At 53.8% G+C, this 141,820-nt stretch overlaps 1 protein-coding gene across 2 annotated transcripts; it reads left to right on the forward strand.

Moving 5' to 3' along the window:
• Positions 1-25,337: 25,337 nt before the first annotated feature.
• LMX1B (LIM homeobox transcription factor 1 beta) lies at positions 25,338-102,710 on the forward strand (the record flags this gene model as incomplete). Of its 2 annotated transcripts, none has more annotated exons than XM_080820030.1 (8): positions 25,338-25,476; positions 26,314-26,500; positions 96,963-97,195; positions 99,045-99,226; positions 99,440-99,517; positions 99,653-99,719; positions 101,799-101,942; positions 102,246-102,710. In XM_080820030.1, 8 exons carry the CDS (start codon positions 25,338-25,340, stop codon positions 102,401-102,403), a joined length of 1,188 nt encoding a protein of 395 aa, XP_080676156.1. The 2 variants fall into 2 exon arrangements, with proteins under 2 accessions (XP_080676156.1, XP_080676157.1); XM_080820031.1 differs by having other exon boundaries at positions 99,653-99,761; positions 102,246-102,403.
• Between the last annotated feature and the right edge of the window lie 39,110 nt (positions 102,711-141,820).

Raw genomic sequence — 141,820 nt, forward strand, 5'->3', positions numbered from 1 at the left:
AGAGATAGAAGATGGTAGCTAGCAGGAGGCTCAAGGTCAAGGAGGGTTTTTATTTCAAAATGGGCCACTTCCAGAACTGCTCTGAACTCAGAAGTTCACGTCATAGGAGCAGGTCCCTGGAGGCAAGGAGGTCCCGCAGAGTGGCGCCAGGTGGAGGGCTGGGCCCATGGAGGTGGTGGGGCTTCTGCACTGAGACAGGGACAGAAGTGATGAGTGGGGAGGGTCAAGCCAGCGAGAGCAGAGGGAGAAGCAGCACAGGCGCACGCAGAGATGGGGGGATGTCAGCGCCAGGGCAGGCTGAGGAATCCCACGGTGTGGCACAGAGGTGGGGAGGCCCGGGCGCTGGATTCCGACTGACCTGGGTTTGCATCCTGGCCCCACGACTCACCAGCTGTGTGACCCTGCCATCCCCCCACGTGGCTGTTCCCTCATCCCTGAGACCAGGAGAGCAGCAGTCCCTGCCCCTCGGGAACAAATGCACGAAAGGCATTCAGCACGGGACCCCGAGCAGAGGACTGCGATAAATGTTAGCGCATAAGAATAATAAATAATGAGGAGCTATCGAAGGGTTTTGAAGCCGGGAAGTGACAAGGTCAAATCTGTATTTTAGAAAGACCCCGCTGGAGGAGGAGGTAGCCTTGGGGAAAAACTGAAAGGTCGTGCACTTCTGGAGGTATTTCTCTGAAGTCTGTGGGAAGTTTGTAGTGTCAGGTTAAAGATTTTATTGGTTCCATGTTTGGTTTTTGATTCGGCTGTTTCCTCGGGTCCTCACGCGTCAGATGCTGGTCTTACTGGTGTGTTTGTAACTGGCCTGGTGAATTGGGTCTATTTGTGGCTTCAAGATGTATTTCAGAAAAGAAATAAACTAAGAGGGAAAGTAAATACAGAAAAATAAATAAATAACGTGGAGGGAGGAATTGGGGGAACGCTTGGGCCGGGGCTGGTGGGGGGACGGCTGGCCTGCTGTCGGCCCTGCGGCCCCACGAGGAAAATGCAGCGTGGTGAGGGGTGGTGCCCAGCCAGGGAGGGGGTAGGGGTGAGTCCCTGTGAAATCCAGGCTGTTCCTCAGGGAAGACCAGCAGCAGGATTTCAGACATGGCTCAGCCCTCCTCTCACATCCCCTGCAGCAGGGGCAGAAAAAGCTTCCATCCGGGAACAGCACTGGCAGGTCTTTGAGGGGACTCCTGGAGCCCACGGCAAGCCCAAGGCTTTAGGACTGGAGGGACAGAAGGGTAGCAGTAATCCTAATATTAACAATGCTTACGAGTGGGTTCTTACTCCTAATCGATATGCACAGCCCTCTGATGAGACACACACTGTTCTCAACCCCACTACACAGAGGAGAAGACTGAGGCTCAGAGCACCCCTCGAAAAGACACCCCACTCTTCTCCTCCCTGTCTCCCAGACCCTGGCATGTGTGGAGCGTCAGGCAGTACTTCCTCCAGGAAGCCCCCAGGGAAACTGAGCTCTCCACCTGTAACTCAGGCATAAGGTAGAAAGAGCCCAGGGGAGCAGTGGCCTCCCCTTCCAGGTCTCTGTCGACCTGCTGTGTGACCTTAGCCCAAATGGCTTCCCTCTCTGCACTGTGGCCGCCCCCTCCTCTGTCAAGTGTGATTCACTTGACTGGGGCGGCTTTGTGCATTTCACTGGCCCCTGCCTACTAGCCCCAGCACATAGTAGGCACTCCACAGAGGCCGGAGCCCTCTACCAGGGCTTCCCTGTCAGGCCTGATTATCTCCATGGAATCCACGCTGTGAAAATAAACATGAACTCAAGTGGCCCCAGTCTCCGTGGCAGCCAAGGGGAAGCTAGGTCCCCAGCCTGTGTCTGTTCTGGGCAAGAACAAAAGTTTCCCTGTGAAGTTGCCCCCACCCCCGCCTCCCTTCTGGAGCCAGCTGGGATTGGAGGGGGGGTGGGCGGGGAGGGGGCAAGGCCTGCAGCCCGGTGAGCCCAGCTGCCTATCAAAAGCCAGCTTCCCTCCCACCCAAGCCCATCCCAACACCACCCAGGGCAGAGGCAGGTGAAGGGCGTCCAAACTCAGGAGCCCCAGGGTAGAAATCTGGGTCTGATAGTAGGCTTTAAGGGAGAGATGCTTCCCCTGGATGGCCCTGGGGACAGAGTGTGCAGGGACTGGAGCCCCGGCATGTGGATGGGGGAAGCTTCTGTCTTTCTTACACGGTGCCTTGCCACTGACCCACGAAACACCCCTTCACCGCCCACCCCCCACCAGCCTCCCGGTTCAGAGCCTCTTAGACCCTGGGTTTCAGAAACTGGCAGGAAATGGTTGGTTCTGGAAGACACAGCAGAACCAGCACAGAATTCAGTGTCAGAGGGAAATGGCACCAGGTCTGGCTCCATCATAAATTGCCATGAGACCCTGGACAGGTTAAGTCCTCTCTGAACCTCCAGCTTTGCCTTCGTGTCACGGAGTGGACCACCTCGCTGTGGCTGAGAGGGAGCCACAGACAATTTCAGCAACACACCTCAGTTCCATGGTTCCTTGTGCCTACTGAGGACCAGGCAGCGTCCTGGGGTGGATGCGAGGGGCACCCACGGCAGGTTCAAACCTGTGACAACCTGAGGGAACAAGGGAGCTGGGCAATGGAAGCACGGGGTCAGCACTGAGAAGCAATGACACATGAAGGTGACACCTGAGTGACACCTGAGAAAGAAAGAGCCAGACTCAGGCCAGGGCTCGAGGAGCAGAGGTGAGCCTGGTCAGGATGTGGCTGGCTCCGGAGGGCAGTGTGGCAGTCCGCGGGTGTGGACACAGCTCTCCTGCCAATGTGCAATGTGACTGCTCCCTAAGGGGGACTGTGGAAGAAAGCCCCTCTTTACTAAACTCTAACCTTTCATGTGCCCAAGCAGCCCTGCAGTGGAGCCCCTAACCCAGCAAAAGCCAGAGGGTGAACTCTTTCCCCTCCAGGGTCATCAGAGCACAGGAAGGCCACAAGGAGAGTGGACAGCAGGTGCCAGTGGAGTCCTGACATGACCAGGGCCCATGGTAGTGAATTTTGTTCAACAGGACAGTGGCACAGGTGAGGGAGGACAGAGGCATTGTCAAATGATGACCAGGACTTATGTGAATTAAACCCCAATAACTGTTTCAAAAACTTAACTTGTGACTATTCATTGCTAGTTTGTAGAAATACAATTGATTTCTGTCCTTTGACCTTGTATTTTGAATCTTACCAAACTCACTTACTAGTTTTAGCAGCTTTTTTGTAGATTACATTGGATTTTCTGCATGGATGATTATGTGATCTGCAATTCTAGTTTTCCCTTTTGAAATAAAATGACAACCAGGACTTACCTGTGGGTGCACGTTACACACCCCTTGGGTCTCCCTGAAATACCTGTAAAAACGGGGTTTTGCAAGGTGCTTGGTTTCCTGAATGAAGAGGCTGGTCCTCAGAGCTAGCAAGATCCAGCTTACTGTCATGGAAGGCTGATGAAGTCAGCCGTGGAGTCCCTCCCCTACAGTCCCTCCCCTACAGGAGGATCATAATTGATGACATCAGAACTGTACACCATCTGATGCAGAACAGGATTTGGAGCCCACAGAACTGTGCTCCCTGTTGTCTTGAGTGGGTATTGAAATGTTTGATGATGTACTACTGTTGGCCAAATATGCACCCCCCCCCCGCAATATTCATATGTTGAAGGCTGATCCCCAGTGTGATGGTGTTTGAAGGTGGGGCTTATGGGAGGCGATCAGGCCATGAGGCAGAGCCCTCATGTATGGATTAGTGTCCTTATAAAAGAAACCCTGGAGAGCCTCCTACCCCTCCCACCTTTCGAGGACACAGGTGTTGATGAACCAGGAAGCATGTCCTCACCAGACACCAAACCTGCTGGTGCCTTGATCTTGGACTTTTCAGCCTCCAGAACTGTGGGAAATAAATTTCTATCGTTTATAAGCCACTCGGTCTCTGGTATGCCGTTTAGTAAGAAGACTAAGCGAGACATCTATTTTATTCAAAACAAGCATTTCAATAAAACTTACAAATGTACGTTTTTTCAACCCGACTCTCGATCCTAGTCTTTGAAACCGATCATTAGAAAAGTATGACATGCACAAAGATACAGATCAATTGATGGACAGATAATGGAGAATGCCTCCGCAACACCGTTTATGCAGAAATAACTCAGGGATCATCTGAGTACTCAGCAAAACCATAAAACGCTATGCAGCCACCACGAATGACAGCCCTGTGCAGAGACGTCTTTATGATGCGTTTGATTTGTATCTGAGTGAAATAAAGTACAATACAGTACTAGAGGAGAATCTCGTTGTGGATTTTACACATACATACACATAGGAAAATGTCTGGAGAAAAATGATTTCAAAATATTTACCTGATTATCCCTAAGGGGTGGAATAAACACTAATGTGCACGTTTCCCCTTGATTTTCCTTTCGGCTCCATCTGCCTTTTCTTGCAACAATACAAACAACTACCATTTATTAAGCAGGGCCTTCCCGCCAAGCACCGTATCGAGGTCTTTCTATACGTTCCCTCATCTCATCTTCAAAGCGGCTCCGGGACACAGACCCTGTAGCTTTGTGAGCAGAATTCTGTCCGTGGAAAGGGGCAGAATACCCCACTCAAGCCGGTTTAAGCAAAGAAAGAGGATGAATTACCTTGTGTCGGTGGAAAATCATGACTGGCATCAGGAAGGGCTCAAAAGTGGTCCACCACAACTGGTTTCCCTTGGCTCTACTCCTCTGGAGCAGGCGAGCAGAAAAGGCCTCGCGCAGGGACGGACCCATCCTCACAGCCGCAAGGCTGTGGGGAAACAGGAGGTTCGCACAAGCCCTAAGGGCACGCCATTGGACTGGCTCGGGTCACGTGACCATCCGCCAACCAATCGCTGGTCAGGTGAAGGAGGCACCGATCGATTGGCTTAAGCCCAGGTCACGAGCCCCGACGCACGCAGCCCGGGAGTGACGTCGTGGTCCAGAGTGGGCGGGAATCGGTTCCTCTAAAGCAAAATCAAAAGCAGAGTAATGGGTGCCGGCTGGGGATCAAGAAACAAACAAAACAACCGTCCACTGCAATTACCATCTCCAACTTGCTGATGAAGAAGCTGGAGTTCAGAGACGGGAAATAGACTGTTAGGAGTCATAGAGATCGTAAGGGCGGAGGGGGGATTTGCACCCTCATTGTCTAACTTGAAAGACCAGGAACTTAATTCACTGCGTGTTTTTGCTTTCTTGATTGCTTGTACGTTATTTCGATTAATTCGGAAACAAAATAAAATCATAAGCCCCTGTCCGTGGTTTTAGGGTACGTGGCTGCGTAAGGTGCAGATAGGGTCAGAACGTGCCTGAAACGCTGGGGCCGATGCGTCCTTCCGAGATGGTGACCATCCAGCTTTGCATCTTTTCATCGCAAGTGGCCAAGAGCAGCCCTGACACCAGCAAATGGCAAGTGCAATTCAGAAAAAAAGAGAAGATGCTCTGAACACGAGTTATGATAACAATATCTGATATTTATTGGTGGCTTATCATGCGACAGGCGTTGTACTCTTGAGTCCTCATAACAATCTGTAGAGGTGGAAACAGTGGCTATCTTGTGTTAAAAATGAGGGAACTGAGGGGTGCCTGGGTGGCACAGTCGTTAAGCAACCCGCTCTTGGTTTTGGCTCAGGTGGTGATCTCCCCTTGTAAACTCAAGCCCAGCTTTGGGCTCCACGTTCAGTCCAAGTCTGCTTGAGATTCTCTCTCTCTCTCTCCCTCTGCCCCTCCCACTTGCGTGCTCTCTAAATAATACATAAACAAATAGATATATAAATAAGCTTTTTTTAAAACTGAGGGAACTGAAGCACAGAGAAGGAAAGTTCCTTGCTAAGGTCACACAGCCCTCTCAGGTGGAGCCAGGCTGACTCCAGAGCCAGCACTTAATCACATGTTCTGATGCCTGTCATAGTTCCTCTGTGGCCAAGAGGGAATTAGAGTGGTACCTGCAGAGATCAGAACTGTAAAAGGCAAATGATCATTTAATCCCAAGTACTGAAGGAGCCAGGTAAGGTGGATGCTTGTGGTTAACAACCTCAGGGTATTTCCCAGGGCATTTGCCAGGGAAAGACTGTGTAGTCAGGGCTGAGGCACAGTAAGTGCACAACCAAAAACCTGCTAAATATTCTTGTTGTTGTGACTTCAGCCTTAATCTTGAGTTCAGAATTACTGTATATGGTAAAGAAAGTCATCACCAGTAAAAATAAATCCAACCTCTAAGTAGACACTTAGGTTTAAAAGGATGTTCAAGGAGTACCTGGGTGGCTCAGTGGGCTAAGCCCCTACGTCTGGCTCAGGTCATGATCTTGGGGTCCTGGGATCAAGCCCCACATCGGGATCCCTGCTTGGCCAGGAAGCCTGCTTCTCCCTCTCTCTCTCCCCCTGCTTGTGTTCCCTCTCTTGCTGTCTCTTTCTGTCAAATAAATAAATTTTTTAAAAAGATGTTTAATTAGAAAGTTCATGATACATTGTTAGTGATTTTTTAAAGCAAACTACAGTTTTATATATAAATATATATGCATATATATTCACAACACATATATATGTATAGCATGATCCAAATGTTGTTTCTTAAAAAAAGATATCCAACATTCTTAAAAAGACCAAAGGAATAAACAAAAAGGTTAACTCTGGGTGCTAGTCCTAAGGATTATTTTTATTTTCTCATTTGTGCTTTTCTATATGTTCCAATTTTTCTATAATGAAGTAGATTGTATCCATAATTTAGAAATTATTGAATTTTTTTACAAAGGTTTCCAAGTGTAAGAGGCATTAGACTGCCATAACAACCTCAAGCTTTGCTTTTCTTTTAACTTTATTTCTTCATTTATTTGTTCATTCAACAAATACCCACTGGTTCTGCTGTATGGGCTCATGCTCAGAGTTGATCAGACAGATTCCCTTGAAGAGCTCCCAGTGCAGCAGGTGGACCTACAGATGGACAGACAGACAGTCTTGTGCCATAATTATGGTTTATCTCTGTATCCCAGTCTCAAGGTGGGGTCCAAAATAGAGTTAGGTGTTCCAGAAGTACTTGTTAATGAATGGGTGGAATCTGGAAGACATGAGTTCAAATCCTAGCTCACTTGAGTTCCTGTTTCTGCTTCTACAAAATGGGAGGATAATACGTACCTCATAGGGTTGTCTGAAGGCTCAGTTAGCATGTGAAGAGTCTTCCACACAATGCCAAGAAGTAGTACCAGGCCCTCAACAAAGAAAAGAAATAATTTATTTCAGATTGGGTAGATTATGGTGGTGTACCAAGTCTGGAGTCAGGCAATCCTCTACAACTATTTGGAGCTTGCCTAGAAAGAATTTTGGTTTAAAATTTGGAGAAGAGGGGTGCCTGGGTGGCTCAGTGGGTTAAAGCCTCTGCTTTTAGCTCAGGTCATGATCCCAGGGTCCTGGGATCGAGCCCCACATCAGGCTCTCTGCTCAGTAGGGAGCCTGCTTCCTCCACTCTCTCTGCCTGCCTCTCTGCCTGCTCGTGATCGCTGTCTGCCAAAGAAATAAGTAAAATCTTTAAAAAATTTTTAAAATAAAAATTTTTAAAAATTTAAAAAATAAAAAAAAATTGAAGAAGAGTGAGGAGACTAGACTTCCACTTATCTAAGAAAAGAAGAGGTATTAAATTTTAAAATGAAAGGAAAAACCAAAAAGTTGAAGAAGCAAAAGTTCTGGAAAGGCAGAGGAAGGAAACAGGATAGAAAGGGAGAGATAGAAGCTAGGCTGCTCATAATAGTCCATGTTTTGTAGACCTGACTTGGAAACCAGGTGAATATTTCACAGGATCATAAAACAATGCCAACTGTTTCAAAAAGAATTACAAATATCAAAAGCAAAGCAAACAAACAAAAAGCTAACTTATAGTAAGTTGTGATAGGCACATGCAGAATTACTACATGACTAAAGCCCAGTAATTTTGACTGTCCATCCCTAATAAGATAGTCCCTAAGGGCAAAGCAAAAATAAATAAACAAACTGCAAAAGAAAAAAAGATCAGTAATTATATTGGTGGTGGTATTGGTGTTCTTATCTGAGAATCTTAAGAGGAAGCGGGACTCAGCAAGCAAGTATATCTTTCATTGGGAACTGGAGAAAAGGACACCCAACATGGAAGAAAGGATATACAGATGTAAAATGGATGCGGTTAAGTAGAAACATTGTAGTCTTGAATTTGAATTAGAAGTATCAATATGAGGGGCTCCTGGGTGGCTCAGCTGGTTAAGCGTCTGCTTTCTGCTCAGGACATGATCCCTGGGTCCTGTGATCCCTGGGTCCTGGGATTGAGCCCCACATCAGATTCCCTGCTCAGCGGGGAGCCTGCTTCTCCCTTTCCCCTTGCCCCCCCCCATACGCTCACTCTCTTGCCAATAAATAAAATCTTTTTTAAAAAAGTATCAATATGGGGCACCTGGGTGGCTCAGTGGGCTAAAGCCTCTGCCTTCGGCTCAGGTCATGATCCCAGGGTCCTGGGATCGAGCCCCGCATCGGGCTCTCTGCTCAGCGGGGAGCCTGCTTCCCTCTCTCTCTCTGCCTGCCTCTCCGCCTACTTGTGATCTCTGTCTGTCAAGTGAATAAATAAAATCTTTTTTAAAAAAAGTATCAATATGACCACATGACATATTTTTAATTAAGAAATATTCTTTATTTTTTGAGCAGTTTAGGTTTACAGGAAGTACAGAGTTCCCATATCCCCCTTCATCTCCCCTCTCTCCCCCAGTTTCCCCTTATATTAACATCTTACATTAGTGAGGCACACTTGTTACAATTGATGTGTCAGTACTGACACACAATTATTAACTAAAGTCCATAGTTTACATAAGGCTTCACTCTTTGCGTTGTACCTCCTTGGGTTTGCACAAATGCATCAATGATATGTATCTGCCGCTGTAGCATGGTACAAAATCCTTTCAATGCCCTAAAAATCCTCTGTACTCTGCCTCTTCATCTCTTCCCTTTTCCACTCCCTGCCAACCACTGATCTTTTTACTGTCTTCACAGTTTTGCCTTTTCCAGAATGTCATATAGCTAGAATCATTCAGCATTTGGCCTTTTCAGATTGGCTTCTTTGACCTAGCAATATGAATTTAAGTCTTCCCTATGTCTTCTCATGGCTTGATAGTCCATTTCTTTTTAGCGCCAAATACCATTCCACTGTATGGTTGCATCACAGTTTGTCTATTCATCTACTGAAGGGCATCTTGGTTGCTTTCATATTTTGACAATCATGACTCACAAAACATTCTATCTTTTTAAAAAATAATGTATTTCCTAGCTCTATCCCCTAACAATGCCCAGAAACAGTGACCACCCCAATAGCAATGAGCAATGAGCATCACTTAAACCTCAACTGTGGTCTCTAAATACCACCCCCCACTCAAAGAAACCAGGGTCTCTTGGAGAAATAGCTGATTCCAGGCAGAAAATATACAAGGTGAGTCCGGGGCATCTCGCTATTCCAAAAAGCAAAGAAGTTATCAAAGTCTTCTGGGGTCCGAAGGCCTCAGGAGCCAACTAAGAGGCTCTCTCTGGCCACAGGAGCTGATGTGAACATTAACAAGAATAACTGCAGAGGATTAAAAAAACAGCAAATAACATTAAATCCGTATGTTCATCATGATACCTTCAAAACTCAGTAACTCCAAGGACGGAGTACAGAGTGATGTTCAGGGTACCGTGTATCTCAAGTTAAAGATTGGTGAGAAGAAGTTCCTTTTTATAAGCGTTCCAGCTAAAAAAGGAAGAAGGAAGATAGAATTAGAAGGTCATCATTTTGCCATCCCTAATGAAATAGTGAATCTAGGCAAAGACTATCAACACCTGTGACATCATAAAGAGAGAAATCGCAGTCATTTATGGACTTCCTGACAGAAGGACACACCACCCCCCATAAAGGATGATGGTCAAAATTTGAACCTGAATCTGATCAAGCCCTTGGATCTAATTACAGGAAACACAGAGGACAGAGGAACACATTGAAGGACCCCACAGGGATACAAGCAGCACAGCCCACCCTGGGGGGATATTCCACAGGGCAAACAACCAGGTCCCTTCAACAAATAGATGGCAAGGGGGGGGGGGAGACAGAAGGAGAGAGAGGGAAGGAGGGAGGGAGGCTACAGATTGAAGAGACTTAAGAGACACCTATGGTCTTTTTTATAAGGGGTAAAAACATTTATGAGACAATTAGGGAAATGTAAATATTGACTAGGAATGTGAGCTGATAATTTCTCTGGGTGTGATAATGGCATTATGGCTATAATCTTTTTTTTTTTAAAGATATTCTTATCATTTGGAAAGATATAGCAAAATAGTTACGATTGAAATACTATAGGGGCTCCTGGGTGGCTCAGTGGGTTAAAGCCTCTGCCTTCTGCTCAGGTCATGATCCCAGGGTCCTGGGATCAAGTCCCGCATCGGGCTCTCTGCTCAGTGGGGAGTCGGCTTCCCTGCTCTCTGCCTGCCTCTCTGTCTACTTGTGATCTCTGTCAAATAAATAAATAAAATCTTTTTTTTTAAAGGGGGGGAATATTATAAAGTCTGAAATTTGCCAAGCAATCCGTTGGCACATTATACTCTTTACTTTTATATATGTTTGAAATTTTCCAGAAAAAAAAAAAAACTTTACCAAAAATACAAAATAAAAGCACCTCTTAACAGAGGCAGAGGCAGGATCTGTGTCGCTGATATTTTTGCGTGGTCACCTCTGTGAAAATGGGGACTGAGGGGCTACTTTCTTTGCAACACTCCTGCTTCCTTCTAAGTGCCTGTTGGTGAGTTGGTTCTAACCTGCCTACACAGAGGTGAGGAGGGGCCGTGGGCAATGCCTCCTCCCCACATCAGCGTGCACCCTGGGAATAAGGACCAGTCACAAGGAAGAGGGAACCAAGCGGGGTTTGGGCTCCAGCACTGCAGCCAACTTTGCATGAGCGAGGTAGGAACATTAGAAACCCAACTTTTCAGGGTGGGCTCCTCTCTGAGTCATGTGTTCACAGCCAGGTATGAACCAGGTCAGGGGGATACAAGCAGGGTCACGTAATGATTAAGATTCTGGGCTCTGAAATACACAGGTTCAAATCCCAGCTCCCCCAGCATGGGCCTTTACCTGGCTGTGTGTCCGTTTCCCCACCTGTAGATTGAGAACAGTATGAGCACCTGCCTCATAACACTATCGTGGGGGTTCAGCATGAGAATGTATCTGAGGCACTGAGCTCGGTGCCAAGCTGGCGTGGTACTCAGCGCACAGTGGTAATTGCTGCCACTCTTCCTGTTGTTATTTTATATTAATTATTAGATAGCCAGAACATAAAGTAGGACCTTTCCCCACAAATTGTTCCTTATATTCACTTCCTTACAGAGTATGTTGTATGATGGGGCACTTTCTCAATTATTTCATTTTGACCAATGCAATGCTGTTTGGGAAAGAAGCATTATCCTGAAATGACCTCGATTCATGCTCATTTTGGATGTTAATCACAGTAACCTGACAAATGGGCTAAAGGAAATGAAGTAATTTTACATAGCTTTACAATTTCTCCCGGGAGTGTGGCCTTGGACACACAGGGCTGGATGTCGTTACAAACAAGCCTTTTACAGTCCACTTTATAATGCGTTACGGAAGCTGTATAGATTACGAATCTCTGCCGACAAAATGAGTAAGCATATAACTGAGTAGCATAACATTTGGCAAATAGGTATTTGTGGTGTGGGACAATTACAACATCATACATGAACTTGTATGTCAAGCAACTTAGAAGTGGAGACAAGCGCTCTGGGACATGGTGCTGGGCATCTTGAAAAGGGGGTTAGTCAAGACAAAGGACACAGATTCAAAACTGCAGGTGAAGCACAGGCAAAAATAGAATAAAATAAAAGCACAAGCAAAAATAGACAAATTGGATTTGAAGATTAAAAACTTCTGTTCATCTGGGGTGCCTGGGTGGCTCAGTTATTGGGTGTCTGTCTGCCTTTGGCTCAGGTCATGATCTCAGAATCCTGCGATCATCGAGCCCCACATCAGGGAGCCTGCTTCTCCCTTTTCAGCTCCCCCCTGCTCATGTTCACTCTCTCACTGTCTCTCTCTGTCAAATAAATAAAATCTTAAAAAAACACAACTTCTGTTCATCAAAGGGCACAATCAACAGAGTGAAAAGACAACCAAACTGCTTGGGAGAAAACATTTGCCAATCATATACCTGATAAGAGGTTAATATCCAGAATATAAAAAGAATTCCTACAACTCAACAACACAAAGAACGAAGCATGGGCAAAAGACTTGACTAGACATTTCTTCAAAGAAGATACACAAATGGCCAGTGAGCACGTGAAAAGATGCACAGCATCACCGTTCATTAGGGAAATGTAAATCAAAACTGCAAAGCTGGGACGCCTGGGTGGCTTGGTTGGTTGGGCGGCTGCCTTCGGCTCGGGTCATGATCCCGGGGTCCTGGGGTCGAGTCCCACATCGGGCTCCTTACTCGGCGGGGAGCCTGCTTCTCCCTCTGCCTCTGCCTGCCTCTCTGTCTGCCTGTGCTCACTCTCTCTGACAAATAAATAAAAAAAAAAAAAAAAAAAAAAAAAAAAAACTGCAAAGCTTTATCTCCTCCTACTCATTAGGACTCTACTGGCAAAAAAATAAGAGAACACAGAGAAATCGGAACTCCTGTGCCCTGCCAATGGGAAGGTAAAATGGTGCAGCCACTATGAAACACACCAGGGTGGGTCCTTGAAGAATTGAGCTAGGACTGCCATACGATCCAGTGATCCCACTTCTGGGTATATATTCAAAAGAATGGAAAGCAGGGATTTGAAGAAATGTTTGTATGCTCGTGCCCATGGTAGCCTTCTTCACCACAGCCAAGGGATGCAAGCAACTCAAGTGTCCACCCACAGCTGAATGGAAAAACAGAACGCGGTACAGATGTACAACGGGATACGACTCAGTCTTTATAAAAATACAGAATTTCCAAAACATGTTGTGACACAGATGAAACTTAAGGACATTATGTTGGGTGAAATAAGCCAGCCACCAGTGAATACATATGTACAATTCCACCTATATGAGATACCAATAGAGACAGAAGTAGGATGGTGGTTGCCAGGGGCTGGGAGGAGGAGAGGATGTGGAGTGAGTGTTTAATGGGAACAGAGTCTCAGCTTTGCAAGATGCAAAGAGCTCTCAAGATGGGTGGTGGTGATGGCTGCTCAAAAAATATGACTCTACTTGATGCCACTGAACTGTACGCTTTGGTTAAGGGTTGGGGGAGCGCCTGGTGGCTCAGCCGGTTGAGTGCTGGACTCTTAATCTCAGCTCAGGTCTTGATCTCAGGGTCCTGAGTTCAAGCCCCACTTGGGCTCTGCGCTGCATGTGGAGCCTTAAAAAGAAAGGTTAATATTAGGCAGCCATCAAAAAAAAATAAAAGAGAGAGAGAGAGAGAAAGAAATCTTGCCATTTACAATGACATGGATGGAACTAGCGGGTATTATGCTAAGTGAAATAAGTCAATCAGAGAAAGACAATTAACATATGATCTCACTGATACAAGGAATTTGAGAAAAAAGACACAAGATCATAGGGGAAGGGAGGGAAAAATGAAACAAGATGAAACCAGAGAGGGAGACAAACCATGAGAGACTCTTAATCTCAGGAAACAAACTGAGAGTTGCTGGAGGGGAGGAGGGTGGGAGGGATGGGATGGTAGGGTGATGGACATTGGAGAGGGTACATGCTATGGTGAGTGCTGTGAATTGTGTAAGACTGATGAATCACAGCCCTGCACCCCTGAAACAAATAATACATTATATATTAACTTTTTTTAAAGGTTAAGATAGTAAATATTATGTCATGTGTATCTTATCACAATTAAAAATAATAAAAAGGAAGAAATACAAATAAAGACCTTGAAATTAAACTGTCTCAGAAATTGCAAGAAAGATCATTTATTTATATTTATTATCTCTCTCTCTCTCTCTTTTTTTAAGGGGGGCAGGCAGAGGGAGAGAGAGAGAGAGAGAGAGAGAGAGAATCTTAAGCAAGCTTCATGCCCAGTATGGAGCTGTCTCATGACCCTGAGATCATGACCTGAGCTGAAATCCAGAGTCAGATGCTTAAATGGCCACCCAGGTGCCCCCTGTTTTTTACTTCTTTTTAACCCATCTGAGGGGTTACTGTTCTAAACATCCAAAATTAAAATAAAAATTGGGATTATAATTTTGCAGGTAATACCCAACTCATAAATGTAATATTTTAAGTAGGCATGTGACAGTTTCAGCATCTTGAGTTTATGTACTCAAATTGACCAAAAACATTTGGAGGACATCTTTTCACTAGAGAAGTACAAGGGTGCTTCCCATCCCTTCTCGCGTGTTCAGGGAACATATGGAATCATCTGGCAACAGCACTGTTTCTCCCAGTCAGGCTCTCTTTGGACAGCCCCAGCCCTCTCCAGCCCCGGGACTGTTCCAGGCTCCCCCACAGCCTGGAACCCAGCACTCTGGGCCTCACAACTCCCACAAAGAAGCCTGCCCTACTCCCCCGTGGGATGCTTCCAAATCAGACAGCATTTAGTGTCTAAAAAGCTGGTGTCTGTGTGCGCCTTTCAGTGTTCTTTTATTAGAAGGAAGGAGCTACTCAAAAAAATGGCTGGAAACAGATTTTTAATTTTTTTAAGTTTATTTATTTTTAATAATCTCTACACCCAACATGGGGCTCAAATTCATGACCTTGAGGTCAAGAGTCACATGCTCTCCCAACTGAGGCAGCCGGGTACCCCAGGAAACAGATTTTTTAAATTGTTCCTGTACCCCAATACCCTGAAAACAGTATTCCTTTCACAGGGTCCCCTTGGGGCTGTCACCTTCCACTTGGCCCCATAATAAGCTTCCACCATGGGAAGCTGGCCCGAAGGGCCAGTGGCAGACGAGGGGGCCTTGAGGGAGGAATTCTGACCGCTGCCAGCAGGCCCCGGGAGCTTATGAACAGGACCAGGCCCCTGGCCACATCCACTTGTCTTCCCTTGCACCGTGAGACCATCACAAAGGCCCTAGGAACTGCTGTTACGGTTGCCATCAAGAATCCCCAGAGACCGGCCTCTCCTTTCCTCACCCTCTCTCATCCCCACCTCCAGGCTTCTTTGCTCCTCCCAAGCTCCAAATCCTGGCTGCCTCAGTTTCTCCAGACTGTTCCGTCCTCCTCTAGAACCTAGCAGGCCCAAATCTTCCTTTGCATCTTCTCTAGCATGGGCTGTGAATCCAAGCATCTTCAACCCTGTCCTTAGTGCTCCTGGGTAGAAGGGACGGCAGTGAGGGGAACAAAGGTAATGAGGTGATCATTTAGGACAAATAATCAGACTCATCTTCTGCCATGAGAATCTGTTTCGTGCCTCGAGTCTTCAGCGGTACCCGGGAGAGGCAGATCCCCAACCACCAAGGGAGCACAATATGGACCATGTTATATTTCAAGGGCACTTGTCCTCTGCGTCCGGTAGAACCCCTTCCCTTCCATTGCTTTGCCACTGAGTGGTGCCCTCCCCACCCCTCCTTCCTGATCCCTCCTGGGTTTCTCCCTGAGGCTGCAGGGTGGGTAGGGGTGGGGGACAGATTATTCCATCTCACTGTGAAGGAGAAACACGTGTTGCTGAAAATGTTAAGGGAAACCTAAGCTGGTCCAGGCGGTGAAAGAGGGCTTCTGGGAGGTGGTGATGTTTACACCCAGGCAGGAAGGATGAACAGGAGGAAGCTAGGAAAAGGCAGCAGAGAGAACCTTCCAGGCAAAGGGAACAGCCCGTTCAGACCCTGCAGGCAGGAGAGAGTGTGCACTGCTTGAGAAGCTAAAATAAGCACAGTGCGGTTGGTGAGTGACACGGAGAGGAAGGGGGAAGGAGGTGGACACGGGCCAGGAGGCCTTAGGGGCCACCGGGAGGATTCTAGACTTGGAAGCTTTTCCTGGGTTTGAAAAAGCTCTTCCAGGGAGAATAACTCTGCCAGGCAGATTGCATACGCCGAAGGGTAGGTGGAAGCCAGGACTGGGGGATGGAATTTTCTGGCTTCTCTGTGCACTGGGAAGAGTTGCAGGGCTGTCCAGATCCCACAGAGCTCAACAGCAGGCCCAGCTCACCACCCTTCAGAGGCTGCCCAGCACCCGCAGGTGGGAGCGTAAGGGCAGTAGCTACTGGCCCAGTTCTGCCACTCCATGACCTTGAGCAAGGCATTTCCCCCACTCTGAGCCACGCCTTCCCCATCTGCTTAATGGGCATCAATGCCAGCTACCTCACGAGCCTGTTTTAGGATTTCATGAGATCACAGATGTTGCAGGCTTCACAAAGGGCCTGGTATAGTGAGTCACCGATAAAGGTGAATTATTATCATCACTGATAATAGTGTCGTTACTGATGCTCACAGCCTGTCCCAATTCCTGAGCGCTGTTCTGTCTGTTGCTTTCTGGACTGTATCGGTATCAGCCCTGGGACTGCACGCGATGCTCTGCTTCTTTGCACAAATGTGCGTGTTGCACCGAGGAGAGCCCCTCCTTCCGCAGAGGGTCCAGCGGGGTTGCTCGGGGGACACATTCCAGAAAGAATAACTGTGTAACATGAAACCCTGAATCTGGAAACACAACCTCTATGGGAAATTAGAGGATAAGGTCTGCTCTGCGGACCGCCCAACCTCATTCCATACAAAAGGGATATTGAGACCCAAGGGCCTGGTCACTCAGCCTCCTGCCTATGGTCTCACCCCTCACCACAGCCAGAGAGATCTTCCTAAAAGAAATTAAACTTGGCCATGGCATCGTGCTGTTTGAACCCTCCCATGGCTCCCCAGGGCCCTCAGGTTCAAGTTTACACTCCTCATCATGACCAGCAATGCCATGTGGTCAGGCTCCTGCCCATGCCTGCAGCCACATCCTTGTTCCGACCCAGCCATACATGCTTCCAATGGATCGAGTTCTTTCCTGCCTCAGGATCTTTGCACACCAAAGACCCTCTTGCCCTCTCTAACAGCCTACTACCAATCCTTCCAGATTCAAAAGCCCACGGACCTTGTTGAACCTCCAGATAGTAATGCGAAGTAGTAATATCATCCCCACTTTCCAGCTGAAGAAACTGAGGCTATGGGAACCACCAGGCAGCTCCTGAAACTAAGCCCCAAACCATGCCATCCAGACTCCAGAATCTTTGCTCACCTAAGAGGAAGCACCTGGTTACCCCTCCATCCTAACAGGGGAGTGAAGGTGGTTCAGATCAGAAGCCCGAGCCAAGGAGCAGAATGGGACCAATGCGGCACAGAGCAAAGACACTGAAGTCACAATGCATTCAAAACCCCACATGGCCCCTCATACTCCTGTGGTTTAAGGAGAGACATCTGACCTCTCCGAAGCTCAGTATTCTCATCTGTAAAGTGGGGCACACTGGGAGTGTTCAGGAGCCACACATGGGAAGTGCCCGGCATGGGGTAGATTCCCAACAGAGGGCATGACGCCTCCCTCCCTGGATGCATCTGGGGAGGCCGGACCAGTCCAGACCAGCCCATCCCAGACGAGACTTGCATCACCCGAGGTTAGGCTGCCGGGGCCTGGGAACCATCCCTGCCCTGTTTTCTGTTTTGGGTTTTGTGTTTCCCAGCGTTTCCTTTGGAAACAGTCCAGCTTCCTCCCTGCTGGAAGGAGGCAGGAGGGGATTGTTCACGCCTGGGCCTGGATGCCCAGGGGAGCTGTGTGGGGAGGTGACAAGAGCCTGGGGTTTGGAGTCCAGCCAGTTCAGGTTTGAATCCAGAATCTGACACTTAAATGCTGTGTGACCCCGGACAAGTGACTTCACCTCTCTGTAGTGCTGATTTTCTCACCTGTTAATAGGTCTCAGGATTTCCACCTCAGCGAGGATTGGATGCGGATGGAGGGACTCAGATGAGAGAAGATTCTGGAGGTATTTGCTCAGTGTATGTACAATGATTCCTTTTGAGGAGGTGTTGAAGGTGGGGAAGGAACTACAGGCTTACATGGGGAGTTACCAACAGAAACGCCCCATGGCAAACAGAAGAGGGTGGGTGTCCTGTGGCAGGAAGGAGGATATACTGCGGGGAGAGGGAAAGACACAATTCAGCTCTAGATTATCATCGCCCTACTGGAATGAGGGTCCGAGGTGATCACGCCTCTGGTTTTTCAGGAGAAAAATCTGTATTTTCATCCAAAATCTCACGATCAAGACAGGGTAAGGAACGTATACTATATGATTCCACTTACATGCATTTCAAAAATAAGGCAAAACTCATGTACAGTGATGGAAACCAGGATGGTGGTGGCTTCCTTGGATGAGAGCTGGGCAGTGCCCCGGGAGGGAGCATAAGGAAAGATTCCGGAGAGCTGGAAATATTCTCTTGATCTGGGTGTTGGGGACATGCGTGTGCCCCCTTTGTAACTGCATGATTTGTGCGCTTCTCTAGGTGGATGTTATACTTCAGTAAAAATGCTAAAATAATTTTAGAACAAATCTATCAAGGCTGCAGGTCTGGGAGGAGAGACAGTCAGGGTGGCCAAACCGAGTGCACCTGCAGGCGGCATCCTGCACCCCAGCTGAGACACGGGTACAGATGCTCTTGGCCCCTGACACCCCGAACTGGCTCCTCACCCTTCTGGAGCACCCCTGCTTTCCTAGCCAGCCAGGAGGAAGGCCCATCCTGCCCCACCCCAGCTGCCTCATCTGGAGAGAGAGCGGGAAGCCCCATGTCCTTTCAACCTGCCTGTTTGGCCACATTCTGCTGAGCTCCACGTTTAGAGAAAACAGCATCATCTGCCACTTCAATGATAAGGCAACACCCCCCAAAACACCTTTATTTTTTGTCCATCTTACTTTAGGCAGAGTTCTATTTCCAAAAAAGCCTTTCTAGAATCTGGATGTCACAAAGCCTGCCCCCAACCCCGAGCAGCTCCCCACTGAGTGGCAGCAAACTCTTCTAGCACCGTCCCTGGAGCCCAGGAGCCCCGACGGGAGAGGGCTGGTGGTTGGCAGTGGGACTGCCCCCGCTTCGTCCCTCTGCCTAGTCCGGATATCTTAGTTTTATTTTTATTTTCACTCTTGTTCTTTTCTTTTCTGAGGGCCAACAGAAGACACACACGCCTCCTATATAAAGCGGCACTCGCCAAAACCAATGCACATCAAATGCATTTGTTTGCACAGACACTCATAAAAACTTTACTAGACACCAAATAATTACAGGAAGGGGCAAACCTCCAACTCCACCGATCCCCAGCGTTTTGAAGTGGATTGAAGATAAAGATCAAGTAGGATGGGCGCTGGCCTCAGCATCACATCCAGCCCCCTTCCCCAGCCACGCACCCTCAGGGTGGAGACGCATGAACTTTCTTGCTTTTGCGAATTTGTGTCCAATTCATATAAAATGTTTTCCTGCAAGTTATTCTTAGTGTCCTAATGGGGCTTTTATGGCTCCAAATACAGTCCCTGGCTTTTTCTTTGTTCTGGCTCAGGTCCTTGGTAGGGGAAGCCCCTGGTTCTAGATGGGTTGCTGAAACAACCCAGCCCATCCATTTGGCAAGAAATGCAAAGATTCTTGAAGAAAGTGCCTTTTAAAAAATAAATATAAATGGCACCTCGAGAGTCCCACACGGTCAGTTTTGATGCACTAGGCTGAGGCCCCTAATTCTGTTGTCTTCCAAAGCTACTTCCAGACCCAGGCTGCACAGCCAGGGCAAGAAGAGAAGGCTGAAGCTCTCTGGGCAGGGCATCTGGGCACTGTCCGGGAACTCTCCTGCACCCAGCCCACAGCTGCCTGGATCTGAGTTTTGCTTGCCCTAAAGGAAGATAAATGCCCGAGCTCAGCATGTCTCTGTTTCTCCGGTCAAGTCCTGGTTGGGAGGGGAGGAGGCAGCTATGATCTCCCCAAGTCCCAGGGATGGCTTGTATCTAATTATCCACTGAGTGTTTACAGAGGCCTACTCTGCGCCAGACACGGTGGTAGGCACTTACATTTCATTCTCTCAGCCATCCTGTGGAATATATGTTATTACTATACCCCCCTTCTAGATGAGGGAGCTGAGGTGCAGAGGACAGCACTTTCCGGAGTCCCACAGCCACATCCTGAACCAGACCTGGCCAGGGCCCTGTCCCTCCCCTGTCTTGAGGACTGACAGAAGGCTTTAAATCTGAGCCTGAGTTCCTAACCCACCAGGGAGGAATTCCATGACTCATGAGCCAAACTTTGCACCAAAAAGCCATGGGCCTGTGGCCAGAGCTCCCCCACCCCCACCCCCAGCTAGGCGAGGTAGGGCTGGGCTGCAGAAGGACAGAAGGACCTCGCTGGGACCACCCTCCACATCGCAGACAAACATGCACCAGCACACTGCCTCACTGTCTCACCAACAAACTCTGCCGAGAACCCTGTCCTCTGCCACCTCCCTCCCACTAGCCTAGAAAACCCCAGAGGGGAAAGGAAGTAAGAACCTACTCTCAGCCCGGAGTCTGAGGCACCCCAGCTTGGGCCTTTCTCCAGTCATTCCACTTTTTGGACCTCCACCTGGCTCTGGGGCTCTGCGAACTCTCCACCAGCACAGGAAGACCACAGAAACTTTTCTCTGGGCTGTGGGACGGACGGTGACTGGGTTACTTATCACATGCATTCTTCTCCCTGCCAGCTGAGAAGGGGCCCAAACCTTTGCCCCACGTGTCCTGGGGTCAAGCACGCTGGGGTTCTCAGAAGACAGCATGGTCACCAGTGCCTCGGAAAGCCGGGACACTCCACCTCTGGTGTTGCTGTTCTACCCCAGCTCCGGAGCTCCTAGATTTCTGGATCCCAGCTGCCACCAGGGAATGGTGGCCCCCAATCCAGGCCTGGTCTTGGGGTGGCTCTGGTCCAGTCTGCTTCCCGCAGATCTGAGCATTATGAGGGCCAATGGCGCCGGGGCAGCGTGGGACAGATCTGAGCACTCCGACAGACAGCGGGGTCTCTCCGGGCAGGGCGGAATCAGGCATCCACGCAGCCCCTCCTCCGCGCCTTCATGCTCCGCGGCACTCTGCTGCGCATTGCCCAGAACTCCACCCCTGCCCGGGATCCTTGCTTCTAGCTGGGGTTGTAAACTAAGAGGGGACCTGGGTTCGGCTCCGCTCAGAAGCGCAGCCCAGGGAAGGATGGACAGGACTCCACTGTGGGGAGGAGTGGTCCCAGGGCTACGTTTGGGAAGAACAGTAGCACAGGCAGGCACAGGGAGTGCAGGGTCCCTCAAGAGTGGAGCAAGGGGGTTACAGGGAAGGGCTCCTCGGAGATGAGGCATCCGCAGGATTGGGAGAGCCGGGACTCCCGCTGAGCTTCCGTCTCAGTTCTTGCTTCCTTCCAAGCGATTCCAAACAGCCGGCTGGGTCTTTCCTTAGGTGGAGAAAATCTGAAGCTGTTTCTGTGGCTGAAATCCAAGCCACAGAGAATCCCAGATAGGCGGGAGCGCCCGGGTGCGAGCCGCTGGGGGCGTCGTGGGTCCAGGACCACGGAGGGCCGAGGGCCGCTGGGGGTGCCGGCGGGTGCCAGATCAGGCGGGCTCCATTGCGCACAGCAAATTGCCGCTAGGCGCCTACGGACGGTACCTGACTCGGGGGGCCTAGGCCCCCCACATTCTACTGTCCAGCTGGCCACTTCTTCAGCAGGGGAAGTGGTGGGGAGGGCTGGAGCCACGATTGTGCTAGAGACCTGGGTGTTCTGTGCGTCTGTGTGCGAAGGACCCGGGACCGCGGACTCAGCCGCTGAAAGAAGGCCCGGGAGCCGGGACAAAGGGCGAGGAAGAGGACTTACATGGTGATCCGAAGTGTGGGGGTGTGGCGAGGGGGACGAACAGACATGGAGCGGGGAAGATGTGGAGGGCGACCGCGGGTTTGTGGACTGAGCTGCCCGGCTCCCAGACCAGAAAGAGCAGCCGGTGCCTGGGTCGGGCATGTACCCCGCAGCCTCCGGTGACTCTGAGCACCATCCGTGGCCCTCCGAATATCGGCCCTGGTGGTGCGGACTGTGACTTAGGGGTGGGGGGTGAGGGACCAAGATTCTGCGTGCCCCAGCACAGACCAAACCGGAACACCAGAGCCGGGCTGCTGGCACATCCTCTTGCGCTGAGACCTTGATTTTGGGTGGCCCCGGCAACACGACCCTGGGCAGTCTGCGGCCCGGACTCAGCTCTTAGACGCCAGCCTGAGGGTCACAGAAGTCCCAGAGGCCAGGCCACCGGGGCTCCCATTTTGGTTGAAGGGGAGAAATGCCGAGAGGAAGAAGCCGGTCACAGGGAAGGTGGGGAGACAGGAGGAGGAGGCTGGAACGCTGCACCCGGAGTGTGGGGTCTGAGGTGAGTGTGCGGGGCCTGAGACGGGAGAGGATTCCCAAGTGCGCTCTGAAGAAGGCGAGGGTCTGGGCCTGGAATCAGGACCCTCTCGCCCACAGGCAACGTGCAGGGACGCAACGCTGCCAGCAGAGGGCAGAATGCGCCCGGTCGGTTTGCCCGTACGGTGCCGGGCTGTGCGCGCCCGAATTTTGCCTGCCAGGCTTCTCCCGCAGCTGCGGCGCCCCCGCCCCAGATGCGGGGGGATGGCGGCCCAGGCCCAGGAGCAGCCTTAGAAGCTCAAGGCCTTCCAGGCTGTGCAAGGACGAGCGACCAAGGGCGTATGAGAGAAGCTACATATCCTCTCATCCACCGACCTGGATACAGACACACAAAGACGTGGAGAAATACACGGAGTCACAAAACCACGCGCGGGCACTCGCGCACACACACAGAACCTCAAAAAACTCTGAGAGACAAGCAAGCGCACAGAATCATTCAGAAACTCGAAGATACACTCAGACACAAAGATGACACGAAGACACATAAACAGAAAAGTATCCCAAACACAATAAAGACGTTGAGAGACACACAAAGACGTTGGCACCCACATACAACGACAGGGACACAGGGACACACACAAAGACCTACAAACACACAGAAGATACAGAGGCATGTTAAGACCTGCAGATGCACACGCACATGGGCACGGGAAACACCCAGGTACACAGATTCACACACTCCGAGCCCAGAAAGTCTCAGGCACACAGAAATGCTGTATGTGCACAGACACGGGTGCACAGGCATGCAACAGACCCCGAAGCGGGAGCATCGACGCGCACACGCACACACAGATACCCACCGACACACAAGCAGGTACTGACTGGGATGGGGCGGGAGCCTTCTAATCCTCCACAAAGCCAGGCCCCTCCGCGGGGCCCCGCGGCACAGGGGGCCACTTCTGACCAAGCCTCCGGCAGGCTCCAAATCCGATCCGCCCTCTCGCCTCCAGCGGGGTCAGGGGACCCGCCTCCCATGCCCTCCGCCCCCGCCCCGCTCCGCGCCGCTGCTCGGGTCCGGGAGGGGCCGGGCCGCCCCGCAGCGGCTCGAGGGGTCAGCCAGCTCCTGCCCCGGGCCCGCACCACTACCACCACCCCCCACCCCCCACCCACCCCTGCTCCTGGGCGAGCCGCGCCTCTGTGGAGACCCGGGACCCGAAGACACAGCCGGCCTAGCCGCGGTGTACCGCAGCCAGACACAGCGGCCTGCTCACCGAGCACGGGTGCGGGTGCCAGGGCGGGTGGGTGCCAGGCCCAGTGGGCGCGAGAGTCTGGGACTCTGTCTTGCCGACCTTTCACTCCCCAGCGTCAAAGCCCACCTTGCCCAGTCTGACCAGGGCGCTGTCCCTGCCAGGTGCGGCCTACAGACCCCCAGCCGGGCCCCTCCGCCACCAAAAGGAGCCTATCTTAGCCACCAATCCCGCTTCCATCGAGCAACCGAACACACATCGTCCTGGGCCTTCAGTTACCGACCCCAGAGCCACCACCCCCTTCCCGTGCATTTACAAATCCTGCGAGGCCAAGTTCTCATCCATTGCCCCCACCTCTGGCTGGGGCCCCGTTCTCAGACTGAATCGCCCTCTAAACTCTCGGTGCCTATGCTGGGCCTGACCCTCCTCCTCGGCCCAATGTCCCCCATCCTTGATCCCAGGGACCTTCCAGGATCTTCGCTCACCCCTCGACCCAATCTCTGCCACGTCTGCTTTTCCGGACCCCTCACCCCAAATCCGGAGCCCAACCCCCTCTCCCAGGTCCAGGACCCCATTTGGCCAGTCCTGGGCCGACAGCCCTTCCCGCCTGATGGGCCCCGTCCCTCAATCCAGCAGCCAGCCTCTCCGCGGACCAAAAGGGCCCCGGGAAGGCGCTGCCGCCCAAGGAACGTCAACTCAGCCCGGAGCGACCTACCTTGGCCAACAGATGGGGTCCCCGGGCGGCCACTCTCGGCCGGCGCCTTCCCCTGGTGGATCCGCTGCGCTCCCCGCCATCCGCTCAGTCTGGCCTCGCATGGGGCCACTCCTCCTACCGCCGAAGCTTTACAAAATATTAATAATAAAGAAAGCAAGCAAGAAAAAAGAAAGCCTTCAATCCCCAACTCCCAAATCAATTTTTCAAAGGGGTGGGGCAGAAGGATTTGTTTCGAAGGTGACCCAAACTTCTGCAAGGGGCCAGCCAGCGCTCTGTCTGGCCGGGGCGCCGGGGCCTGAACTCCGGGCCAGGCGCGGAGCGGGGCGCAAGCCGGGGGCGCGGGGAACCCTCCCGCGGGGGGTGGGGGGGAGGCGACGGCACTATTTGACGTGGAGCCGCCGGCTCATCCCGGCGCACGGATACGAGGCGCACCAATGAGTTCAAATGTCAGGAAGTTTGAGGAGGGGTGAGGCGGCTCCCGGCCGGAGTATCCCTCCGCCGCCAGCCCCAGCTCTAAACCCAGCGGCTCCTCGGGCGCACCATGGCACTGGAGTAGTGCGGGGAGCGCGCCTGGAGCCCTGCGGCCCGCTGCGCCCCGCCCGGGACCCCGCTGCGCCGCCCGCGCCCCCCCAGCCCGCGGGGCCGCCCCTGCACCCCCGCCCCCTCCCCCGCCCGCCGCCGCCTCCGCCGCCGCTGCCGCCGCCGCCTCCTCCCCGCGGCTCCGTCTGCCGCCGCCGCCGCAGCCCGGCTCCGGGGCTGACAAGCAGGTGACAGAGGAGCCGGCGCGCGTGGCTGCGAGTGCCCGGGAGAACGCGGCGCGGACTGCAGCGCCCCGGCCCGCCCGCCCGCACGACGCCGGGGCCCGGGGCCAGCGCGTCGGCGCTCCACGCTCGCCGGGGGCGACCCGCGGCCCCTGCCGCAGCCCCAACCCCGCGGGGGCCGCGCCTCCCCGGCTCCGGGGCCGCGGCGGCGGCGAGCGGGCAGGCGGGCAGGCGGGCGGGCGGGCGAGCACCCTGGCCGGCGGGGCCCAAGGCGCGCCCCGCGTCCCATGGATATAGCAACAGGTCCCGAGTCGCTGGAGAGGTGCTTCCCCCGCGGGCAGACGGACTGCGCCAAGATGCTGGACGGCATCAAGATGGAGGAGCACGCCCTGCGCCCCGGGCCCGCCACTCTGGGGGTGCTGCTGGGTGAGTGCGGCGTCAGACGCCCAAGCGGTCATGGGCAGGGGACAGGGGCATCCTTCCGAGATGGACTCAGGCGACCAGACCAACGGAATAAGGAAATGGTTTGCAGGACGTAAGGGTGCGGGAGGACCCAGACTAGTCTCTTGCAGTGATCACTGGAGGGTCAACAGGCACCCCTAAACAGGCATCGTGAGGAGACAGAGCTTTGCAGGGACACCCTCTAGGAGGAGGGAGGCCAGGACCGCTCCCGCTGCCACCCACCATCCTCACTGGGCCTTGGTGCTAGAGCTGCCACTCCCCAGGGGATAGGAGGTGGGAGGCCAGAGTGATGGAGACCCAAGTAGTCACCTTAGCAAGCTTGAGAGCAGTGCCAGGTCACTTGGTGGGGGGAGCTTTTAAGAGAAAAATGTCCCCTGGGCCACCCAAACTACAGGTTTTGGGGAGACTGGGGACAGAAGACCACGAACGCCGCCGCGGGGCGTGTCAGCCAGCGAGCGCCCCAGCCTCACCTCGCCCGTCTTGGTTCCAGCCGGCTACCCCGCGCAGTGCCGGTTCTCATACGTAGTAACACCAAGCGCCGGATCTCCGGAGAAGGGGAGAGTGCTGCGCCGAGCCAGGGCTCTCGAGACCCGCGGCCTCTCCGCGCGGGAGTCCATGGACTGGGACAAACCAGCTGAGGCTGCCCGGGCCCTGGTGCGGCGGCCAGGGGAGCGCAGGCGGCGGGCGGCGCTCCCGGCTTGCCCTCGCTCTTGGGGCCCGGGCTGCGGGCAGCGCGCGGCCGGGACGCTGGGGCCAAGCTGGTCGGGGCTGACCGCCGGGCTCTCGCCCTGTGCGCTGCAGGCTCCGACTGCCCGCATCCCGCCGTCTGCGAGGGCTGCCAGCGGCCCATCTCCGACCGCTTCCTGATGCGAGTCAATGAGTCGTCCTGGCACGAGGAGTGTTTGCAGTGCGCGGCGTGTCAGCAAGCCCTCACCACCAGCTGCTACTTCCGGGATCGGAAACTGTACTGCAAACAAGACTACCAACAGTAAGCTCCTCTCTCGTTCTCCTCCTTCCCTGCCGCCGCCCCGGCACTCGAGCCCGGCCACCCCCCACTGCCAGGCCCGCGTCTGCCCAACTGCCGGCTCCGCGCACCGCTGGGCCCATCAGTTCTGAGGGCTATGTGGGCTGTGTGACTCCTGGCAGAGACTAACCATCCCAGCCAGGCTGCCACTGGTAGGGTGGCCGCGAGCCTCTGGAGGTCCCTAGTTGCCATCTTTTGTCTGGAAACCTGCACTGGTTGGGGTACAGGACAAGGCCCTTGGCCAGTTAGGAGATACCACCCCTCTGTCCAGGGACAGGGCCTGACCTCACTGAGGCCTAAATTGGGGACCAGTGATTGATTTCCAAATGAAAACAGTGCTTTAGGGAGCCAGGCCCTGGTGGTGTGCTTCCCAAAAGTAGGGTTTTATGGAGGTCTGGGATTCCTGGATCAAGGAAGTGGAGTTTGGGGGGCTGCTGAGTTGCCCGAGCAGCTCAGGATGCCTCCTTCCTGCCATGCTCTCTGTTGTCCTATCAGTCCCTGATAGAAGAGTGTCCATTCTCTCCAAACCGTTCCATGCGGGAATTTTGCACTTAACAATTTTTGCTGGCTGGAGGAACTGTCTAGGAAGAGGACCTCAAGAGGTGGCAAACCACAATCTGGGGCTCCTGGGGGTGGGGATGAAGAGCTGCCCAAGTCAGCCTTCCCCAGCAGGCCCTCTTTCTTGCACAGTGTTTGTGTTGGAGAGGGGGTGGCTTGCTTTGCCCTGGTGTAGCCTAAGCCTCAAGGTTGAGTCTGGAGACTATGGGTTGAGCCCTACCTGCTAACTTTTGTTTTTAGCTGAGACTATGGATTTGTCTGGCAAGGTTCTGGGACAGTTAAGAGCAGATTCGGGCTTTTTCTTTTCACCCTCTGCGTTTTGTGCCTGACAGTGTGATTGGGAGGGAGGCAGAGAGAAGCAATAGCCAAAAGAAAGGTGTCGGCACCCCCAGGGAGGACAGAACTTTCTAGTGAGGTCCAAAAGACCCTTTTAGATGGGGCTGCAGGATGAGGAGGCTCTCAGGTGTTTGGGGGCTCAGGGGGAGCTGTGTGTGCCCAAGCCTCCAGGAAAAGTGTGGGCTGCCAATGCCTGGTGATGACTGCAGCATACCTGTCTGCCCAGGGACTGTTCCTAAATCCAGGCCCTGATGGGAAGTGGAGCATCTGGGGTGCCCCATCTCCGTCTCTCTAGCTGCTTGGCTGAGGCCTGGAAATAGTGGGACTGTAGGCTAAAGCCCTGGAGAGGGTATTAGGTTCTGCTCTGAAAGGTTCTGGCTGAGCCCCACAACAGCCCCTTATCTGACTGTGCTCTCCTGGTCTGGAAGGTCCGACAGGACCTGCTCTTTGCACCTTGCTCTTCCTGCCCACTGGGGGCTCTGCGGGCAGGAATTGGGGTACATTTCAGAGAGTTAGCTCTTTTGCGATCCCAGAGTCTTGCTGAGACCTCTCCCTCTGTCTGGAGCACCCCAAATTAGGCACCTTGCCATTGGTAGCATTTGTGCTGTGCCCTGGACTGACAGGATTCTAGTTCCAGGAGAAAGTGTGGCCGCCAGTCAGTTTGGCCACAAGCAGGCATAGAGCAGGACAAATAAAATGGGGAAAGCAGTTGGGGTAGATGTGGTTGGGGGCTTTGGTCTGGCCAAAGGGCATGGCTCACCAACTTCCAGCCCACCCATGTCCTGCTGGCCTGCACCTCTGCCTGCCTGACCCTTAGCTCAGCTCTGGCACTGCCACTTCCAACTTAGCTCAGCCACCAGCCTGGGTGACTCAACATGTGGGGGCGGGAGGCCCAGGAAACTGGAAATGGGCCTCCAAGTCATTGGTGCAGACTTTGGGGGAAAATTTTTTTTTACAAGTTGGAAGGACCCTTTGCAACCTCTTGCATGCATCTGCCAGGTCTCTCCCCCTACCCTTCAGTCCTCTATGGAGCTTCTGTTTAAAACAAGGAGAGGATGCTCCCTGGCTCTTCGGAGCACGGAACTGTAAAGTCACAAAATTTGAGCAGATGTTACCAGGGCAGAGCGGCTAGCTCCCTAATTTTACAAAACAATTAAACATTAAATGTTTGTGTTGCCTTTGTTGAAAGCCTATTTGTTTTTTAAAAAGAGAGAGAAAAGGCGCCTCTCCGAGAGCTTGATGCTTCAGTGTAGTTGGGATGTGTCTGCGGGTGAATTCGGGCTCCGGGAGAATCTCGGGTCCCTAGTTCCGAGTCTGGGTCCCGCAAGGCGGCAGGCTTCAGGCGGGCATTATTCACGCCCCTCACGGTGCCCTCCTCCTCCCTCACCCCCTCTTTCTCCCAATAAGGCCAATTAGGTATCTGCACTAGGCCGGCCGGTTGGGGGCTGAGAAGAGGTTGTTATCAAGACAATCCTATGGACAAATACCCGGGCGGGTCTCGCCTCAGCGTTTCCCAGGGAGAGCAGGCGCAGCGAGGCAGGCAGGGGCTCACGGGAGAAGCGATGTTCTTTTTCACAATAAAAGTTTATTTCACGATTTATTTTTTTTCTTTGAGGATCGCAGATGCATATTTATTGCGTCTGTGCGTAAATGCTTTTCAGACGAGAATCCAGGCTAGTGGGCGCAGAGACGTGCCTTCTCGATTTGGTCGAACCTTTGTGTCCGCGGTACAGGGAAATTAACAACCTCCCCCCAATAACTTGTGAAAAATGAGTCCTCACCCCACCGAGGAGCTTGCGGGGCTTGGTCCTCAGAAAGAGGTTGCTATTTTTATTAAGCGTCTCTTCTTCCTTTCGATTTGTTTTAAAGATCTGGGACACCCAGAAGCGCAGCGTTATTTTACGCACCATGGGGGATATTAATTGACGATCGGGCACATTTAATAGCATTTGATAAAATCCACCCGCACGTCCTGGACGGACGAAGCGGAGCGCGGGGCCACGGCATTTGGGTATTTTCACGCACAACTCGAGAAGTTTACTTTTTCTCGGTACATGTTTTTGGGGGCTTCTTCAAAAAAAAAAAGCGTCGGATTGTTCTGAGCCCGAGGCTCTGGCCCCTCGGCCGCCTGAGCTCCTTCTCGGACTCACAACCTGGTTAGAAACCGGGAGGAAACGGGGTTTCCTCCAAACGCAAAGTCACGAACATCTCTCTCTCCTTCCTCCACCGGAGAACACATGAAAAAGAAAATGACAACATAATTCCCCCCACCGCCCCGTTTTTTTTTTTTTTTCTTGGTGGCTTGGCCAAATAGAATTATGTAAGTCTTTTTTCTTGCCGTCTGTCGCTCGTCTGGAAAGCGTTTCTATCCTGAGGAGGTGGCGAATTCCTGGAGGAGGCTCCGGAAGGGGGGAGGGTCGGTGGGAGAGTCCAAAAATCTGTCACAAAATGGAGTCTAATCGCTTGTAAGACAGCTCCCAGGCCTGGCGACCCGAGATCCGTTGGTGCACGAGCGGGAACCTGCGTGCGCTGAAGGACCCGGCGCTCCTGCTCGGGCCGGGCTCCCACCTCGGCGTCCCGGGCCGGCGGCTCCCTTCCGTTCGCAGGGCCTGCCCGGCGGCCTCGCCCCTCCGCGAGCAGAGTTACAGGGCTCCGCTGAGCCTTCGAGGGTCCCCTTGGGCTCGCCTGCCCAGGTAGGATGCGCCCACCCGCAGAAGGGGGGGAGCAGGGAGACTTTGATTGAGTTTCAGGAAAAAACACTGTCTGAGTCCTGGGGTGATTTTTCTTTTCTTTTCTTTCCTTTCTTTCTTTTTTTTTTTCCTTTTTTCTTTTCTTTTCTTTTTCTTTCTTTTTCTTTTTTTTGGGGAGGGGTAAATCTACCCCAGCTGGCTCCAGCTCCAGTGGCCCAACCTGGCTCTTCCCAGCACATTCCTTTCCTTCTTTCCTTGGAAGTGTTTACATCGGAAAAGGCCTACCAAGGAGGCTCACCTCTCCTCGGAGCACCAGCTCTGGCAGAGTAGGGGTGTGGCACTCAGAGAGCAAAGCCCAGCTCCAGCCTCTTCTGCCTGCCGATTCTCCCAGCTTGGAAGGCCTCCTCCCATAAGGCCTTCCTGTGGGGTGCCAGTTACCAGCAGCGCCTCCTCTACCAGTAGGGTATCCCAGCTGGCACGGCCCCCATCTGTCTCATTCAGAACTGCAGACATCTCTGCCCACAGCCTGAGGTAGAGGGTCTGTCCTGGAACTGGATCCGCTTGGAAGAAAAAGCCCGAGCTTGGCCTTGTAGAAAGGCCTCGGTAGTGCTCTCCCTGGGGGTTTGAGGGCTGAAGGGCTCTCACTTTGCCAGCCCAAGTCTGGGGACCCTCTGGTTCTTGGACAGCACCCTCCTTTTAACCCCAGCACCTTGACTGCAGGTAGAAGGGTAAGCAAAGGCCTTCCTAAAGCAGCAGTCATCAGCTGCTGAACGGAGGCATTATTCACAGCTGACTCCTGGCTCACCCTGTATTCCCCAGGCTCTGGGCTAGTGCAGCCTAATTTGTTTGCCGGATTTTTCTCGAGTCGGGGAAGAAGGCTGTGAGGATTTCCTCTGGAGTAGGTGATTGTCCACCCTCAGCAACCTCCTACCCTGCGCACTGGAACCAGGCTTAGGACCACACAGTCCTGGCATCTACCTGAGCCTCTTCTGTAAAATGGGGACATAGCCCCCCCCCCCGGGGAAAAGGATTCTAATAAGGATTCGAGATAACATGCCCCCAAGGACCTGGCATCTCACCTGGCATGTTGTTAATACTTTGGAAATTATTGTTGTTACCATTATCACCAGCAGTGTGGCAAGGAATGTCCTGTCCCCAAGGAGACACCAAACTGCCCATGGGTTCCATGCCAGAGAAGGGTTCAGCTGGAATGGTAGGCTTGCCATGAGCCTCTCTGTGCAGGGAAAATGAGGGGCACCCCTGGGAAAATCACTTCCTTTGCCTGAATGGGGCACTCCTGAATGGGGCATTCTTCCTTCAGTGAGGAGAAGAGCTGTGGACTCTGAGAGCTGGGTTCACCTCCCAGCCCCATTCAGCAGCCATCAGATCTTAGCCAATTGACGACCTGTTTCAGAGCCCCCGGTTCTCTAGCAGCAAATTAGGGGTGATGATGCAATTTCCCAGGGTGGTTGTAAGGATGACACAAGGTACCTGATGGGGTTTCAGTCCCTGTTCCGTACTCCGTGGGATCCAGTGTCCTCTTCACTACCTTCAGAGAAGCAGAAAAACTTCTGATTATATAGATAAGAACAATTGCCAACTGTGCATTACCAGGAAGGGCAGGTAGCAGGATGGGCCTGGTGTTCTGGCCCCTTTCTCCTTGGGGGCCGTGAGAGGGAGTGGAATGGGTCCAGAGCAAAGATCTTAACACTGGGGAGCAATTAGACTCTTCAGGGTCTGAGAATAGCTTGGAAAAGCATACTCAATAATATAATTTCATATTTGGAAAACACTTGGTGCTTGCTGTTTTTGTGATTCAAATGACAAGGGGGAAAAAATCTCAACCCAGCATCTCCAAGGTTCAAGGATGAGGGAGAGATTGCGGGGGGCGGGGGGGGGTGATAAGGTCGAGAGATGCAGGGATCTCTGTGTTTCTCCGAAAGATGGGGTTTAAAAGGTGGAGAAACACAGGCTCAGGTGGTCAGATGGAAGCCCACAAAGGTTTGTTCTGTCCAGGATGGGCTGGCTGCGTGCCCCCCAGGGAATTTCCCCTGTCCTGTGGGTATGAGGTTTTTAAAACAGAAAAAGAAAAAAAAATTCCCAGCCCTACTTTGGCATTAGTTAGCTGAGGAATGGAGGATACGTTCAACGACATGAGTTATAACTTCCAATTTGTTGGACACCACCATCAGGCCTCAGCTTCAAGGGAGGGAGGAAGAAAGGGACGGTCCACTCATCCCAGGAGCCCGTATGAGCTGTCAGTCAACACTGGGGTGCAGGAGGACCCAAAGCCCTTGGCTTTCTGGCTGACCCAGCCCTCTCCAACTCTCAGAGTCTGTGCTGATGGCAGCAGAGAGCAAAACCAAAATTATATATATTTATTGCTACTGCAGCCAGAAGTGGGGAGGCAGTGGTAGTGAAGGGAGGGTAAGGCTGAAAACCATATTTGAAAAAGTTGATTCACGAAAGCAGAGGAAGCAAAGTGGCAGACGTTTGCCATTTCATCGACCGGCTGGTGTTCTCCATTCATGTCATAAATGTCTCCTGTCATTTGAAGCCAAAAGCAACATGATTTGGTTCCCCGGTGGCCTATAGGGTTTTTCTCTTTTTTTTGCAGTAAATGTTTATTTGTTAATAATATACTTTAAACAGCCTAGCTTTGACCTCAAGTCTCCCGAAGCATCCATCTTCTCTCAGAAAAATCTTTCAAAGTTTGTGTAATTTTGGGGGGAAGGTGTAACTGACGGGGCAGTGAAGGGTCTGTGTTTGCTTTAACTACCGCTGTGTTGTGGAGTGGTGGGGTATAAGGGGCCACTGTGCTCAGAATGGCAACTTTCTTGGGTTTCAGGCCTGGCTGACAGCACTTCCTCGCTGCCCTTTACCTTTGCTTCGCCTGATCAGAACAAATAAATTTCTGCGTGGGCCCTTCCTTTGTTATTCCCGGGGCAATATTGTATCCATTTCTGTTCAGCTTCTTGACTGACGGCCCCTGGACCTGCCCTGTCGACCCTGGGGCCCCCGAAGGGGGGTTGGGGAGTGTAGGGGTCCCAGGGATATGTGAGTATGTAGCGGGGGGTGCTTTGTCTCCGTCGGGAGCCTGGCTCAGACTGGCCCAGGGTCCGAGTGTGCTGGCTGATGGCAGAGCACCGGGCTTGCCCCGGCACTTGGGGAACTGGGGGAAGTATTGCTGAAGGAAAAACCTAGTTCCTGGAGTTTGGTTCCAGAAGAAACAAAGATGTTTGCTTCTGGCAGGCCCCTGCTTAAGAGGTTTCCCTGGGAACTGGGAGGTGGTTGCCAGCCGGGGAGGCTTCTGAGGGCTGCCCGGAGCAACAGAGGTACCCACCGGGGCTGGCAGGAGAGAGGAACCCACCGAGCTGCTGGCTGGGTGCAGAAAGCTAAGTGAACGTGCTGGAAACAGGACAGCCAGGGGCTCCCCCAACTCCCAGGCGGCTCTGTTGGGTGCTGCAGCAGCAGTGACAGGAGAGGAGGAGGATCGCAGCCCTGGGTCCGGATGAGCTGGGTGTGACTGCTGTCCCCCCTTCTCCCACCTCCTGCTTTCCTCCGGGACTCAGTGTCTGTTGTCATGTGATTCCTGAATTGCCATAGTTACAGGGCTGTCAGGATATGGGCGCCCGCCCAGGCCTGGAGCTGCCCGGAGCCTGTGGAGATAGAGAGGACCAAGGTGCTCTGGAAACCACCTCCTGCAGACGGATGGCCTCCTGGGCGGGGCACATCTCTCAAAGGACAAAGAACAAAACTCCAAGTACAGCTCAGGGATCAAGAATGTCTCTGGCTCTTGTGGCACAAGCCACAGGCCTTTAGGGAAGGGCTCGTTGCTCTTCTTGGGCCTCGGTTTCCTCCTCTGTGAAACAGGGGTGCTGGTTACAATCTCACAGGATAAAGTGACTCGATCTCTGAGGATAAAGTGAAACAAACCCAAAGGTGCCAGCCTGCACTGGGCATTTCGTCAATGGATGTTTCCTTCCCGCCTGCCTGCCTGGGAAGTGAGCTGGAGACACGCCGCCTGGCAGGAATGCATTGTCGGCCTTTCGCACAGGCCCGGAACCGGCAGCCTCCCAAACGGGCCTCCTGGAGTGGCCTAGCCCACCCCGCTGCTCTGTGCCCTGGTCTGGGGCCTGTGTTCTGAATTTTCCCCTTGGAAGGGGAATGGGGCAGGTCTGGCTGTCAGAAACTGGTCCTCGGAGGCAGGCAGGCAGCCTGTGGATGCCCCCCCCCCCGTGACTACGGAGGGACATAGGTCCTGCTTTTATCCAACCTACTCTTGAGCATGGCCGGTGCAGACAGGAACTCACAGGAACAGAGTCTCACTGACCCAGAGGGGTGGCGCAGTAGTAGTCCGTCTAGAAAGCAAAGGAATTGACATTTCTGGAGTGCTGCCCTGTGTATTGGCCTTTATTGCTTTAGGTCCCTGTATATAGGTGAGAAAACGGAGGTGGAGGGACTTAAATCACTCCTCTCAGGCCCAGAATGACTCCCGCAGATTTTTCCGTAGGTGGGTCTAACTCCCAAAGCAGATGGGATCCCTCAGTCCTTGGATGGGATCCCTCAGTCCTCCATTCCTGCTCTTCCCAAAGCCCCAGAGTCTGCTCCGGGGCAGCTGTGATTCACCTGAGTGCCCAGCCTGAAAGGGGTGTGTGTGGTGGGGGTTACTGCCCAGGGTTGGAAGGGGTGGGGGTGGGGGTCACTGCCCTCTTCGCACCAGAATGTCCGTGTAGGGCCAGCCCTTGCCAGAGAAGGAAAAAAAAAAAAAAAAAGGTTAGAATAACTGCCTTTCCCCCCCGGCGGTGAGCTTCCTTCGGGGCTGGAGGCGCGCGGGCGGGGCGGCTCTCAGAGGTCTCCACCCGTGCCCTCCTCCAGGCCCACCTCTCCCATGGTTCCTGCTCCTCATTCCTCTTACCCCCTCAGTGGGGCAGCGTGGTGCACAGGCTCCTCGGCTCTAGGGCTCCTCGGCCGCGCCACGGGCGCCGGCAGCGGTTGATGAATTTCGGTGTCACCAGGGGTTTAGCCCGGATTTGGGAACCGCGCGCTCTAATACGCACACACGGCCCTGCCCCTTCTAAAGCGCAGCCCTTTCACCCAGCCGCTGATTTATGAAGGAATCCGATCCCGGGACGGGCTGGGCTGGAGCCGGGAACCGGGGCCCCGCCGCAACCTTCGGACTCCTCTGCGTTTCGGGGGCCCTTGGCGGCTCCCGGCGCAATCCTGGGCCGGACTGGGGGCGCCCTGCTGGGTCGCATCTCCCGCGACCCAGGAGGAGCGAGTCCTTTCGGAGCCACTTAAACCTGCTGGAAAGGGAGCGAAGCGGAGGGAGGGAATTTTCTTTTGGAATTGAGCAAAGCCTTTGCCCCTCCCCAAGCCCTCCCGCCGACCCCCTCGGGCAGGCCCAAAAGCGGCGCGTTCGGGAGATTTGTTTATCGAGAGCACAGAAAATTGAAAAAAGAGTCTAAGACCTTTCTCCCGCCTGAGAAATGTGCACAGTCCCTCGACTCCTGGAGGCGAAGAGGCGACCCCAATGCAGGGTCCGCGGTGCAGACGCTTGGGCCGACCCCAGCCCCCTCCCTCCTGCGCGGGGCCGGAGCGCGGCGGGAGGGCAGATTTTTTTTCAGATTTGGTTTGTAGGGGGGAAATGTGGTTGTATCAATCCACAAATATTTACTCTTAACAGACTTGTATCTGTGGAGATTTCGAACAAAGACAGTTTAGGGGGATTACAAAAACCCTAAACCCCGTTTTTCTCTCGGACTTGGTGCTTTAAATGCCAATTACAGGCGAGCCATATCCAACAGCAACGCGAGGAGGCGGGCAGGGTCGGGAGGGGCTGGGGGGCGAGTCCAGCCATTAAATGTAACTTTTCATTATGGAAAGGATTTCGCTGGTTTTATCTTCTAATAAGATTATGTCACGAACACAAGTACCTAGGACGGTGCTGAGTGACAGGGCTCTGTCGTTTAATCAGAGACTGTGCCGCTCTGACCGCAGGGCCCTTTGTCCGTCCGAGTGAACGACGGAAACTTGCCGTCCTAATCCCCTTATTCATGTCAAGCAGAGAAAAGAAGCCAAGCACCTTACAACCGTGTCCCCTCCACCCCTTCCGAGCGCGGCGGGAGGAGGGGAGCTCCGGCCCTGTCGCCCCCGGGGCGACTTTCGTTTCCGAGGGCGCTTGGGTCTCCCGAGCCTGCCATGCGTTGCAGCAGGGGTGGGGGAAGGGGTTGCTTTTGGGGAGCCTCAATTGTCAGCTTCTGGAAAATGGGGGCAACGGCCCCACGACCAGAGGATGCCGATTGGGAGGGGTGGGGGAATTTTCGCCTCCACTGACGGAAAGCACGGGCCGCTCTGTCCCCTCTTCCCAGGAAAGGTGGCGCTGGGGGGTGCACACCCACCATCCCCATGAAAGCGGGATTGACAAGAAGGGAGAGGCCGAACGGAGATGCCAGGCTGGGGTCCTGCGCGGGGCGGATTTCGTTGGATCCCTGGGACTGATGTCGCGACGCTCCTACTCCTGCGAGTCTCCGGGGTTGACCATTCCCGGCTGCTTGCTCGGCCCCTTTCTTCTGAGGGCGAATTCCTTTGTTCGACCCCCGCGGAAACCCGCTTCTCCGCCGGGCCCGTGGCGCCTTTATTCTCGCCACTGCTGCTGCCGCCACCCCTGTCCCACAGTGTGCAGATCTGTCGTGCGGCCGGCCCCCGCCCCCCTTCCCCCGCCCCGGCCACGCAGACCCAGTTGGGTCTGCCGACCGGCCCCTCGACGACGCCGCCTTGCCCCGGCCCCGGCCGCCGGCTCCGACCACTAGAACTCCAGCCCGCACAGCGGGCGCCGCGGACGCGGACTTTAGCCGCCGGCGTTCACCTCCGGGCACAGTCGGAAGCCGCGGGCGTCGGAGAAACGGCCGGGCGCGGTTCCGGGTCGCTGCACCGGCTGAAAAAACCAAAAGCAAAACCAACACCTAGCAAATGAAACCTGCGTGCCCCCAGGGCTCCACTCTGCACCGCTGCAGAGGACCAGGCCAGCTACCTCTCGGCCAGTTTCTAGGATCTCAGGCCCGAGGCCCAGAGTCAGTGGAGCAGGAGAGGAAACTTTGGAGGAATTTGTCTCTAATGTACCTGGCTCCTTAGCCTCCTTTTAAAGCTCTTAGTCTGTGCTCTAGGGCAGTCTCCCAGGCACCCCAGTGCGTCCTGGGAACTCTCTGGAGACGCCTGACTGCTCAGTCTCTTCCCTCCAGAGTCCAGGCTCCGGTGCAGGGAGGATCGGCCGAGAGCAGGGTGTCACCTCGTAAAAGCGACAGGCAGAGGCTGTTTTATGGGGAGGGAGAAGGAGCAGGAAGTGATGCTTCCATCTCTGGCCCCACAGGGATGGAGAGCCACGATGGAAAGAGCACTATCTGGACAGGGGACCAGGGACAGGGGGACAGGGCTGGGTCAGAGACAGATGGGTCTGCGACATTAACCATGGGACGCGGGTCTACCGAGCTGGGAGCCGGGAGCTCACCTCCCGCGGATTCCCTCCCAGAGCCCCCTCTGCAGTCCTGGCTCAGCCAACAGCTCTGGCCCTTCCTCCCAAGTTGGGGCGGGGGAGAGACTTTCTCCCTCGAAACACTTGATACCAACTTCGGTTTTTTGGCAAGAAAAATAAGCCTTGTTTGGAAAGGGGGGGGTGGTCGAGTGAGCAAGGGAAGGAGTGAGCTGGCGGCAGAGCAAACTTTGCGGATTAGGTTTCAGCGCCTCCGCCCCACCCCCAGCCCCGCGGCGGTGATTTGTGTGCGGGGGTCTGTGACCCTACGAGGCATCAAACGGCCCGCGGGAACCGGCCGAGTTCAGAGGGACAGTGGGCAGAGGGGCGGCCTAAGACAACGCAGATGGTTCATATCAGCCCGGCCGGGCCAAGCCCTAGGCCTGCTGGCCTGGGCTGCTCAGCAGGGAAGAGGTCTGGGGGTATTCCGGGGAGACGGGGGCCTGAGCACTAAGAGGAGCCGAGAAATGCGGCAGTCGATGCCCAGTGGGTCCCAGGTGAAAGGGGGCGAGGGGGTCTGTGACAGAGTTCCTCCTCCAGGTGGTCCTGACCCCATCCAGCTTAGGGGGAACATGACCCTCCTCGTCTCCCCAGAGTAGCCTCTGGTCCAGAAGGCAGACCCTCCAGCCTCTACCAAGTGGCCAGAGCTTACCCTACCCCTGCCCTGCAGGCAGCTGGGGCTCATCCAGGTCCTAGTACCCCTCCCCCAGGGACCCCTAGTGGCCTTTTTCTTCTGGGGAGGTGCCCTGCCCTCAGCTTGCCCGCTGCAGTGGGTTTGGGAGGCCCTCACCTCCCTCTGACATACATTCATGCTTTCATTCGTTCGTTGTTCGAGCATTCCTTCCTTCCTTCCTTCTACCGCTGTGGTAGAATACCCTTCCCCTCTCTGCCGGCTTCAGCCCTTCTGCCTGGCTTCAGCTAACTCTGAGGGACTCCTCCTTTCTCCCTCCTAATCCCAGGGGAAAGCCGAGAGGTAGGCTCATTCATACCTTAACCCAGAGCTTTGCTTTTGTGGGCTGGGGGTAGGTGGGGAGGGTCCTGCTTGGTCAGGCTGGGAGGGGCTCTTGTCTCCCAGACTGCTGCCCCCTCTCCCTAGAGCTGGAGCTTGGCTGGTTGTCAACACCAACAGGCCCAGGCTTCCCTGCCCTATTTCCAGGGCCTGCTTTTCCCTGCGGCCTTCAAGAACCCTCTTCAGTGATCACAGAGAGAGTGCACTGGGATGACACCCACCACCCAGACCTTGGGCTGCTTTAGCGGGGTCTCAGCTGAAGAGATCTTCGAGATCCTTGTAGAACCAGGAAAACCGAGGCTCAGGTGTGGCTAGTATTTGCCCTAAAGCTCACTCAGTTGTGGCAGAACGGAGACAGAACCCCCAGTTTACCCCTGGCCAAGTTAGGGGCCTATGTGGCAACTCCACAATTCTTTCTAAAACCTGCTCCCAGACTGTGGCTTTAGCACTAGCTTACTCTTTTCTCCTGAGACTGAGGTCACTGGAGGGGAAGGCCCTTCAGTCCTGGTTCCTGAGGGGTGTAACAGGCATGTCTCCATGATGGAATGAGTTTGAGAACTTTCTGGATAGCATGGAGCCATGTGCATTTGGCAATTTTATCTTCTAAACTGGGACATTGAAAGACAAGAGCCAGGTGACCACATCCCTCTGTCCTTCTTGTGTCTGACTCCCAAACACCCTGGGCTTGGCCCTTCTTCTCTACAGTGGGTCACGGGGAGGCCAGTGGCCTGGCCAGGGCCACAGAGGGCCAGGGGACTGCCAGGACGTCTCGGGGTTTCGTCTCCCAGGATCCCTGCCTCAGGGGAGCAGCCGGCTGGGTCATCTGTACACGGAAGACACATCTGTACTCCACATGTTAGAGGCTGAGCAGAGGACATGTGGTTTGGGATGTGTTATCTTAATCATATTTATTAGTCAATCCTAAAATTTAAAAAAAAAAAAGTTTGATATTGTTAGCATTGGGAAAAGATCCCCAAATCTACACGGTGACAGACCAGCGGAGGCCGGCAGCAGCCAGCTTTCTTTCAGCTGGGATCAGGATGCAACTTTGGAAGTTCTTCGGGTTGTTCTAGTGTGATGGAGTCTCTATGCCGTGAAACAACACTGACTGCTTTCATTTTCCCAAGCAGAGATCTGAAGCAAAATTAATTACCCCGCCTTGACTGATAGTTGTTCTGTTGGAGTATGGTTCTAATCCTTATTAACATTCTCTAAAGTCAGGCATGAAATATGACTTTTACACCACACTCTTTGGCATATGTTTTTCTTTTCCAGGATATTTTTCAGACTATCTCCAAGCCTCACTGCTGTTCATTATTTTTGCCTTAGGTCTAAAGTTGCCAGCCCCAAAACCAGCCCCGCGCAGAGCACAGCCAAGGGGGTGGGGAATGGGAGCGACATCCCCGCTCACGATGCAAATTGCTTCTGATTATTGAGCTTTGAATGTTTTCCTCCATCATGTTTTTATTAAAAACTCCAGCATATTTACGCTTGATGGTGTCTTCAATTAAGTTAAAAAAAAAAAAAGCAAGGGGTTCCCCTTTCCATAGCAGTATGTAAAGAAAATAGTTGTTACAACCGCAGAATTATCGTCCAAAGCTGGTTCTAGTAAAGCTAGCCGGGCTTTGACAAGCCCAGCAGGCTGGGAGCTTTTTTCTAAGTGTTCCAGCTGCTGGGGAAACAGACCAGAGAGGAAGCCTACAGAAGCCTTGGTTCTGCAGGGTACTCGGGCTGCCTCGCAGGAGCTAACACATCCCCGAGTTTCTGAGCTGCAGAAGGGAGCCAGCCTGGCTGCAGGGGGCTTGCTGATGGGCAGGTCTGGCCCCCTGAGAGAGCCTCACCAAGAATCACAAAGCTGATGCTTGCTGAGTGCACATGGTTTGTGAAGCACTTCACAGTTTTTGAAGGTACTGTGGCTATGATGTGGGTGTTGTGATCATTTACAGAGCAGACGACTGGGGCACAGAGAGGTTGAGTAATTTGCCCAAGGTCACACAGCTAGTTAAGTGGAACTAGGTTTGGACCGCAAGCGTTTGGTCAGGAGAAAACTTCCAGCGATCCTTTGGGAAGGCAGAATCTGGCCCCCTGCTGGGTTCAGTGTCCCGAGGTAGCCAGGCACCAGAGCGCAATGTTACTTGTTGAATGAATGCCTCATAATTAATGACCAGTGTTTATTGCACACTGCCTGTGGGTTTGATGGGAATTGGCTCATTGAATCTTCTCACTGCCTGGGGGCAGGCATTCTTATTATTGTTTCCCATTCTGCAACATTGAAGCTTGACCTGAGAGGTGCCGTGATTTCCCCAAGGTCACACAGCATAAGGTAGCAATGATAAGCTACCATGTACTGGGCACACGTTATGTCTAAGGTCAGGGCTAAGCCCTTGGCACCCCAGACCTCGGTGAAAGTTCCTAAAAGGACCATTGTTTGTTTACCGAGGCTTCCAGGTGACAGAACTGGGGCTCAGAGAGGTAAAGCCACACACCCAGGATCACACAGCCCGTGGGGAGCTACACCAGAATGCTTCCTTGCTCTGCAGGTGTGAAGACTTGTCCTCTTGACCACTTCTCAGCCTGGCTGTGTTGGGGGTTGGGGGAAGCCCCTGAACGGCACCTTCTCAGTGGGTCTCACTTGGCCTGAAGGATGATCCTGGCAGTAGGTGGACATAGTCTGACATAGAGGAGATGGGTGTGTCTGTGGCTATGTGGCATGAGGCCTCATCCCCTCCCAGCCCTGTATTACGGATGGGGAAACTAAAGCACAGAGAACTTAAGTGACTTGCCCGGGGTCACACAACTAGCAAACAGCTGATGGGACTCACGCTCAGGTGTTCTGGCTTTGGGGCATTGTTTCTCTGAGAGACTGAGTCATCATCTGTATTGTCAGCATCATGTATGACCTTGCCTGAGTGCCTTCTGAGTGCTCTGCAAATACACAGTGACGGCAGGGATGTTCAGAGAGGGAAGGCAGTTTTCCCAGGATCGCATTGCAACTTCTAGCCGCTGGTGTGGGGCCTGCTCAGGACAGGGCACTGGGAAGGAGGCCCAGCCCACGGCTGGGAGTTGACCGGCCCTGAGAGGGCCACCTTTACCCCTGCCCTGCGGGTACAGCAGCTCAGGGCAGGCGCTGTCCGCCCTTTGAAGGGGACAGCGCCTGAGTGTGTCACTTTGAACTGCAAAGGGGCCTGTGGCGAGGGCTTGGCCCCCTCCCACAGGCCCCCGCCTGCCCACCCCTCCAGGTCTGGTTCCAGTCGGCAGGCCTGGAGCCGGAGGGGCGGGCAGGGCGGCGGCCCCCCTGCGGGATGTCAGCCTGATAAGTGAGCAGCCGCGGAGCCCTGAAGGAGGACGGAGCTGGCCGCCCACTGGTCCGGCCATCCCACATGGCAAGAGTTCAGGCCAGTCACCAAAGTGCCAGCCTCCCACAGACATGCCCTTGTGGCTGCAGAGAAACATCTCCCTGACTGTCAGAGGTTTAAATTAAAATAGCAGTAATGATCGTAATAACAAGAACTTGTAAAAGGAACTATCTCGCCCTGGGGCACAGGGAGTATCATGGCACCAAGCATGTGCTCTACTTGGTGCGTGCTCCTGGCACGAGGTCACAGGGGGGGTTAGGTAAGAGATGGGGGCGTCTGTGCAGCTAATTACCAGGAACCCAGCTGGGGGACTTTCAGTTGTTCAGCCAAGTCCTGGCTAAGCCGGCCATAGGACCGGTAGCCCCTGGGCAAAGTGAGTGGGGTGACGTGGCAGAGTTAAGCAGAAATCATGTCAGCTCTGTCCCCATACCTGGGCATGTTGACCTCTGCCCTGATTTTGTGACCCCAGAACTGATTCCTTGGGAGGCCAAGAACTTAACCATTAGGTTCTTTGCCAGGTGGGCAAAGAAAAGACGCCAGTGCTTTGGAACCTGGGGTTCAGAGTATGATCTAGCTCTGTCACTTCCTGGCTGTGTGACCTTGGGTTTGATGCTTTACCTCTCTGTGGCACAGCTCTCTTACAGTCTGTTAAGGACCAGCAACTGCCTGAGAGCAGTGATGAGACTGGAAAGAGAAAGCAGATGCAACGTCTTCTGATGAGGTATGTGGTTCTTGCCGATACTGCTGCCGGTGCCCCCACGGTCCTTTGTGTTGGGCCTGAGCAGGTGTCTGGCTTTGGTTACATGTGTCAGGCAGTATTTTCGTTGTGGTTCCCTGTGTGCGCCATGCCTTGATGAGTAGGGCATGGTACGTAGTAGTTGCTCAGTTAGTATTGAAAAGAAAAGTATAGAGAAGTAGCTCAGGAGCTTGACTGGCTGGGCTGGACACCAGGCTCAGCCTCTTTCTAGCTGGGCAACCCTTGGAAAGTTCCTTAACCTCTCTGAGCCTCTGTTCCCTCATTGGTAAAATGGAGGTACTCGAAACACCTGGCTTCTAGGGTTGTCCTGAGGACTAAATGAAATAGCGCACGCCAGGAGCTGTACCAGTGTGTGGGAGCTTTTTTTGTTTGTGGGAAGGGCAGTGGGCAGGGGTCTGGTTAATAACATGACAGCAGGAGTCTGTGCTGGGTTCCCCGGGCAGGTACCTGGGAGATGGGAGGTGGGAGCTAAGAGGATCTGGGGAGGGCATTCCAGGTAGGGGCACAGGAAGCAGGGATATTAGGGGTTAAATTGGTGGGCTGAGAAAGTGGGCTGGGACAGTGAGTCTGGCTGGAGAGGCTGCCTAGGGGCTGCTGGGATGCAGGGCTGCAGAGGGGGGCGGGGGCTGGTAGCTATGCAACGGGGTTTGGCTTTTATTCTGTGGGCAGAAGGGAGCTATCGAAGATTATTGTACAGGTGGGTGACAGGACAGGAGAGGCACTTTATGGAGCTGACACTGGCAGCCAATGCGTGGAATTGGGGACTAGAGACTGGCAGGAGGGGGCAGCTGCCTCCTCGGAGGTGGGGACAGTGGAGGGGCTAGGGAAGGCATAGGGTCAAGGCAAAGTTAGGAGGCAGTTCTGAGGGTTGGGGGGAGGGGATGGGACAGATGGGGAGTCTGAGAGACCTGGGGCTTGGAGCTGGGGTGACTGGAAGCCCCAGTTCTGGGTTGCCTGGCTAAAGCCTTGGAGTCCTGAGCTCTCTGGGCTGGTCCCAGCAAGAGTGACCCACTTGTCTGTGTCATTCACAGGCCTGGTTTCGTGGGCGTGTGACCTGTGCAGTCCCACAGGATCTCACACTCAGAAGGGCCCTGTGCTCGGTTTTATGCTCAGCTCTCGCCCTCTTGAAATCCCTAAGATGGTCTGAACAAGTACCCTGCATTTTCATTTTGTCCTGGGCCCTTCAAACCATGTAACCAGCCCCAGTCCCTGAGTCTCTTGACTGGGGGCCTGGGCTTGGAATGGAGTCCAGGGCGGCTCGAGCTAGAACCAGGTCTGCTGGGATTAAGGAGATCTCCCTGCTCTACCGTTGACCTGAGGCTTATCCTCAGAAGCTTCTTGCTCCTGGCTCCCAGATTCCTTGGTCAGGCCTTGCCCCTCCTCCTGTGTGCTCAGCCACCAGCTCACCTGCTGTTCCCCCCACACTCAGTCGTTTGTCCATGTCTGGCTCAGGCTGTGACAGTCATGCAGGACATACTCGCTGGCCTCCAGCATCCCTCCTTCGTGTAAAGTCGTCTTCCTTTGAAGTTTGGCATAAAAATCATCAGCTTCATCAAATCTCTCTGGCTCTGTATTCACTCCTGCCTGCCCCCTGAGCTTGGGTCTGTCTCACAGTGCTTATCAAACATGCAGATTCCTAGCTTTGCAGAAGGTGTGAATCCTGATTCCTAGCTGCCCCACTCCTGGGAGAGCTACATACCCTGAGGTCTGAGAATTTCTGCCCGCGGTACACCCTGGACTGGCACAGGGCCTTGTACTGGGTCGGTGCTTGGCTGGCTTGTACTGAATGAAAGAGTGAACTGTGGTTGTCTGTCTGTCTGGGTGCATGCAGCCTCCCTACAGGGGGCACAGAGCCCGGCATGGCATGGCATCGTTGGGTGGGTGACCCGATGGATGGCGGGATCTCTGCACGTGAGAACTTTGGCGGGGTCAGCGTTCTTCTGTCCCTGAAACCCCAGGGTGTAAGGGTCAGGCTGCCTACAGTGGGGACCAGAATGGGGGATGGGGGCAAAATTAGTACCCTCTAGGAGGCAGGAAGTGGCCAAAGTCATGGGGGTCCACCAGCGCACCCTCTCTCCAGCTTTCTCTCCCTCTCTGCTCCTGAGGGGCTGCCTGCTCCGAATGGGGTTTTCCCTGAACACAGTTGTAACAGCACAGTGGAAGCAAAGGGTTTTATGTTTTAATTCTTAGACTGTGTAGGCACTGAGTTAAGGAGTTATCTCATTAAGCTCATAGAAGTCTGCGAGGCAGGGTCTGTTATTATCCCCATTTCAGAGATGTGGAAACCGAGGCACAGGAAGGGGAAGTCAGCTGTCCAAGGTCACATAGCTTAGCTCAATCACTCCACCAGGTGGCCCCTGAGATGCTCACCCTCCCATGGCCCCTGCTCGTAAGGCCCCAGGTGAGTGTTCAATGTGCCCTGAAGGCAGGGAGGGAGGGAGTGAGGAAGCCCAGCCCAGCCCTGCAACCAGAAGGACCCCTGCTTCAGGCAGTGCCGGCCTGACACCGACAGGCCAAGATGAGCAGGATTGTCCCAGCCCTGTATGGATGGGGAGAAGAGCAGGCCGGGGACCTCAGAGGAGAAGCTGCTGACCTTTGCAGAATAGGCTGGGAGGGGCGTCTGGAAAGCTCCATGGTGGAGACCAGGAGCAGTGATGGAGCTGTCTGAGAATCCTAGAGGGGCCAATCTCCAAAGGTGACAGTCCAGAGTTACGTGGGGAGCGCCCTCTGTCAGGCCCTGAGTGGGCAGTAGGGAGGCCTGGGGAACAAGACGGATGCAGGCCTTGCCCTTGGGGAGCTCACGATAATGGCAGCCTGGAGGAGACCCAGCCAGGTGGACCCTGGGGCACTGAACCGAGCAGTGTCTAGTCATGGGAAGACAGATGCCAGGAGCAGGCCTGGCACATAGTAGGGGCTTAGGGACTGTCCTCATCATGGGCTCTAGTTGCCCACCCACTGTAGCAGCCCGCCCCTGTTAGCACCCCAGAGTGCCAGGCTCTGAGCACAGCCTAATGTTGTCTGTGAGCTGCTGTCTTAGAATAAGAGTCCCTTGACCTCTCTGATTCTCAGTTTCCTCATGTGTAAAATGGGTACAACTATTCCTTCTCTCCCGGTCATTGGAAGGGTTAACAGTAGAAGGACGTGAAGAATTTAGCACAAAGCTCATTACTCGAAAAACAACAGAAAGAAATGTGTCTTATACACCTATCGTTGCTATTACGTGGTCATTGGTATTTTTGTTATTAAAAAGAATTCTGACAGAATAAACCCTAGGAAGTCCCGTTGACCACCCCCTGCCCAGGCCTCCAGAGCCCAACTTGCCCCCTTTTTTTTTTCCCTCTCACCCACCTCCTTGGGGCTGGCCCCTACCTCCAACCTCCTCCACCCACTCCACAGGGAGCCAGGAGCAGAGGTGACTCGGCTGGTCCGATCTTGCTGGAGCTTCATCTTCAGAGGACAGAAGCAGAGAAAGGCCAGGGTGGTGAGGGTAATCCTGGGGGGTAAAGGGTTGTGATGGAGGAAAGGGTGCTTAGGGAGGGGATGCCTAGAGAAAGGGGTAATAAAGGCTACCCGGGAAGGTTGAAAGGCTTGTACCAGGCAGGGCTTGTTTAGACAGAGTCAGAGAAGGGAGGAGAAGGGTGGGGCAAGCCGGAAGCCATGGAAGACAGTGGCCTGCACGGAGAAACAGCGTTCCCTCCGTCCCCTTCCCTCCCGGCTCCGTCCCTAACCATGCTCTCCTCAGGTCACCGCAGCTCAGCAGATTTGCTCAAAGTCCAAGTACCTGCTATGAGCCAAGCCCTGGAATCTTGTCACAGGCACTGCACCCTGTGAAGCCCCCTGCTAGGCCTGAGATGTAGAAGTGATCATCATTCCCATTTTACAGATTAGGAGACTGGGGCTCAGAATTGGGAGGCAAGCTGCCCAAGGCCACGCAGCCACCTCGCACAGCCAGGTCTGACTCGAGCCCGTGTCCCCCTGCCCCCCTGCCCCGACTCCTCTTCCAGGCACTCGCTTGTCATCTTCTCGCTGGTTCCTCCCATGGGGAGCAGGCAGAGCATCCTAGGGCTCACACAAAAGGCAAGGCGGGCGGTGGATCGCTGAGTCCTGGGGAGACTGGGCACAGGTACAAGGAGGAGGTGGGCATGAGAAGATCTTGGAAACCCTGGATAATGGGAGGAGATGCCATGGCCGGCACTCCAGGCTTAGAGGCAGACTCGCCCAGAGGGTCCCAGACATTCTCTACACGTGACTTGTGACTCTGAACACAACACAGTCACACCCAGGACCTTGGAGGCTCAGAGGAATAAGTGTGTGCTTCAGAGACTGGCGGTGCCAGTCTTGTTTCTATCACTTTCTACCACTTAACCTCAATTTCTTCCCCTATAAATTGGGCTGTCGAGAAACCCCAACCAAGATCCCTGGCAAGTGAGGAGATGGAAGTTGGCGTGTGTCCTGATGCTCTCGCTGGCGTTAAGGCCTCCTGAGACCGCATCTGAGGAAACCAGAGCCCAGAGAGACTTCGGGGAGGTCACTCAGCTGGGGAGTGGGTGGGTTAGACTCAGGCCTGCCTGCTGGAAGGTCGTAGTGCTGCACCGCTTGGTGCTGTGGGCTGCTGCTCCTGGGGGAAAGGAGGGGAGAGGCTGAGCCTGCCCTGTGGACTGCCAGCCCTTCAGTGCTGGGTAGTGGGGAGACATCCCACTCCACGGCCCGGGGACGGATCCTGGGGGTGGTGAGTGATGGAGTGACAGCCACTGCCTGCAGAAGGGCAGCCTCATGATGGCCCGAGGGTTCTCTGGGTGTCCTTGATGCCAGCACCTTTCAGTTCCAGCCCTTCTCAGGCCTCAGTCACACAGAGGACTTAGGACCACCCTCGGGGCTTCCTCCCTCCTTTCTGGTGTTTAGTGCAAGGGTACTGAGGTACTGAGGACACAAGTCAGACACAGCCCTGTCCCCAAAGAGCTCACTGTCCAGTGGGAGACAGGCATGTCCCTGGCGGTACTGATGGAGAAAACCTGGAGGATTGTAGATCACAGGAACGGGGCTCCTCTCCCAGACTGAAGGGTGTGGAGGAGGGCTTTCTGGAGGAAGAGCTATCCACGCTGAGGGCAGGGGCATTTTCCTGGTAAAGAGGGCAGTGGAGCAGCTTTCGGGGCACACGGACCAGCATGTGCAAGGCCTGGAAGTGGGCCATAGTGGGTGTGCAGAGAGAGGTCAGATCACGCAAGGTCTTGAACACTGCGCTGGGGAGTCTGGCCTTTACTCCAGGGGGCCACTGGAAGCCAAGGAAGAATTCTAAGCAGGAGAGTGTCAAGATAAGATTTGAGCCTGAAATTCACTCTGCTGTGTGGATTACAAGAGGAGCAGGGCAGGACCAGAGGGGAAGGGGCCCTGCAAGACTGGGTTGAGGTGTGTGTACCCGAGTGCAGATGGCTCTTAGCACAGGTGTGTGTGGGTGTGTGTGTGGGTGGCTCACGGTGGAGACTCGGTGAGTATGTATGGGACTTAGGTCAGTGCGCACTAGGCGTCTGTGTCTGTGTCTCTGTTGGGCGCACATGGGCACGCATCTGCATGGGTCCATCAGTGATGGTGCTGTGTTTGCCTGTGTGTCTCTCTGTTTTCAAGGGTGTGTGTGTATGTGCACACGCCCATGGCAAGTTGTGAGGCAGCCCCTCTCTGTCCAGCCGTGCTGCCCAGGAGAAGCCCAGAGAGCCCTGGGCCAGAGTGCAGGGGAGCTGCTGGCCTCAGTGGGACCAGCCCAATCAGGCCTAGTTACCGCCTGGTCTTGCCACCCCGTCTGCCTAGTCCCCACCTCTGCCTAGCATGGGCCGCGCTGGCAGGGGCCAGGGGAGGGGGTTGTCCCTGCTGTAAATCGTCCCCAATAGTTCAATTGCTGTGGTACCTGCCCTGCTCACTGCGTTGGAGCTGATGGCGGCTGGGAGGTGGTCGCTGCACTGGGAACAGGAGGCATCTGGAGAGGCAGGTTCTGCACCTCCTGTGGGACTGTGGCTTCTCCTGCGGCATCTGAACGGCATCTGAACGGCATCTGAATGCTGGTGCAGCCGCTGGAGGGCTGCTGGTGGGAGGGAAGCCGGTGCTGGCCAGTGTGTGTGTCCCCGCGGACGTCACCATGTGCGTGCTACACTGTGGGTGTGTCCGTGTGTCCGCCTGTCACCCTCTGCCTAAGACAGGGCGCCTGTCTGTCCCAGAGGTCACATCTTGGTGCACACGCATGTTTGTACCATCTGCCTGTATTTGTGTTGGTGGGGGGAGTGCTGTGTGTGGGGGGGGGGACATGGGTAATTCTGTGGTATGTGGGGTGTGCTTGTGTCCATGGTAGGGTCACCATGTGTGCTCGTGTCAGCCATTGTGCGCTGATATGGCTGGGTGGGGAGGGTGCACACGTGTGTGTGCGTGTATGCAGGCAGGGACCCAGGGGTTGGGTGTGAGGAGCGGAGCCTCAGATGGCTCCTCCTGGACTGTGACGTGTGTGGCCACAGCTCCAAGAGCCCAGCCTAGGTTCCAGCAGGAGTTGCCTCTCACCTTTACTGGAGAATGGTGGGTGGAGGGCAGGCTGGGATGGTGGAAGACTGCTCTGGGACTGGTATGGCAGCACAGGCCAGCCCCCTCCCCACTCCCTGTCAGAGGTAGGAGTAGGTGACAGGCCCTCCCCCATCCCTCTGTCCCCCTTCCCCTCCTCTACCACCTCCTCTTCCGCCTCTGTCTTTTCAGGTGCTGGGCCCAGGTTTAGCTTTATGGTCAAAGGTGTGGACACTTGGGCACTTAGGACGCCTCCCCCTCCCAGAACCCAGACGCTGAGAGGAGACAGACACTCCCCTCTCATCTTCTGTGGCCCCTACTGGGGGTCTACTTTGGGCCTGCAGTCAAGGAGCCTCAGCAGTGTGCCCGAGCTGGGGTCTCAGGGGTCTCAGGGCCTGGAAGCTCATGGAGAGGGGCCAAGCTGGCTCAGTGCTGGGTCAGGGGGCAGGTTCCCGAAAGCCCGAGGAGCCCGCAGCCCAGGTGAACCCCGGCTGGTATCCCTGGCAGGTGGGTCAGGACAGGTGCGTTCCAGTGGGTGTGCCCTGCCTGGGGTGTCCTCACAGGTGCGCCCCAACCCACAGCCCCCAACAGGTGTGCCAGTTTTCCTGGCAGGAGTGAGCGGAACTGGCTCACTGGGCCCAACAGGGGGCGAGTGCCGGGACTCCAGGGTCCCCGAGGGCTCCCTGCCGGCTGCACGCACCCCTGACCCCCTGGAGGCCAGCCCCCAGTCGCCACCACCCCTGCCCTGCCCGGGGCCCTGCCACCCGAGGGAGCTGACCCTGACCCCACCCGGCCCCCCACATCCCCGCTTGGGGGCTCACAAAGGGAGAGGAGGGAAGAGAAAAATCGCAGAGATTTGTCTTGTCTCGGGCTGACAGCGGAGCGAGTGATTGCCAGGCCCGCTTGGCAGTTTTTAATCATTTTATCTCTGTTCTCGGCTCTCCGGGGAGACAGCCAGTGCTTAGCAGTCTGCTCAGAAAGACCTCGGGGCGCGTGGCGCAGCGGCGGCTCCGAGCTCCCATTATTAGCTGTGCTCTTCGGAGCGCGCTCCGATCTCTCCCGGGGGAGCCGGTGAAAAATTAACACGGGCCGGCGGCGCGGGCGCCCGATGTAACTGTAATTACTCCATTGATATTCCTCACACAATAGCGCTGTCATCAGTCATTTACATAAACTTTCTCTTGCGAAGACGGGTGGAGGTGCCTAATCCTATTGGGTGCTTCCACGGCATGCATTATACATGGCGCGGGGCTCCTAGGTGAGGAGGGAGGGGAGGGAGGAGAGGGAGGGGAGGGAGGGAGGGAAGGGAGGGGAGGAGGCAGGAGGGAGGGGAGGGGAAGAGGTGGGAAGGGGAATCGGAGAGGGAAGGAATGAGGGGGAAAGGAGAGGAGCTAAGGGGCAAGCACGGGACCAGCTGGCTGGGGCAGGGGGCCAGAGCCTGCAGCCATCCTGCAGAGAGAGGGTGGGCTACCCCTGGGCTGGGGTCCCACAGAATTGGGGCCAGCTTGCCCCTCCATCCTTGTCTGTCGTCCTGGGGCAGGTGAGCCTGATGCTTGATCCTTGGGGTGGGGGTGGGGGTTCCAACAAAGCCTTGCCCCGCCCCGCCCCCCCCCGCCCCTATACCCACGGTGGGCAGGGGGAGGGGGGTGGGTGCCAGTCCCTAGCCCCACAGGGCATCTGGGCTCTGGCTTGAGGCTCTTCAGCTGCTAAGGAGTTAAAACCTCTCTGGAAATTACCCCCGTAATGACCTAATTAAAGACTTCAGGGCCACCTACTCCAGGGTGAATGCTAATAACAGCCGCCCAACAATAATAACCCGCTGGAACCCCCCTGTTATTATAGCAGCCCCCCCCTTCCCACCACCCTCCCCTGACCCCCTCCGCTGGTCCTGCCTGCACAAGCTGCTGGGGGCTGGGGCGGGCCAGGGTCTGAGCCCCCAGCTGGGCCAGAAGGGCTCAGGATGGGAGCAAGGGGAGAGGCCTGGGATAGTCAAATTTCCGTTGCTGAATATTTAATGAAGCCTGCTCGGTTTATTTGGTTGGCCTGTCGATTTTTATTCCTCTGTCAATAGCTTCTCATATGTGGGGCTGTGATGATCTTTAGCAGGGCCTCTCCAGGGACGGCTGCCACTAAATGCAATTATGGATTTTATACCTCAATGTGTTTGATATTTCCACTGATCTAATTTGCAGCCTGGTAGTTTATTGTTTGGCATTTTAATGGCGTTCAAATGCTATGGGAAATTTGATTTCTTTTTATAATTCCTCCTTAACGCAGTTAATGTGGGTGGTGGGATGGCCCAGATTTCAGAGCCCAATGTATAGAAAGAAGGGGGGGTGGAGAGAATGCACCCTTGTATATATTTAAGGATGTGTCCATTGAAGGATGTGTCCATTGAAGCTCTCCCTCTGTGCCGTGGGGCCCAGGTGCCTATCTGCCTGCCTCCGGGTCAGGGATCTCGGAAGGCTGGTGTTGGAGCTGTTGCCGAGGTGTGGGGAAGCTGACTGCGGCACCCAGGGCAAGGCAGCCGGGCCAGCAGACGGTCCGGTCTGTTGCTCCCACCGTCTTGAGCTCTGTGGCCTGTAGTCCGAGTCACAGGACCTCTCCAAGTGGCATTTAGGTTACTGCCATGTCCTGTTTGAGCAGCTGCAGAATCGGGGGGGCCAGCCCTCCCACCACCCCCTCGTTTTTGTGGCCTGCAGCTGAGGGCAGGGGCAACATCAGACGTGGGCCTTTGAGACTAGGGGTGACTCTGACATGTCTGTCATCGGAGTGACAAGTCTTTGAAGGGCCCTCGGCCACATTCACCAACTGTATCCACTTCCAAGTTCCAGGTCAGGGATGTTCCCACCACTCCCCTGCCTGTACCTCTCCTTCCCCTTCAGTCCTACTTGGAAAGGCTGAGCTTGGGGACATGGCCAGGGCAGGCCTTGGCAGTTCCATATCCCAGACCTGGGTTCCTGGAGGCTGTGCTGGTGCTTTTCGAGGCCTGACTCGAGAACGCAGAGTAAGCCGAAGCCCACAGGGTCCCCCACCTGCTTGGGGCAGCTGCCCTGAGCTGAGCCACCTTCTTCTCTGACAGCAAGCGCACAGGCCAGGCAGCCAGCCAGGAGTGGCCTCTGCCCTTGGTTAGCAGGGTGGGGCCACAGAGGACACTGGGAGAGCCTGTTCCCGGGACCTCCCTGCCGGTGGCAAGACAACCTGGGCCTGACCAGCAGTTGTTCTGGATTTTCTAAAACATCTTCTGGGGGAAAGGGGTCCAGAAAAGCTCAGGAAACTCTTCCAAGTGGCCTTCCTGGAAGCAAGTAGGGGAAATGGCCCTAGGTCCCAGGGCTCCAACTGGGCAGGCAGCCTGGCATGAGGCACAAAAGGGAGGTCATCCTCAGGCCTTCCAGGGAGGGTCTATCCAGGCTCCCCATGGCCTGCAGAGCCCGGGTTCTGGTTTGCAAGTTCACCTCTCCGGAACACGAGGGAGCCTGGAGTCCAGGACTCTGGGGATGCAGAAATAATTCTGACGGCTCTTTCCTGGACCTTCACTATGTGCTCAGCGACATGCCAAATGCTTTGAACACACTATCTTGTATTCTCAGGAAGCACAGGTGCATTATTGTTCCCACTGCACAGGCTGAGGCTCTGAGAGATTGACAGCACTTGCCTTGGGTCATACCTAATGGCAGGGCCAAGACATGAACCCAAGCGTGTGTCGTTTCCGAAGGCCCTGCTCTTAACCTTGGTGCCTGATAGCATGGTCTTCCTGGAGCCGGGCTGGGTGTGCCTGCTCAAGGAGAGATGGTCACCCCTTAGCTGGGACACCCCCTCCTCTCCCTCCCCTCCCCCTCCTCAGATCCCTGGCCCTAGTTTCTGTCCCTGGGCCAGTCCACTGCGTAATCCCCAGGCTGCCGGCTTAGCCGCAGTGGGTGGCTTCTGTTTTGGAGGGAATTTTGCATCTCTTGGGAAGGAATGGCTGTCCTTTCCATCTCCTGGGGGATTCTCACCCCGCTGTGTTTCCCAGTGGGTCCAGTCCATTTTCCACCTGGCTGCTGTTTTCAGTACAAGTCCCACCAGCTCCTTGCGCCCTGAAATGTAAGCGGTTGTGGTGGCCACTCACACTCCCAGGCCAGGCCCTGGGCGAGCACTTCACATGCTCTCACCACTCTACGAGGTAGGGCGCACGGCCTCGGCCATTTTACAGATGAGGAGGCTGAGGCTCAGAGAGCGCACATTCCTGCTAGGCTCATAGTGCTCTAGAGCTTCCCCTTGACATCCCCCCCTCGCCCTCGAACTAGAACAGTTCTTGTATCCCTCATGTCACCTATCTCCATGGCAGTGTACGTTCATATGTGTGTCCCCGGCCAGCACAGGGGGCCCAGCAGGGCAGGGGCTAGGACTGTCCTGCTATAGCCCAGCTCCTGCTGCAATAGGGCCTGGCACAGCCCGGATCCCAGAAAAACCATTGAACAAATGACGGAGTGAATAAGTGAAGCCCCAAAGACCATGCTTGGACCGCTCCTTACCGCCATTCTGAGATCTTCTGGCCCCTTCAGGAGAGATCCCGGGCTGGATGCCAGGTGCAAAGGCTGTTCACGGCTTTCTTCCCGCATACCCCTCACGTCCTATCGCCAGACGCCCAATTCTCCTGATTCTCACTTTCCCTGGACACTCAACTGTCTTTCCTGCCTCCCTGTCCCTGTCTACACCGTCCCCTCCACCAAGAATAGCTTTCCCTTCCCTTCACTAGGCAAACTCCGCTCACCCTCGTAGAACCCAGCTCTGCGGTCCATCCCCTGGCAGCCTCTGCTATCACTCTGCGGGACTGGTCCTGCCTCCCTGGGTGTCCCAGCCACCCCAGCCCTCCTCATGCTGCCTTGCCACCATCCGCCCACCACTGAGCCCGGCAGTACCTGGAGATGAGCTATCCTGTTATAGACAGACACGGTGGAGGATCTGTTGAATGAATGAAGGAGTGAGTGAGTGAAGGAAGGAAACAAGGAGAAGGAACACCCCTCTTGGTCCTCTCAGGTAATTCCCCTGTCCATCCTGGAGGTTTGAGACAAACTGGCCTCTGGCTGACTCAGAAACTCCGACCCTGGGGTGGTCGGGACAATGCAGTGAAACGTTCGGCCCAAGTGCGGACGGGACACTGTCAGTAGGTGATGGATAAGCGGCCCTTGGGTGGCCTCACCCTGTCCTGAGAGCTGTCAGAGTATTAAGTGCCCCCCCACCCCACCCCCCCTTGCAATCAGCAGTGAAATCAGACCTGAGTAATCCGATGTTCCACTTAGGGAAGGAAACAGGATTGCCCAGCCTGGGAGGAGGCTGAGGATGTGGCGGGCAGGGGGATAGCCTGCTAGCCTCAGCATCAGCCATCAGGGGCCTGATAAGATCTTCACAGCTTGTTATCCTGGGGAAGGCTGGCTTGTGTGCCGGGCTTCGGGCTTCGGGGAGCTCTCCAGGTGGCGGGGTCTGCTCTCTGGAACCTGCCTGTGCAGAGGTGTGTGTGGAGGCAGATGCAGGAGGGACTTTGGTCCCAAGGCTTCTGGCTGCCCCCAGGAGCACCAGCTTTCCATCCTGGAGCCTTCCCCTGCATGTCCCAACAGAGCCCAGGAGAATGGATGAGTGTGGGCAGTAGAGCGGGGCCGCACAGACCTGGGATCAGCCTGAGCCTAGCTCAGTCACTTCCCCGCTGTGTACCTTAGGGCAAATCACACACCCTCTCCGAACCTCAGTTGCCTACTTTGAAACTAGGGAGCACAACCGCTACTCCTGGACTGTTGACAAGATTTAGTGACATCCCATTTGTCCCTAAAGAGGTAAGCAGCTCAACAAATTAGGTGACCGTGTCATGCACTGTCCAAACCAGGGATATTTTCAGAGTAAAAGGAGATGTTATTCTTAATTATGCTGGGGCCACAGGTATAAACCAGGATTGTCCCAGGCATCCTGGGATCTTCAGTCACCTGCCTGCATGCAGATGAGGGACAGTATGACACAGTGTGTTGTGGGCGCTCCCTTATCCTTCCCCAGTGCTTGTTGGTAGGCAAGTGCTCCTGGGGACTTAAAAAAGGGATTAGCTAGGGGTGCCTGGGTGGCTCTGATGGCTAAGTGGCTGCCTTCGGCTCAGGTCATGATCTCTGGGGCCTGGGATCGAGCCCCACAGCAGGCTCCCACCTCAGCGAGGAGTTTGCTTCTCCCTCTGCCTCTCTCCCCCTCTCCCCTCATGCTCTCTGTCTCTCTCTTGGTCTCAAATGAATTTTTTTAAAAGATCTTTTAAAAAAGGGATTGGCTAGAAACAATACGGTGTAACAATTATGGAGCATTTACTGCATACCAGGCACTGTGTTTCCTCTTGGAGTGGTCAACAATAGTTCTGTGACATAGACATCACTTCACAGTTGAGGAAATAGGCTCAGAGGGGACAAGTGACTCGCCAGCGTCTCACAGCCAGGAAGGGGCAGAAGTGGGACTCGGAGGTCTGCTGGAGTGCAAAGCAGTGACCACTGGCCCACGCTGACCACTTCCCACCAGGGCAGGCCAGGCTTTCGGTCCCCACCGCACAGAGGGGGCCCGCTCACCTTGCCAGGTCGCAGGGCTGCCGGCTCTTGGGGGGAACCCCCAGACCTGCCGTGTCCTGCGTCCCATGGGCAGGGCATCGCACTGAATCAGTCTCCCAGGCTGGACAGTCTCCCCCGTCAGCTCAGCAGCTGTCAGGATTAAAGAATGAGATGGGGAGAGAAATCCATAAACTGCGGGTTTCAAAAAACCTGTTTGTTGGGTGAGCTATTGATTGAAGGCTCCTCCCAAGTTACCATTTAAGCTTAATGGCAGACAGAGGATGGTGAGGTCAGGCACGGAAAAGGGAGCGGGAAGATGTGTGTCTCCCCCCTCTCTCCCCACCCCCCCGCCACCGCCTCCTGCCGACTGCCCTCCCAGAATTCCCAGAATAACTTGGCTTGGGCCTTCCGTGGCAATCCCCTTCCCCTGTACTTTGCTGATCAGCTGTTCCCTAAATCTGGAACTCCGGGTTTCCACCTCCTCATGGCGAGATGGTGGTGTGAAATGCACAGAGTCGTGCCCTTGATGAAGCATCAGGGGGCAGAGAAGTGGCTTTGCCCCCCAGTTGAACGGAGTAAGACTCCTCCCCTGCCCCTTCCTAGCCATAGGGGCCTGGGCACACGACTGCCCCTCCCTGAGCTTCCGCTTCCTCTGTAAAATGGGACTACTCACCCCCTTGCGGGGTTGGAAGAGACTCAGATTTCCCCTTGGCCGGCCTTGACACTGAGGGAGGTTCTGGGTGCATCTGAGTCAGGTGCCCATGGGGACGGGCATGTTTCACTTGGGATTCTCTGGAGCAAGACAGGCCGTCTCAGTGATTATGCCGAGTTCCTCAGAATCCCTGCCAAGAGCTGTCAGGCACCCGTGGGGCCTGGGGGCTCCTCCTGCCCTCCCAGCCCACCTGCTGTCAGTCTTACCCCAGAAAGGCCCTCTGCTCCCCTCTCCCACCTTGCCCCAGCAGCAGCAAGCATCCTACCTCACTGTGTTCTTCCAGCTCGCTCGTTCATCTGGCTGGGTCCCCTGCACCCTGCCAAAGGTCCCCGGTGAGGAGCCTTCCTTAGAGCGAGGAGCCCACCTCTCAAATAGACACCCCCTCCACATCACGTGGGCACCTTTCCCCAGAACTCTGCATTTGGCCCTCGGCAGACCCTTCACTGGCACCTCCTCTGGGCCTGCCAGCCCTGTGGAAGGGCACAGGGAGGATTCATACGTGGACCCTGTCCTTAGGGAGCACTTGATCTGATAAGAGAGACAGATGGGGACACCAGGGATACAAAGCCAGGGAGTCCCTACTGTGCTTGAGGGAAGTCCTAGGACCCAGTGGGGAGTAGAACCACTTCTACCTCAGCCCTCCCCACAGAGTACATGGCTTGGCCCTGCGGAGGAGCATCTTGTTCAGTGAAAAACCTATACAACCATACAGGGCAGCCTGGAAGGAAACATGATCCACGGAGAGGACAGTCCTGTAGATCGTTTGAGTCAGAGATGGTACTCACAAGGCTGGAGGCAGAAGATCTGCCCTGCAGGGCCCTTGAGCACACAAGGAGAGGGCAGGGGACAATGTCACTGGAGAGTGGCTCTAAGTACAGTTGGAAAGGAAGTGGGGCTTATCCTCAGAATTCTTAGATTCTGTGTTTAAGAGTTTCGAGTGACACTAGAGTCCAAAGGGAGCCACAGCAAGGTTTTAAGCAAGAAAGCAGTGGCACCCCAACTGCTTCTTAGAGGGTGGGTTAGTGGGAAGAAGCTGATGAGGGAGGATGTTTGGGAAACAGTCCTGCTGTTCTCTGGGATGGAGGAGCAGGGGAGGTGGGGCCTGCCCTAGCTCGCTCAGCACGCTTAGGACAGTACCTAGTGCCCAGTAGTCACTCAGTTAAATACTTTGTGAGTGGATTATTGACCCAGGGCGCAGAGGATTAGAGTCTTGGCTCAGTTCTCCTTTTTGGAGATCTGAGACCCCCGGCTTCTCGACCAGGGGCAAAACATTGGGCTCACCTCGTTTCTTCCTTTTGAGAAGAGAAAGAGACCCTCAGTTTGCTTCCATGTGACATGGGGTGATGCCCCGGAGTAGAATGTGAATGACACAAGGAATGTCTGAGTGCCTAGAAAGGCAGAAGGGTGTGCTGACCCCTCTTACCCATTTATCTACCCACAGTACCCTTTCCATCCCCCCATCCACCCGCCCATTCATCTAGCCATCCATCTGTCCATGCATCCGCTTGTCCACCCGTCCGTCTGTTCCTCTACTCCTCCATCCATCTCTCTACCACCTATAGACTTATCTACCCTTTATTTGTCCACCCATCCATCCACCTGTCCGCCCATCCGTCTGTTCAACTACCACCCATCCTCCCATCTCCCTATCCATCTACCCATCCACCTATGTATCTCTCTGTCCATCCATCCTTCCATTCAGCCAGCCAGCCAGCCAGTAGTCACTACGGGTCTCCTCTGTACCAGACCCCATGTTGGACAAATGGAGACATAATAGTGAAACGTATATAGCCCGCCCTCGTGGGCTCACAGCCCGGTGCAGGAGACGGACAAGTAGTCGGGTAACTAGGTCCAGTGCAGTCCACTCCAACGGCATCAGGACCGGTTTGCACATTTGTAAGATAAGCCTCTTAGCTCCTGGGTTCCATTTTTGGGGGATGAGCAGAGTCTTACTCTTAGAGACAGAGTTCCCAGAATCAAACTCTTGGTCCAGGGCACGTGTCTGTCTTGAGCTCCTTCCCTAGTGCTGGGCCACTGCAGGTCCTTGCCCTGGGGGGCAGGGTGCCCACTCACACGGTATGATGGCTTTAGAGTTGCTGAGGTGAACTAAGCAAAGTCATGGCCGAAAGGGTAGGGTGGAGGGTGGGAGCGGGAGTAGGGGGCATTCACACAGAGCATGGTACATGCCTAAAAGCTCTAGAGTCAAGGTTCAGGGGTATGCGGAAAGAAAGGACTAATATATTTTGCTTTGGTGGGTCAGGGAAAGTCTTACTTAGGTAAGAGGCAACAAATGAAGCCCTCTTTTAAATAAATATCCTTATTATTATTATTATTACCAAAGCAATGCATGCTAGGAAGATTTCAGATGATGGACAATATAAAATGTATAAACAAAAATGGGAAACATCCCTTCCCTCCCCATCCCCCAGCCAGGACCAGTCCCTGGAGCTAGGCTCCTGCAGGGGATGGGATAAATTCCTCCAGACATTGTCCTGCACATTCACTTTCAGTTCTCCACGCACAACTTTTGGACAGAATGGGATTATCCTGCATGTGCTGTTTGGCAACTTGCAATTCCCGGACAGTGCTCTTCATGTCAGGGTATCAGCGCCTCCTCATTGTCCACTGGCCCCGGCCCCACGTGATGGACAGGAGGTTTTCATCAGATTTTCACTATGACGCCCACTTGCACAGTGAACAGCCTTGCACAACAGCTTTGCACAGATGCACCAGAACTGGGTTAGGATGTGGATCGGAAGGAAGCCCACGGGATGAACCCGGGGATCAAGGCATTGGCGGTAGACAGCAGACGCAAACACCCAGAAATGCGGAGCCCCTTCTGCCTGGTGTGGGGAGTGGTCAATGGCCCCGGGGGGAGCTGAAGCGTTGTGTGCCTGGACGACCCTCTGGGAAGCCTCTTGGGGAGGCTCAGAGCTGGTGGGGGAGGGGAAGGCAGCTCTCCAGCATGTGGCCCTGACTTTATGCAGTATGCATTTATATTTTTTCAGCACGTTGTGAAATTCATAACACTCGGTAATGACTTCCTCACTGTACTGGGTAAAGAGAAGGAAAGGGGGAAAAAAAAAAGGCCCTTGAAGAAAAATGAACCATGGCGGGCGTGGACTCCATTTGTAACAATATGGAAATTGATTGTTGAGTCGGAGGAATATTTTGTAGTTTGCTTAGCTGTGCTCGGCACTAATAGCAGGGAACATTAGTGAACCCAGGGAATGAGTTATGGGCACATTAAGGAGGCCTCCAGGCAGGCCCCAGCCCCTTGGGTCTGCCTGCCGTGGGCACCAGTCCCTTTCTGCCCGGGGAGAACCAGGTGGGGCTAGAGCCCTGCTGCTAGAGAAGAACACAGGTGCCATCCCAGCAGAGTGGTGGGGACAGGACTTGGGTTCAGATCTCAACCCCTCTCACATGCTTACTGAACATCCCTCGCCCAGGAGAGTTTGGGAATATTGGGGGAAACAAGGGGTATAAAGCATGGAGCACAGGGGTGGGCACAGTGGTGGTTCAGCGAGCCAGAGGGATCGGTGACCGCACGGACGCGTGGCTGGTTGCCTCTCCAGCCAAAGATAGTGGCTGGAATCCGGCCGATTGATGCTGGGCTGCCGGTGGGAGGCATTAGGATGGAGTAACAGGCTGCCGGGATCATTAGGGACCCTAGATAGGGACCCTAGATTGGGACCAAGTAACTGGCTAGAGGGAGGCAATGATTCCAGCGTGTCTACACTCTGACACCTTCCAGACTCAGAGTTCTCCTGGGTGGGGCATCAACTACTGTCTGCCCTGACTGGCTCGTGTAGGGGCTCAGCAGGCCCCTCGGGCTCTGCTGACTGGAAGCTGTGGCCCCCACCCATCCAGAACCTACTTCTTCTTTGGGGAGAGGCACGCATCATCCTCCTGAGTGCTTAGATCAGATTCCTCGATGCCTCTCTGTCCCTCACCTACATCCTGCCCGTTTGACCCCTTGACTGTCACTCAGATCTGTCCCCTTCTCTCCATACCCTCAGCCATCCCCCAATCCAGATCTCTCCGTCCTTGCCCTGAACAACTGCACAGACCTGCTCGTACCCTGGGGGGCCAGCCTGCCTGCCAGTAGCCTCTCCCCACAAAAGTCCGAATGCACTTCTGAAAATGTCAATCTGACCATGTCACTTTCTTGCTTAAAAGCCTTCCATGCTCTTCAGCACCCTTCCAAGGGATTCAAGACCTTCTAGGAGCCTCCCAGAGGCAGCAGCTCCCGTGCCGACTGTCCTGCATCCTCGAGGCCTCCCCACCTCATGGATGCCCTAGCCCCAGAGTCCTCAAAGCCAAGCAGCCATGGGAAACCCCAGAGGGCTTGTTAAACTATAGATTGCTACCTCCACTTCCCCAGAGTTCCCGGTTTTGTAAACCTGGGGTAGGGCCCGAGGACTTGCATTTCTAATAAGATTCTCGTTGATGCTGAGGCCACTATTCCAGGGAACCTCACTTTGAGAACCACTGTTAAGCACACAGAATGATTTTACTGTTCTCAAACATCCGTTTTACCCCTATTTCCAAAGCTTTGCACCCTCCCTACCTGCGGATAAGAACTTTCTCCCTTCCTTTTCTCAACCTGGGGAACTCCTATTCAGCGTCTCCCCCATGTCCCCAGGCAGAGGCCCACCGGGAGCCCTCTGTTACAAGGGCCCTTTGTCCCTGTGGGTCCTGCACAGCGGGGAGCTGTTGTCTGCCCGCCTCTGCCTCTCCTCGCCCAGACACCAAATGCAGGTGTCGGATGGAGGGCTTTCGGCAGTCAAGCACGGGCCTGGCTGCCAGGGGCGTGGGCTTTTGTAGGGATGCAGACCCGGGCAGTGCCGCTGGAGGCCGGAGGGAGCAGAGGCCTCTGGGAAGACACACCAAAGCAGCTCTGACCGGTCAGCTGAAAGACAGGCGGGGCTCCGAGGGGGCAGCCGGGTGTTTTGTTTTAATCACGAGTGAGATGCTGACGTGGGCCTCCCTGGGGATGACGAGGGGGAGACCAGCCCCACGGGGCGGTGGAGGCGTTTCTGCAAACAGTGAGGAAAGCCCCAGTCAGCAGCCGCGGGGGAGGGGGGCCGGCGGTCTGGGGAAGAGGACCTGCCTTGTGCCAGCAGAGAGCCCGTGATAGCTCCTGTGGCCCCTCCCTGGCTGCCGGGCCCGCCCCGCACTGCCCTGCCCTGCCGGAGGACCTCGTGCCCAGGGCCTCGCAGGAGCCCCGTTAGGAGCCTCCCAGCAGCTGGAAGTTGTTGGCCGCAGCAAAACTTCGAGCGCATGCTTTCCGTGGGTGCCCTGGGCGGCCCTCGGTGGGCCGGGAAACTGCTCGCCATACCTATTTTAAACACCAGTGTAATGGTTTATGGCCCATAGAGGGATAATTACGGAGTGCAGAACCCGGCTTTTATGGCCCCTCCTCCCCGGGGCGCACTTAGAGAACAGTATGTGTCATGTAGCCAATTTAGGTAATGATTCTGATAAAGATAAACGGAATTGTTTATTATAAGTAATTGGGTCTGCTAAGGCCCAGATGAGGCAGTGATGGGGAAAGATGCCCTTGGATGTGGGGATGTGGGGACGTGGGGATAGGGGCCTGGATGGGGCTCCAGGGTGGAGTCAGGCCGGCTGCCTTCTCACCGTGTGTTTGTCCCTCTTCCCTCTCCCCCATCTCCCTCTCTTCCCTGGGACTGAACGGATCCTCCTCCATCTGCATCCTGGGCAGAGGCTGCTCCTGGGCATAAATAAATCATGGGGTTTTCTGTTGAGTCAGCTGAGTGGCGGGGAGACACCTGGGAGGAGGACTGGGAGGAGCTGGAGGGGGTTCCGACTGGCACTGGGCTCCGGGGCAGCCTGGCCTCTTGACTACAGACCCCATGCAGGTCCTAGACCCCTGAGGGCTGCTGTCCTCCTGACAGGCTGCTGGCAGGTGCAAGGGGGGTGGGGTGCCGGGAACTGGGGCAGCCCAGAGCTCAGAGGCAGAGCGGTCTCAAGGGGGGACGGTGGCCCCCTGTTGGGGGTCTTTGTGAAGGATAAACAATACGAAGGCCCTCAGAGCCCACCCCCTCCCTACAACACACACACCTGAGACCTCTAATTATGCCTCAGCCCCAGGCAGGGCCGTGGGAACCCTGCCCCTTTAACCTACCCGCCTGACCCCTCTCCCCCAGGTCCCAGGTCCCTCTTCTGAAGCCTCCTGGGTCTCAGCGCCTGGCTCTTTGGGGAGGAAAGGGATCCTGAAGTCCTGGATTCTGAACTCCAGAGCCAGGATCTATAGGGTTCGCCAGAAGCCAGGCCCTCAGCCGGGGGTTCAACAAGCAGGGGTGTGCACCCACAGATCCTCTAATCCAGTGCCTTTGAGGGGGGTGGGGACCTACAAGCCAGGATCTTAGATGGACGTTCCCACATACTGGTTTGAAATGGAGCTCCACAACCAAGGTTTGGGCTCAGGTGATCCCACAAAATAGGGGAAGCCTATAAACCAGGGTTCTTGAGGTAGAGGACCCCAAATGCCGGGGCTATTGGTACTGCCTGCCTGAGGTAGGGGGCCCCTTAGGTGGATACCCCATGAGGCTCGGGGGTCCCCACAAGCCAGGACCTTTAAGGCAGGGTCACCATAACAGAGGCCCCCCAGTTGGCCCATCAGACCCAGGTGTAAGGGCTCCAGCTTGACTGCCTGCGGCTGCAGCTCCCCTGGGTTGAAACCCAAACCGGAGGAGCGACCTGTCACTGTGCCTGTGATCCCCGGCGTGATTGAGAGGGGGCGCGGTAGGGCGGGGCGGGGCGCAGGCCCGCAGGCAGCCCCTCTGCCTGGAGCGGCAACACAGCAGGAGTCTGAGGAGGAGAAAAAGCGGGGATTTTCTCTTTCTTCCTTGCCTGCTTATCTGATCACAGCAGAGGGAAGGGCTCCGGTTCAAAGGCAGTGTCCTTATCAGCTGGGATTTGTTTGGGGCGTGATAGCTGCACCTGGCAGGGAAGCCTTCCCGCAGGTGGGGGGCGGGGCTCCAAATCTGTTCCTGCGCGCGCAGCTCTGCGCACAGCCACGGTCTCCGTCTCGGTGCGCGCGGGCCTCTGCGCCTGTGTCTGTCCACGTGTGCAGGTCGCTGTATCACCGTGCCAGTCCACGCACAGCTCCCACCCGTGCGTGACTTGGTGCGTTTGGGTGGGCTCAAAACAGAGCTGCTCTGTGCGGGGGTGGGGTAGGGGAAGGGACAGGAGGAAAGGGCTCAGGTCTGGTCTGGTGGTGCTGGTCCCAGAAGACCGCACCGGCCTGTGGGAACAAGGGGATGGGGATGGTTAAGTGAGGTCACAGGTCACTCGTGGGTACAGCAGGGACAGGGGGAGGAAGGTGGGGCAGGACGTTGAGGTATGACCCTGGTGATGTTTATAGAGAAGAACCTGTGGGAGAGGCCAAATTAAGTGAGCAAGGCTAGTCCAGTCTCCAGGGCTGGGCAGCACAGAAGAGGGACATCAGCTGGAGGGCTAGGGTGCCCAAAGGCAGGGACCAAGCAGTGGGCCCCAGAGTGCCACCGGGCCTGGCTCTTTTTGTGCTGGGAGTGGACTTAGCTTAAGACCCTTCCCCTACCCCGAACCCATGCCCCCCCCCGGGGGGGCTCCTTTTCCCCAAGTAGCTGTTGTTGTTTTAAAGATTTTATTTATTTATTTGAGAGAGAGCATGAGAGGGAGAAGTTCAGAGAGAGAAGCAGACTCCCCACGGAGCAGGAAGCCGGATGTAGGTCTCGATCCTGGGACTCAGGGATCATGGCCTGAGCCCAAGGCAGTCGTCGCTTAACCAACTGAGCCACCCAAGTGCCCCAAGTAGCTGTTTTTTTTTTTTTTTAGTAGCTGTTTTTTTAATTCAACTTTTTATTTTGAGAGAACTGTAGATTCTTGTGCAATTGTAAGGCAGAATACAAAAAGATCCCTGTACCACTGACCCAGTTTCTCCCAATGGAAACGTGTCCTATAACTAAAGTACAACATCACAACTAGGACGTCGGCTTCCATCCAATGTCCCCGCCGTATTCACATTTCTCCTGCATTACATGCGTGCGCACATGTGCCTGTAGGTCTCCCGTGCAGGCTCCTGTATCTGCCACCACAGACACACAACAGTACTCTCAGATATGCCTCCTGGGGCCCTTTTATAGCCACGCCCCTCTGCCCCCTCCCTCCACAACCCACACCCCTAACTGCTTGGGTTTTTGTTTTCTTTTGTTTAATGTTACTGAATGACACCTTTCTCTACCAGGATCCCAAGCTGAAAGGACACTGTCCTGGTACCTCTCCTCTCTATTCCCTGCTCTGAAGCATTCAATCATCACCTAATTCTTTTTTTTTTTTTCTTTTGAGAGACAGATTGAGAGAGAAAGAGGGAAGGGAGTGGGGAGGGGTAGAGGGAGAGAGAGAATCTCAAGCAGACTCCCTGCTGAGCACGGAGCCCAATGCAGGCCTGATCTCAATGCAGGCCCTGACATCGTGATGTGAGCCAAAATCAAGAGTCAGACACCTAACCAACTGAGTCACCCAGGCACCCCTCCCCTAATCCTAATCATTTCTGGAACTCACTCCTCTCCATCCTCCCATCACTGCCCTGGCTCCTGGCTCCATTTTACCTGGGTTCTCCCCATCCAGGCTTGGCCATGCCAACCCACCCACTGTGCTGGAACCTTCTCAAACGCAGCCTTTGCCACATCACCGCAGACCCCAGCTCCACCGTTAGGACAAGAGCACAAAACACACTGCTAGCTCTGCCTCGCCCACCTCCGTGGCCCCCACTTGCTTTCCCTCTGCACTCCAGCCATTCTGGGCTACATGCTGGCTCTGGGATGCATCTCCACCACTGGGGTCCAGCACCCACCCCTGCTTCTTCCTCTAGGGTAAGTCCTGCCCCTCCTGCAGGTTTCAGCTGGACTACAATATCTGGGGAGCCTTCCCCAACACTCTGTCTGCGTTCGCTGCCCCTTGGCTAGGCTCCCGCAGCCTGCTGTGCTTCCCCCATCCCAGCCCCATCCCATGTATTGTCATGGTCTGTTTACTCACTAGTCTTCCCCAGAGACGGCAAATAACTCGAAGGCAGGGGCTGTGTCTGGTTCAGCACTGCGAGCCTTGTGTCTACATGGCAGGGAGCAGGCGCCCAAATCTAGTTTGCATGAATGATGACCACATGGGTGCGTGGGTGCTGGGTACGCAGGTTGGCCTGATGTACCGACCTGGGGGGATTGACAGACAGCTGGGGACTGGGGCTGGTGGAGGAAGAGACTGCTTCGCTCTTGCCAAACCACAACCACGTGTCCCAGTTTTAGAGCCTTCCCCCTGTGACCTCTGCCTTTTCCCCCATGACCTGAGTGCCAAGGCCTGAGCTGGTGACTCTAGAGAGGGAAATAAAGGAACAACTGTTGGGTGGCTTCTGAGGGCCCTGCCCAGAGCTTGCCACAGGGAACAGGGTGGGCCAGTGGGAAGAGTAGGGACAGATGTGACACAGTCCTGGGTCTATTTTTTGCCAGCTGTGTGACCTTGGACAAGTCCCTTTACCCTGTGGGATGGGGATGTGATGATGGCATTTTCTTTTCTTTTCTTTTCTTTTTTAAGATTTTATTTATTTGACAGAGAGAGATCACAAGCAGAGAGGCAAAGAGAGGGGGGGAAGCAGGCTCTCCGCTGAGCAGAGAGCCCGATGTGGGGCTCGATCCCAGGACCCTGAGATCATGACCTGAGCCGAAGACAGAGGCTTAACCCACTGAGCCACCCAGGCGCCCCTGATGATGGCATTTTCCACATGCAGCTCGTGGGAGGAGACAGGGAAGCAGTAGGTGTGAGAGTGTGAGAGCCGTGGTTCTGTTGTGAGGAAACTACCTTTTTGGGAGGCCTTTCAAGGTGCCCTGGTCTGGAGCTGAAGCCAGAAGGGCTCTCTAGCTCTGTCTCTCGGCCCTCCTGGGGCAGTGCCCTTTGATGAGAATATCTAAGTGTCCTCACTGTGCAGGACAGGGGGGACATGCTGGTTCTCCTGAGGGGACAAGCCAGATGGGCCGCTGGTGGGTGAGGCCGAGGGAGCTCACCAGAGTGCTAGAAGTTGGGGGCTCTGCCCAGCGCGGAGTTGTTCTGTCCTGAGAGGGAAGACAGGCAGGCAGCCGGGAAGAGGGGGCCTCAGGATGACTGGTGTCCTCCGGCGGAGTCCTGGCTCTGTCTCCTACCAGCTGAGAATCTCTCCACAAAAGAAGCAGCACAGAGCCAGAGGTCTTTGCTGTTTGTGTCCCCCAGCTCCTGGTTTCAAACAGACAAGGGTGCAGGGCCCAGAAGCTGCTTGGGGAAGGCGTATCTGGAGTAATATACCGAGGAAGGAAGGGATGTGATGCTCCGGGGAGCTAAAGGGACATGGGGGCAGGTAAGACTTAGGAGCCCAGCAGGAGGGAGGTGGCAGGTTGCCCCTGTCCATGCTCCATGTGCCTTCTGCTGCTTAGAACTGAGCTCTGGCGAGAGTCTAATCGCAGGAGATGGTCGTGTTGCCCCGGCACTATTGACCTGGCCTGAGTCATCCTGTTCTGTGGGGGGCATCTCAGCGTCTACCCACGAGATACCACTGGCACCCCACCCACACTCATGACACTCAGAAATGGCTTCATATGCTACTGGCGTTCTCCAGGGCTGGGGTGTAGGATCGTCCCTGGGTGAGAACCACTGAGTTGGCGGGGGAGACGCCAGGCCTCTTCTGACCTTACACTTGAGTGTGGCCGCATTTGGAGATGTTATGCCCCCATCCCCCCCCAACTGTCCTCCATCCTGGAGTCAGCATTTGCCCATCATCTGATGAAAGGAGGACTCACCCCCTTCCTGAGGAGACACCAGCACCTGCCAGCCCCTCACCTGGCCCCGCTCTTACCTTTGAAGCGACATGAATGCATGTTTTTGAATGTTTTTATTACATTTTCTTCTGAGCTTTTAAAAAAGTAAAATAAGTGGGAAATTAGCAAGCAAAAGCACTGGAATAAAAGACTCTTCCCGCTGAGGAAAGCATCGCCAGCCCGACAAGGTGGATATAAGACTGTCTCTGGGAAGGAAGATGAGGAAACTGGAAAGCATGAGCATGGTAGTGTGCAAAAAACACTTGGGGGGGGGGTCATTCTTAGAGACAGGATGGGTATTTTCTATGACACAAAATACACAGAACCGTCAAAGTGTATTTGGGAATCTGATCATACTTTTAGTTCTCTGCAAACAGACCTCTGCTTATAATGTGTAAGTTGCTACCCCAAAGTGACTTATTTCCAGGCTTGCCTTATGCATGGAAGCAAGGCTTAGCCCGCCTGCACTGAGGGCAGGGGGAGGGAAAGGCCTATGGGCTTTGGATCCCAGAAGCCCCCGGAGAGAGGATGGCAGGGCATCCTTACCACAGAGCCCTTGACACTGGTACAGTGAAACAAATGCCCTAGTCCTGCCATTCCCAGGACAGAGTTTTTGAAGTGGGACGATCTTGATGCTTTTGCCCATTCAATCAGGCAAGCATTCAGGAAGCAAATAGTGAGGATGTACTGTGGACCAGCCACCTTATCAGGCAGGGAACATACAAAGATAAGTAAGGGAACCTCAGGGAGCTCCCAGTTTTGTGAGAGCACCTAAGACTGTTTGTGTACTGTTGTTCAGGTTGTTCACTGAACAAGGGCACCCAGCCAAGGGATTGAGTAGGAGGCTGAAATCCAGCTTGTACTTTGTTCACCTGGTGCAGAGCTATGTCTGGGTCAGAAGGGGTGCTGCCTTCATTTAGCATCAAGATCCAGCATGGGCTAGCAATCCAGTGAAGAGATAAACAAGGCCTCGGGGCCTCACTTGGGGAAAGTAGCAGTAAGATGGGAGATGTCTTCTCAAAAGAGGGGCTAAGTTGGAGATTCCTAGATATGGAGGGCAGAGAGAGAATTCTCAGGGAGGAATGGAAAAGGACGCCGTTTTTGGAAGGAGTAGTGCCTGGGATGTAGGATTTGGGAGAGAGATAAGAGATAAGACCAGTGAGGCAGGAGGGATTGAGCCTGCAAAGGGTACCAAATGCCAAGTTTGGAGTTTGGGAGACGAGAGTAAAGAAGGACCTACAGCCAGGGAGGAACTTGTCAGCTCTAGATCTCTCTGGCTAGGGCATGGGAAGTGGGCCAGAAGCCAGCCGGTCTCCCAGTGTGGGCTGCCTCCTCACCCAGGCAGCCCAGCCTCCAGGGGCCTGGGGGCACCCCGCCTGCTGACCCTCTGCCCTCCATGCTGCCTGCCAGCCCCTCCCTCTGGTCCAAATTCCCACCTCCTGATTAGATTTGGGAAGGTCTAATTAGATATAATTCATTATCCTCAAAAATGAGATCAGAAATCAGGAGCTCTCCTCAGAAGAAGGTGGCCTCGCCCCTCATCCATCATGCCTCTAAGTAACCAATTTAAAGTCAGGCAGACGCGCACGGCAGCATTATTACCTTGTCATAAATAGTTAGGAGAAGGCCCCCGAACGAGGCAGCTTTATAAATGGTTTTTATCACATTAGTTTGTGGTTATTTGTCATCTACTTTGCTTAAGATAAATGCCGAACAAATAATCAAATTATCAAGCCAAAACCTTGGAAAATCATTTGCATTAATTGCAGCAGGAGAGGCCAGGCGTTCCCATCCAGAGAGCCCCGTGCCCACCTCAGGCCTTAGTTTGGTGGGTGGGGAGAGAGGACTTCCTGGCGGAGGTACGAGGTCTGTCCTGGGGGCCAGAGGCATTCAGAAGCCTTACCACGGGATGAGCCAGGCCAGACCTGGGGCTGGGGGCGGGATGGGGAGGACCTTTCCAGAGGCTAAGAGGCTGTGCTTTCCTGGGGCTGGGACTGTTTGAGGGAGGGTCTCCTGGGGCCTCTTCTCCCTCATATACACACAGACAGACAGACACAGATGCATGCAAAACACACACACACACACACACACACACACTCACTCACTCACTCACAGAGGCACACTCCTTACTCTCTGTTGCTGGGAGCTGGTGCCTTTTGTCTGGCCCCAGAAGGGCCCTGTCACAGGCCTGAATGGACCCCCTGCCCCACAGAGCATGACAGTTTTAGGCAACTCGTGCCTCAGGCTTGTCTGGTTCCTGTCCTGGCCACCAGTGCTGGGCAGGTGGTGAGGAGGGTCCTGGGCCTGGGCGGAACATGTCCAGGGGCGCCCACTGAGCCCCCTCCCAGCTGGGCCCGGAAGCCTCCCTCCAGCAGCAGCCCCTCAGTAGAGAATGGCAATTTCACGCCTCCCCCAGGAGGCCCTCCTCTGCCCCAGCTGGGCCAGGGATGGGCCAGCCCTGCAGGCGCTTACCCGCCCTCTCGCCCGCAGGACTGGCCCTGACCCATCCAGCCTCCTCCACATTCAGGTCAGGATAGGGTCTCTGCTCCACCTTCTGGCTGTGGACACTGGCCTGCTTTCAGAGATTGTCCTGTATGTCTACACGGACCTTAGAGGTTGTCCTAGAAGGAAGGGGCTATTGATATTGGCTGCACCGGTTGTCCTATGTGGGGTGGCCTACACTAGCTTCAGAGGCTGTTCCTTGTGTGTCTCCACTAACCTTAGAGGTTGTCCTGGTGTGGCCAAGGCAATATAAGCTTTCTGGGGCCAGTGTAGACCCTCTTGGCATTGCCCAAGAAGTTAATTTCTGAGGCCAGTGTAATAGTGCAGCAATTAGTGTGGACATAGGAGACAGGTGGCCTGGGTCAAACCGCAGCTCACCCACTGAGACTTTGGGCAACTAGCGTAACTTCGAAACACAGTAGGTCAGCTCGATCGCAGGGCTCCCGTGAGACTTGGGGGGACGCTCACTCAGTCGTATCTGTCTGTTCCTTCCTCGGACGCTAGTGTCCCCGGAGCACCTGTACTCCAGCCTGTACTCCAGTCCGTGCCTGCTGTGGCTCTTTGGGAGGACTGAGAACTCGAACAACAAAACGGTCGCTGTTGGGGCCTTTGGTGGGCCCTTCATCACGATGAGGGACCCACGGGCAGCTGCTGGAGAGGCAGAGCCTGGGCATTTAACCCGCAGAAGGCGTCCCCAGAAAACCAGGATCTAAGATCCAGGACGAGAAAGGGGTAGCCTGGGGAAGAAGCATGGGAGAACTTGTCCACGCAGATCCTCCGAGGCCACGGGGGTGGACAGCCCACACAGGGCGACCTGGGAGGCCAGTGTGGACACACCAGTGGAGGGCGACCTGAGGCCAGTGTAGACACCAATGCAGCCGTGCATCCAGTCCCCTTTGGCCCCTCGGTGGGAGCTTGTGAGCAGCACGGGAGGGACAGCCCGGGCAGCTGCTCCGGGTGGTGGTGGGCGGAGGGCTGGCGTGTGGGGGGCACTGAAGCTGAGCCGAAGCACATGGTTGCTGTCTATTTATTGGGCAGTGGGGCAGGCTTAATGGGCCAGCCCCGAGGCCATGGAGAGGCAGCCCTCAGAGGAGCGGTAGACCAGGGAGGCCCCTCCCACCCATCCCAACTGCCGCTGCTCAGCTGGGCAGGCCAGAAGCCTGGGGCTCTGTGGGGCCGGGTGGGGTCCCAGCCTGCCCCTCCCCACCCACCAGCCCGCTGGGGAGCTGTGGCCCCGGCATCGTCTGGCAGACACCTGGAAATGCCAGCCCCCCCCCCCCCGCAGAGGGTCTGGGCCTGCCCCTCACTGTCCTCAGAGCCCCCGGGGGTCCCTGCGAGGTGCGGCCACCATGGCAGGGAGGGAGGACACCTGGCCAGGCACGACCTTTGGCCCAGCCCGGGCAGGCTGCAGCGCCCCCCGCCCAGTGGCCCCCACAGCCCCCCTCGCCGCCTCAATCATTCATCTCCCCACCCTCCGAACAGCTGGTGCTTCCAGGGAAATTACCTAATGAATCAACAATGCGGGGGTTGTGAAGGCGGAATGGCTGCGGAGTGGGCTTTTCTCCCAGTGCTAGGTCCACTGGGCACAGAGGGCACCTGTGGGGCAGCAGAGCCCCCTGCTCGCCTCCTCCTCCCACAGGCTCATACCCCCAGCACCCGGAGGGTTAAAGAAACCTGCAATCCAAAGACCTGGGTGACTGCCAGTCCCTGCTTTGGCACTTGCCAGCTGTGTGGCCTTACAAAAGTCACTTTTCCTCCCCTGGCTGGCGTTTTTCTCATCAGAATAAATGGGTGAATATGGCACCTGTCCTCAGAGATTGTGCTGCCTGAGAGATGGCCCGGGTGCCGTGCTTTGCACGGGCCTGACACACGTGACCGCTCAGTACCTGGAAGCCTGAGAGTTCCCTTCTAGCCTCAGTTGCCCTTGCTATAAAATGGGGCTGGGAGCCTCTTTGCTTGAGGGCGATGGCAGGGACTGAAATGTCACAGCCTGTGCATGGCATCCGGCCTGGTTCCTGCCCCTGGAGACCTCCTGGCTCCCGGCCTGGGAGCACAGCCCAGGGAACTCTGCAGAACCAGTTCCCTGGTCTAGCTGCGTGTGACTCCCACGCCCTGCCCTCGGGAGGCGGGGAAGGATGCCTGCTCCCAGGGTGGGCACAGGAGCCTGGGGAGGTATGGCGGAAATGTGTGGGGCTGGCTGGGGCTGGGGCTGGCCTGGGAACCGGTGGGCGGCCTGTTGAAGCAGGCCCCGAGCTGGGCACAGAGGGCCCATTGTTGCCAGGCCCAGCCAAGCCGGGCCCTTGAGAGCGGCCGAGTTTCGAGAAGTGTCTAGACAGGGCAGCCCCAGGCCCTGGCCTGGCCTTCCTCTGGGTGGGGCTCTGCCACAGGGGACAGGCAGGGAGGCTGGTACCCTCAGTTCAGACAGACAGACAGAGGAGGCTGGAGTGGGGGCAGGGCTGCCAAGTGGAAAGAACAAAAGGGCACAGTCCAGACACTTTTGGCGAGGAGGATGGCATCTGCTGTGGTGACTCACTAGGGACCTGGAGAGGGGCCTGGACCTGGAAGTCAGAAAACCCTGGGTTCCAGTCCTAGCTCCATTGCTGTGTGACCTGGGGCAGGTGAATGTCCCTCTCTGGGCCTTGCCAGCCTTGGCGAAACAGGCTAAGGTTTAAAAATAACTCTGAAGTCAGAGAGACTTGACTTCAAATCCCAGCTCTGCCACTTCCCAGAGCTGTGTGACTTTGACAAGGGACCTCTGTGAGCCTCAGTTTCTTCATCTGGGAAGTGGGGATGATTATCATTTCTTCCCCATTTCTGAAACGAGATGGAACGTGTGAGATGTTTAGAATGGTACCTGGCAGAGGACGAGTGTGCAGTGAGCGTTCACAACTGTAGCTATTGTTACTACTATCGTCATCATCCCCATCCGTTTTGGAAGAAACTAAAGCTGCTTTTCATGCGCCAAGCGGTACCTGGCTTGGAGCCGGCCCGCGCACTTGAGAGTGCCTTTTCTGACACAGCGTGTAAGTGCCCTCACCCTGTCCTTGGCCTCGGTTGCCCTGCCCACGAGATGGGCCCATCCCCCGAGAGGGCCACCCATGGCGCAGGGGCAGCAGGGGCAGCGGGCCAGGCCTTCCGTGGGGAATCCCCACCCCTCCCAGCTCGGGGCTATTTTTAGCCCGGTGGGTAGGAGCTGCGGCTCTTATCTCTGCCTGGTATTTTTGGCGTGTCCTGACCGACAGGGCTCCCCTGCTCTCCTGTGCCAACCGTGTGCACGGAGCCCGGCCCGAGCTCTGTGCCAGGGTCTTGCCTCCCACCCCAACCCAGGGAGACACCAGGTGGAAGGGACGCCTGTCCAGCCACCCTTCATTCGCCTCCAGCGGCCTCCAGGCCACCCACAGCTGGCCCCAGGTCTGAGGCTGTGGGGGTCTTACATCTGTAAAGGGGAGCCTAGCACCAGGCTCCCCTCCCCCCCATGCTCTGTGTGGTTTCCATGGCAATGAGCACAAATCCCCCAGCCCTTCACAGAGGAGCCTTGTTTGTTTTGCCCGCATAACTCCGGAGACCAAGTCACAGGCCCTGGCCCCCCAAGTCCCCTTGAGCAGCCCAGCACGTTGCCCGACCTGATCAGATGGACAGGCTTAGGGCAGGGAATGGCACCCTCCCCCTTCTCTGGCCCCGGCCCAGGGGCCATCAACAGGGAGCTGGGATAGAACCCTGATCCAGCCTTGTATGAGGCGCTTAATAAATGCCCAAGTTGTGCAAAATCCCTCCTGTCCTTGACGAAAGCAGTGCCCCTCCCTGCTCCTCGGGTCCTCTGCCTGCAAAATGGGGATTGAGGTCTCTACCTGAGAGAGGAGGAAACGTTAAATAAGATGTCGGGCACGCAGTACTTAGCCCTGTGCTTGGCACCAAGCACGTGCCCATTCAGCGGGGACTGCTTTCTCCTTCCCGCTAGTGTCGCTGTTGTTATAGCTGTTGTCCTTGTTGTTGTCCCCACGTGGGGGTGGGGTGTTCCCACCATGCCCGCCTGTCTCTCTGGCTTCCTCTGGCTCCAGGGAGCTGCGGGCTGAGTCCAGCCCCCCCCCCCACCGGTAACCTGATTTGGGGGGAGGGGTGGTGCAGCCTGGCATGGCCCTTTGTTCAGCCTCCCCCTTCAAGCTGGGGCTGGGGCCACGGGGGCGGGGCTGCCAGCTGTGCGGTGACATTCCGCAGCCCTGCTAACCGCTGCTCCTGACTCTGGTGGCTAAATTGAGTCTCGGTTTCCTTAAAATGACTATTTATTGCTTTAATGCAGTATTGAGTATTTACTGAGTGTTGGCAAAGAGGCTCGTCCAGCGTGGGGCTTGCAGTGGCCGCCGGCCAGCAGGGCTGCTGCAGGAGGGCTCCTCCAGGGAAAGGAGGCAGCCCCTCTTTTCCAGAGAAACAAAGGCCCCTCCAGCACTTCTAGTGCTGGGCCACGGGGTGGGGGTGGGGGGGTCACGGTGTCTCTGATCAGACCACCTCCCTCCCCTGGGTGGTGAGTGTTTGGGAGGAGGGAGCCTGTCTGACCCCCTACCCGCCCTTCGCCAGCCGTGGAGAATTGCTGGTCTTTGAACAGAGCAGGCACCAGCTGCCCCCCACCCGCCCCCGGGGATGCCAGCCTGGGGCATCTCAGCTGTGTCCCCCTGCACAGACACCCCCCTCCCTAAGGAGGGGAGCACAGGCCCTCCCTGAGGGCTGCACCATTGTCTCCAGGGTTAATGCAAAAGCTGACCAAAACCCAGAGAGAACTTGCCTTGAGAGGCTGTCTTGTGCCCCTGAAACAAAGATGGGAAGAGGAATCGTTTTCCGGGGTACCTGTGCCCCTGTGCTGAGTGCTGTGCCCTGGAGCTCAGTAATCCTGGACCCACCTATGAGGCAGCCATTGTATTTGTCCTATTTTACAGATGGGAAAACTGAGGTTTGACAGGCTTGATCTGAACCCCAGGTCTAGCTGCTCGGCTCCCTACCTTCCGGGGCCCAGGAATGTCAGCCCACAGGGAGATAGCGGGCATAGGCAGGCTCCGTGGAGGAAGCACATGGTTGAATCTAGCCCCCGAAGGATGGAAAGCATTCACAGACAGCCCTTTGGGGTGGGAGGGAGGAGGGATGGGTGGGGACAGAGGCGCAGAGTAGCTGAGCCCTTGCGTGAGGCCGATCAGCCGTGGGGCCAGATCAGGGGGAGCTGCCTTTGTGTGGCTAGAGCCTCAAATCCACCTCTGGGAAGAGGGAGGGGAGGCGGCACGAGAGTAAGGGGTTGTTGAGGGGAGAGAAAGAAGGGAGCTGGAAGGGAGCTGCCAAGGTACCAGGCCTAATGACAGCAGACGTGTCTGGGTCCCTCCCCTGACTGGCACCCTCTCAGGGCTTTCGGCAGACACAACTGTGAAAGGGAGGCTCTGGCTAGAGGACTGTGAGGCCGCATAGAAGACGGCCGAGAGGACATACTCTGTCATTCCCAGAGAGCCAGGAGGCAGGCGGAGGGGCCAGGAGGCCTGAGGAAGGGCCCCCAGGGAAGGGGGTGCCACGTGGGGAGAGCAGGAGAGGAAGCTGGTCGTGAGCAGGACTGCATCTCAGCCTGGGGGCACAGCATAGGGGTTGTCACGTCCAGAAAAGCTGGTCACAAGGAGCTCAGCTGCAGGGAAATGACAAACCGAGGTTGGGGCATTTTGTCTCTCCCTCTCTCTCTCTTTCTCTCTCTCTTTTTATTATAGAAGTCACTCTTGCTCGTGGTGAGATAAATTCAGACACAGCAGAAGTAAGGCATGCAAAATGGGACAACCCTCACCCCTTCCCCTCACTCCTTCCTAGAGGCAGTCCGTGGGCCGAGGGATAACCTTCCAGACCTTTCTTACGTGTATGTGAACGTGTTCTGCGCACATGCAATCGATTTTCGTTTTTATGGGATCCGTGTTTGCTTGACTCCGCCCTGCACGTGCTTGCCCCTCTGAGCCACACGCTGGGGACATCTGCCCACGTCCACGCCCGTGGATGTCACTCTGTGTCTGCAGCCGCGATGTAGCGGTCCAGGGAATGGGCGAGCTGTGATTTATTGACCCCTCCACCCCCACCCCCCACTGGCAGCCCTTTGGGTGGGAGCCAGGGCCTCGCTGTCACATGCACACAACACCTCAGCAAATGTCCCAGCACATATATCTCTGTGTACATGCGCTGTGGGATGGGAACGGGGCCATGAGCACGCTGGGCTGCGCTGCCCAGGGGGCGCCCACTCAGAACAGCCCAGGAAGCAGGTGGGTGAAAGGGTCTGGAGCCCAGGAGAGGAAGACGGGGGCTTGAAGGATGGGTCGGTGCAACAGAATGGGAAGGAGGTGGCATGAGAGGACAGAGGCCTGGGGGTCCTGGCGTTTAAGAGGTAGAGAACCTGGAACGTGCAAATATGCCAGGGCAGAGGCCAAGACCACGTCCCTTCATAGTTTCCAGAAGAGCGGGGTGGCTGAATGTGGCGAATGGCCAAGGAGGGTCTGAGCTTAGACGTCCAGCCCCTTCCACAGTCCTGGCATGTAGTACCTGCTTAGAAAACCTGGGATGGTTGAATGGATGGATGGATGGATGGGTGGGTGGGTGGTACCCTTGCTTCTGGAAGGTACTGGATACTTTCAGCTGAATGGTGATTTGGCGAAATAAAGGAAACACAGACGAACATGTGGTAGCAGTGGGTAAGGACAGAGTCTCCTCAGACCATGGCTGGCCAGAAGACCAGGGGTGGGCAAGTTGAGGAGGTGAAGGGGAGCTCAGTGCGCTGGCAGGTTAGGGGACGGAGGGCAAGGAAGGGATCCTGAGGGAATACTTTGGAGTTTGGGGTTCAGGGACAGGACTTCTTGGGCCAAGAGCCTGCAGGGACCTCAGTATTGGGGGATGGCCAGGCTTTGGAGGGGGTGTTGGGAATCACTTCCTGAGTACTGTCCCAGGCTCTCCGCAGTCACCGCATTCACCTTTTCATTGTATCTGCACCAGAGCTCTGCAAACGCAGTTTGTAACCTCCCATTTTACAGATGACAAAACTGAGGCTCGGGAAGTGAAGTCATGGGCCTACCGTCACAACCCTGAGACGAATGCACATCTTCCAGACACCTAAGAAGCCCCACCACTCTGGGTACTTAGCAAGGGGGGAGCCTCAAACAGGTAGCCAGAAGCCCGCAGGCGGCTGGTTCCTTTCGCTCAGTGTGGGGAAAGCGTTTCCTTACTCCCTTCACCGGGTCAGGACACCGAGATGTGGTCAGACTTGTGCGCCACTTAGAATGGGACTTGGAGACTGTGTGGCCTGAGTCCAGCCCAGTCAAGGGGCTCTCTGGGCACTGGAGCTCTGAGCAGCCCTGGCCCCGGCAACCAGAGGGGGAAAGGAAGGGCGGGTGGGGGTGGGGGAGGGAGGAAGAATCTGGTTTGCACTGGCAGTGAAGATGGGAGGGCATTCCAGACGGCAGCCCTGCAGGAATAAAGGGTGACAGTGTCCGTGCCTTTGTTCTCCTGGGTGAGTAGATGGCATTGCGGTCACCTTGTATATGTGTCACATGTGTGTCCACAGGTAGACACGTGTTACAGGTGCATCCCTGTGTCTGTGTGCTTGTGAGGTCATGTGGCTCTGGGACTAGAGGTCAGTTGTATTTCGGGCAGGGTGGAAAGGGACATCATTGGAGCCCAAAGTCCCTTCAAATCCGGGGATCCCACTCCCTGCCCCTGTCCCAGGATGACTCCCCAGGCATCCCAGGCCATGAGGCAGGACAGGAACCACAGTGACCATGGAACAGGTTGGGGGAGACATAGGAGAGCGAGGATTCCTTCAGAGGAAACTAAAGGCGGGGCTCCTGGGCCAGGGATTGAGGAAACCTGGAGGCGGAGTGGCCAGGCCCCCAGCCATGTCCTGGACCTCAGCCTGGTAGTTTTTCTAGAAACTCGGCTCTCAGAGGTCTCCCAAATCTGAGTTCCCAAGAGTATCTCTGGCCGTGGGAGCCTTAGCCTCCCAAGATGTAGGCCACCAGGACTGGGTTCCCCAAACAGTCACCTGTCCCTGGATGTGGGTGACATCCCTCTAAGGGGCAGACCCTGACCCCGCCCCAGCAGCCTCCCAAGCCCGGATATATGCCTACAGGAGTAGAGGCACTGGGTGTCCCCCCCAGGTGGAAACATTTGTGGCTGTGTGTGTGCTCATGGGTGGGTCAGCTGTCATATGTGGGTATAAATGTGGGAACTTGCTCCGAATGAGCCTGTAGATAAGGTTGTACCCATGTGCAGTCGATGGCATGTGTTAGTGTGCACGTGAGAGAGTGTGGACAGCGTGTGTGCGCACATGGGTGCAGACCCTCACATTTGTATGTTTGTGTCAACAGCGGGTACAGCAGAAACAGGCGTTCAGGTAGGTGTGAGTGGCTACCCGTGTGTGTGTGTGGGGGTGTCCCCATACAGGGCCAACATGCACGGAAGTATTGGCAGGCACGCGTGGGTGGCTGTGGGGGGGCCTGGAGACTGTTGGCACGTGCAATCCGGGGTACATGCAGGCGTGTGTAGAGAGGTGTTGATGGGCGGTGTCCTGTGTACCGTGGTGGAAGTCACGCTTGTGAGCACAAGCGAACTCACATGCGGAGTGAGTAGGCAAGAGAATCAGGAGGCTGGTACACACAGGCCTCTTCTCCCTAACCGCTGGCTTCTCCCATTCCGGTTGCGCGAAGGGGTGTGTGCGGGACAGCCAGCCAGGAGGCATGGGAGGTGGCAGAGTGGGGGCCCAGGGAAGCGTGAGGTGAGGGGATCTGCTCAGCTGTCCTAGCTCACCCATACCATCCCCAGGATTCAGTCCCACACCCAGTGAACCCAGCCCTGCTCCGCCACGGCTGCCTGCCCTGAGCTGGGGGGAGGGGCCTTGCTCGGAAATCGGCCATAAATTTCTTGAGATGCTTTAATTTTTTAAAAGCCCCACGTAGATGCTTTGCATTGCAAAAACCCACAAATATTGGCTAAATGAGGTGCGCCAGCAGAAGGCCTGGCCAGGCCCGCAGCCCTCCCCTTCCAGCAGCTGGGCCCGGGCTCAGCTGGGGCCCCTGGCCTGGCCAGTGGGGCCGAGGGGCCCATCTTTGTTCCGAGCAGGGCTCAGACTGCAGAGTGGTTGGGTAAATAGTCGTCGCAGTAATCGCAGGCTGATTCCAACTAATTAAATCCTGCGCCAAGAGCCCACTCCAGCCAGTATCCCGAGAGGCCAGGAAAACACAGACACCCCAGACGGGGCTTTGCTCCAGGTCGGGTCTGGCTCTCTAATCCCGTATCTTTTGAAAGATAGGCGCGTCCCGGGATGAGGGGTCAGCGGGCCTGCCCTGCACCGAGCGGTGGAATTTTTCAATAACCAGCAGCTGGGTCACCAGGCACACAAAGGCAGTGTAATATCCTGTGGGCTTACGTGGGGAGAGAGCACAGGCCGTGCAGAGCCAGCTCCCTCCAGGCCTGGGGCGGTGGCCCCCCACAGCCCAGGCCCCCAGCAGCCAGTGGAGAGGCCACTGCACTGGGCCAGGCCTCTGCTCCGCTCCCAGCAGAGGGGCAGAGAGAACCTCAGTCGGGCAGCCTCTGCAGCCCCCGCACACCTCCCCGCCCCCCGCCCGAACCCGGGGCTTCCAAGAAAATTCGTCTTCCTTATTAAAAACCAGACTTGGTGCTCTCAGGGCCCAGCTGTGCTGGTGGGGGGACCTGCGCAGGGCGGGGCTGCTGGGACCGGGCCCCTTGCAAGGAGCAGTGGATGGTCCTCGCCTGGGGAGGCCACACTGCATAGTGCAATGGCCTCCAGCTGTGGAGTCAGAAGGGCTGGGGTTCAAATCCCACAGGGCCTATCTGCCCCAGGAGATCCTGGCTGGTGACCATGAGCAAGGCACTCACTTGTCCCCTCTGTGAAATGGGATCATCAGTCAGTGTGAGGTCATGGGGGAATTAAATGAGACCCGGTTTCTGGCATGAAATGGGTGGGGGACCAGGGCATGTAGCTCTCCATTCTCTCCCCCCAGCCTCAGTTTCTTTCTCTGTATAATGGGGATCCAGGGCCTCCTTCACAGGCTCTGGGGAGAAGCAGGGTCTGTGCCCAGGAGGGGCTCCTACACTATAGAGGGCTGTCCTCGGGGGAACCACACAGCACATGTGAGAGTGATTAGAAGTTGCAGAGACCCGGTTTATTTTATTTTATTTTATTTTTTTCCCAGAGAAACAATAGTTGCCCCCTCTCCCAAGTCTGGAATGCTTTACGCCCAGGGTCTGGGACCCCTCATTTAAATTGACTGCGAAGGGACAGGCGCTGTGAGCCCCGAGAGGAGGTTGTTAGGGATGGAAAGCCGGGGCCCAGGAATTTACAATCCGTTACTTGAGAGGTGTCCTGCCTCCCCCTCACCCCATCCAGGCCTTCACAGACCCAGCATGTGCCGTAAAGATGTCACATTGGGTGGGGGTTGCTGAGGAGAGGTCCAAGACCTGGCCTCCGGGGCTGGGGGTGGGAGTACACAGCCCAGGACAGAATCCTGGCTGCACTGTGTCCCTCCGGGTGAGTGTGGACAAGAGCTTCCCTCTCTGAGCCCCAGTGCCCCTTCATAAAGCAGGACACAGAAAGCCCCAGGGAATGGGGAGCGGTTGTTTCTGTTGCCTCCTCCCCAGTAATGCCAGCCCCGCCCTGAGGCAGGTGATGGCCTGGTAGTGGTGAGGTCCACAGATCCATGGGACACTTTGCAACAGGGACTCCATCAAACTTGTGCCCCTCCCACTGCCCACCTGTGTCAGGCACCACACTAGGAACTCCGCTCACGTACCAAGCAAGAGGCTCTGTTCCTTGACCAAATCACACAAGGCCCTTCTCTCTTATTTGGGGTTTCTGACACTTTGTAGCTGTGAGGTATGGCACAAGGCATGGGGCCTCTCGGAGCCTCAGTCTTCTCATCTGTGAAGTGGCTGATCATTTCCCCTGCTTTACAGGGTTGAGGGGAAAAGAGGTAGATAATGCATGAGCTCTGCCCAGAGCCAGGCACACAGCAGGTGCTCACTACACAGTACCAGAGCTGGTGGGGAGCCTGACTTGGGGGGTCTCCCAAGGGAAGGGGCATCTGAAGGAATCTGGGGCAGTGAGTAGGGACACTGATAAAGGGGAAGGGCGTGGCATGCTGGGGGCTGGGCACCACGGGCACCTCACACCCCCCAGCCCCCAGGCATCTCCACCAGTGGCAAGGGTCAGATCTGAGAGCTACTTAGGAGCCTGATGATGGGTCAAATGTGAGGACAGGTGTCAAGGGAGAGGGGGACCCCGGCGTCACTCAGGCAGAGGTGAGGGTGGTTATTGGAGGCCTCAGGCAGATGGAGACAGAGGAGGAGACACCTGTCTGGAGGCCGGTCGAGGTCAGCTTCTCTTGAGGCCGGAGTGTGGGCACGATGACGTGCAGCTGTCCCCGGGGGTCTGGCACAGGGCCTTGAAGCCCTGAGAATCCCCACCGGGAGCCATGTCCTCCCTGAACAGACATTCCTGGGATGTGATTTTGAGGTGGTGATGCTCCAGGTGCCCCAATTTCACCAGGTCCCCCGGCTTGGTTTCAAGGTACTCAGTTTTTGCTCTTTGCAGAGAGTGGCTTGGGGAAGCGTTGCCCGCTGGCCTGCCAGCCATTTCAGCCCCCAACCCTTAGAGACCAACCAAGCCCAGAGCCCTGAGCAAGGACGTTTCCTAGTCTCCCAGAGGAGCATTTAGGAACCTTCTGACTCAGGAGTGGAGGGCGCATCCCCAAGGCAAGATTGCAGGGAAGTGCCCTGCGGGGGGCGTTACGGGCCTGCGAGCCTGCCAGCGTGTGACAGTGGGGGAGGGGAGCAGAGTAAACAGCCACTGCCCTGTCCTCTCTGCGCCTGTGGCCAGGTACACAGGCCTGTTTGGACAGCTGCCTTGTCTGTCCGTCTGTTTGGGAGATGCTGGCTGATAGATGGGGGTGGGCGGGCTGTTAACCCCTCCCTGCCCGCGGGGCCGCGTGCACACTGCCTCCCGCAACAGAGTCAGGGTGCTCCTCTCTGGGAGGACACCTCTAGCTCTGAGCCAGGGGAGGTGGCTAAGTGACAAGGTGAGGGGAGTTCCAGGGCATGGACAGTCTGCTCCCCACCCCCACCAGGGAGCTGGGGAGCCAAGAGCAGGGAAAGGCATCTCTTTCGGTGGTGACCAGGGGCAAAATCTGTCCCTCTGTCCAGAGCCATCCTCCTCACCCCCACATCCATGCCCTCAGGAGCCTCCTTGATATTTATTAAAGAGCCAGCTGCCAGCGTTTCTCAGGGCTGCCCCTCTTCACAAACACCAGCTCAGCCTGGAGGGAAGAAAGGGAGGTTCGGGGCCACTGGCCGTAGGCCCCTCTGAAGAGTGAGCAGGCGGAGATGGTGCTTGGGGCCAGCTGGGGCAGGGCGAGGCTCAGATTCGGAGAGCCTGACTTGGGGGGAGATCCCAGACCCAGTGATGAGCTAGACGGCCCTGCAGGCTGAAGTGCAGTGGGATGGGGCTTACCGCGGACCTGGAGTCTCCACGTGGTCCCCAGCCCCGCAACTGCTACCGTGTGTCCTCATCTCCGTCACTGCTCACCCAACCAGCACCCACCCAGGGCTCCTCCCACCCACCCCAGTGCCCCCACCATCGCTACACCGCTCTCTGGTAACCTACTCCTGCAGCCCCTCCCAGCCCCTCTGCCCCCCTCCCCACCTCTCCCCTGCAGGGCACCACCAGCGATCCGCTTAGCTGGTCTCCAGATTCCGCTCGGTGCTTCCCCCACCCCTGGTCCCGGCTCTGCAGCCAAAGTGATCTTTTAAAAATGTAAATCGCTCAAGCTACTCCCCACTTAAAACGTTTCAGTGGCTTCCCATGGCTCTTGAGATTAAGACAAAAATCCTTTAAATGGCCCACAAGGCTATCAACAGGGCACGGGTTAAATAAATTAGGGTTTGCCCATACAGTAGAATGTTGCGCTGCTGGAAAAGGAGGTGATCCAGGCCAAGAGGTGGAACCCTCTCCCCCAGTTAATGCGGCGGGAAGGGGGTGCGTGCAGAACAGTTTTAGAGTAAATTTGTGTTTCTGCAAAAAAAAAAAAAATGGATAAAACCCCAACTAGTTCTCATTAAAAAAAAAAAAAAGAAGAAGTCGGGGGAGGGGATTCCGATATACACACGGGTCACAGGTTCCCGTATGTGTTACGTAGGTATCGCGTGCCTTGGGAAGGGGGCTCACGTGGGAGACTCTGGTTGCCCTGGGTAGGGGGCCTGAATGGCTACGGATGGATGGGGCAGACCGAAGCCAACACCTTTGGGTACATTTGAATATTAAACCATGCAGTGCATTACCTATTCAAAAATAATTCAATTATTTTCTTTAAAATAACGCATTTCTAAGTAGGTGGTCTGGAAGGAGACCCTGTGCTGTCAAGCTGGTTCCTGCCCTTCTTCAGCCTCCTGTTCCACACACACACCCTCTGCACCTATTATTTCTGATTAATTCTGGTCCCGTCTCTGGGCCTTTGCGTTCACCGTCTCCCCCGCTGACTGTGATCGGTCCCCCGCTTCCCATCCTGGTCTGGCTGATGATCCCTCCCCTGTCTATGCCCAAACCTGTCTTCAGGAAAGTGTTCCCAGATGCGCCCTGCAGCCTGGCCTATCTTCACCTTCACGTGTCTGCCTTCCCCGCACCTAAGTCCCTGTGCGTGGAGCCTCTTTTCTGGCTTGGGCACCGCTTCCCCAGGGCCCAGCACTGAGCCTGACATAGAGTATTTGGGGCATGGATGCAGCCACAGGGAGGAGAGGAAATGCCCTGAGAATTCCCAAGGGGCTGTTGCCATGGGGCGGGGAGGTACCCACCTGGGCCTTGAAGCGCAAGGAGGATTTTGCCCACCTCACAAGGTGGACTGTGCTCCAAGCAGAGCTCAAGCAGCTGGATTTCTCTAGCAATCTGTCTGCCAACCCCTGCTCCCCATGCTCAAGCCCTACGTCTCGGGCAAGTTACCTCCCCGCTCTGTGCCTCAGTTTGCTCCTCGACAAAGTGGAGGCCTTGGCAGAGACCTCTCCAGGTTGCCAGAGGCGGGGTCTGCGAAGCCCACAGGGCGGGCACGCACACAGTCGGCGCTGGATAAATGCTGGGGGAACTGCTGCGGGCGCCGGAAAGGGTTAAAGCCGGGTGCTTTTTAATTGTCAAATGACTGCGGGCGATTAGCGCTGGCAGCTTCCTCAATAATCGCTCTTCTCTGTACCTGCTGGGAGCTTAATTAAAAAACAAAGAGGCTCAATTTAAAGGCCATTACTATGCTAATGCGGCCGGGCGGGCGGTGATTAAGCGGCTCCGGCGGGCGGCGGGTGGCTGGGGCGGGGCGCGGGGCGATCAGTTACCCACTAAACGGCCGGGCGGGCGGGCGGCGGGGGCCCCGAGAGCGGCAGTGCGCGGCAGTGCCCAGCCTGGGCGCGGGGCCCTGACCTGCCGGGCTCGTCCCTTTCCCGCCCTCCGCTGGCGCAGCCCAGGGCAGAGACCCCGGGAGACGGTCTCCCAGAGCCTCTTCTTCCTCCTGAGCAAAGGGTCATGCTGTGGGTAGGAAATCATGCCAGCCACACCTCTGGGGGCTTCCTCTTCCAGAAATTCCCTCCTGCCTCCACCGGCACTGAGTCCTGTTGGCTCTGGTGCCCCCACTTGTCGGCTTACTGTCCCAGACCCCTCAGCTGGGAAACGTGTTCTGCCCACGCAGTCTGAGTCCTGGCATCCACAGGTCTCAGGCTCCCACACCCCTGGAGCATTTGCTCCCCTGTCCCCAATCACCTTCCCAACCTCCAGGAAGGCAGGAGAACGTGGTGGTCACCAGCCAGGCTCTACCTGACCTGCTGGGGAACCTGTGTAAGGAAGGGTCTCCTACCTGCTAGGCTGGTCATGAAATCCACCTAGGTGTGAGGCCGAGGCCCCTACAGGCGGGGAGGAGCTACATGAGAAGCCCTGAGGACAGGGCTAGTCTGGGGGGAGTTTGACATTTAGTAGCAAAGTCTGCCAGGGTGGGGCTCAAAAACTTGACAGCAAGAGCACAGTTGTGGGGGTGGGTTGGGGAGGGGTACTTAGTCCAGATCTCACGAGAAGACTGGGCAGTGAGGTCCTCAGTGTTGGGCTGACAAAGTTAATGTTATCTCTGGTTACATTAAGAGGCGTATAGGGTGGGGAATAAGGGAGGAGATGGCTCTTCTTGCCCCTGGAGGCCCAAGCTGCTGGGTGCCAGGCTCTCAGGACTGTTTGGACAAACCCAGACTTGTAACTGGAGTATGGAAAACCAGCCACCAGAACCTAGGGGAGGGGCAGAGGTAACCAGGAGAGGGAGATGTCAGTGGAGGGGTCACTATCTTGTCTCTGAAGGGCAAGAAGAGTACACTTACCCTACAGCATCCCAGCTGAGGCTGGACATTTGCACCCAACCTAGGACACCCAAAGGCTGTCTCGACCCCATGGTTTTGACCCTGAGCCTGTTTTCATCGACTGCCTGATAAAAGGTGTGATCATGAACCTTGGAGACTTCGTTGGTAACACGGAAAACCACCCACCCTACCTGAGCCTGGGGGATAGTTTAACTTGGTAAACTAACCAGTACTAAATACAGTTGACAACAGGGAAACTACCCATGGTAAAGCTTGTGCAAATTAACTCTAGAGTCAGATCTCTGTAATCGGTAAGATGCAATTCAAACACAGACCTGATGGTAGAGCAAAACTTTATTGAAAATTTTTCATAGAAAATAATTTATCTCAATGAAAATAATTTCAGTAAAATAAAAATGGAAATGGAAAAAAGTAAATTATTTAACTGCACTAGAAAGAAAATTGATCAAAAAATTAAATTGCCTTAATGGAGGTTGTTCCAGAAAACACTTACTCAAAGGAAGTGTATCACTGTCGCTATAACCCTAATTAAAATGCTGTGGTCTGTGTCCAGGGAGTTTAGATCCTTGGGGTCAGAATGATGAGGCCAAAATGTCAGCTGGTCAGCGTTAGGCTCTCTAGCGCTGCCCTGGGTTTCTCCTTCTGAGACCCCCTTTCTCCTGGGAAGCCTTGTTCCCAGTCATACCAGGAGCTCACGAAGGGGAAGTGACCCAGTGTCTTGTCCCCCACGATTCCTCATCACCTAGCACAGTGCGTGGTCATGGCAGGTGTGTGGTCAATGCTTACAGAATCAACAAGTCTTATAGCCAAAGCCTGAAAAGGCAGTTTCTGAGTGTGAGTGCAGCGGATGGACGGGTGGGTGGCTGAGAGGGTGGCTGGGTGGACGTGGGTGGATAGTGGGGCAGGTGGATGGCTGGCTGGATAGGTGGATAGATAGAGGGGCAGCAGGCTGAGTGGGTGCGTGGGTGGGTGGACACGTAGGTGGAAACAAAAGAAACTGCATTTATCTTTAGCCCAACATTCAAGGCTTCCGGCCGGACCCTTCCCCTTTCTCACTTCCAACATGACTGACCCACTGTCTCCCTATCCCTGAAAATGGCCTCTCTGCTTCTCTGGCCCTCCACAGAGCCCAGACTCCGGAAGCAGACCTCCCCCACCACCACCACCTCTCAGTTCCCATCCCAGCCCTACCACTACCCCCTTTCAATCCTTTGCACTCTTTATGGCCCCTTCCTCCAGGAAGTCTTCTAAGACTCCTCCCCACTCCTCCCCACCCCAGTGGACTTTGTACCTCAGCAGGCCCTGCCCTGGATCTGGCAGCCCTTCCTGGACACACAGGTGTGGGCCTGGCCCATTCTGACCAGTCAGGACCCTGGAGAGAAAACCAGAGGCCTCTGCTTCCTGTGGCATAAGAGTTTCTCCTCTTGTACCTGCAGGTCAGCCCCTCACCACTTTGTAACCTCCCAGCCCAGGTCATGGGCCCAACAGCTCTGAGCCGACAGCAAATGCCTTCCAAGTGATGGGCAGGGGAGGAGGAGGCTGGGGCAGGAAAGGGCTTCAAGCACTGGGAGGTCCAGGAAACCGTGGAGCAAGTCAGTGAGAACACGCAGGAGCTCTGGAGCCCAACATCCCAGCTGTGATACCAGCTCTGACGCTGCGTGGTTGTGTCACCCTCTCTGAGCACCACTTTCCTCCTTTCTGAGAAGAGAGTGGCAGTGCTTACATGTGAGGGGTCTTATGGCAGAAGGGTCTGTGTGCAAATAAGGCACGGGGCCTGCTGTGTAAGAGACAGTACATTTTAGTAAGTAATAATAACAGGAACAGTGGCTGCTGGACTTGGCCACCAGGAGCTGGTGACTCAGTGAGAATGGGGGACGGGAACCTGGGATCAGCTCAGAGCAGTCTGATGAGCCGGTGGGAGGAGAAGGCTCCTACTGTGAGCTCAGCATAGGGCCTGGCTCATAGTAGGTGCTCAATGAATGCTAGGTGGGTGAATGACTAAAAGCATCCTCAAATGAATTCATCAGTGGAGGGCAGAAAAAAGAGGGAAGAGCTTCAACCCAACGGTTAATAAAGTAATACAGGTAGAGCCCTTAGCTTGGGGCCTGGCCTGGAACCCACAGTCCCTCTGATTGCTGCCCAGGCTAGAGGGCAGGAAGGAGCATGTGGGAGGATGCTTAGAGGTGATGCCCCGCCCTCCACCTGCCCCATTGTCTCTCCCTGATGCCACTGGGCAAGGTCTGATCCCCAGAGAAACCCCAGTATCCCCCCGACCAAAAGAGCCTCCTGAGGCAGAGGCTGGGCCTTGCCTACACCCACCGCAGGGGTCATAGCCCCAAAGAGGAGAGGCTAGTTATCAGGTGCCAAGCTGTGTGCACACAGCAGCTTGCTCTTAGGAGTATGTGTGTATGTGTGTGTGTGTCCTGGCAGCTCTTAGTGTCTCCAGCCTGGGTCTCTCTCTCAACTCCAGACTCCCATATGCACCTGCCCCTGGACGCATCCCCATGGCTGGCCAAAGGCAGCACCTCCCTGGTCTGAGCAGACATTATATTTTGCCTGGATTATTGAGATAACCTCCCAACCCAACTCCCTGCTCCCACCCCCACCACTACACAGCTGCCTGAGGAACCCCGTTAAGATGTCAGATCAGGGGCACCTGGGTGGTTCAGTGGGTTAAAGCCTCTGCCTTCGGCTCAGATCATGATCTCAGAGCCCCGCATTGCATCGGGCTCTCTGCTCGACGGGGAGCCTGCTTCCCCCGCCCCCTCTCTGCCTGCCTCTCTGTCTACTTGTGATCTCTCTCTGTCAAATAAATAAATAAAATCTAAAAAAAAAAAATGTCAGATCAGAACCCTTCCACAAAGCCAAAACCCCACAAGACCTGCCCCCTGCTTCTATTTGCACATCCTAACACCCCTCTACCTGGTCCCTGCTGCTCACCTGCTTTAGCAACAAGGGGCTCCAACACCCCAGATCCACTTGGCCTCAGGCCCTTTGCACTTGCTGTTCCCTCAGTGGGGAACCTCCTCCCCCTCAGAGATCTCAGTAAGGCCTCTGACTATTCTTTATAAAACCCTTGGCCACCCACATCGTGCTTCCCCTCCATTTTTCTTTATCACATGTCATCAGTTTTTACCCTCTGTGTGCTAGGGATTTAATTTGCCTGTCCTCTCACCCATTAGAATGGAAGCTGGGGGACGGGGATGGGAGGGACTGTCCATTTGCCTCACTGCTCCAGACAGGGCCTGGCACATAGTAGGCACTTGCTAAATGTGTGGAGTCATCAAAAGTGCGCCTGCCAAGCCAGGCTGGCCCCCGGATGGTACCTGGGGCTCCCGGCTGTGCCCGTCCCTCCCTGCCCCTGGCTCGTGACCTCCAGACCCCGGCCACGGGCTCCCGACAGCGCCCCCGGGCCCGGATCAAAGGGTCTCGGAGCCGGCGGCCCCGCACAGCTGGGTCTGTGCGCCCGCAGGAAGCTCCGGGGCAGCCCTCGCTGCAGGCCCGGCCCCGGCACGGCGAGGCGGCGGAGAGGCCCTGCGAGGCCCGCGCTCTGGCTGCCGCGGTTCGAGCGCCCGGCCACGCCGCGCATTCCAGCCGCGTGATTGACGCGCGCACCGGGGCCCCCGCCTGCGGCTCCCGCCGCCCGCCTGGCCCGCCGCCGCCGCCGCATCAAAGCAGATGTTTGCAGCTGGTTTGAGTTGGATCCCCATCAACAGGCCCCTTTTTGTCTCAAAATAAAAAACAGCTACGCCCGGAATGATAAGGACGCGGCAGGCACGTGGGGGAGATGTCAACGAGTCTCAGGGAGGGAGGAGGCCCGGCAGCTCCCTCTGCCTGCCCTCACCCCATCAGCTCCTCCAAGTAACAGGCAAACTCTCGAAGCAGCAGCTGGACCCCCAAGGATGTCCAGGGTCCTGTCCCCTGGGCCCCTGTGAACTCCAGCTCATCTCTCACCCGCATGGTCACAGACAGCTGGGCTCCCTAGACAGTAATAGCGTCGGCTGCGGGGGAGCCCGCCCCAAGTGCTCTGCCATCCTGGGCTCCTGGCCACCAGCCTAGGAAAGCTGGGGCCCGAGAGGCTCAGCACATCACAGTGAATACCTGTAAGAGGGGGGGGACTGTGGTCCTCACCCCAAGGTCGGTTAGTGAGCCTCGGAGCCAGGATGGCACTCTTCACACTGTTCTTTCTGACTCCAGAACCAGCTTCAGGATTACGTGTCCTGTCACCTTCCCCAGCAAGTCCCCAGGTCTCTTCCAGACTGACTGTCATGGTTTTCTGTGTCCCCCAGGTGTAGCCTATCAAAGCACATGTCATGCTGTGCCAGCCCCCGTGGGGCCAGATGTGACCTCACTCTGTCCCTCAGGCACCTGTTCCAGTCAGCCTCTCTGGGTGTTGACTGCGTGAATGGGGGAAGGTATAGCCAGTGGGACAGAGGGCTTCGGTTCCCTCCCCATGGAGGGAGTGTTTCCAAGAATTGAGAGACTTGGGCCTGGAGAGACCCAAATCTGCCTCGTCCCCAGCGTGGCCCGGAAACCTGTGCCTCAGAGGCACAGCCAGACCCCGTGCTGTTGACTGGAGGCTTCATACTGAAACTGGAAGTAGGAGAGAAGGTTCCAGAGCCTGTGTCCCAGCACCATGGTGAGACTCAGATTGCGGAGAGACTGGGATGCTCACCCGCCAAGGTGCCCTCTGCGCCAGGCAGTGGGCTAGACCCTCTCACACAGGTTAAAACTCGGCGGATTCTCAATCACCAGGTGAGGGAGGATCAACACCCCCTTTTTACAGAAGAGGAAATCGAGGCTCAAAAAAAGGATGTGAGGGGCGCCTGGGTGGCTCAGTTGAGCATCCAACTCTTGATTTCGGCTCAGGTCATGATCTCAGGGTCCTGGGATCGAGGCCCACGTCAGGCTCTGGGCTCAGCGGGGAATCTGCTTGAGATTCTCTCTCTACTTCTCCCTCTGCCTGCTCACTCACAAATAAATAAATAAATAAATATTTAAAAGACGGGGGGATGTGAATGACCCAGGGCCCCACAGCTGGTGTCGGAGATGTGGAAAGTGCCCCTCTAAGCACAGGGGGCTGACAAAAAGCTCTCGATGATCGGGAGAAAGGACAGAGGATGAACTGGTCCACCTTGAGGCAGGTGTCCAGGCCTGACCCAACCACATATGCCCAGGGGAGTCACTGAATATCAGCGTGGCCCTCCCACCCCAGGGGCTTTCCCCGGGTACTAGAGATGGGGGTACAATCGGAGCCCAGCCCGACTGGAGGGGTGTGAAGACCGTAGGTGATGTAGAAATTAGGAATCGGCCTCTAGGTTGTATCGCCGTGAAGGCAGTCATGGGCCGCGAGCAATGAGTTCACTTATCTTGCTACCTGGTGGTATTCTCAAACTCCCAGAAGCAGAGTAGCCAACGTGCTTTTGTCCTACCCGGCCACCTATTTCATTTCTCACAAGGTTATTCACTCATTCATCGGACACTCACTGGCCACCTCCTCAATGCCAGAACCCCGCGTGCGAGGGGGGTGTGTGAATCAGACCCAGTTTCTGATTTCTAGGTCAGTGAGGGCTTCAGACACACAAACATCTGGGTCTCACGGAAGGCTTCACGGAGGAGGTTCCACTTGAATTGGGTCTGGAAGGATGAAGAGAAGTCCAACAAGAAGCAAAAGAAAGGGGACGAGAGGACAGGCTTTGAGGGCAGGTGGAATTTTTTTTTTAAGATTTTATTTATTTATTTGACAGACAGAGATCACAAGTAGACAGAGAGAGAGGGAAGCAGGCTCCCTGCTGAGCAGAGAGCCCGATGCGGGGCTCGATCCCAGGACCCTGAGATCATGACCTGAGCCGAAGACAGAGGCTTACCCCACTGAGCCACCCAGGCGCCCCAGCAGGTAGAGTTTTAAGGAAGAAGGCAGGAAGGGCTCTTTTCAGGGAGCAGTGAGGAGCCTGGCGGCTGGCATTGGAGGATCCGAGGCTGGGTGTGTCAGCGCTGCTGTAAGTGACATGATGGGGTCTTTGGGCTTATCCTGAAATTGGTGGGCACCCTTGGACTGAGGCCCCGGTGAGTGGCTACGTGAACTGTAAGATGCTGCCATGGGGTATGGGAACCGCAGTACAGTGAGGAAGAGACACCGGAGCTTCCACTCAGTGAGGATGGGAAACAGGTGGCAGAAATCTTGAAGAGATGGTGACAGCAGTCATGGTGCCTGCTTACTGAGCCTGCCTCCTGGTGCCCAGCCATTATCCCCGTTGAACAGATGGGGCCACTGAGGCCCAGAAAGAAGGGGCCTGTGTATGGTTCCTGTGCCAGGAAGGGACAGAGCCAAGATTCCAAGCCTAGTGCATGCTTATGGTCTCGAAGACTGGGGTGAAATCCCACAGGGAGAGGCTGGAGGGGTCCCCAGCATGTTACGAAGCCAATTTTATTGGAGGTAAAAGAATCAGACCTACAGCGTTGCCTCTCCGCAGTTGTCAGTGGCTTAAGAGAAATTAATTAATCAGATTTGTAATCCGTGTTCAAATGCTCCAGAAAAAAAATTGGTTTTCAGAGTTTTGTTTATTAGCTTTATGAGTTTAATAAATTGAGCGTTTAACAAATAAACCAGTAAAAACTCAGAGGAGACAGAGATGTGTTCTCATAGCCAGGAACTCTTCACGGGAAGGACGTCCCTAAAAAAAGGGAATTTCTTACTCCGAAATCACAGATGATCCTGGGGGAGAGTGGATATGTTTGTGACGGGGACATATTCAGTTTCGTTTAAGAAAAATCGCTCAGCTACACCTGCTGGGTGCCGGGCTTATGCTGAGTGATCAGAACTTGGGTGTTCAGAGCCTGGAGGGCAGACAGACCTGGGCATGGTACCCCCAGCAAAGGACAAGGGTGACTGGTGGGCAGAGAAGTATTTGGAGACACGGAGCAGGGAGGGAGTATAGGGTAGTGCTGCCAGATGACCTTGACCCCTGCCTTTTGTGCTTTGGTGTCCTCATCTGTAAAAAGGGGATGGAAACAGTGTCTTTCCTTAAGGGTTCTTAGAGGACTTAATGAGGTGATGCAAGTGATGATAATTGAGCTCAGTAACATTAGTGAGACAGACAGACAAACACACACAGAACTGAGCCAGGAATGCTTTGTCTAGCTCAAGCCAGACAGAAGCTAGAAGGACCCAGAATCTAGGGTGGTCATGAGGGGGAAGCTTGGTTGGGACCTGTAAACCTGATGTCGGGAAGGCCACTCCCAGGAGCGATGGAGACCCCAGTGAGGGTGACCAAGAAGGACAACAAGAGAACAAAAGAAAGGCAGCTCTGTGGGGTGCTTTCTTCATGCCTGGCACTGTGCCAAGGGCTTTACATGCAGTAGGCCCTTCCAACAGCCCTGTAGGAAGGTACCACCAGTCCCATTTCATAGATGAAGAAACTGAGCGTCGGAGAGGTTAAATGTCTTGAGCGACATGTCTTTGTCCCTGTCTCACCCAGGGACAAAGTGAGAGTCAGGTTGGAACCCTGGACTGCCGGTTCCATCATCCCCCCACCCCCACACTGCTCTCCTGCAGGCAGCACGTCTTCTCAGGGCACGTGGTGGGTGCCCCTGCCAGACCAGGCTCGGGGTCGAACCCACCCGCCCTACCTCGCAGGCGGAACAGGACTGTATTGGTTCGTTCAGCATTCATTGCATAAATATTTGCCCCTCGCCTTCGTGTGTCTGGGGCCTTGTACTCAGCTCCAAAGGGAGAGGTTACCCTGGGAAAAGTGGACCTGGAAGTAAGGAAAGTGGATTCCTTCTAGTAAATACCATAATGGGGAGGAGATGTGAGGATGGGAAACTCAGCAAGGAAGACATCTACGACTGGAGAGGAGAAGGGAGGCTTCCTGGAGGAAGGGATATCCAAGCTGAATCCTTCAGAATAAGCAGGTGTTTGGCTGTCAAATGTCAAGGGTGGGAGGAATGGTGTTCTGGACATTAGAGACAGCAGGAGGAAAGGCTTGGCAGTTTACATGGGGAATGGGGGTGGGTTGTGTGGGTTGCTGGCAAGTCTGGGTGCCTGTGCTGTGGTCATGAAGCTTCCGCTGGATTTGGAGCTCCTGGATTGGGGGAGGAGCCTGGGCCGGGGGATTGGCCCCGAAAGGGCCAGGCAGGTGGAGGGCAAGCCACGGCTGGTCTCCCACCCCACCATCCCTCCACCCCAAGTGTGGGAAGCAGAAACACACGCATCTGGAACCCCCAGCACAATTCTGGGGAGTCGGGACTTTTGTCCCCATCTTAGGGATGAGGACATAGACTCTGACTTGCCCAAGGTTACACAGCTGGTAAGTGGCTGAGTCAGGATTGAGATTATGACCTGGGCGCCAAATCCAGTGCCTCGGATGCTGGCAGGGCCTTTTGCCCTCATGCTCCAGGGCCCCCGTGGGGCAGGAAGGCTCAGAGTTCCTCAGCCTGAGCAACTTTGTCTCTGGTCAGTATGTGCAGCTTCTGGGCACCGTTCCTGGAGAGGCCCATTCCCGGCCTCAAAAGGCCTGCCCAGCTCCCTGACCTCTCCCTCTGTGCTCACTGCCCGACACTGACAACTCGCTGCACCTTCACATGAAGAAGCAGATCAGTAAGCTGAGGGTCAGAAAGAGGAAATCACTTGTCCAGTCACTGGCCAGGAAGTGGTAGAACCAGGCATTGAATGCAAGTCCATCCAGTCCCAGTGCCCCTCGCCTGCCTGCTTGCGTCTCAGCAGTCGGTTCCACCAACCCTTCACAATGGGAGGGGTTGAGGGAGGGAGGGGGGCTCAGGGAGAGGAGGGGACCCCGCTGGCACCCCAGCCCCTCCCGCACGTGCGTTAGTCGTGCTCACCCTGGCTCCGTAGACAAAGGCAGCCCCATAATTGGGAGTATTTCATGCATTCCCCCCCGATGTTTTATTGGGTGGAGAGATGCTTGGAGACCAAGCGGATGGCACATTCCGTTTATAAAGTGTGCGCAGTTTGTTTTATATCCCGAGTTTTTGCAATCTAGATAACAGATGACGCCCCGAGTGGCTGGCGCTGCCTCGGTAATGGCGGCACGGAGCCTTTGGAGAAGTATTAATAATAGATTGTGTTGATGAGTTTGGAGAAAGTAGCAATCGACCCCCTGCTGCCAAGGCATTAGCGCGGCTGTTCTGAATGCAGCCTGCATGGTGGCGGGCGCCTGCAAATGCGGGTCACCCCTCCTGCTGCCACCCTCCCCTACCTAAGAGGGCCTCCTCTCCAGGAGCAGCAGCCCCCAGGCTGACCCCAGCCTGGGCCCCTGGCCCCACCAGGCTGGCCCAGAGATGCAGCCCGTGCCTGTCTTCTCATGGGCTACTGAGGCCGGGCTGCAGACCTTAGCGTGGCGCTTAGATCAGGAGGTAGAACTGTGGGAAGGAGACAGAGGGGTGATGGGCGGGGGGTGGGGTGGGGGGACAGGGCAGAATCAGCCTCCATGTCAGAGCATCAAGTTCTGGCAGCCTGGTTCCTTCCCCAGCCCCTTGGGAGAGCCGATCAGCCAGCCAGATTCCTAGGGGCCTCTGCCAAAGGTGACCATGGACAGTTGGGTAGGTTGTGCCTTGAACAAAGTTATCCGGCCCAAGGGCCAAATCGGAGCTGAAATCCAGCCCGTGTTCCCCTCGCAAAGCCACGCACTATGTGGGTTAGCAGGGTCCTGTATGCCTGAGCCTTAGCCCACCCCAAGCCTTCACTCACCCGCTTTGCAAACACTCACTGAGGCCTTTTTGAGGATGGGGTAGAGCCAGGTCCCGCCTTGTGGAACCCCTGCAGAATGGGAAGCTGACAGAGGCATGTGCCGTCCCTGATGTGATACTCACGTACCAAGTTACAAGCTCAGTATCATCGAATCCCCACACCAGCCCTTCAAGGGAGGTCCTGTTGACATCCCCATTTCACAGTAGAAGGAAGGCCGAGGGAAGCTCGGGTGAGCATACAGGAGGCCACTTCCCCCTGACAGGGGCATCAAAGAAGGCTCCCCAGAGGAGGTGGCATTGCAGTGGGGCACTGCAGGATGAGTAGGAGCCTGTTCAGTCGAACAGCGGCGGATGGCAGGGGTTGCTGGGGATGCCCCCACCCGTTTGAGTGCCCGGCCCGTGCCAGGGCCGCAGGCAGAGCGCAGATCGGCCCCGTCCGCCGCACCCCGCTAGTTCATCGTGAGCGGCGCTGACGGCAGCCCCGGGAAGGGAGGCAGGCCGAGTGCCTCGCATTTATGGCCATTTCTGTTCCGGAACCGATTAGTAGAGAATTGCTGCTGTAATGTGCGCCTGTGATGGCGGGCCATAAAGAGGGATGGGATGCACACAGCGCTCCCAAGGTGGCGCCCGCAGACGTGGCCCAGGGACGTGGGGAATGAAAAATGGTTTTAATTCCCTCCCAGCAGCAATAATTTGATTCTTCATAAATTTTTCCATCAAAGTGTTGTTGAGGCTGAGTTCCCACAGAGCAGGCCACGTGACTGGGAGGGGGGAGCCGGGAGGAGCGGTCAGTGGGTGAGGGCAGAGGAGCGGCCACGCAGCTCAGACCCTCCTGCAAACACAGGCGGGAGGCAGGGGCATCCCCGCCTGGCTTTGTCTCCAGAGATGGGAGATGGATCCGGTTTGTCATGGAGGGGCTGGGGCAGGCCCAGGCTCCCAGGGGGCCTCATCCCTTATGACCACGTGACCCTGAGCCAGCGACTCCGCCTCTCCGCACCCCAGTTTCCTTATCTCTGAGATGGGGCTAACGTGCATTCCTGCCTCATCGGGTCACTGCGGATTACGTGCATTTCTGTGTGCAGAGCGCTTAGAGCGGCGGCTGCCACACTGTCTGGGCTCAGTAGACATCTGCACGTGGTAAAGATGCTCAAGCCGAAATGAGGGATAAGCAGGGGTTAGCCCAGCCGAGGGACCGAGAAAGTACATGCTGACAGGCCAGTGGGAAGGTGCCCTGGAGAAGCCGCAGGCCGTTCCATCGGGCTGCAGAAAGAGGCAGGGTGTCAAGGGCCTCGAAGCCCCAGGGAGTCACAGAAGAGTCTGGAGCAGGGAAGCAGCATGAGCAGATGTGGGTTTTAGACAGCTTCCTCCGGCTCTCATCCTGGAGGGTGATTTGAAGGGTGGAGGGGCCCGGAGCCCAGGAAGGGGACTGAGGCAGGCACTCAGGCAGGAGAGGAGCAGCCCAGCCTGGGTGGTGGGCCGGACAGGGCTCAGGATCGCTTGGATGTGGGAGAGCGAGGGGAGACCAGAGAGGAGGCAGAGCAGGTCCTGGAGTGAGGGGAGAGGGGACCAGGAGGCCGCCTGCCCTTCTCAGGCCCAGAACCCGCCTGACTCTTGAGGAAGGTTGAGGCTGACCATGTGCTCTGCCCTCTAGTGGCCGCGGTATCTCGGAGCAAGAAGGGCCCTGGGCTGGTACGCCCAGGAGAGGGCACCTCAGGGCAGGATGCCCAGAGCACCCCCTTAGGCCACCAGGGCCCTGGGGAGCCAGAAGAGCGGGGCCACGGGGCCCTCCCACTGTCTGGCTCTGTGCCCAGGTGGGGCCTCTCCTATCTTGGATGGGGGGTGGCAGGGTGGCAGGAGGGAGAGGCCCCTGGTGGACAGCAGCCTCGGGGAGGAGCCCCCCGAGCCACGCCAATGAGCCCGCCCTGTGCACCTGCAGGCTCTTCGCAGCCAAGTGCAGCGGCTGCATGGAGAAGATCGCCCCCACGGAGTTTGTGATGCGGGCGCTGGAATGCGTGTACCACCTGGGCTGCTTCTGCTGCTGCGTGTGTGAGCGGCAGCTGCGCAAGGGCGACGAGTTTGTGCTCAAGGAGGGCCAGCTGCTGTGCAAGGGGGACTACGAGAAGGAGAAGGACCTGCTCAGCTCCGTGAGTCCCGACGAGTCTGACTCTGGTGAGCCGTGGCTGGAGCTGGGCTGGGAGGGGGGGGTGTGCGCAGCAGGGGGGCAGGAGGCGGGGCGCTGCCAGAGAAGCCCAATCCTGACCCCAGGACCCGAGCTACGTACAGACAGTGCTCCCCCATCAGATGCCCATGGACACCGGTGTGCATGCCCCCAGGCCCACAAACGCATGTGCGGACACTGCCACTGGGGCACAAATGCTCATGCACCAGCATACGTGCATGGGACCACACATGTCCACACACAAGCACATTCGATGCTCAGGGGCACATAAGCACGGACACAGGAACATCTGTAGATGTGCGCTGAGATGCCCAAGCACGTGCGAACCCGCACCCAGGAACACACACTGCGCGTCTACTTAAACACACCCACGTGCACACATGACCCAGCTCACACGTCACACATGCACGGAGCAGTGATGCATACGGCTGCACACACATTTGTCCACACGCTTACCCGGACTGCAGTTTAGACATGAGCACACGCACACATACCCTGCTCTCTGACCCCCCCTTCCTTGTCCTCCCTTTGCCTTGCTGTGGCCCCCACCGTGGCATGGCACCACAGGTGTCCCCACCCGCCCAGGTCTGCAGGCTGCTGGTGGCCACGAAGCAGGGCTCTGACACAGCCTTCAGCAGCAGGGGGCAGCAGCCTGAGCTCTTCCGTTTCCTGGCTGGGTGGGGGGACCGGGGCATTTTATGGTGGAGGCAAAGACCCCCTTTCCCAGGATGAAGGCACCTCTTTATTCTGTTCCAGCCCCCAGAAGGGCTGCGCCAGCTTAGAGCCCTCCTGCCAGAAGGGCGGGTACAACCAGGAATGAGTCTTGGAAGGGAAGAGCCAGGGAGAAGGCTGGGGCCCTGTCATTCCCAGGGAGTGGGGAAGGACTGGAGCAGAGGGCTTGGCAAGGAGATGGCCTGGTCTTTAGAGCCCTTGGGGGTAACTTAGAGCCCTCGGTCAGAGGGCCTTCCAGAAGAGCTTTGTCCTGTCGGTGTCCTTAGAGGAAGTAGTGAGCTCCCCATCCATCTGTCCCTCTGTCCACCCATGGGCAGGGCACCGTGGTGGCTTTCTGGGCTCTTAGAGCAGAGCAGACACTAGCCAGGTGCCATTGGCCCATTCCTATCAGGCCTGGGGTGGGGGTCTTGGAGGGAGGCGACCCAGCCCCGGGGCTCATGGTCTGAAGAAGATGGGCCTGGGAATAGGAGACCAGCTTAGGCTCGGGGACAGTGGGAGGCGCATGGTGTCCGCCTGGGGCTGGCATCTCTGAGACCCACAATTCTGGGACATGGAAGTGGCCGTGTGTGCATGGTGGGCGTGGGTGTGTCTCTGGATGAACACACATGCTTCTGTGTGCGTGTGTGTGTGTGTTCAGGTGTGTGCTTGCCTGTATGTCCCCACCTGTGAGCACGGGCCTGTGTGTGTGTGTGTGTGTGTGTCCGTGAGCTGTGTGTGCCCCGTGCTGTGTGGGCCCACGTGCCAGTGTGCATGTGCACACGTCAGTGGTTGAGTGTATAACTGTGTGCGTGGTGTGTGTGCTGTCGTCATGAATACTCGGGTGTGACAATGTCTGGGGTATGGCTTTGCCTGACAGTTCTTAGTCTCTGGAAGCTGCCAAGAAAGAAGGCTCCCCGGAGTCTCCTCACTGGGTTGTGGGACCCACTGGCCCTGGGCTGGGATAGCAGGAACCAGTTTTCCCAGGTTGACAAGCTGCCCTGGGGTCTCCAGAGTGCAGGGGGCTGGTGTTGGCAGGAGGTGAGGGGATCCCACCAGGCGACAGATGGCCTCCGGGTACAAATCTGAGACCCCTGTACAAGACTGATGGGCTGGGTGTGTCCCCCACAGTGAAGAGCGAGGACGAGGATGGGGACATGAAGCCGGCCAAGGGGCAGGGCAGCCAGAGTAAAGGCAGCGGGGACGACGGGAAAGACCCCCGGAGGCCCAAGCGACCCCGGACCATCCTCACCACGCAGCAGCGAAGAGCCTTCAAGGCCTCCTTCGAGGTGTCCTCCAAGCCCTGCCGAAAGGTAAGGGGCCGCTGGGGTGGGGCGGGGCCGACACCCCACACCCGCCGCCTTCCCAGACAGTGCCCCTACCACTCTTGCCGGGGATGGGGACGTCCCTCCACCTCCCCCGCCCATCCCTCAGTTCCCCCAAACCACCACCTCCCTGGCCTGCTGCCCCGGCCCCCGCCCCCAGGCCTGATCCGTGACACCCCCCCCCCCCCCCGCCCCGGGCAGGTCCGAGAGACGCTGGCAGCAGAGACAGGCCTCAGCGTGCGTGTGGTCCAGGTGTGGTTTCAGAACCAAAGAGCCAAGGTGAGAGGCCACCTGTTGCCCCCGCTGGGCAGGGCTGGAGTGGGGGTGCAGGCAGAAGACACGGTCCTGCTGGGAGGGGCCGGGACTGAATGGGGACGGGGAGGTGGGGACTGGCACGTCCTGTGTCCCCTGCAGATGAAGAAGTTGGCGCGGCGGCACCAGCAGCAGCAGGAGCAGCAGAACTCACAGCGGCTGGGCCAAGGTGAGCCGGGACCGGGGCGACAGGGCCCAGGCTCAGCCTCTGGTAACAGCACTCTTCCCTCACTCCCTGGACCCCGGACCCTGGACCCCGGACCCCTTCCACCAGGGCCGTGAGGGCTGTGGGAGCTGGCGCCCCGGAACCTGCTGGGATGGAGAGAGCCGGTGGGGACCACGGGGGGCCCCAGGAGGAGAGATGGCAGCGTGGGCTGCGCCGAGGGGTGGCAGAATTTTCGCCCCTGGGACGCCTGGCTGGCTCCGTCAGTGGAACGTGTGACTCTTGGTCTCAGCGTCACGAGTTCAAGCCCGCGTTTGGCCTAGAGCTTACTTAAAAACGAACAAAAAACCCAAAAAACCTGCAACCATCTCCCACCCTCAGGGTGTGCCAGGCACAGTTGTCACCATTGGCCATGCTCAGCCTCTCGGAATGCCCACCGATCCCGGAGGGGAAGGGCACTGTCACAGCCCATCTCACAGCCAAGGAGGCGGAGACTCAGACCAGAGGACTTACTGGGATCGCTCAGCGAGTGAGGGGCAAAGCTGGCCTCGGCCCCACATGTGGCATTCCAAAGCTGTGGTTTTCACGTGACCATACGGCCCACCGCCCACGACAGAATTCAGCAGAAATCTCGAGAGAGACTGTGCGGGGTGTTGAGGAGTTCAGTGTGGGTTCCCGCTGGGTGGTAAGGAGCCAGCTGGAGGGGCAGCGGCCAGACCCCCGAACACTGGGCTTTGCCAAAATGTTACCACTTCTTGGGTGGGGGGGTGGCCTCCCCAGCCCCATGGGGACATTGAGCCTTGTAGGGACTGCCCAAGAGGAGTGGGGGCCCCAGGGCTGGCTGCTCCCAGGTGAGACGGGGGCTTTGGGGCAGATGCCAGGGCACTGATGGACGGGCCCCTTCTATCAGGGCTCAGGGCCAGGCCCGGGTCCCCAGCTGCACTGGAGCCTTGGAACCCAGTTCTTCCTCTCTGCCCCTGCCTCCCCCCGCCCCCAAGACAGCCTGGCCTCCTGGGGCTGTGGCCACTGTCTCTGATCTCCCAGCCACCACCTCCTCTGTTCCCAGCTGCCTCTGAGAGGCAGCTTCCCCCAGAATGTTCCACGGTCCCGCTTGAGCTCATCAGGGCCCTTCCTGTGCTGCACACAGCAGCCCCTGCTGCCACATTCGCACAGCACCCTCTGCCCCTCCTCACCCCACCTCAGCAAACGGCACCACCCTCCACCCAGTGCCCGCACCAGGAACCTGGGAGTCGCCTCTGACCCTCCTGTCCTCGCACCACATCCGCTCCGTGGCCAAGCAGGGCCGCGGAGGCTGCTGCTGCGTCCCTCGTGCCCCTCCCGGGAGCCCCTCCCACAGCAGACTTCCTCAGGGGGAACCACACTGAGCTCTGAGGCTGGTTGGCGGGGGGGGGGGGGGGGGGCGCCCAGAGGACCGTCTTCCTCCCCACCCCTGGCCTTCTCGCATCCTGGCACTAGAGCCCCTGCACAGGGCTCCCTGCTCCCATTGGCTAGTTTCTCCCCTCCCTGCCTTTGCTGCTTGCCTGCCCCTGGCATGGTTGAACCCCTGCTGATTCTTTAAGTGACGTGGAGTTAGGGGGTCCCTTCCTCCAGGAACTCTTCCCTGAACTCCTTTGGCCTGGGCCCCACCTTGATGCTCCCAGATGCAGGGAGCTCACGGCACCCACATGTTGAATCATGACCACCTACTTAGTGTCTGTGTCCCCCAGGCGGTGAGCTTCTGGAGGGCAGGGCCACTGGAGGAAGGAAGGAGGTGGGGAGGGGAGATCCCTGGCTTTCGATAAACCGATTCGTGCGTTTATCTATGGGTTTGTTCCTGTGTGTCTGGGGAAAAGGGGCCAGGGGTCAGATGCCTGGGTTCAGTGGCCCTGGGTCAGCACAGGCAACCTGGGGAAGTGCAGAAGAGGTCAGAGTCGGGGGGGGCTGCAGTGGGCCCCGTGGCCTTGGGGAGTCATATGGGAGGTCAGTGGGAACGCCTGAGGTATATCTGGGAGGGCGCCCCGGGGCAGCGTGGGCTCTGGGATGAGGTGGACAGGGCGGGTCGGTGAAAGTGTGCTCTCTCCGCAGAGGTCCTGTCCAGTCGCATGGAGGGCATGATGGCCTCCTACACGCCATTGGCCCCACCCCAGCAGCAGATCGTGGCCATGGAGCAGAGTCCCTACGGCAGCAGCGACCCCTTCCAGCAGGGCCTCACGCCGCCCCAAATGCCAGGTGACCACATGAACCCCTATGGTAAGCCGCCCCACCCCCCCCTGCCCACCCCAGCACCGCCCCTGCCCACCACCCCCGGGCCGGCAGGCCCCCCCCGACACAGCCTGCCTGCCTGCCTGCCGCCTCCCATCGGAAGGGGGTGCCCGGCCAGGCCCCACCTGCGGCCCTCAGCGCCTCCGGCCCCCCATCGCCGCCACAGGTCACCCCGTCCCTCCTCACCTCTGGCCGCACAGGCTGCAGGGCCGAAAGGGGCCCCCCGGGAGCTCACGCCCGCCCGGCTCCTGACGCCCCCTCTGCCCCCAGGGAACGACTCCATCTTCCATGACATCGACAGCGATACCTCCTTAACCAGCCTCAGCGACTGCTTCCTCGGCTCCTCGGACGTGGGCTCCCTGCAGGCCCGCGTGGGGAACCCCATCGACCGGCTCTACTCCATGCAGAGTTCCTACTTCGCCTCCTGAGAGCCAGCCGGCCGCTTGGACGCTTGGGCCAGGGTCCTGGGAGGTGGGGGGGCCCGCGGCCGCCACGGCCAGCCCCACCGCCCGCACAGACTCTACACACAGCCATACGGTGCCCTTCCCCTGGGCCGGCCGGGCAGGCAGACGGGCGCAGCCTGGGCAGGGCCGCGTCCTGCCGGCAGAGACCGTGTCACCCCAGGGACCCAGAGTCTCGGAAAGCCGCTCGCCTCCCAGCCCCACCTCGGCCTCCATCGCCTCCTTCTCCCTACCCATCTCTTTTTTGGGAAGCTTAAATTCTCTCTATTTTTTTAAACGTCCTCTCTGTGTCTCCCCCAACCTCCAGGGGCCGGGCCTAGGTCCAGGCAAGCCCCCCCCAACCCCCCGCCACCGCCCCAGCATGCCCCAAGGCGACCATGTTGTGTGCGGTGCGTGTTACCTGCGAGGGCGCATCCCTGTGCGCGGGGCTCGTGCCCAGCTCCCCCACCTCCGAGCGCCAGCCCGCCAGCCTGGGTTCATGTGTCCCAGTCCGAATCTGGAACAGAAGTGGGGAAGAGCCTGGCGGGTGTGCCCAGCCCACCTCAGCTCTGCCCTGAGGGGGAGTCCCTGGGGAGGGTAGACCGAGCCTCACTTGCAGACGCACACAGCCCCGAAGGCCATGCGGATCCGCACGCAGGTACACAGACAAGCTGAAGAGACACAGAGGCGCTCCGGGGGCCAGCCCTGCCACGTCAGGAAGGGGAAAGAGGCCAGACCGGGGCAGGGACCCCATCTTCTTACAGCAATAGGGGAGAAGGAAGGAGGGGACGGGAGGGAGGGGGGAGTTTGGGGCTTGAAACACGTGGACGCAGGTGTATCCTAGCCTCAGCCTACATGGGGGGCTGCCTGAGCAGGCAGGGCAGAGACAGGGCCCCCGGAAGCAGGTGGGACAAATGGCAGAACCTCTAAGTGGAAAGGGACCTCCCAAGTCACACACTTGGCCCATCATCTATCCGAAGCTTGGCTCCCTCTGCCTCTCGCGTACCTCCCGTGGCGGGGAGCCCGCTGCTTCATCCCGCCCACCCCCGCCCCGGGCCGGCTGCCCTTCTCTGCTGATTTGGCCTCTGCCTCTTTGAGCCCCAAGTCTTCACTTCTCAAAGCCAGGCTCTTCCAGTCTCTCTGGCTCTCTCTCCTAAAACTGTACCCTCAGCTGGGCTCCAGCTTTCAATCTAAAGGTGGAACAGATGTAACTCAATCTCCCCACGGTATCAGCCAGCTACCTCCCCTCTTTAGGCGCCCTGCCTCTGTTCATGTGGCCCAAAATGAGACCACGTTACCTGGAAACTCACCCTGCCCTTCTGTAACTGGATCCCCGACCCTCACACACACACGGCTGATGGGCCACAAGGCTCTCTGGTGTGTGTGGGGGAGGGGCACTTATTGTTTAGATCCCACAAAGGACCTTGGCTTTTTCACTCGCCGCATTTCTTCTTCCTTAATTCAGTCTGGCCTGTGGAGTTTCTCTGCACCCCAAGCTCTGTGACACTGGCTTGCTGTCCCTGTCATGTCAGGAGTCAGCCCTGCGCTTCTCACCCAAGGCACATGAACTGCCTGCACCTCTCCCGTCCGGTGTGGGCCCGTGAACCAGTCCTCCTTGGAGGACACGTCCCAGGGCACGTCCAGCCCTGTTTTGTCAGATGCCCCGAGGGAAGCCAGACGGGCTGCCTCAGCCCCCAGCCTGGATCCACTCAGCTCCGACCTTGCCAAAAGAGGGAGTGGGGTCTGTCTGACGGGTTCTGTTCTCAGTGACCCCTCTCCGGCCTCTGGTGGCCGCTGTGTCCTCCGCCAGGTGCTCAGAGTCCTGCCTGTAATTCTGACACCAAGCCCTAGGCCGCCACCCTGAGATCTGGCTGGCCCAGCCTCTGAGCCAATAGGACAGTGGGCGTCTCTCTCCGCCTTTGGGCCCCTCCGCCCGGCCCCCTCTAGGATTCTCCACACTCGCCAGCCTGCTCCGCGCTTTGGCTCCTCTGTCCGGTGGGGAGCCCGAGGCTGCTCCAAAGTGTCCTGTGCTCTTCCCCAGGGCTGTCAGCGGGGCAAGGTGGCTCAGCCTGGCCCTGCCTCCTTGTACCACACGAACTAGCCCACCTGGGTATGGTACCATCTCTTGCCCTGGGCCACCAGTGGTCCCTTAGGCAGCCACGCTGGTTTCTTGAGCGATGCTCCCCTTCCTCTTCTTGTGCTCACATGGTCCAAATCATGCTGGGGGTGCTTGGGGCAGGCCCAGGGCAGCACCCCCCCCAGCCCCCAGAGGCCCTGGTCCTTCTCTACCAGACTCTTTCAGAAGGAAGCTCAGAAATGGGCATCGGGTCCACTCCCTTTATCCCAGCCTGGAAAGCCCGGGCTGGGAGAGGAGAGGGAGAAGGGACACCATGCCAGCCCCTCATCTTCTTGGTCTGGTGAATGGCCTCCAGGTCAGGGGGCATCATCTGTCTTGCCAGCCCACCTGGGGCCTCACAACCTCCCAAGTCCAGCCCAGGCTCTGCCCTCGCTGTGCACTGCTCCTTGCGGGGCGCTGGTTCATAGACGCCCACACTCAGGTCCCACGGATGGTCAAAGCCAGAGAGACTTCAGAGTGTCCCGTCGGCCAGAGACGCCCCATCAGCCATGGTCAGGTGACTGCCGTGTGCTGCAACTCACTGTCCTGTTCCCTCAGGCTCCCTCAGGCTCCCCCAAAACATCTGCTGTCCACCCTGCCCAGCGGCCAGCGGTCAGGGTCACCCCGCAGAGGCATGTGGAGGCAAGCAGGCTCACTGGAGTCTGGGGTGAGGTGGGATAAGCAGGCTCTTCCCATCGCATTTGGGAGAAGTGAAGCCTTGACCGGGGGGCGCAGTGAGCAGCCAGGAGCACTCCCCACCCCGACCATCATCACCCGTGGTGGCTGGGATGGGAAGCCCAAGGGAAGAGGGAGGTCAAGTTCTGGTCCAGAGGAAGAGGCAGAAAGTGTGAGGTGGGCAGGGGGAGAAAAACCGAGTTCTGTTTCCCTGCTGCGGAGGGCGAGGCTCAGAGGGAGGAAGGACGCTGCCCCAAGTGACACAGCAAATGAGGCAGAGGAGGGACAAGAAGGTGGGGTCCCGCCCCCAGCCAGAGCCTCATCTGCCTGCTCCATGGAGCCTCCTGGGGGGCCGCACAGACAAAGGGACCCTATGGTCCCAAAGGTCCCACTGTAGGGCAGGCAGAGTCTGTAGGGGAAGAGGTCAGGGCAAGCGGGCTGGGCATGTGGGGAGGATTCCCAGGACAGGGAGGCAAGGAGTCCACTGTCTCCAGCCGAGCAGGGCGCAAGCGAGGTCAGGCCCCTGTCGCAGGGCTGGGGGGCGGCCTCTTCTCCTTTAGGGGGCTCAGCTGCCCCCCAGCAGTGAGGCTGCCTCACCCACCCCTGTGGAGCCAGCATCCCTCTCTCCACTCCCCGGGAGGGCAAACCGGCTGACCCCTGCTCAGCCTGAGCTCTGGGCACCGCCTGAGGTCTGGGGGAACCTGCAGGTCTGGGGCTCACTCTGCCCTGCAGGGAAGAGGGTCCACACTCACGCACACGCACAGACACACACTCACACCCAGACGCACACGGAGGCTCACGTACCTACTCACACTCCCGGGCACACGAGGCCTGAGGGCTGGGGGAGCAGGAAGGACCCTCCACCATTTGGCCCTTGGAAGGTGCAGTTTGCCATGAGCCTGTCTGCCAGTGCCCACCCCCCGACCCCGACCGAGGGCCCCACGGGAGCCCAGCCCAGCTGGGCGTGGGGACCGGCCATCGGCCATTCCTCTGTTTTCCTTGTACAGACTCTCACAGCCCACCCGCCATCCCCAGACACATTTTATTTAATAACTTGTCATTGTTAAATTATTTATTAGCGTCTACCACATCACTCCCCCAACCCTGCCCTCCACGCTCACCTTCTGCCTCTTCCCACAAAAGCAGAAAATGGAAACACCAACAAAAGATGAGACATCAGTATATTTGTAAATAAATCAACCTGTACACGCCTGTGCTGCCTCTCCTTGGGGGGCGGGAGGGACCCGGCCGGAGCCAGTCCTGCGCGAGGCGTGGGGGGCTACTCCGTGGGCGCCAGGGACAGCAGGTCAAGGAGGAGGGAGGGCTCGGGGTCCCTGTTCTCACCCCAGCCCCTTCCTTTCCCCATCCCATAATCCTCACCATCGTATCCTTGGTCCATTCCAACCCCAAACCACCTCCATGCTTAAGACATCCCATCCCACTCTCTCCTGTTTCCCAACACATTCATTCAACCAACCAGCATGAGGGGACCTTTAAGTGGCAGCTACCAGGCTGAGAACCAGGGCTCAGTGGTCTGTGCCTCAAGGAGGTAGACTGTGGTATAAGCTCAGCTGAGGTTCAGAGACGCCTTGTGGCAGGGGTACCCAACCTCACCTGGAGGGGTGAAGCATCATGGAAGGCTTCCTGGAAGAGGCTACATATTAAGCCGAGATCAGAAATTAGCTAGCACAGAGAAGACTAGGTGGAGAGGAGTGTCTGGCAGTGCTTCAGTCTCGAGCAAAATCTCAGGGGCAGCCAAAATCTTGCTACACTCCCAAACTAGAAGAGCTCAGTCTGGGGGTGGGGGAGAAGCAATGAGACTGGGGGCAGGGCCTCACGTCCACAGATCGGATGTTCTAATGTTCCCCCCCTTTCCCCAACATCTCTGGTTGCTCCTTCTCAGCCTCCTGTCCCCACTCCTGTGGCGGGGGTTACCGGGAAGCCACCTCCAGCCGCTCTCCCGGGCACCAGCGCCCCCTAGGGGGCATGCTCCACCCAGCACCCTCTTCTGCAGCCTCTGGGTGATTCTCACCCAGGAGGTTTCCTGAAGTCTAGACAAGTTGAGGCACTCCTGCTCATTTCTTCCTTTGCACCCCACAACACCCCAAGCGGCAAGTATTAAGGTCTCATTTTTCAGAAGGGAACCCAAGGCTCAGAAGGAGGTAGTGACCGGCTCGACATGATAAAGGTAACAAGGGGCGGCAGAACCAAGGTTCAAAATCTGGTTTGGTGGCAAATCCATGGCCTCGCCAGCACCCCAGTTGTCCCCTCTAGCCCACCCTCTCTGGCCCTATGATCTGGTCCTCCGAGGTCAAGCTCAGGGACCCAGGGATCAAGGAGACTCTCCTACCTTCTGAGTGGCCTCACGGAGGCCCAGAGAAATTAAGTCACTCACCCCAGCTGCACAGCACAGAGACAGGACTCAACTGGGTCTTCACGTCCAAGCCCCAGGCCCAGTCTCCTGAAAGAGGGGCCTCCAAGCTCCACCCCCCACCTCCAGCAGTGGGCTGCCAACTCTCTTGCCTACAGCAACCGTTTAAAATCCTGTCACTAAAAAATGTGTGGGGGGTGGAGAGGAGGGGCTGTGCTAATCCAGGGCTCCCCTGTCTCCTGTCTTCTCCCCCCAGCCAAGAAGGTGAAGGCACTGGAGGTGGGGGAAACACAGGCCGGGTCCCTGGGGAGAAAGAGGGCATGGAAGGAGGTCTCCCTCTAGGCCCCCCTTTCTGGGGACAGATTCAAACAGCATGAACACCAGCCGTTGCCACCACTGCCAGTCACAGACTTCAGCCCACTGATCTTCACAACCCAGAACCGTTCTCATCCCACTGCACAGATGAGAAAACCAAGGCTTAGAGAGAAGCAACGAGCTCCGGGGTGATTTCTCCCAGGAACTTGGGGTAGGAGGAGTCCTTGAGAAGGGGGTGGTCTCAGGAGAAGAACGTGATTGTGAAAAAACTTGTCCTCGAGGTGTCTGAGCCCCTGTGCAGTCCTGCCTCTGGAATTCCCCACGGCTCCCAGGCCCCCAGCTTTCCTGGAGAATCCTGCCGGGCTGTGAGCCCCGGACTGGAGGAGGTGAGGGATGAGCGCTGCTACACGGAACGAGCAACCTCCAGGACAGATGGGCAGTAGGTGGGTGGTCCAGCAGGCATTAGGAGGGAGGTCCAAAGGAGGGCTACCGCACGCGGCCCCGCAGCCCCCCAGCATGACGGGAACAGTGCCCCCGGACTGGGGCAGTGAAGCCGGCCTGCTCTGCCGTGACTGCCTGCCGGACCGTCCGCGCACCACGTGCTGTGTTGAACCTTGCACACTTCGTTTCACTTACTCCTCGCAAACCCTTGGGGCAGGAAGGGCTGTGATGTCCACCTGACTGACGAGGACGCTTCTCTCCCAGTTCCTCCCAGGAGTCGCCACCCTGCAGCCAGCGCCGCTCTGCCTCAGATCCCCTCTTTGCCTCTAGTGTCCTGGGACCCCCATACCAGGCAGATCTTGATCCCGGGCACTGTCAGACAGACATGGGGATTCTATTTATGGCTTTGACTTCAGAGCAACCCCTGGGGCTTGACTGGAGAAGGGGGCTGCCCCCCCCCCCGACCATCGCTCCTTCCTTTTGGTCTTCATCTCTCACCTGGCAGGTCTCCCGGGACGCACGTCCGCCTGGGCGGAGCGAAAGCAGGAGCTACGAGAGAGGCATCCAGCGGGGGATGGGCGGGCGCAGGAAGGGTGGTGGTGAGGTGCTTGTCAGCTGTAGCTGAAAATTTAGGAAAAACCTCCCAGGGGAGGGAACAGCCAGAACAAGCGCTCAGAGGCGGGAATGGCAGGGCATCAGGGAGGTGGGGCCCACTCGGGTTGAATTCAGGATCCAGAAGCCTGAGATGGTAGGAGCCGAGATCCCTGGTGCTGGACATGCTGAGGGCAGTCACTTGGGCCCTTGGCGTTGGAAGAACACCCGACACAAACCGTCCTCTGCTTTAGCTGAGAATAAAGTCAGCACACGATGAGATGTTGAATAACACAGAAGAGTATATGCAACGTATCAATTTGTGGCCTAAAGAGGAGTAATAAACAAAAACCCCTGTGCCCACCCTACAGATAAAGCCAATGCACATGTCGATGCCTTGGAACCCTTGACGTGATCACGGTGGCTCCAGGAGCCTTTGCTTGTTCCTTTGGAAAACTCTGATCCAAACCAGAGCCCAATCAGTGACAACGTGATGCACAGAAAGTTCTTAGCACAGAATCTAGTTGGAATGGGCCCAATGGTGGGCAGCCGCTCGTGCGTCTTTCCTCTGGGACAGAACACCCAGGACCTTTCTGCGAGAGAAGAAAGCTGGGGGTATTTTGCTTCTAAATCTGGGAAACCAGTAGCTCGTTTGAATTTCACTTCTGAACGTGCAGTCACCTGTCAGGCCACGAGGTGGCGGTCGGGAGTCAGGCAGGTGAGAGCCGATGCGGCGGCTGGGCTGGGCGGTGATGTGGGGATGGCAGAAAATAAAGAAGGAAGAAAGAAATCCTCGGAGGCTCCTATGTGCCAGGCCCTGTGTGGGAGCTTTACAGGGATGATGCCGTGGATTCCTCATCACAACCCTAAGAAGCAGGTGGGAGTGTTCCCATCTTACAGAATAGCAACATGGGCTCAGAGATGTCAAGTAACCTGCCTGAGGCCACACAGCTAGGAAATAGCAGATCTGGGATTTGAACTAGAGCTGGGGCAGCGACAAAGACACAGGAGGAGGAAAACAAGGGGATATGGAAAGGGGTAAAAATATCAACATCTTCCTGAGTGCTTTAGCCACTCCCAGCTGTGCTGTGCCCATCTCACCGACTCCTCACACTGACCGGTGAGGCGGGTACTGTCACTACCCCCATTTTATGGATAAGGAAACGAAGGCTCTGGGAGGCTAAAAGTCAGAGAAAGACTACTTACTGTCAGTGCCCTAGGTCCCAGGGAATCAGCCCTCCTTGAACCCTGCAGGAGAATCACAGGGGTGAGTGCAGAACTGATGAGCTCCCCTCCCCGACACCCACATGCACAGCCCGTCCCTTCTCTTCCTCTCCTCCTCACAGAAGCAGAAGGGGCTCAGGCCCTGCCCAGTACCCAGGGCAGCCTCAGCTTCCCCAGGGACATGAGGGGTGCTCCCTCACTGGGCAAGATCCAGGTCTACCCCCATAGAGCTCCGGTCCCTATGGGTGTTTCCAGAGCAGGGGATTCGAATCATAGTTGGAAGGCCCTGATTAGGAGTTAGTGTTTCATTCTGATCATTTCAGTCACTAGGGCTCTGGGGTTTGGAGGTGCTCTGCCCTCTTCCAGCTTCGGGGGGTACATAACATAGCGGTATCAAGCTCCACTCCCAACTCTGCTCTTCACGGGCCATGTGACCTTGGGCAAGTCACTTAACCATCCCAAGCCTTGGTTTCTTTATAAACTGAGGGGTGAGCCCAGGGCCATCATGAGGGCCACACGAGCAAGTGAGCCAGTCACAGGGTTCAGCCAAACCCAGGCATTCGAGCAATGGGGCTAAGATTATTTGTGGGTGCCCCTCATTTCTGCCTACCCGGGAAGCTGACTCTCAGCCCAGAACATTGAGCCAGGAGGAGCCCAAGAGCCCTGAAGGGAGTGTTCGGGGCTGTCCTTGGCACTGGCAATGATAACTCTTTCAGGCCAGGGAAGCTTCTGGGAGCTGTGTTCCCTGAGACACCAGCTTGCTTTCCCCGTGCTCTGAAGTTGACAGGCTCCTGGCCCTCCCATGACCTCAGGGGCCGTGCCAGAGGAGGCATAGTGGCATGGGCAGTGCGAGCTTGTCCCTGCTGGCCAGCCTGAGTCTTGTGGCCTAGGCCTCCAGGCCAGAGTACTCCGTTACCTGTGACTGGACCAGCCACGTTCTTGGGGCGCCTTCTTGGATCCCAAGTTACAGGGACGCTGGCAGCTCTGCTTCGTACCACTTGGGGGAGCCCTAGAGACCGTGGCCAGTTCTCAGACAAGGTAAAAGGGAAGCTGGACGGAGCAAGACCGACCAAGGCAGTTACGGAGGCATTAAGGGGTTAACAAATAAATGGTTAATAGAGCCCTTTACTGCTTGAACAAGTTAGAGTGACATCTCTGTCACCTGCCACCAAAGAGTCCCAACTAAAACCCATACCATCTCGCAGGGTCCTTGGGCAAATCAAGGAGGTCACGTTTCCAAGTTTTCCAAGTTTCTGGCATGAAAGTCAGTGCTCAAAAAAAAAAAAAAAAAAAAAAAGAGCTAAGGGGCACCTGGGTGGCTCAGTGGGTTAAGCCTCTGCCTTCAGCTCAGGTCATGATCTCAGGGTCCTGGGATTGAGCCCCACATCGGGCTCTCTGCTCAGCGGGGAGCCTGCTTCTCCCTCTCTCTCTGCCTGCTGCTCTGCCTACTTGTGATTCTCTCTCTCTCTCTGTCAAATAAATAAAATAAAATCTTCAAAAAAAAAAAAGAGCTAAGATGATTCGCAACAGGACACAAGAAGGACCCCTGGACCTCCTCCACGCCCAGTTTTGCCCGTCGTCCCACTTGGTTAACACAAATATAGTTTGTGAGAACTCTCCCTAACATGTGCACTGATTTTGACATTTAAGAGAAGACATTGTTTCGGGGGCATTTTTTTTTCCTGCAGATTCTGTTCAACTGGACGTTGTCCGAGGTTCCTGAGAACAAATGAAACCGATCATTGTTGGCATAAAATACAAAGACGATCGCAGTGAGAGCCGTTCCTGCCATCAGGGCTCTTGTGGCCGTGAGCACCTGCCAGGTGCGGGTCCCCTCGGGCTCCTCGACACATGGAACTTGGGCAGGGTGGTGGGGCACACTGTAAGCCACAGAGCTCACCTGGAAAACCAAATGACTGGCGCTGAGCTGCTAATGAGGTTAGATCCATCAGGTTAGATCCATCCCCAAAATGTCCAGCAACAGAGCGCTAGGGCCAAAGGTAGAACACCGCAGTCATGCTCTGTGAAACAAAGGGAAGTAGCAGCTCCAGAAGGGGTCAGCTCCCTGCAAAGGATCTTTTGGTTTGTAAAATGCCTGGCCAACACCTAGACCAGGACAGTTATAATAAATAGCTGCTCCTTACGGGGCTTTATGCCGGGCCAGCGCCTGTAGGCATGACCTCATTTCCTTGTCACTCAAGGTGTTGTTATTATCATCCCCATTCTACAGGTGAGAACACTGAGGCTCTGAGGGGTGAAGGAGCTTGTTCAGTGAGTGGCAGATCCCGAGAGAGCTGGTTACCAATACAAACAAGCAGCTCTGCCCAGAAGGAAGGTTGGGACAGACAGGAAAATCTCCCAGTTTTTTGCAACTCTGCCCTTCTGAGGAGTGGAGCCGGCTTCACCAGACTAGGCTCCAGGCCAAGGAGGGAGTTGGAATTGCCCAAGGGGACCGAGGCTGGCCTCTTCCCCTGGGGAGGAGCCAGGCTTCAAAGGCTAGGCGGAGGGGTGCGGTCTATCCTAAGCTGCCTCCCAGGCACAGACCACCAAGTCTGCTTCTCAGAACAAGAGAAGCAGAGAGAAAGGGAGACCGAGGGCCAGAAAGCCACCCTCCCTCTCCCGAGCCAGCCCAGCCCTATGGCAGGCACCACCTGCGCCTCTCCCATCATTGCCTGGCACTGTCTGGAGGGGAAGGCAGAGTTCAGAGTGGTTAGCGGCTTGCCAAGTTCACACAGCCAGTCGGCACCGATGAAAACATGGGAAACAGGGCGGAGGAGAATGGGTTCATTTTCCCACATTAAAGCCCCCCCTCACCTCCACCACATCCCCTCCCCCACCCCCCACCTAGAAGAAATCAGTAGATTAGAAACCCAGAACGTTGAGAAAGAGCGCACAGGAAAGGATGAGCTCAGGGAGGCTGATCTAGAAGCAGGTGCAGAAGCTGGGGCTGGGAGACTGGACAAGGCCAGACTGGGACCCCTGGGAGCCTGGCCACACCCTCTGAGCCCTTTCCAAGTCACCGGAGAAGGTGGGTCCCAGTGGTGACCCCCTAAAGCCAGGGCAGTGCTTAGGAGGTGGCCCGGCCAGCAGCACCCTCGTGGGGAGGACTGTCAGAGCACCGTGCGGGAGGAGGAGTTGGGCAAGTGATTGTGTTTCTCCTGGAGTTTTTGCTTTATTACAGGTGGCTGCTGTGCTGTTGGGTACGGACGGTTTATGATTGTTCTAGCCTCCTCAGGGAACGTGCCTGCCTTCATTAAATAAGGTTCCTCTTTGTCCCGTGTAATGCTTTTAGACTTGAATCCTACTTGGATGGCAAGGTTGCTACTCCCATATCCTGTTTCGTTTGCCTTTGCCCTATTATCTTTATCTTTGTCCAGCCCTTTACTTTCCTGTCTTTCCTTTTAGGTTATTTCTTGGTTTTTTTTTTAATTTTAATATTTATGTATTTATTTATTTTAAAGATTTTATTTATTTATTTGACAGAGACAGCGAGAGAGAGCACAAGCAGGGGGAGCAGAAGAGGAAGAGGGGGAAGCAGGCTCCCCGCTGAGCAGGGAGCCCCATGTGGGGCTCGATCCCAGGACCCCGGGATCATGACTGGAGCCGAAGACAGACGCTTAACCGACTGAGCCACCCAGGTGCCCCATTTCTTGTTTTTAAAAAAAAAATGTAAGTGGGACTCGTTTTTATTTTCATTACATTCCATGTGATACATACACCCGGCAAATGCATGACTGATAAAAGTTATGCAGCACAAGATCAACGCCTATGAACACGACCCAAGATAAGAACTGGAACGTCACCAAAACCCCTGAATCTTCCTCTGTATTCTACCCCATGCCTCTCCCCTACCTCACTCCTGAAGATAACCACTATCTTGTATTTTGTGTTTATTACTGCTTTACTTAAAAAAAAAAAAAAAATACTAGGTGTGCCCAGGCGGCTCAGTTGCTTGAACATCGGACTTTTGATTTCAACTCAGATCACGATCTTGGGGTCCTGGGATCCAGCCCCCAGGGGGTGGCATCCCCCTACCCTGCACTCAGCAGGGGGTCTGCTTGAGGAATCTCTCAGCCTCTCCCCTCCCTGCCCCACCCCGTTCACTTTCACGCTCAATCCCTCTCTCTCTCTCTCCCAACATAAATAAATAAATAAATAAATGTTTAAAAAAATCCTAATCCCCCAAATTACATATCCTTCCATTTTGCTTGTTTTTGAGCTTTTTATAAGAGCTATCATACCACGCGTAGCCTTCTACTAGTTCCTTTATAAAAATCGTTATCACTGCCAGCCTTCATCCACAGTATTGCACAGAACCACTGCTGGTTGCAATATAACAGTCCATTTGTGTATTAATTCTCTTATTGTGGATATTTGTTTTTTTCCCGCTTTTCACGACGCTGCAGTGAGTGTCCAGCCGCAGGGCTCCTAATGCTCACATGCCAGACAGAGTCTTTCCAGAACATAAGCTGTTAGGGGCACGGCTGGGTTGGTGGGATATGCACAGAGTCGGCTTTACAAGATGAAGTCGGTATTTTCCAGAGAATTTACTATTCACATTCCTACCAGCCGTGAACTAGAGTTCCTGCTACTCTCTACCCTTGACAGCACTTGCCAATTTTGACCTGCCCCAAAGGACTTGAATTTGCTACTTACTCCCTTACTGTTAACGAGATGGACCATCTTTCAATATGTATATCCTCCAATGGTGAATCCTCTTTTGGGAAATTCTTATTTATTGTGTCTTTTGCTTATGTTTCTTTTGGGTTATTTGTCTTTTTCTCATTTACTTTTAGGATTGTTAAGTTGTTTTTTTTTTTAATATGTTTTGGATACAAATCCTTTGTTAATTATATGTGTTATAAGCAATTTCTTCCAGTTTGTGAAATACAAGTTCTTCACTTTATTTTTATTTTTATTTTTTTAAAAGATTTTATTTATTTATTTGACAGACAGAGATCACAAGTAGGCAGAGAGGCAGGCAGAGAGAGAGAGGAGGAAGCAGGCTCTCCGCTGAGCAGAGAGCCCGATGTGGGGCTCGATCCCAGGACCCTGGGATCATGACCCGAGTCGAAGGCAGAGGCTTTAACCCAGGTGCCCCAAGTTCTTCATTTTAATGTAGAATAATTTATTATATATTTTATGGTTTGACTTTTTTTTTTTTTGGTCTTATTTACAAAATCCATCCCTACCCAAGTCATAAAAATATTCTCTTATGTATTTCTTCTTAAATTTTGAACTTTTCAATTTCACATTTAGAATTTTTAATCCATTAAGAATTTATTTTGGCGGGGGTGCCTGGGTGGCTCAGCCCTTAAGCAGCTGCCTCTGGGGGCACCTGGATGGCTCAGTAGGTTAAAGCCTCTGCCTTTGGCTCAGGTCATGGTCTCAGGGTCCTGGGATCGAGCCCCGCATCGGGCTCCCTGCTCAGCAGGGAGCCTACTTCCCCCTCTCTCTCTGCCTGCCTCTCTGCCTGCTTGTGATCTCTGTCTGTCAAATAAATAAATAAAATCTTTTAAAAAATTATTTTGGGTACAGATGGGATAAAGGTCCAATTTCATACTTTCTCATATGGGTAACCAATTATTCAGGCACTTAACTTGAATAGTTAATCCTTTCCCAGTGGTCTGAAGAGCTGGGTCTATTGTATGTCAGGTTTTCATGCATGTGAGCGTTTATTACTGTCACATTGTTCTGTTGGGCTAATCTTATCAGGACTGCGCTGTCTGAAGGACGAATACTTTGTGTTAGTCTGCATCGCATTTAGGACATGTTTTACCACCATTTCCTCTTCGGGATTGTATGAGTCTTTCTTGTCCTGTTGTTATTGCACATAGATTTTAGAATCAGCTTGCAAAGTACTTTTCAAAGTCTCGTTGGGATTTTGACTAGAATTATAATCCTATAGATTAATATAGGGAGAATTGATAAATATGATAATGAATCTTTCCCTCCTTGAACAGGATCAACCTCCCTGTTTATTTAGGTCTTCTTTAATATTTTTCAACACAGTTGTAGGACTTTCTGCATATCAGGTCGTAGACACCTTTTATTAGCTTTAGTTTAAGAGTCCTTACTTTCCGTCAATTACCTAAATATTGTCTTTTTCTGAATCGTTTTATAAGCAAGCATAGAGGAAGCAATTTAGTTTTAAATATTATCCTATATCCTGCCATCTTGATGAGCTCTTAGTAATTCTAATAATCTCTCAGTATATTATTTTGGGTTTTGTTCTGTTTTGTGTCTTCAAAGATTTTATTTATTTGACAGAAAGAGAAAGGGAGAGACAGCACAAGCAGGAGGAACAGCAGTCAGAAGGAGGGGGAGAAGCAGGCTCCCCGCAGAGCAGGGAACCGCAATGAGTGTCTAGCTGGCAGCTGGGCTCGATCCCAGGACCCTGAGATCATGACCTGACCCGAAGGCAGACGCCTAACTGACTGAGCCACCCAGGAGCCCCTTATTTTGGTTTTTTAATGTAGATAAATGTATCTGGAAATGATGTTTCATCTCTTCCTAATAACAATATATGATACTCTGATAGGTAATATAAGATATAGATATATAATTATTATACACGATATTATAAAATATATTAATGATACCAGTATTATATTCATATATATATTCATATTAAACCACCCTTGCATTCATGGTATAAAGCCAGTTTGGTCATGATTTTAAATATTTTGTTGGATTCAGTTTTCTCCTATTCTTTGTTGTTGTTGTTGTTAAGATTTTATTTATTATTTGACACAGAGAGAGAGAGAGCACAAGCAGGAGGAGGGACAGGCAGAAGCAGACTCCCCACTGGGGAGGGAGCCTGATGTGGGGCTTGATCCTAGGACCCTGAGATCATGACCTGAGCTGAAGGCAGCTGCTTAACCAACTGAGCCACCCGGGTGCCCCCAGTCTTCTCCTATTCTTTCTTGATTTTTGAATGTAAGCACATCAAGTTGTCCTGATTTGGGTATTAAAGTTAGACGGGTTTCTCAAAGTGAGATGAGGAGGGCTTCCTCTCTTCTGTCCTCTGGGTGAGTTTGTATAAAATTGTAATATTTGTTCTTTGGATGTTTGGAATCATTTGGGCTTGATATTTTCTATGTGGAACTATTTCAGCTGTGTATTCAATTATGTATGGCAGTTACGGGATTATTCAAGGTTTTTATTTCTTCTTGAGTCATTTTTGATTAGTCCTGTGTTTCAAGGAATTTGTGTACTTTGCCTGTTTTAAAATTTATTACTAAAGGACAAATTAATAATTTATTACTAACAGGACATTCTCTTTTTTATCTTTTTTTTTTTAACCTTCATTTATGCAATCTCCATACCGCACCTGGGACTCAAACTCACAACCCTGAGATCAAGAATCACATGCTCTTCTGACTGAGCCAACCAGGTGCCCCTCATTTTTATCTTTTTAATTTCTGCTCTTCTGCAGCAATATTTCCTTTCTCAGTCTTAACATTAATGATTTATGCCCGTGTCATTTTACTTCTTACATTTTGCCAATATTTATCTGTGTTATTAGTCTTTCAAAGAACCAATTTGGTCCTTGTTGCTTCTATGTATCTTTATTTTTCCAGTTTATTAATTTATGGTATCCTTCCTTCACTTTCACCAAATTCTGTTCTTGTTTCCTCATTTTGTGAGATAGATGCTTAACTCAATGTCAACCTTTTTTTATTCTAACATAAGTATTTTGGACTCTACATTTCCCTCAAACTACCACTTTTGCTGCATTCCACATGTTTGGATATGTAATTTTTTCATTCAGTTCTGAGTACTTTAAAATTTTCCAGTGTGGGGGCATCTGGGTGGCTCAGTCGTTAAACATCTTCCTTCAGCTCAGGTCATGATCCCAGAGTCCTGGGATCAAGCCCCACATCCAAGCGGGCTCCCTGCTCAATGGGAAGCCTGCTTCTCCCTCTCCCACTCCCCCTGCTTGCGTTCCCTCTCTCCCTGTGTCTCTCCCTGCCAAATAAATAAATAAAATCTTTTTTTAAAAAAAAAGATATTTGGGGTGCCTAGGTGGCTCAGTGGGTTAAGCTTCTGCCTTCGGCTCAGGTCATGGTCTCAGGGTCCTGGGATCAAGTCCTGAATCGGGCTCTCCGCTCAGCAGGGAACCTGCTTCCCCTCTCTCTCTGTGCCTGCCTCTCTGCCTCCTTGTGATCTCTGCCCATCAAATTAATAAATAAAATCTAAATATATATATATATATATCCAGTGTGATTTTTTTCTAATTTACCAACATATGGAAATTTTTTTCACTCATCATTTTATCATTGACTTTTAACCTACTTGCATTGTAGGTTATGGAAACATGATTTGTAGGATACCAGTTATTATAATTTGTTGAGAATTACATTATATTCTAATATGATCCCTTTTTAAAATTTTTCCATTGTGCATAAAAACATAAGTATTCTCTAATTGTTGGATTTAGGACTTTATCTATAGCCACTTGAATTATTTGGGGGGTGATGGAATAAGATAATTATTAACTTTCATACTTTAAGTTTGAAACATATAATTTTAAGGGCAATTACTAAAAGAATAGAAAAGGAGTATACATTTACCAGTTGTAGAGGAAAGGAAATGGAAGAAAGGGGGAAAATCCTCAATTTTTAAAAAAGTAAGAAAGGAGAAATGAGAACCATGGAAAAGATGGTGAGTCAAACTTACTCAGGTTTGTTAATTGCATGGTTTAAGTCTTCTATATTGAGGCGCCTGGGTGGCTCTAAGCCTCTGCCTTAGGCTCAGGCCATGAACCTGGGGTCCTGGGATTAAGCCCCACATCAGGCTCTCTGCTCAGCAGGGAGCCTGCTTCCCCCTCTCTCTGCCTGCCTCTCTGCCTACTTATGGTCTCTGTCTGTCAAATAAGTAAAATCTTAAAAAAATACTAATTAATAATTATTAAAAAATCCTCTATATCTTACTGTTTTTCATTACTTGACATACCACTAATAGCAAGAGATGTGTTGAAATCTTTCATAATAATCACAGATTTATCAATTTTTCTCTGTAGTTTTTCCATTCTGGCTTTGTATATTTTGAGGCTGTTTTATTCATTCATTGTATTCATGTATATTTTGCATTCATTGTATATTTTGAGGCTGTTTTATTCATTCAATTGTTTTATCGTCCAGATGCACTAAAACCTTTATTATCTTTATCTCTTACAATAATATTTAATTTAATCTCTATTTTTTTGATACCAATAAAGCCATTCCAACTTTCCTTTGGTTGGTATTTTTCTGCTATATCATTATGAATACTTTTACTTTCAGCCTTTCGGTGTCCTTATGTTTTAGGAGTGGGTCTTGTAGACCACACATGGCTGGTTTTAAAAAATATTCAATGTGGGGGTGCCTGGCTGGCTCTGTGAGAAGAGCATGTTGTTGATCTGGGGGTCATGAGTCTGAGCTCCATGTTGAGTGTAGAGATTACTTTAAAATAAATGAATACATAAACTTTAAAAAATAAAAAATATTTCTGATAATTTCTAGTCTTTTAACTAGAGAATTTAGCACATTTGCATTTTTCAAAGATTAGTGATAAATTTGGACTTGTATCTGCCATCTAATTTTGTGCTTTTCTTGACCCACCATCTTTTCCATGGTTCTCATTTCTCCTTTCTTACTTTTTTAAAAATTGAGGATTTTCCCCCTTTCTTCCATTTCCTTTCCTCTACAGTTGGTAAATGCATTCTCCTTTTCTATTCTTTCAATAATTGCCCTTAAAATTATATCTTTCAAACTTAAAAAAGTCTACAGTTAATAATTATCTTATTCCACGGCCCCCCAAATAATTCAAGGACCTTCAACCGCATTAACTCCAATTACTTCTCCAAACTGTATACAACTGATGTCCAGTATTTGAGTTTTGCCCTTTTTTTGGTCCACAAAGGAGACATTATTACTGCTGATACGATTTTATTCATTTTTTATTTAGATTCACTCACATGTTTACTACTGATTTACTCACAATTTCTTTTTTAAAATTATTTATTTATTTAAGTAATCTCTACACCCAATGTGGGGCTTGAACTCATGACCCTGAGATCAAGAGTTACATGGTCTTCTGACTGAGCCAGTCAGGTGCTCCCCATTCCTTCTCTCTTTTGAGATCATTTTCTTTTACTTTCCTTTACTGAAAGTCTAACAGTGGTGAATTTCCTCAGGTTTTGTTTTGTTCTCGTTTTCAAAAGATATGAGTACACAAATCTTAGGTCAATAATTGTTCTGCATTCCATCTTGAATTTCCTTGAACATTTTATACATAATTGTTTTATATTCTATATTTAGTAATTCTAATAGCCAAAGTAGGGGCTCCTGGATGGCTCAGTTGGTTAAGTGTCTGCCTTCGGCTCAGATCATGATCCCAGAGTCCTGGGATTGAGTCCTGCATGGGGCTCCTTGCTCAGCGGGGAGCCTGCTTCTCCCTCTCCCTCTGCCGCTCCCCCTGCTTGTGCTCTCTCTCTCTGTCTGTCAGATAAATAAACAAGTAATAAAAATAAAAATTAAAAGACATAGCTTAAAATTCTGCCCTGTTTATAATCAGGAAGTTGTGAGCTTTAAAAACAAATAAATAATAACCAAAGTATTTAGAAAAGGTATCTAAGTATAGGGATTATAATATTGCTGACTCTCACTCATAGTGGCTTGTTTCCTTGTAGTTTGATAATTGCCGATTGCAAGCTCATGTTTGTTAATTAACTTAATTTATTTGAGAGAGAGAGAGAGCATGCGTGCGAGCAGGGAGGGGTGTGGCAACAGTGGGGAAGGGTAGAGGGAGACAAAGAGAGAATCTTAAGCAGGCTCCATGGTCAGCACAGAGCCAGAGGTGGGGCTTCATCTCAAGACCCTGAGATCATAACCCAAGCAGAAACCACGAGTCAGATGCTTATCTGACTGAGCCACCCAGGTGCCCCATGTTTTGTTGATTTGAATCTGTGAGAATCCTGGGGGCCTAAGTTGAAGGTGCCTTCCTCCTGAGATGCACCTGTTTCTGGCGGGAGCCTGGGGCTGTTATTAGCCTGGAGCTACTTCAACCACCTGTAAGGGACCCTGGCTCAGTGTACGAGTCTCATGCTGAGTTTTCTCACCTCACCTCTGCCCGTGACTTTATTTGCCTATCATGGCACTTATTTCATTTCAACATTCAGCATAATTTTCCCATTAACCTGTTATTCACTACTCCAATGCTTTAGTTTCCATTCCCCCTTGTGATTTTCCTGGCAGAAGATGTTGAGTGGAGATTTTCCTTTCTTCCTAACAAACGCAGCAATGCATTAAAAAGGCTAGTTTATTCGTTTTGTTTTGTTTTAATAATTCGTGCAGAATCTAGTTGAATTTTAGTGGGAGGGCCTTTCAGAGCACTAGTTCACCATCTCGCCAAAAGTGGAAATCCCAGGATACTACTATTATCCCCATTTTATAGATGAGGAAACTGAGGCTCAGAACATTGAACGTCTTGCTCAAGACTACACAGCCATCCAGTGGCAGAGTCAAGGCCATCCTCTCTGACTCCAGACCCCAAGCGTGAGTATTTGACCAGAGGGTTGCCGGTTCCCCCAAAGGAAAAGAAACGTATTTACAGGGTTGTCACCCTGGAGCAGGAGGTGCAGGCCAGGCCAGCACTCTGGGATGAGCTCCCAAGCTTCTGCTGGGGAAAGAATGAAGAGACCCAGTCCGGCTCAGAGTGGGCGGGCCCCAGCCATCCAGCACCATCTCGGACTGGCTCACCCAGGGCCTTTGTAATGGGGCACTCAGCCTGCTGCTCCCACCCTGGGAAGGGAGCCAGCAGGCACTTCCTGCACTCAGGTTGCCATGACAACCGGTCATCCTAGGAGATGCAAAAGCCACAGGCAGCAAGTGAACAGTTTCTGAATCTTGAGACCTCATTACAGGTAGATCCTCTGCAGCCTTGAGGGGCAGTGTGGGGGGGGCTCAGAGGAAAGATAATTTGTGTGGAACAGTAATGTTCAAACCAGCCACTCACCAGCCCACACCCCAATCATGGGGGCCACAGAGCCCCAGGTCCAAGCAAGTCTAGAAACAGGCTGGGGTCCGAAACAATACCAGGTTCTCCTTTCTCATTCACCAGCAGTCCCCTCAGACGCCCCTCAGCCAGACACTCGGACCCCTGTGATAAACGAGGACTCCTGCCCTCAGTGAGCCATCTGTCTAGTGGTCTAGTGCAAGGGCCAGACAAGCCTTAACAGCCCATCATAACCAGGGGACAAGGGAGCACAGTGGTCCCAAGAGTACAGGAAAGGGCTTCTTTCCAGGAACGCGTCCCTGAGCAGAAGGATGCATTTGAGCCAGGCCTCAAACGGTGACGAGAAGCCAGCCCTGGAGAGAGAGGAGGGAAGGACACATGGCGGGCAGAGGAATCACGTGCAAGGGCTTCAGAAGCACGCAAGAGCAAAGCGACTTCGGGAAAGCCAGGCGAGGAAAGCAGGGAAGGCGGCCGCAGAGGGGGGACAGGCCAGAGCCTGAAGACCTTGAGCGAGATGCTGTGGACTCTGGCTTTATCCTGAGAGCAGCCGGCGGCCCTTAAAGAGTTTTACGAGGCTATGACAGGGCCCAACTGTCATCACAGTATGGAGGATGGATAGGAGCTGCAGACGAGACTGCAGGGATGAGGGGGAAGGGGACAGATCTGAGAGATGTTTAGAAGGGTAAATCAACGGGATGCGGTGAGAGATTGTACGTGAGGAGCGTGAAAAAGATGGGAGCATTAACCAGGAGACGAAGGGAACGCAGGAGCAGGGGTGGGAACAGGGGAGGGCGGCCATAGCGGGCCTGGGCTGGGTCATGTGGAGGTGACCAATTTTCCTCATAAAGATGCCGGTGGTTGAGCTCCCTAGAGTGTGATATCCAGGACATTTCCTCTCCAGGTCAATGGAGAAAAAAAAAAAAAAAATGTTTCAGGGCCTTCTTCAGCCTGGAGGCTTCCAGCAGGCTTTAGCCACCAGGTGGGGAGCTCCAGCTGCTGTTCTGGCCCCACCAACTCCCCCACACACCCCTGCTCCAAACTGCAGCAGTCCCGGTATCCCCCAGCCCCTGCAAGGGGCTTCCTGGGGAGCTGGTGTCTCCCACTGCTGGGCCAATGGGCACATCTCCCAGGCCAGTGGGGCCAAATTTGTTTTGTGCCTTGTTTCCTTCTGGTTATGTACTTGTCGCAGTTGTGTGGGTGGCGGCTTGGTGGTGCAGACGGGGGATCTGTTAATAAGGAGTGAGTTGTCGAGAAGTCAAGGTGATGACTGCAGGTCTGAGAAAGGCGGCTCTGGAGTCAGACAGAACTACGCGCAAATCCTGGCTCTACCCGTATTGGCTGTTTCTGTGGGCAGTGTCTCCCCCACTTAATGGGATCCACAGATACTCCACGTCCTCACACATCCTGCTCACACTTCTCTCTCCCTCACACCCCTCACAGGTTCACAGTCATCTGCTGTTCGTGCTCTCCTCTCCTCCCTCACCCCCCTTCAGGCAAGGCCACACTCCCTCCCCCTCCCTCCGAATGACCCCGGTAGGGAGTCATCTCAGGCTCCTGAGGGAATCCTTTGGGGGCCAGTGGCCTCTTCACTCTCCTCCCTTCATCTCCAGCCCCCAGTTTGATCTCCAAGCAGGTGCCAGGCCTGGCCATCAGAGACCAGAGGTTTGTGTACTTGACCCTGCCTCTGGACTTGAGGGCACCATCCCGCCTCCAGGGGAAGCTGACCGAGGCGAGGGGGGTGGATTTGGCAACGCGACTGGGGCCCCAACACTGATATCTGTCTCTGCTGATCTTATTCCCTCTTCCACTAGTGCCCCCCACCACACCGCCCCCCAACACTCCGGGAGCAGGAGGAGGGAGGTGCGGCGCGCCCAGGAGTCTGGGAAAGGGGCGGGGCCAGGTGCTCCGGGGCAAACCCCGTCCTTCGGGCCGGGACAGCCCAGACCTCCTCCCCGCAAGGTCCCGCGGAACCACGGGTCGGAGGGCTCGCAGGCCGGGCGCCCTTGCAGAGTCTGGGCGCCCCGGGCCTGACCCGCGCCCTGCCTGCTGGGGCCACCCCTCGGCCGGGGCAGGCTCCCAGACCCAGCACCCGCTTCCTCCCCGGGGCGGAGCCCGGCGGCCGCAAGCCAAGCGCCGTAAAATTTAAAGAGGTGAGAGAGACACTGCGCAGAAACCTCAGCAGCGCGGGGAAATGAAATAAGGCCTCCCTTCGGGGAGCCCGCCCCCGCCCGCGCGGCCCGGGCCCCGGGTCGCCCCGCAGGGTCCAGGTGCGGGCCCTGCGCCCAGCAGCCCCTCCTCGGGCCTGGGGTACAGACAAGCTCCCCACGCTGCCCAGCCCCACCCAGCGTGGGAGAGAGAGGCCAGGCACCCAGGGATCCGGACCCCAACAACCTGCCGAGGGTCCCAGGTTAGGGCCCCGGCTGGCTCCTGCCCTTGGTCCGCCCAGAGGCAGAGAGCGTCCCCTCCCCCACGTGAAAGAGCGGACTCCGAAGTACCCCCCAGCGCCCACTTGTCCTTCCTCAGGTGTCGGGCGGTGCTTCTGGTTCCCGCTGCCCCTCCCTCGCCGCGCTGAGTCCCCCCCAAGCCCGTGCAGCCCCCCGCGTTCCCCCATGATGGATGGAGCCTTCAGGGAGCCGGAGCGGGCGGGCTGGGCTCAGGCGGAAATGAAGAGGATAAGATCTGCGAGCCGAGTCGCCCGTGACACCGTGATATCCGCCTTGCTCGCTGCTCTCGGCGTGATGGATGGGGCGGAGCACCCCCCACCCCCAGCCGCGCGGGCGGTGCGGCGAAGGGTCCCCGCCCCGCAGCCCCGGAACCCCGCCCCCCACGACCGAGCTCCGACGCGCGCGGACACACACACACACGCACACACACACACACCCCGCGTCGCCCCTCCCAGAAACACTGCACTGCGGCCACACTCGCGACGGACCGATCCCCTCCCTCCCTACACACCACGCCCACGTCTCTGGCGCTGCCGCACACTCATATAGGGGCTGTCCCTCCTCCCCTAATACACTTACAGCGACCCTTCCCCTGGCACTCGCAAGAGACAAGACTAGCTTGAGCGCGAACTACACCTTAGACGTTTGCCCATCCAGCTGCCTCTTGCCTGCGCTCATATACACACATGCAGGCAGACTGTACCCACTGGTCCCCAACAGGGTTTTCCAGGAGTCTCCTGGACCACTCAGAAAAAAGATAGGACCACTGCAGTGGTGGGGGGAGTCTCGGAGGCAGGACAGCAGTTGCTGCTTGCGTCCATCATCTTGTTTGGCCACTGATCAGGTCTGGCTTGGCATGGACAGGCAGTAGGCAGCGCTAGTAGGGTCCAAACAGGCCCCGCTGTCAGTGTTGCCATGGTTACCAACCTCTAGCACTATCACACAGCAACATCATCGTTACCATGGTTACAGGCACGCATCCCCCCTCCACCAAGTGCCATTTGCTTGTCGTTCCCATTACCATTTATTCGTTCACTCATTAGTGTATTCACTCATCCTCCCGCTTTGCTCATCAGCTGGGGGTACAGAGATGAGCAAGTCGAAGCCTGCTTTGGGGAGTGCACAGCGGAATGGGGGAGACGGGTAAGCAACCATTGTCTTTGTACATTTGGCAGAGCCCTGAAGGACAGTTAGGACTTGCCACATAGATGTTTTGGTGGAAGGGATACTCGGGGGACACCAGGCAGGAAGGCAAGAATAAGAACATGAAGGCAGATGTTGGCAAGGGTGTGGAGAAAGGGGAACCCTCCTATAATGGTGGGAATGCAAGCTGGTGCAGCCACTCTGGAAAACAGCATGGAGGTTCCTCAAAAAGTTGAAAATAGAGATACCCTACGACCCAGCAATCTCACTACTGGGTATTTACCCTAAAGATACAAATGCAGTGATCCGAAGGGACATGTGCACCCAAATGTTTATAGCAGCAATGTCCACAATAGCCAAACTGTGGAAAGAGCCTAGATGTCCATCAACAGATGAATGGATAAAGAAGATGTGGTATATATCTACAATGGAATACTATGCAGCCATCAAAAGAAATGAAATCTTGCCATTTGCAACAACGTGGATGGAACTAGAGGGTATTATGCGGAGCGAAATCAGTCAATCAGAGAAAGACAATATTCATATGCTCTCTCTGATATGAGGACTTTGAAAAGCAAGGCGGGGGGGTTGTGGAGGGTAAGGAAGGAAAAAATGAAACAAAATGGGATCAGGAGGGAGACAAACCATAAGAGACTCTTAATCTCACGAAACAAACTGAGGGTTGCTGGTGGGTGGGAGGTAGGGATGGGGTGTCTGGGTGGTGGACATCGGGGAGGGTATGTGCTATGGTGAGTGCTGTGAAGTGTGTAAGCCTGACGATTCACAGACCTGTACCCCTGGGACAAATAATACATTATATGTTAAAAAAAAAAAAAAGAAAGAACATGAGGGCACCAGCAGCATCACTGCTCCCACGTGGTGCTCCGTGTGCTTGGATAAGAGTAGACGCTAGGGTGTCACTAAGGCAGGTGTAAGGAGAGGAGGCTGGTTGCTGCCACACTACTGAGGATCTTTAATGACCCAAGATTTCCCATGCTACGGCTCTGGGAGTCTGACAGACCTGCGTTCGAATCCTGAATTTGCCACCGCCTAGTTTAGGTACTTTAGGCACAGCACTTCTGCACAGTGTCTGGCGTTTAGTAAGTGCCGGGGAAGCCGTTGTTTTTTTATTGTTATTTTTAACTCCGCAAAAGAGCTTTGGAGAGTCATCAACATTAACACTTTTGGCCTCGAGGGGGAGCTCAAACTCCTCTCTCCCTGACGTGCCTCCTAATGCTAAATTCCAGAAGAACCAGGGGGGCTGGTTGAGGCCAAGGGTATTATTGGAGGATGAAGTCTGGAAATGGGGCGTTCCTAGAAACTAGTCCCCCTATGTGTGTCCTCTCCTTTGTCCACAGGCTGTCTCTCAAAGGGAAGGAGTCCCTACCCAGGCACATGGTAGGTAGGTATAAGCTTGGGCCCTGCTCACCTGAGCTAGGGATTCAACACAGTGGTTTGAACCCAAGGCCTTAGATGATTATGCTTTAACTAGGGTTTCCCATCAGAACCAACCGGCAGGCTTTTTTGAAACGTGAATGGCTGGAAAATTCTGACTCAGCAGGTTTGGGCTTGATTCCTGAAGCAAGCTCCTTGGGGATTCTAATGGGCTCCCTGGTTAATTTCCCAGATATCCTGGCTGCTTATGCCCTGGGGACCAGCACAGAGTAGACACCTTTGGTACTGTCTGTGCTACTTCTCTTCCTTCTCAAGGACACTGTCTGCATCCCCAGGATTCCGCATATGTATAGCTACGGCCAGAACTGCCATTTTCTTCCAGTTGACGGCTTCGTAAATGGGCAACTGACCCAGGATATGCCAACCGGAATCCTTCCTTAAGATGTTTAGAGATTAGTTTATTAAAATTTTAAACATAAAATATTTCACACATATGGAAGAATAGGGGATAATATAATAAAATCCTTCTGCTCACCACCCCTATTTAGCAACCGTGAACATTTTGCCATATTACTTCTGTCTGATTTTGCTCTCATCCTGATTCCTTTTCATTACTCTCTTCACTGGCACTAACTCACAGGTAACTCTAGGTTGGTGTGTGTCCTGCCTATCCACATTTGGATACGTTCACTATGTAGCTATCCATAAAAATATAGTATTATTTTGTACATTTTTAATTTTTAAATGAGCGGTTAAACCTGACGTTGTGTACATATTTACATGAATGGGATCACTCTCAACTTGTTTCATTCAACATTATTTTCCTAAGATTTTTTCATGTTGCTACAATGTACTCCAGGGTCATTCCTTTTCCCTGAGGAAGAGTAGCCCCTTGCACAAAAACACCACACTGTCGTAATTTACTCTGCTATGGGTAGACAAACAGATTGTTTCTGAATTTTGTTGCAGCTGTAGATAAGCCTCCAATGAACTGCTTCCAGCCTGTCTCCTTGCGTCTGGAAGCAAAATGTTTCTGGGGCATATACCGAGGGGAGGAATTGCTAGGTCCCGGGAGGTGTATATTGTCAAGCTGTATTTCCAAATTGGTCTCCAAAGTATTTGCACTAATTTGCCCTCCCACCAGCTATGTGCAAGAGTCTTCATTTCTCCACATTCTTGCTAATAATACATGGTAGTGCCAGACTTTTAAATTTTTGCCCATTTGATTGGTGTGATCTGGTATCTTCTTGTCGACCTGTGTGTGTGTGTGTGTGTGTGTTTCCACAGTTATGAGTGAAGTTGGGCATCTTTTTATTTTGCATAGGAAATTCCATTTCCTCTCGCGTATTTGTTGTTCATATCCTTTGTTCACTCTTATGCTGGTTGTTTACCTGCATCTTATTGAAGTTCGTTACGTAATCTGAATATTAATCCTTTACAGTTTTTTACTTCGAGAATGTTTTCTCTTATTTGTGTTTTAGAATTTTTTTCACTGAGGACGTCTTTCTTTACCGAGCTTTGGGCACAGTAATAGACAAAACAATGAAGCAGAAAAGGAGAGTCAAATTTATCAGTCTTTTCCTTCATGGTTGGTGTTTCCTCCCTTCTTTCTCTCTGTCTTTCCCATGTTCAAGAAATCTTTCCCTAAACAAAAACATAAGATATTCTCTGAAATAATTCTTCTAATTATTTTAAAGTGTTTGCTCTTTTACATTTAGGACCTCAAGTCACCTAGGTTTTTATATATGGCCTTCCATATATATATATATATATTTTTTAAAGATTATTTATTTATTTATTTGACAGACAGAGATCACAGGTAGCCAGAGAGGCAGACAGAGAGAGGGGGGAAGCAGTCTCCCCAGGGAGCAGAGAGCCCAATGTGGGGCTCGATCCCGGGACCCTGGGATCATGACCTGAGCTGAAGGCACAGGCTTTAACCCACTGAACCACCCAGGTGCCCCCTATATATTATTTTATATTGGCTCCCACAGAGATGGCCAGTTGTCCCAGCGCCGTATGCTACATGGTTCCCCACTGCCCTCACTGACTTGTGAAGCTATCCCTGTCATACAGGGACTTCCAATATTTGTATAATTCTGTGTCTGGTCTGTGTTTCTTGTTCTAGTGATCTACTTGTTTATCCCTGTGCCACTCCACACAGTTTAGGTGATCATATCTACATAAGAAATCTTGACATATGGCAGATGTGCCTGAGCCTGGCTAGCTTTTCACAATTCCTGCTTCCTCTTGTTCTTGGGACCACAGCTGGGCTCTGCCTCCCAGCCTCCCGGGCAGTAGGTGTGGCCACATGAATGAGTTCTGGCCAGTGATGTGAATGGAAACAATGTATACCATGCCTAGGCATTGCCTACAGAAACTTCTATGCGTGATCCTTCACTCTCTTTCCTTTTCCACCAGCTTGAGGCAAACAAGGCACAATGCATGGTGCCTTGAAGGTGGGAACCAAAAATGGAAGAAGACGGGGTCTACAACTTGCCGCTTGAAGGAGAGATGCCCACTGGTCAGGAACACCCATTTTGGATTTATAGAAGCCAGAAATAAACTTTTATCATGTTTGAGTCATAAAGATGTTGAGGTTTGTTTGTTTCAGCTACTGATCACCCTAATACAGTAGGGCTAAGTATCTCCCTATCCTCTTGTCCCTCTCCAAAATAGTCTCAGATATTCTTGGCCCTTATCGTCATAGGAATTTTAAGGTTAGTTTACCAAGTTTCTTCAGAAAACTTTGCTGTGCCTTTGGTTGGAATTCCATTTAATTTCTTTTTTTTTTTTTAAATTTTTTATTTATTTGACAGAGAGAGAGAGAGCACAAGCAGGGGGAGCAGCCGGTAGAAAGAGAGAGACAGAGAGAGAGAGAGAAGCAGGCTCCCTGCTGAGCAAGGAGCCCAACATGGAACTCAATCCCAGGACCCTGGGATCACGACCTGAGCCAAAGGCAGACACTTAACCGATGGAGCCACCCAGGTGCCCTCCATTTAATTTCTATATTAATATGTGGAGGCTCACTCTCTTTACAACACTGAGCCTTTCTATGGATAAACATAACTGATTTATTTACATATTATTTTTAGATGTTATCAGATCTTATTTGATTCAATTTTACTAGATCAATAAAGATACAGAGTTCATTTTTACATAGGTCTTGTGTATCATCTGTTACATTTAATCACAGTTATGTTGATTTTGTTGCCATCGTAAATGAAATCTTTTTCTTTTTCGTACTCTGTGTCCTAATTTGTTGCTGCCATTGCATAGAAGCCCTAGTGGTTTTTGAATATTTATCTTGTATCTGGCAACCTTAATAAATTCTCTTTTAGTTCTAACGATGTCTATTTTTTGGATTTTCTACATAAGCTTTGCGCAGTGGCAGTATCGTAGCCAATGAGGTTTATCTGAGGCACGATTATTGCTAAATGGATTTTCTACATAAAAAAAATCATATAAAAGGGGTGCCTGGGTGGCTCAGTGGGTTAAGCCTCTGCCTTCGGCTCAGGTCATGATCCCAGGGTCCTGGGATCGGACTCTCTGCTCAGCAGGGAGCCTGCTTCCCCCTCTCTCTCTGTCTGTTGCTCTGCCTACTTGCGGTCTCTCTCTGTCAAATGAATAAATAAAATATTTTTAAAAAAATCATATAAAAGATGTTTTTACTTACTATTCCCACTGCCTAGAACTACTTTACCCACCTGGTTCACTCCCTCATGACCTTCAGGTCCTTTTCAAATATCATTGAATCAGTGAGACCTTCCCTAACCTGTACAAAATAACACACGCATACACATACACACAGCTTTCTTTACCCCACATCCCCAACATTATTTATTTATTTTTTTAGGACAGACATATTATAAATTATTGGTTTGTTTTTGTCTGCCTCTTCGACTACAATATAAGCCCTATAAGAGCAGGAACTTCGTTTTGCTTGCTTCTGTATCGTCCAGTGTTTAGCTAAATAGATACATTTTTATTTTTATTATTTAAAAAAATTAGAGAAAGATTTTAAGATTTGTATTTATTTTTAGGGGCGCCTGGGTGGCTCAGTGGGTTAAGGCTCTGCCTTCGGCTCAGGTCATGATCTCAGGGTCCTGGGATCGAGCCTTGCATCGGGCTCTCTGCTCAGCGGGGAGCCTGCCTGCCTCTCTGCCTACTTGTGATCTCTGTCTGTTAAACAAATAAATAAAATCTTTTTTAAAAATTGTGTTTATTTTTAGAAGAATTTATTTATTTATTTAAAATTTTTTTATTTACTTGAGAGAGAGCACGAGTGAGCAGGGGAAGAGGGAGAGGTGTTTTTCTTTAAATGTTTTATTTATTTATTTGAGAGACACAGAGAGCAAGTGAGCGGAGGGAGGAGCAGAGGGAGAAGAACAAGTAGAGCCTGACATGGGGCTCGACCTTACTACCCTGAGATGATGACCTGAGCTGAAACCAAGAGTTGGACCCTTAACTTACTGAGTCACCCAAGTGCCCCTAGATTTTTTTTTTTTAAGATTTTATTTATTTATTTGACAGAGAGAGAGATCACAAGTAAGCAGAGAGGCAGACAGAGAGATAGAGGGAAGCAGGCTCCCTGCTGAGCAGAGAGCCTGATGCGGGGCTCGATCCCAGGACCCTGAGATCATGACCTGAGCTGAAGGCAGAAGCTTAACCCACTGAGCTGTCCAGGAGCCCCTAGATTTTATTTTTTTAAGTAAGATCTACACCCAACGTGGGGCTCTAACCTGAGACCAAGACTGAGAGGCACATGTTCTACTGACTGAGCCAGCCAGGTGCTCCTTAATAGATATATTTTGTAAAAAATACATAGTGTCAAATCTATTCTTACCTTTGTTATCGTTCTTCCATGTATTTTTTTTCTTTTTTTTATTTTTTATTTTTCTTTTTTTATTTTTTTTAATATTTTATGTATTTTACAGAGAAATCACAAGTAGGCAGAGAGGCAGGCAGAGAGAGAGGAGGAAGCAGGCTCCCTGCGGAGCAGAGACCCCCGATGCGGGGCTCGATCCCAGGACCCTGAGATCATGACCCGAGCCGAAGGCAGAGGCTTTAACCCACTGAGCCACCCAGGCGCCCCTATTTTTTAAAGATTTTATTTATTTGTTTTGATAAAGAGAGTGAGAGGGAGAGTGAGCACAAGCCAGGGGAGAGGCAGAAGGAGAGAGAGAAGCAGACTCCCCACTGAGCAGGGAGCCCAATGTGGAGCTCAATCCCAAGACCCTGAGTTCATGACCTGAGCCAAAGGCAGACGCTTAACCAACTGAGCCACCTAGCCACCCTCTTTTTTTTTTTAAGCCAATATTTTTTAAAAGGCAAATTCCTTTTTTTTTAAATCGCAATTTTGTCCAGTTTATTTTTTTTTAAGATTTTATTTATTTATTTCATAGAGAGAGACACAGTGAGAGAGGGAACACAAGCAAGGGGTTTGGGAGAGGGAGAAGCAGGGTTCCCGCTGAGCAGGGAGTCCAATGTGGGGCTCGATCCCAAGACCCTGGGGTCATGACCTGAGCTGAAGGCAGAGGCTTAACCCACTGAGCCACACAGGCACCCCAAAAGGCAAATTCTTTGGAGTAGTTTTGTGTTCACAACAAAATTAGGAGTAAGGTACAGAGATTTTCCTTATGCTCCTTCCCCACACACAGAGCCTCCCCTTATTAATATTTATTCACCAGAATGGTACCTTTTTTTTAACCAAAGGTGAAACGACTTTGACACATTATAGTCATCCAAAGTCTGTAGATAACCTTAGGATTCACTGTTGGTGTTGGACATTCTGTGTAGAATGTCCTTTGTAGGATGTAGAATGTAGAATGACCTTTGGCCATTATTATAATAGCGTACAGAGTATTTTCACTGCCCTAAAAATCTCTCCACCCCACCCCTGGAATCCACTCTTTTCTTTTCTTTTCTTTTTTAATTGTCTCCATAGTTTTCTCTTTCCAGAATTTCACATAATTGGAATCAAACAGTATGTAACCTTCTCAGATGGGCTTCTTTTACCTAACAATATGCATTTACACTTTCTCCATGACATTTCATGGTTTGATAATTCATTTCTTTTTAGCTCTGGATATTGTTCCATTGTCTGGTTGTATCTTTGTTTATTTTATTTTATTTTATTTTATTGAAGATTTTATTTATTTATTTATTTATTTATTTACAATTTTTTAAAAATTTATTTGTCAGGGAGAGAGAGCGCACACGCGCACAAGCAGGGCCAGCAGAAGGCAGAGGGAGAAGCAGGCTCCCCCCTGAGCAAAGAGCCTGATTCAGGACTCCACCCCAGGACCACTGAGATCATGACCCACCAAAGGCAGATGCTCAACCAACCGAGCCACCCAGGTGCCCTTTGCTACATTTTATAAAGAATTTTTGCATCTATGTTCTTAAGTGAAGCTGGGTTATCATTTTTCTTTCTCATACTCTTTTTTCCAATTCTAGTATCAAAGTTATCTCAGCCACAGAAAAGGAGATAGAGGTGAAACTTGATTCTCTTTCTATTCATGAAACAGTTCAAGACAGTCATTACCTGTTTTCTTGAAATTTTGGCAAAACTCATCTGGAAAATATCCAAGTTCTGATGTTTTTATTTTAAGTCAAATTCTTAAGTGGTTATAGGTCTATTTGTGTTTTCTGTTTTTTTCTGAAGCTAATATTGATCAGTTTTAGATTTATAAAGCAGATGTCTATTCCATACAAGTTTAAAATGAGTCATTCGAAGCATTCCTTTATGATCCTTTTCCTCTCCATTGTGTCTGTACTTATGTCTCTTTTTTAAATTTTCTTTTTTTCCCTTCATAAACCTTAACGTTATCTATTAGTCTTTTCAAAGAGTTAACTTTTGATTTTGTTGTTAACTTCTGTTTTTTTGTTCTAGTTCATTTTTTTAAATCTACTTGAGTTGAAAATTTGGTTCAAGTTATTTTGAGGCTATAATTTTCTCTCCAATATCCACTTTGACACTATCTACAAGTTTTGGCATGTAGAGTTTTAGTTGTTCCTTTATAAATATTTGGGTTTTTTTTTCAGTTATAAATATGTAAAGTTGATGTTATAAACTCTTCTTTAATGCATTAATTATTTAGAGATGTTTTCCCACTCCAGCTCTCCTTTATTATTAAATTCTAATATCACAAGTTCTGTGGGATAGTATTTCTTAATTATTTTTTGAGTCTTCTTTTATGTGATGCAATAGGTTGAGGGTGCCTGGGTGGCTCAGTGGGTTAAAGCCTCCACCTTCGGCTCAGGTCACCATCCCAGGGTCCTGGAATCGAGCCCCGCATTGGGCTCTCTGCTCAGCAGGGAGCCTGCTTCCTTCTCTCTCTCTGCCTGCTTCTCTGCCTACTTGTGATCTCCATCTGTCAAATAAGTAAATAAAATCTTAAAAAAAAAAGAATAGGTTGATATTTATAAGTATTCCATATATACATGAAGAGAATATGTGTTCTCCATTTGCTATATACAGAATTCTACAGGAGTTCTTTATATAACTAATAGTTAATACTGTAGTCTCTGATATCTTCTTTATCCTTACTAGTTTTTTTCTTCTTATTCCATCTCAAACATGTTAAAATCTAGTATAATTGGGGATTTGTCAATTTCTGCTTAATGCATTCTAGGCTATTTCAAGTTCAGTGTTATCTTCTCCTGGGAAGTTCACCCACTTTCCTTAATCCTCTTTTCTTTAAAGTTTACTTCATTTAGTATAAACATTGTTATACCAGCTGCTTTTTGGTTGGTATCTACTTATTACTGTATATTTCTGTCTATACATTTACTATTACCTATTTCATTTTTTAAAGGTATAAATAGGATATGTAGCTGAATTTGTTTAAAGATTTTTTTTTCATTTTAGAGAAAACACATGTGAGTGGGGGGAGGGGCAGAAGGAGAGAGAATCCCAAGCAGACTCTGAGCTTAGTGCTGAGCCTGCAAGGGGCCTTGATCTCACGCCCCTGAGATCATGATCTGAGCAGAAATCAAAAGTCAGACACTTAACCAACTGAGCCACCCAGGTGTCCCAGATATGTAGCTGAATTTTCAAACAAATCTGAAAAACTGTATCTTTTAATGGGTGAATTTAATGTATTTACATTTATTGTGATTATCATTTTATTTATAATTATTTCTAACATCTATTTTGTATGCTCGCTTCAGCAGCATGTACACTAAAACATCTATTTTTTGTCTCTATGTGTCTCTTCACTGAGTTTTTTTCTTTGTTCTTTCCTTTCTTCCTGCCTTCCATAGAATTAATAATTTTGTTTTCCTTTTAATTATATTCTCTTTCTCTTACCTGAGTAGTTATCCTTACGTCTTTTTTTAAAAGATTTTTATTTATTTATTTGACAGACAGAGAGAGGTCACAAGTAGGCAGAGCGGCAGGCAGGGGGGGTGGGAAGCAGGCTTCCTGCTGAGCAGAGAGCCCAATGCAGGGCTCCATCCAGGACCCTGAGATCATGACCTGAGCCGAAGGCAGAGATTCAACCCACCGAACCACCCAGGCACCCCTGTCCTCACATCTTAACGTAAGTAACTGATGTAACAAAGTCAGGAGTTAATAATCAATATCTCTATCATTGTTCATAACAATGTAAGGACTAAGATATTAATTTATATATCAACCCCATCATCTATTTTTTTATTGTCCAGCATTTAATGTCACCTTATTCTTAACTCTCCCATTAGTTAGTTAGCTGTGTTTTACAGCTAAGGCTTACTATATTTTATCAAATCTAAGATGTCATCAATTGTAAGAAACACTATTATTTTATGTACCTCTAAGAAAAAGGAGGAATGACATCAGCAAAAATGGCAATTTTAAGGACCTCTGAAAATTCCCTCCTCCATAAAAAGTAATGAAAACACTGGCAAAAATTGTCAGAAACAACTTTTTTCAGAACTTGGGAAATTAACCAAAGGCTTGCAGCAATCTGGGAAACATTTATTATTATTTTTTTAAGCCAATGGCTGCATCTCAGTAAGAATGGCAAGCTTTATAGCATTTTAACTTTCGCTATTCTCATCTCCCCTCTCCCTGGCTCTGCTCTAGCCCTTTCCCTGTGATTATGGTAAATGCCCCTTCAAAGTCCCATTCCCAGAGAAGACTCAAATTACTGCGCTCAGAAATTAGAGCGAACCCTACTGACCTTGCAGAAATAAAAAAAAGATTATAAAGGAATACTACAAATTAAATAATCTAGAAGAAATCTAAATATTTCTAGAAAGATATAAACTATTGAAACTGGCTTTTTGTTTTTGTTTCTTTGGTGAGGGAGAGAGGGGATCTTAAGCAGGCTCCAAGTTCAGCACAAAGCCCAACGCAGGCCTCCATCTCACAACCCCGAGATCATGACCTGAGCCAAAATCCAGACTCAGACATTTAACCGGCTGAGCCACCCCTGTGTCCCAGGCTTGTTTGTTTGTTTGTTTGTTTGTTTTATAAGTTGAATAACTGAATAGACCTGTAACAAGTAAACAGGGTGAATTAGTAATCAGAAACTTTCCACAAAGAAAAGCCTGGGAGCAGATGGTGTCACCAGTGAATTCAACTGAATTTTTAAAAAATATTTTATTTATTTATTTGACAGAGATCACAGGTAGGCAGAGAAGCAGGTGGCGAGAGGGGGAAGCAGGCTCCCTTCTGAGCAGAGAGCCCGATGCAGGGCTTGATCCCAGGGTCCTGGGATCATGACCTGAGGTGAAGGCAGAGGCTTAACCCACTGAGCCACCCAGGCACCCTTCAACCAAATTTTTATTTATTTATTTATTTATTTATTTAAAGATTTTATTTATTTGTTTGACAAAGAGAGACACCGCAAGAGAGGCAACATAAGGAGGGGAGCAGCAGAGGGAGAGGGAGAAGCAGGCTTCCCGCCGAGCAAGGAACCCAATGCGGGGCTCGATCTCAGGACTCTGGGACCATGACCTGAGCCGAAGGCAGACGCTTAACGACTGAGCCACCCAGGCGCCCCTCAACCGAATTTTTTTTAAAGAAAAGTTAACATAAATCCTTCACAAACTTTTCCAAAAAAAAAAAAAAAAAAAAAAGAGGAGAAAATGTTTCTCACTCATTTCTGTGAAGCTAGTGTTATCATGATATCAAAACCAAATAAAAACATCACATGAAAAGAAAAGCTATAGACCGATATCCCTTATGCATATACATATAAAAATCCTTAACCAAATCCTAGGAGACCAAATTCATCAACTTAAAAATTATGTACGCCATGACCAAGTCGGATTTGTTGTAGGAATACAGACAGGTTCCACATATGAAAACCAGTCAATGTTATAGTCCATGTTAATAGAATTAAGGACAAAAGCCACATGATCCTCTGGACATCTTGGCCTCTGTCATCACCATATTTGACCGCAAAGACCATCACAGAGTAAGCGCAGCTAACACATCCCCACCGCCACGTTCCTCTTTTAGACAACTCTACTCGGGGAAGAGATTCTGCGACAGGTAGTTCTTAGCTTAACCAAGTTAACAACAGAACATTCCAGCACAGGGAGTGCACTGGTTCTGCAGCTTGTAAGTTTACAAGTTATAATTTTACTTTTTAATATAAATTCAATTAGCCAAAACATAATACATCCTTAGTTTCAGATGCAGTGTTCAGTAATCTATCAGTTGCGTATAACACCCAGTGCTTATCACATCATGTGCCCTCCTTCATGCCCGTCACCCAGGGACCTCATCCCCCTACCCACCTCCCGTCCAGCAACCCTCAGTTCGTTTCCTAGAATTAAGAGTCTCTTGTGGTTTTTCTCCGTCTCTAATGACTTCCCTTTCTGTTTTCCCTTTCTTTCCCTATGGTCCTCTGCCCTGTTTCTTTTTTTTTTTTCTTTAAGATTTTATTTACTTATTTATTTGACACAAAGAGAGATCACAAGTAGGCAGAGAGGCAGGCAGAGAGAGAGGGGGAAGCAGGCTCCCTCCTAAGCAGAGAGTCCGATGTGGTGCTCGATCCCAGGACCCTGAGACCATGACACGAGCTGAAGGCAGAGGCTTAACCCACTGAGCCACCCAGGCGCCCCTTCTGCCCTGTTTCTTATATTCCACATAGGAGTGAAACCATTCTCTGATTGACTTTACAAATTATAATTTCAACCATTGATTAAGACTCCTTTGCTCTGTGAAAAATCCCAGCTTGGGTCAAGGGGCGCAAATCCTCCTGGTAAAACAGGAGGAAATCCTGGAAATCCAGGGGCATTCGTTGGAGAAGGGAGTTCATGCAAAGCATCAGGCACAAAACTCCCTCAGCTGGTTTTGTGCCCGTCGGGGACCTTGGAGAGCTGTTCTCTGCTAGTGAGAAGCCCCTTGTTCACAGAGAGAGTTAAGTCCCTTCCACGGAAGGAGCGTGGCTGCCCCACTCTTGGGTGCCAGGATGGCAGGAACTGAAGTGGAAAATGGAAATCCTTGTCACCCGCTCTGTAGATTTCCACCACGTGCCGCTCACTGCTTTAGGCTTCAGCACTAGCGCGAAGTCCGCCTTCCAGGGGCTTGCACGTTAGAAGGTTTTAATGGTCCCCAAAGGAAGAAGGGATCAGAAATAAATGAGGCTACTGGTACCCACAAGACAAGTAGCTTTTCGGCTCACCAGACCTAACAGTCCCCAGTGGGGTGCTCGTCGCTGAGCCAGCCGCCTGGGCACCCTACACCGTTACCCCACAGACTCCCTCGGTTCACTCAGAAAAGGTTTCCTGTCTGTTGCCCCATGAAGAGATTGCTCTGTATTCTTCTAGGTGATGGTCAGTCGGGGACAGCCGCAGGAGCGTGCCCAGGAGAGGCTTAGGAAGACGAAGGGTAAGATACCCATGGGTCCTAGAGAGACAAAGCCCAGGGGAGCAGGCTCAGCCGAGCACGTGGGGAGTCAAGACAGCAAGGACCAGCAGGCTAGTGCCTTTGTTGGGGGTCAAGGTGGGTCCAAAGGAAAAGGGACAAGGGGATGTCGCTGGCACGGTCCAAACGTGCGTTTTCATTGTCGCGGTCATTTCTTTGGTGCATTCGAAGCTCAGGGTTTGGGGGAGGGCAAAGGGGAACTTGTGACCCAGGACAACCTTATCACACTTGGTCACCTGGGACCACACCTGTGGTGACCTGGGCCAGGTGCTTACTTACAACCTGTAGGGGATGTAGAAGCCGCAGTGGGGGGTGGGGAGCAGGGGAGGGGTGGTGGAATATGAGGTTTCAAATTGAGGATGCAAGGGCGCCTGGGTGGCTCAGTGGGTTAAGCCTCTGCCTTCGGCTCGGGTCATGATCTCGGGGTCCTGGGATCGAGCCCCGCATCGGGCTCTCTGCTCATTGGGGAGCCTGCTTCTCCCTCTCTCTCTCTGCCTGCCCCTCTGCCTACTTGTGATCTCTGTGTGTCAAATAAATGAATAAAATCTTAAAAAAAAAATAAATTGAGGTTGCGGAGTCAGAGAGAGGGTTGGGGAGGCTGCGAGGAAGGGAGGCAGACCTGAATCTCTACAGTGGTTCGAACTCGGGCAAACCCACCCTGGGTCTTCCGTCCCTCCTTTCCTTCCGACTCCCTTCCCGCTTTCCTTCCTCCCTGCGTCCCTCTCCAGGAGAGACGAGGAAGCTGGGCGGGCTGTGGCTCAGTGGTTAGCCGTTATATATTACTGGTCACATATTTTACACTCGGCAGCATGAAAAAAGGGCATAAAACTGCAATTAAATGTCTGAACTGTTGCTATTTTGGAAATTAAAACAGCCTACATTATCCTCGGTGCAACTCCGATTACAGACTCGGGGCTGAGGAGCCGTTATTCCCACCACTTTAGCCGACTTCTTTCCCATAAAAACCCGTTGTTAATGGGTCCCCGGGGACCTCTGAAAATAACAAGATCTGTAATAAAGAAATTAATAACATGCAGAGCAGGCCACAGCTAAAAAGCTTTTTAGAATACATTAATGGTTCTGTTCAGAATGAGGAATGCTTGTACCCAAAAACCTCCTGTCTTTGGTTTCTTGGTACCACGGGGTGGGGGTAGGGGGCTTCCCAGCTGCAGGGGCGGGACGGTGGCCGCCAGTGTCCCTGAGGACCGCAGAGGCAGAGCTAGGCACTCCCCAAAGTCGGTGTCCTCCGCTGGCTGCCTCTTACTCCCCTCTGGCCTCTGCCTTGGTCCCCTCCTGTCATTCTTCCCTCCACCCTCCTCTCTCTCCCTCCCTCTCCTTCCCCCACCGCCTCTCTCTCTCCCTCATCCTCTGTCTACGTCACTTTCGGTCTCCTTCGCTTCTGTTCTTTCTCATTAGGACTTTTTCTTTCTCTCTCCCCCATCTCTCTTCCTTTCTTGCTGTCTCTCTCTCTCTCCTTTGTTCATCTCTGTGCCTTTATGTGAAATCCCTTCTCTCCATCCATTAACGGCTGCTTCTGTATTTCTATACCTCTGCTTCTTACTGTGTTTCTCTTCTCACTTTGTTTTTCCATTTTCTCTCTCCGTTCACACTCTATCCCTTCCTCAACTTGTATCTTCAGTTGAATGCTTCTGTGACTCTCCATCCCTCTCTGCCTCCCTTTCTGTCATCTATCTATCACCTAGCTAGCTTGCTTTCTGTCTCTCAATCACCCTTCTTCCTTGGTCTCCCTGCCCCCCGCCCGCCCCACTTCCCTTCGCTCATCCCTTCCAGCCCTGGCTCTCCTATGCCCTCTTTCCTTTGCCTGTCCTATACCACTCAAAGCTCCACACGTGCTCTGTATTAATTTAGGATTTTCCTAAAGAGATTTTATGTGGGAATTAAGTGGCCACAAAGAAAACACAGCTGCCTGGAAGGGTCATGTTCCCCTGGAATTCTGTGTCCCCACTCTGTGTGGGGGGGCAGGGGGGGTCTTTGGCAAGGGCACAAGATCAGCCTCAAGAGGGGTGAGGTGATTCTCCACACCTTGCTGTCCACTAGTGTTGAGGACAAGAGCTTTGGAATTAGACAGGCTACGTTCCAGCCCCATGTCCTGACTCATTTCCTCACTGGCTGTGGGACCCTGAGCAAATCAGTGAAACTCTCTGAATCTCAGTTTCCTCATCCGTGTAATGGGGATAAGAACAGGGAGGCAACTAATTTGAGCAATCTACCAGTTTTGCAGTCTACCATGGTGTGGCCAGTGGAAAACAAAAAAACAGGATGGCAGCAATCTTTTGCAAGCGACTTTGCTGTTCGTCCCATCACAGGGTGGAGCCTGACGGCCCATCCTTGTGACTGCCCGTCTAGGGCTGTCCTTGCGACTTGCTATGCATGAAGGAATCCGGTGGAGTGAATCCGGGTTCTATGGCTCAGAACATTCTCTTCCTTCCTTTTAAGCACACTTCTCTTTCAATGAACTTATTTTATAGAGCTTTTTCTGCCATCTCCAGGGTCCGATGAAAGGTGGTGGGTGTCCGTGTTCAGTTAAGTCTCTGCCAGCGGCGTGGATTTCCTGGCCCACTGGTAACTGAGCGTGCAGCGACGGGTGGCCCTGAAGGCTCAAGGGGGGAGAGCCCTTGAAAGTCTCTGGTACAGTCCCCATCTGCACCTTCATCTGCACCCAGAATCCAGGAAGGATCATCCACAGGCTGGGCAAGGTCACGATGAATCCCAAGAGATGCCCGCAGAGGAGAAGGGCCACCTTCAGCCACAGCCCGTCCCACGTTCTCCTCCTCCTGACCCTCTTGTCTCTCCTGCGCTGCTT

Source organism: Martes martes (assembly GCF_963455335.1).
Source record: "Martes martes genome assembly, chromosome: 12".
Classification (NCBI taxonomy): Eukaryota; Metazoa; Chordata; class Mammalia; order Carnivora; family Mustelidae; genus Martes; species Martes martes.